This window comes from Procambarus clarkii, chromosome 8, assembly GCF_040958095.1.
Source record: "Procambarus clarkii isolate CNS0578487 chromosome 8, FALCON_Pclarkii_2.0, whole genome shotgun sequence".
NCBI lineage: Eukaryota > Metazoa > Arthropoda > Malacostraca > Decapoda > Cambaridae > Procambarus > Procambarus clarkii.
The window spans coordinates 41940362-42084540 of NC_091157.1; the positions used below are offsets into that span (position 1 = coordinate 41940362).

Genomic DNA, 144179 nt, shown 5'->3' on the forward strand with positions numbered 1-144179 from the left:
AGCCTCCAACTATTTACAGAGTTTCCTGCTTTAACTGCAGCTCCGGTTTCTTGTCCCTGCTGGTCTACTGATCCATATGTGAAGTAAGTGCAGCTGTCGGATGCCATGTTTGCTTCTATATGCATCTGTGCAATGTTACGTAGCAGATGAGGATTTGTCTAGTTCTTCTTTCCTTCAAGAGCCATAATCTTAAAGTCTGCTGGCAGAGTGGATAGTACAGTATTTACATTGTTGTAAAGCCACTAGTAAGCGCAGCATTTCGGGCAGGTCCTTAATCTAACAGATAATTTTAAGTAGGTAATTTCTATCAGAATTGATAAATGATAAAGATACATTGCAAGATTGCCATTGCTCCTCATGCCTCTGAGGGGGCCAAGTTCTGGCTCGTGATTCACGGTAGGCCTAAGAACTCTATTCACACTGACGATGCCAAAGTCTAGTAGTTCCATATCAGCCTGGATAAGCTCCGGGGAGCCGAATGGGATCCCCCATGAAAGTTTAAAAAACAGTTGGTATACTCTCTAAAATCAGATACAGTATTATGTTCCCCACTCTGCTCTCCTCTCATTATACTACACACTAATCTACTCCTACCTTACATACGGTATCTGTGCATGGGGTTCAACCACTGCAAATTACGTCAACGCTCAATCATCATTCAGCAAAAATCTGCTCTCAGAACTATAACAAACTGTCTTTAGACAGCACACAGCCCCTTTGTTCAAGTCCCTTAACATGCTACACACACACTCACTCCACACATTCTTATGTGCTACAGTATTTACATGTTCAAAATCTTGTTCCTAAATTCTAATCTTCATCTGAAACTTCTCCTTGATAAGTGTAATAGAACCCATCAGCACCACACCAGAAATAAATCTCTCTTTGATATCTCCAGTCAAACTAAATCTGTGCAAACACTCCATGCAAATAAAAGGACCCAGTCTATGGAACTCACTCCCTAATGAATTAAAACTTTGTCCAACCTATGCCTTATTCAAAAGTAAAACCAAAAAGTTCCTAAATTCATCCTCATAGTTTCCTATATTGTGTACACTGTATCTTGTATTACTCACTTCCCCAATATTAGTACTTAAGGCCTCACTTCCCCAATATTAAGTACTTAAGATCTTCACCTCTGTCCATTTATATTGTAGTTATAAGTTGATATAAAATTTTGCTACAATGAACCTTTTCATCTTGCCTGATACGTTAGATTAAGGACATGCTTGAAAGACTGTGTGTGTTAGTGGCTTTGCAAGAATGTAAACATTCCAATTTTATGTAATCTCACAAATCCATTGTACCTTCTTGTAAATACAAATAAAAATAATAATAATAATAAAAATAATAATAATTATTATTATTATTATAGTTGTTGGACTCTGCTTTAGAGAAGCTCAAGATGAAGACATTATGGAGTTGGAGGTAGCAAAGATTAAAGATAAAACTGTTCATAAGTTAGTGGCTAAAACTATCCCAGCAAAACAATTCAGTCAAGAAACTGGCTGATAGATGATACCTTGGCAATGTTAGAAGAACAAGACGAAAATGCTGAGAGACATCATATCACTCCAAATTTTTTGTAAATGTCCTTGCACCCTACAAGCAAGTTTAAATGGAAAAGAAGATACTTTTGCAAATTACTTTAAGAACATATTTCCTGAAAAAGTTGCAGCATCCGTATTAAGAAGTAATATACTTGCTCCATACTCTCATTAGCAATGAGATGGGTCTACATAAGCTCTCTCTAAATATTCCACATTCCAAGAAATTCCACAGTAATTCTTGGTCCACTAATTACAAGTCCCAAGTGTACAACTAATTACAATTAATCTCTTTTTCCCAACCTCTTAGATGTTGATCAGTTTGGCCAAGGTGAGGAGAAGTTAGTAATACAAGCCTCTTCAGTGAATCATCATCGGTTTAAACTTGTATAGGTTCAGTACAGATTCTTGAGAGATACTGTACATTTTCAACACCCAACTACATTAACCGGCAACAATGTTACACTCAACGAGCCCAGCTCTTACCCTCACAAGATGCTACAGCCTCGCTACACAGCAGACAACCAGATTCTGGCCTCATCAAGCTTCCATGCTCTTGTCCCATATTCAAGCTCTTCAACCCTGCCCGCATTCAGAGCGCCACACTCTACACACTCGGCTCGCATCTGAGCTCCCTGGCTCCAGGCTTCGTGTCAGCTACTATTATACTTCATTACATTGCCAACAAACCGACTGCTGCAGCCAAGACTATACTAAATAAATACTGTATAAGAAACCACTATACTCTTTGAGTCATATCACCCAAATACATTCGCGTAAACTTGTTACAAAGTCTCCAGCCCAACAACCACCTTTCAAAATGTCGCTATCTGTTGCCTCAACAATCTTCAAGAAAAAGTCTGACCCAAAACCTTCGAGTTCTACAGCAGCTAGTGACACTGATGATGATCTACATCAAACACAACCAGTGACACTGAAAATGACAAGCCACCCTCCACCAATGGTGCATCACCACCCCCTTGGCTGCCGACGCATCATCATCTTCCTGTGCCTCCTCCAACAACTAGATCTCTTCACTCCTCAAAACCATCCAGCACTGACAAGTAGGACAAGTCCATCATTCAAGGTAAATATGCTGTGTTTTGTATATTATATATCCTACAATGTCTATATTTGCTTCATAACATTCTAAGGATGGTTGAGAGCAGTTTCAGACTTTTCAAATTTAGAAGTTATTATTTAGAAAATCACTCCTAATACAACACAGTAAACATTTAAATGAACACCAAAGAACGATTGAAACTCTGCTATATATAACCCACATTTATTTGTGATTAAAAAAACATATTGCTTATATTACTAAACATGGGAAATACTCCAAGGTCTTTGTAATGGTACATATCACACAATTGCTGATACACAAGGGGATAACCTTGGCTTGCTGACTCCACTACCTGTAAACCACTATCCAACACTTATATGACTTGTGCTTAGTTTTGAAGACTGACAACATGTACTTGAATGAGTATCATAACAATTATGTTGCTTTACATTAAACTGTTTGATTTATGAAGAAAACAAGTATTGCATATAGCAAAATATCTTAAGGAACATATTTCACACATTTTGTCTGAGTTTTCTTTAAATTTGACTACTTTTTAACTACTAATTGGCCAAAAGATGATTCAATACACTTTAAATTTATGACGAATAAACATAACTACTGTATGTAATTATGAGATGGTATTAAATTATACATTGATTATAGTTGTATGCATACAACAGCACCAAGTACAAAAATGTACATTACATTAGCTATAATGTAATGTACATCATGTAAAATGTACATTTGCTATATCTGTACATAGTAAATCTTCTTTTATAGTCTGTAAAAATTGCATACTAAATTATATATAGAAATTGTAATGAATTATAAAGTACAACTCAAATTTCTCTTATATTATCTTGCGTAAACATTTTACATTACATGGCTGGAAGTCAATCTATTACTTGAGATTTCTGTAGGTGGTGCCCAGTAGGCTCAAGAATCTGTACACCAGTTGATTGACGGTTGAGAGGCAGGACCAAAGAGCCAAAGCTCAACCCCCGCAAGCAGAACAAGGTGAGTACAACTAAGTGAGTACAATTGGCAAAATATAAATAATTTTTCAACCTTTGAAAGTCAAATGTAAACAAATGTATATATTGTCCCTGTACTGCACTGACAGCTGCTACGTGTAAGTCAGTTAAATCTTGCTTATGCAAAAATTATGTAGAATTTTCTAGTTACTAACTCATTAAGATACAGTAATTAAAATGTTAAAAACACAAAACATATGTTGGTGTTTTCTATAGTTATCTTAATGCATGATATAGAGTGACTCTCATACATAATGAAGAATTAACAAGAAATACTGTATTTGAAAGACTGTATTTGTCATAAATGTGAATAATACATTCACATTGATGACAAATGTGAGAATACAATACAAATGTGAATTGTCATAAATTTATGACAAATACTGTATTTGTCATGAATGTAAATGTTATCTCAAAATATTCACAACACTTGAGGTTGTGATGCAAAATTACAAGCTTTATTTACAAGGAAATAAATACATCATGACAAATGTGTAATTTGGTATTACAGTATATAATTAAGAGACAGCAAGTACTGCAAGTAGTTATTTAAACAAAACTGCACAAAATATAATCAAATTTACTTGCAATTCAAATAATATTGTCATCAATGTTGTACAGTAGAACCTGTTGTATATGGATAGCTAGTATCTGAATTTGCCTGGTAACTGGACTAGTTAATTTGAGCGACTCCGATAAGTTCACAAGAGGGATAACAGGCCCAGCCCTCAGCAATTGCATTAATTTATTCTCAATTACAATTACAATTGCATTAATTGTAATTGTTTGAAGATTTCTTTAATGAAAGTAGCAATATTTCTACAAGCTCTTCAGTTGAGCAGAAAAACTAAGAGAAAGCATAAGCTACAAATTTATACTACAGCAAATTGAAATAACAGTAAAGTAGATGGCGGATGACTTACACCGGCAAGTCATCCACCAAAAATGAAGCCGGTGCAATGCAGGCCAAGCCCAGATTATCTTGTGGTACAGGGGATTTTAATATCCTAAATGATTGTGACTATTTGTCATAAGTAATGATTAATATCTACTAAAGCTGCATGAATAATCTGAGCTATTATATATAGTTTTTATAGAATTTAAGCCAAAGCAATCCATGGGAACTCAAAGATTATTAAGAGCATTTCAAATTGCTGCTGATTTGTATAAATTAACATCAAATATTATTTACAAAAATTTAAAAACATCAATATTTTGGTTTTAGCAATTTTATGTAATTGATTATCTCTGATAAACTGTGGTAGTCACATGGCATCCAACCACATTATTTCATATTTATGACTTAATGGTTATATTTCTGTTGAAATATACATTCATACAACATTATTAAACATTAATAATTCAATTATGCAAAGAAAAATCTTTAAGATTTGGTGTATAATCCTATTGTGAAATGAGATTACAATACAGGGTATTTACATAGAGCAAAATTGACCAGAGCTCACCAGTCCCTATAAAGAAATGTGTATCCTTATAAATAATTTCATATTTTGTATATTCATATGATTAGTTACTCTTTCATTTGCATTTTATGTGGATTTATTAAATGTTAATTACTAGATTAGACCACAAGACATGGTTTTTAGCCTGTAAAAATATATGAAAGGTTGCTTTTAAGCCATACATGAAAAATCTTTTTAAATCATCATCATCATCTCTAACTCCAGTCCCCAAATTCCTAGCATTACATGACAATGTACCTAACGTACAATATGAAGTCATTAAAGACTACACCATCATATATAGTTGGTAACTATTACACACAAAATCTGTGTAAATTATAAAAGTGTACAGCAGTGCATAGGTGTCACTATCTCTATCCAGCTGACTCTTCCCTGACAAAATGTTTCATCATTTCAATAGTGCTCCACAATTTGTGTTAAAACACAAGAATTTTGTATTTATTTACTTCCTACTTTAGGAACAAGACGACCCTGAAACATTTACTTGAATTCCTATAGTTATACTTGACTAAAATAAAGTATTCTGTAATAAAAGTACAGTACAGTATTTTGAAAATCTCACATTTTATGTGCAGAAAAACAAGAACTGTATGAAAGAACTACAATATAGAATTTAAATTACATATATATATTTATACAATACTATATTACAGTTTCAAGCACAAATTTAAACCCTAAATAGACTAGGTATGCATCACAAAATTTTTTAAACAAAATATGTGTACATAAAGATTTATATACTGTAATATATCCATGCAAGTCAATATTTAATAAGCTCAAGTGAAATCTATACTGAGCTTGTTTAATCATGCAGTAATTAAATATTTCTGACTAGAAACAGCATACAATTAAAAGATTTAGAAAACCAATAAATACAAAAAGGTGTGTTCGGTAGAATTTCTGGTGGGTCCCATTGGTGACGCCCTGTGCTACCCACCTGGTTAGCTTGGAGCCTAAAGCATTCCCAAGGCTCTTTGAGTCACATGTGCTTACCAGGACAAGAATCTGGCGCCTTTAAAAGAGGCAACAGAATCTGGGAATATCAGATCATCCCAGGCCAAAAGGAAAGACTATCAAAAAGGTTGAGCACCCCAAAACAAGCAACTGTATGAACAACACTTGCAACCCTCATATGAACTATGCACATACATGTATTCATTGTCTGGGTCGACCCACTAGTTGGCATCACTCACCACCACCAGATGGCAACCTAATGATCCGAGGGTCCTGGCCAGCCACCCCAGTCATTCACACACTGCCCAAGCAAGGACCCTTGAATACTGTACCATGGCAAGGAGAGCAGTACAAATATGGGAAGCCACCGAGGGATCCTCCAGAAAATGGTGTTTCATTACATCACTACAGAATTCATAGGAGAGCTTCCAACAGTGACTTCCCAAGCTAACACTTCACAAAAATCGAACGGAAGGGCATACAATGCAAGGGAGAGCGAGGAACCCTGGAGGAAAAAAACGCTAGGTCAGCTGACTTATTGAACAATGAAATCACATTAATGTGATGTATCAATGAGAAAATCAGTATTTTGAGGATGAGGATGATTTAAACCCTCACACTTGGTGCTCCCAAGCCCATGCCCTAAACCACTATGTGGTAAAAGCAATGCATCCTGGCATTCACGTGAATCCTCTAGGGGGTCCTGAGGCTTTCATAGAAAACCCTGATTGGGTTTCAGCCAACTTAATGTTAATGCATGCCCAGTGCCTCAAGATATGCGAACCAGGAACCCTGCCACCAAAAGCCCCAAACTGAAAGAACCCATAAACTTGAGCAAGCCCTAGGACATATTAAAAAAGGTGAACAGCATTACAAATACTTGGAAGTTAAGGGCCTGTGTTGAACAGCAGGTTCAACAACCTACAAACCACAGGAGACAACTGGGCCCCAGAACAAGGGAACAAGGACACCAAATGAATGAATGAGGCAGCCACCTAAGCAATGTGGGCAGCACTCAGGTTAGGCACATTGCCATGACTGGACAGAGAACATGAGAAACCCTCAACTAGAGCAACCGCTCCTCGATGCCCCTCTGGAAACACACTCATTTCTAGCAGGAAAAAGGAAAAGGAAGCTGATATAATTACCAAAACAATGAAGACAAAATGTTGACATTAATAGCCAAAAAATCAAACCAAAGAGGTGACAAGATATACATCAACTTACAGACCACAAAAGCCAAAATGAAAAGGACAGGATAACTGGAACTGAAACAGGAAATGATGAAAAGCATGCTCACCATCTCACACTCATTGAAAAGAGAGCAAAGACATGATTGCACAAGAACTACCACCCACTCACCAAAGAAAAGGAAGAGACAAAGCCAAAGGCACAAACTTGAAGATCCGTGGAATACCTTCAACCACTGAGGAACATCATCTGGAAAATCTCCAGAAACAGACATTGGACTCAAGATACTAAATCCAAGGCTCAGAAATCATAGCCAAGAGCACTAATGAACCAGAAGAAAATCTCTACCACACTCCCTGGAAATAATAAAGAAAAAAAATCTGAAATGAAAGGAAGGGATTCAGAAAATAAACAGACTCCAGCCCAGGCAAAAACAAAAAGGCCCCCATGGATGCATTGTGAACTGAGAACAGGTAGCCAACAGTCTCACATTGAAGTGAAGGTCACCTGTAGATGACCAAACAGCTAGCCAAACCCACAGAAAGATGAGCTGAGGACCGTTCACTCCACCAAAGGGGGCAGAACACAAAGGAGACAGTTTGACACATAAGGGACAGTCAATACACCATGTAAGGGAACCTTGTGGAGAGTTAAACCCTGAGAAACTGGAGGCTGAGCTACAAGTGGAGTTCAACCTCATACCAGAAAAGAGCAAATTGACCTATAACAGTGAAACAAAGAACCACCAAAGAACAGGTGGAAGGGAACCAATCCAATGAGCCTAAAGAAGGAAATACGTGTTGAACAAACCAAAACCCATGGACATTTCAAGAATCCAAGAAGTTTGGCTGTCGGATGCGAATTGTTCCCCAAAATAGATTTGGCAAGGCAAAGCCAATGAGACTGGGAAGAGGGCAAATGCAAGAATGGAGAGATGCAACAAAATGAGTTCTGAAAAGATGAATTGGTCAACAGCAACAGAAGAACAACAGGGCAACAGGAGAGCACATCTGACAGCCCCAGCAAAGGCAAAATGAGGCACTCCTGAAGAAATCTTGTGTGTACACAGCCAAAAAAAATCCCAAAGGCCAAGGCAGTTCATCACACAACTGCTCAAAAATCTAATGACAAAAACAATTCTTCCCCCACCAAATTGGAGTGAGATAGATGCCAGTCTTGGCAAAGCGGGCAGATGCAATGAAAGGACACTTTCCCAGTGGCCCAGACCAGGCCCAACCAAGTATGAACCCATGATGGTCCTAGCCAGAACTTGTAGGCTTGGTTACCTGTCATACAAGATAGAGAGTAAGAGAGGGGAGGTAGAAAAATCAGACATGCAACAAGATATTAAACTCACCCTCCTGTCCCAACACCAACTATGGATCCCATCAAGAGAAAATAGAGTATAAGTAGGGCACCAGTAATTATCTGTGTGTAACTACAGGATGAAAGCTACGCTCGTGGTCTCCCGTCTTCCCAGCACTCTTTGTCATATAACGCTTTGAAACTACTGACGGTTTAGGCCTCCAACACCTTCAATGATGTGTTCGAATAGAAACCCAGGGACTGATAGGGATATCGAATCTGGGACAGGGATATCAGATATCAAAGCCTTGCAGAATCTTCCATTTTACCCAATATCCTTCTACTAAAGATGCATGTTAACTCCCCCTTAGAACCATATTCTTCGGAAGGGGGGGGGCTGGATACTGCTTCCCTTTCCCTCTGGTAAATTCCATTTTTGCACTGTTCTTCACAGTGGGATAGCTGCAGGGCGGCACTAAGAGATCCCTCCCAGAAATCTAGTATTGAATGTACAGTAATGAAATGCCTCTTCATGTAGGCCCTTTGGTAGCCCCTTGTAACATACAGGATTTTGGGAGACAACATTCAAAGAGTATTGTGGTTCTTTATGCTTATTTAATAGTCTTGATCACAACAGTCAGATTTTGGAAATGTAATGATGTGTCATGATAGTTGATATGAGGATGCTTGTGTGAGGCCTATAGCCAGAGCAGAGAGCTTGAGCAAGGCCGGTGGTAGAGAGCTCAAAAGAGGGCGAGTGCATAGAACTTGAACAGAAGCAGGATCAGAGAGCTCAAATGTGCAGTGAGAGCAAGTAACTCAAAAAAGGCCAGAATTACCGTCTGCTCTGTAGCAAGGTTGTATCTTGTGAGACAGTTGGAAGTAGACTCGTTGAGTGTCTCATTGTATGCTAGTGAATGTCAATGGTGAAGATCCATAGTATATCCTGGGCATTTGTCACTGAACCACTATTGGAGTTAGACTGTCAATTCTACTGATTGATTGATGAAGATTAAGCCGTCCAAGAGGTGACACAGGCATAACTAGCCCCTATGTGGTAGATTTTTTGCTTAGTAAATGTATACTGTTTGCTGAGATTGCATTTAATCGTCAGGCTGCTATTGCAGGGAAGGATACTGCTTGACAGTATTTACGAGGGTGTCCAGCTACTGGACACCTTTTTTGACCAGAAGAGTGGCAGTGTTAATGGCTTCTGGGGTGGTTACTGCAAGATTTACTGCCCGAAACGCTTTGCGTAATAGTGGCTTTAGGCATTGTATGTACTAGCTCTATCTATAAATCTATCAATTTTTGTAAAATCTCTTGTATGTATGTACCTTACCTGAATAAACATTTATTTATTTATTCAGGGACTCTTTAAAGCTCTTCTAAGATTGTTAATTGCTTCACATTCCAGGAGATAGTGAAGTAGTGGATTTTCTGTGATTGTTTGGCAGAAGATGCATTCCCTCTGTCGTGGTTCACCAATCTCCCAGTTGCATCTGTAACCTAGACGTAGTCTATATAACCGAACTGCTATTTCTCTGTGGATTCCTTTTTGGGATATTTAACTTTTCTAACTTGGTGGCCTGAAGATACCATATTGCAAAGGACGAACCTTCTGCTACTCTCTGGTGTAGATGGCTTAAGTACTTTCATATTTAATAATATATATTCAGAGGGATGGATATTACAATTCAGAGGTGGTGGATATATAGGCAGGAATGAGGCAAGATGAAAAACAATGTCTTTGTTCACAAACATAAGAGGGAACTGCAGAAGACCCAACTCCAAAGAGAAAGGAATCCACAGCAGTTCCCTAACTCCTGGGCACCTATTTACTGCTAGGTGAACAGCGGCATCAGGTGAAAGAAAACATGCCCAACAGTCTTTGACCCTCCTGGAGACTGAACCTGGGATTCCTTGGTTATGAGTCTAAAACACAGACCACTTGCACGTGAATCTGTTCCTGGCGCAGCTCAAAGTATGTATCTTGCAACTCCCTTCTTGGCTGCCTTGGATGACATTCTGTCTGGGAATGTCATCCATGCATGATTTAAACATTGACTGGAAAGATCAAATCATAATTTGACAATAACCTCATTCACACAGTAATCAATTACAGGTATAAAATGAGAGTAGAATTTGTTCATGGGTCCAAGTCCATTTCATTCATACATAGCTATTATAACCATATTAACATCATTTGTACACAAAATGCAAAAACAGTAACAATAATCATCAAATGACAATAACTGTAGTGACCTAGGAGACCAACAACAATGACCACACATCGAGAGTTAATATACACTCTTAAGGTATGGAAAGAGAGTGGGCAGACTGAAGTTCAGGAATAGTGATTTAATGCAAGACTATTGAATACAAAAACCCCCACCTCAACTAGTCCAGCTGAAAGGTATCCACAGCAAGGGCCTCAAAATCATGGAGTGGAGCTGCATAAGAGGGAAGGTGCTAATTCCACACTGATGTGAAGAAGACCATTCCAGGTGCCCAAACATCTCGCAAAGCCACAGGAAGTAGAGGGCTTCGATGGTCCACTCCATAGAAATGGGACGGAACCGGAACAGATCTTCTACGAAGACATCAGACGCTCCCTGGACATGAACTGCTTGGAGAGCCAAACCTACTCAAAGGTTTGAGTACCTACCTACTTCGGTCCCTTTCTCTTTGGAGAAAGGGACCAAAGCAAAACCAGAAGGTTGAGACAGTGAACCGTGTGGGAACAGTCTGAATGGAGTCAGAGCACAGAGCCTGGAGGAATACAAATCCTCTACAGCACATGCCACACGGCTGTGAACTCCTGAATTGTACTGTGAGCCCAACAAAGGAGAGGTGGCCAGCGACCCTGCCAGCTTGGTAAGTGCTGGTCACAAAGCTCCAACCCAGAGCCAAGGCATCCATGAAAATGTCAGGCGAGGGCAGAGGAAGACCACCAGGGGACCAAAACCCAAAAGCCTGAACAGGAAGCCGGCAACACAGCAGCCGGTGAAGGGTCAACGGAGCCCGCACCCAACGCTTGCAGCATTAGTGAAACGGACTGCCCCCTGTTATAGCAGAACACTACTGAAGTCACACCTTGCACAAAGGAAAAACAGTTGAGGCAAAGTTCAGGCTCCCATACAATCTCTCGACCAACTGTCAGGTCACCCGGGGGCCAACTAAACACCAATAAATTGTGATGCTGCAGCCTGGTCAAGGCCGCTGGAGTCAGGGAAAGCAATGAAACCCGAGAGATCAAAACAAGTCCCAGCTAAGTCCAAACTTGGGATGGAGCCAACTGGGACTTCCATCAGCTCACCAGGAACCCAAGCTCAGTGAGCTGGGTAAGAACCAGAACCCTGGTTAGCAAACATGCTGACTGACTGGGAACCCAAACCAGTCAGTCATCGAGGTAGCCCAAAAACCCAAACCCACCAACAACTAGAGATAAGCTATAATGACTCAAGCATGTGAATAGGCATTGAGTCAGATTCAGTCTGAATGGAAGGACCTAGGCTTGTAACCCCAACACAAAACCAAGTCAATACCTGAACCTCGGATTTATAGGGATGTGCCAATATTCACCCCAGAGGGCCAGGAAAATCATCCAAGCACCTATCTCGAGCATGAGACAGACCTGGGATAGGATAATCATATGGAAGGAGGAGCAAGGAATGAATCAGTTGAGCCGTTAAAGGTTGAAGATGAACTGGAATTCCAGTGAGTCCCATTTCAGCACTGGATAGAGGCAGGAAACCAATTGAATCGACGAAGTCGTTTTGATCACGATGAAAGCCACCCACTCCGATATGACCCAAAACAGGTGTGGAAAGGAAACCTGCCCGGAAAGACTTGAAACCCCAGAAGAGGAAGCGACCGACCCACTCCTCCGCAGGCCAAGGAAAATGCCTTGAAATGCCCAAAAATCATGGGACCAGGAGTTGGCAAGCTGGGAGAGCTACCACCCCCCCAGTTTCATCAAAGAGGAGAACCATGACAGGAGTCAAACCACAAGAGAAACTTCTGAAAGGAGCAAGCATGGTGCTAGCCAAACAGAGAATGGCCTGCCAAAAGAAACACTTGCAACCCAACAACGGACTCCACCAGTGACCTACCATGGCCAATAGAAGGCAACAGTGCCCCAGCCCAATGTGATCACCTCAAAGACCTAGAACCAAAACCCCAAACACAAAGGCGGTCCATAATGGAACGACAAACCGTAACTGCCGAAGACAGGAACACAAATTCCTCAGGAAAGAGAAGTGGGAAAAGGGAGAGGTGGGCAAGATAGCAAAGGCCCATGCCAAATTAAAAGACTGGGCATACACAGCCTGTCGACATGCGAGTCAGGTGGCGAAGAATATGGCCACCCCCTCCATAGCATGACATGTACAGCTTGGGGAACGCAGCTGATGCCACAACAGTGGAGGCCAACAACACACATGTGGCCCCCCACCGGGCATTCCGACATCATCCAGGAACCAATCATTATGCAGCTGAAGGAGGCCCAGCAAATGCAAGGAAACCTGGGTGTGGCACTGCACGAGATCTATATTCCATGAAAGTGGGACATGGACCAAATAGGAAGTCACTGAGTGGCACAAAAGACTGGCCCCCAGAAACACCTGTAACATGGTCGAGACCTCATGCCACTCCAGTGTGTGGGTACGACAAAAACTACGCCAAACCCCAAGTGAAAACAAGGGATTGGCTGCCAGCCAGGAAGGCTCCAGAACTTCATAATGCATTCAGTAAGGAGAAGAAGACCCAAACTTGAAAGAGGAAGGATCCATCAACAAGGCCTCATCCTGTTTCAAAGTAGGTACATGAAAAAAAGCCTCACAAGCTGCTGCTGGAGGGTCCTGAGAGGAAGGAAACCTTCAGAAGGACTATCCCAAAGAGCCCAAGGGCATACAGAAATAATACCTGGGGAGAGCCACACCTAAATCATACTCATACAGGGAGGAAGGATATGTAAACCCCTCCCTCCTGCAAAAGAAGACCCTCCTTGGAGGGAACTAGGAACCATAGTCAAACAGGACCCAAAGACCCATATCTGATGCCCCCCAAGCCCTGGAAGCTGTAGGAGAGGGTCTCGTGGCAAAGCCTGAATCCTCACCCACTGCCCAGGATAGTAAGGCGGAGTCCAAGGGAGAGACTTCAAAGGAAGAAGGGGCTGGATAATAGGAAGAACCAGATGCCTCGGTGGGATCAGCAAGCTTAACTGCCTCCATGACCAATTTGGAAGGGATAACCCGCAAGAGCTGGGGAAGCCACATCTCAAGCTAAACCCTGTCCGACCCCGAAACCCTCAGATGCCTCGGGGCTGCAAGCAGTGGGGAACGGGAAGGGCAAGCCATGCCTGAAGGGGAAGGAAGAGGAAGAGTCTCTATCAGTCTCCGTGGTGTAGTGGTAAGACACTCGCCTGGCGTTCCGCGAGCGCTTTGTCATGGGTTCGTATCCTGGCCGGGGAGGATTTACTGGGTGCAAATCCTTAACTGCAGCCTCTGTTTAACTCAACAGTAAAAGGGGTACTTGGTTGTAACAGCGATTCTTCGTGGCAGGGATAGTCTGTACAAGAATGTAACAACTCTTGTATATATCTCAACAACAACAAAAAAAGCAGACGGAACAAAGATAAAATTTACTACACATCCAATTCTGGGTCCCTAAACACCAAGTAGGGCAGCTTGGTGGGGGAGGATATGAAAACCCCTTCCTCCTGCAAATGAAGACCCTCCTTGGAGGGAACCAGGAACCATAAATGCTCTGAGGTTTCCATCCGGTTACACAACCTAGGCTGCTGCAAGCCACCTAATACACAAAAGTGATCACTGCCTGATAAGCCCTAACCTCATTGGGAGGGATCAAAAAGGAAAACCAATTGGGGAGAACAAACCCCACATGACTCGGGGTCAAAGGTGTCACCGACCCAAAAGGCAGAGGCAGAAGGAACGAACATCACCACATGGCATGGACGACTAGCAGCCCTTAAACTCGCATGAAGTGCCAACAGGTTCAAGGGGACATCTATGAGGACTACTGACCCCACAGGGGATTTCCAGGGCCTGAAGGGTATACCAAGCAGGACACCCAGGCACTGGAATCACTTTGATATAAATAAACCAACACAGCCTAGCTCATGCGGCTGTGAAGGCTGACCTCAGCATGCTGAGAGAAGTATGCAAACTACCAGTGTACCCCACCAGCCAAAATTTGCTCCTGATCCGAGTTAAGACAGGAAGTTCCCAAGATCTAACTTACCCTAAGCGAGGGCCACTACAAGCGAGGAAAGCCTCAAAGGGAGTGACTCTTAAACACTTCAAGGAAGGTAACCCTGGCAATGTATGCTAGGGAGCATACAGGAATAGTAACCCGGAGCATATACAGCTCCAAGCACTCTTTGAACTTCGTTCATGCTACATCACAAAGTACAGAAAATGCCATTAAAGGCAAACACCCCAACTTAGCTGAATAAACATAACACTGGAGCCACCTCAGCAGAGGCGCGACCTGGTACCCACCACATCAGCATTAGAACTGGGACTGAGTTTCTGGCTGATCGTGAGGTACCTACACCATACCCCAAAACACAGGGAGAAGGTTGAGCTCACAAGGGTTCTGAGAGATTTTGATAATTTGTTTACAGAATTGAAAGAGTTCTCTAGGCGAGTTCAAATTGTTGGTTGTTTTGATGCCAGCAGGGGTTTGGTTTGATTTGCTGACTATTTGGTTGCCTTTCCCGGCGAGATGGCATAAATAAGTGTCACTGCTCCTTGTCTCTGTTAGGGAGGGGGGGGAGGCAGCACTGGCACTGGTCTCCTGTAGGCCTACAGAACTCCACCGACTGATGTAAGCTAGCAGATAGTATCATGTCTGCATAGATAGCTTCAGGGAGCCACAAGGGGCTAACCCCAGAAAGCCTTATTTTCCAAAGAAGTGTAGCAACCTATTCTCTTAACTTGTGCAATTATAACATCTCATAACCGTAATATCTCTCGACACTTATACTTATTATTTTACCCATTTGAATTCCAAGTTTTTTTCAGCCTTTTTGTCCCCATTTCAAACTTCACATTAACCTGTTTTCAAACTTCCTTGCAGAAACATTTCCAATATACAGTATTATCATGTAAGAAGCCAGATGATACTATGCAACTGTCCATTTGGTTCTTTATTTCACCAAACCAATATCTTCCTTCTTATTCTCATATTCTTTGACTTGCACATTTATTACAATCTTAATCCTAACCATAAATATCTTTACACCTGGAATACTACAAATGGCAGAAGACAACTCCTGCAAACACCACTCAGCTGAGTGGATAAATACAAGAATAATATACAGTGTAGACAAGACTTTGAGCCTCAAACTTGTGGTCACAACTCTCACAATGTCTGTGACCTGCACATGAAGACAAGTGGAAACCAAGGAAAAGGATTCCCAACACTAATATAAATATATTGTGCAATATTATTACATTTCAATTTACTATGATATATTCCCACTGGTTTTACATAATTAATTACAGAGAAGCTTACAATGAAATACAAGAAAACACAAATACAGTTCTGCACAAAATCTACTATAGGCTGATGTGTATAATTATAATTTTTGATAATGTCACATTTGAAATTACTTCACCGGAATGAACTGCCAGTTAATGAAGTATATTGCAGATGTCACAGGGAAAGAATATAATAAAAATGCCAACAACACCCGACTTTCAACAAGGTGGAAAAATACAGTACTGTCTCTGAAGAAATATTAAGACCCAAATATTGTCCTCTCTTAAAGTATTAAATATACCTTTAGGCATTCTTACTATGTAAGCTGTCTTTTATAAATTCTTAAATATTAATTTACATTTATGTAGTGCATAGCTTTTCCTTGTATGTATATAAATATTTAGAAAGTAATTTTTATAATAAATTATAATTTTATTTTGCTTACAAGGAAAAGAAAGCAGTACAATAAAAGTTACATTTACACCTGTAAACTGTAATTAGACTATAAAAAAAGACTAGTCTTCTTAATATGACTGACAAGTGAGAGTAGCAAGTAGCACGATACTGATGGCTGCAGGAACCAGCCAAGTTTAATACTAGGAATGAATGCATGGCTTCATATTGCATGCAACTGTTGGGTTTTCCAAATATGGTTTTCTTCATATTTGCCAAAATATGTCAGTAGAAGTACACCATTAACTTCACAGACAACTGAATGAACAACAATGGTACATACAAATTTGTGTATGACTTGGGAACATGAGAAACAGTTTGCACATGTTCCCTGGTGAATATTTACTGTACTCCATCGTTGTAAGTGTTTTGCCTATCTCTGTCTTTGATGTCATGCTCCCTCTTGAAGTTAAGCCATGCTTCAGGATGGCTTCCCATGGAGTTTGGGTACAGAGCTATGATGAATACAGTTTGAGCAAATTTATGATGAATAACATTCATTTGATGGGATACTCAAAAGTTGACATTTAACTTTCATAACTTGAGATATACAAATAATGGTCTTTGAAAACATATTCAATTTCAAATAGGAATTTACCAAAATCATATCCACTTCCATATGATTCAGAAACAAAGAATGGTGGAGTTCTTTAAACCTGGACTTTGCTTCTGGCCAAGCAAAGTGTAACAAAAGGATTATTCAGAGTTTATAGATACCTGTACCCTTATACAGTACCAGATTCCTAGCCCAACTATGCAATATCTGTCTGTCTGTCTGTCTGTCTGTCTCTCTCTCTCTCTCTCTCTCTCCGTCTCTCTCTCTCTCCGTCTCTTTCTCTCTCCGTCTCTCTCTCTCTCTGTCTCTCTCTCTCTCTCCATCTCTCTCCGTCTCTCTGTCTCTGTCTCTGTCTCTCTCTCTCTCCGTCTCTCTCTCTCTCTCCGTCTCTCTCTCCGTCTCTCTCTCTCTCTCTGTCTCCGTCTCTCTCTCTCTCTATATATATATATATAATTAATGTCTTTTTTGGCTTTACAGGATTTGTGAAAAGAGTTATATAAATATATAAACAAGTGATAATATTATTTCAGTATTTACTGTTTCACCAAAGCAAGAGAATGACATAGTATGGTGTGGCAAAAGTCACCAATATATGGCACTGTTTTCCTCTACAAACGCATTTTATTATGCACAATAAATGGTAAGCTTGTATACAATTTAGAATATCAAAACAATCAAAACTCTTACGAATGAACTGGCATGTGTAGAGGCATTTAAAACATGGTTAAACCCTGTCTGCTAGTTTACATCAAATATCATTATCAATCTTTTCTAGCCATCATTATCCAATGAATTATTACTGCATTATGTAGGCATGACCACCAGAGAAAATGGCAGCAAATTAGTGCAATCTGAGCAAGATAAAGAGTGCTTAACAAATTACTATTTTTAAACTGGTTTATAAATTAGTTAAGCACATACCAGTAGATGTTTGAGTTAAATAGACACTATTGTACTGTATTAGCCTTTCTGAAAGACTAACCACTCTTCCCTGCTGAATTTGTGCAACTATAACCGGAAAAAACAACTATCTTAGAAAGGAATGACACATTCACCATACCACTGACAGCAGACTTAACAACTAATGCTAGTCATTGACTTAATATGAAAAATAAAGATACAGTACCTCACTAATATTAGTCAAAAGTTTGACACAATATGCCACAGGTACTGTAAATCATTGTCTAAAATGTACAAGTGATGCTATACATAATATGTAATGTAATACACATGTACAAGGACTCGTAAAACTTTATACTTCCTTTTTATCTTTTTTAATATTGATAATGTATTAGAGTACAGTATTTGTATAGCACTAGCAATGAACCAGCCAAGCATGTGATTGGTCATAAAACTTTAATGGCTACAGGATAACTATTTAGAAGAAAATGTAAACACTGAGTATTTATAAAAAGCATTTTTCTGTGCCGTAAACTCTGTTCTTTCTAAAGCACGATTCTACTGACCTCTGGTGCCAAAGATACATTCTCTGTTCAATATGCAGTTGAGAATCAGAATGTAGTCAGAAAGTACATTACCATAACTCTTATAGGCCTTTCCAAGAGCCACTTAGTGTCAAATATCCCCAAGAAATGTATTACTAATTAACAAATGGCTCAATAGGTCAGTACAGTACTTATAACCACCAGCCATCAGGTGACAGCACTGACACCACAACAAAACCCCCAACACAATGTACAGTATCAACATTCCATGTGAACTGCCAGTCAAGAAAACAGCACCACAAAATGCAAGGAAGACTGAGAAAGAAAGGGTGGGAATGGGGTCAACTGAGTGTAACTGCTTAGAAAAGTGCTTTTTGTATACACTCAAAAGCTTGATTTTTTAGCTCTCCCATTCAGTTGCTCCCTAAGGTAAGTGTCGGCAAAAGTCTATGTAACCATGTACATGGTTAAGCTCACTTCAACTGTAGAGTGATGAAAATAGAAAGTGCTGAGGAGGAAGACGAGGGATTAATAGGTACCAAACACTGAGTATTCAATCCTACCAGAAGAAATGAGGGTCAGCAAGATGAAAGCCCAGCCTAAGCTATATATTAGTGGTGTAGGCAGGGAACCACAGGAGAGAACCAGAAAGCAAAATTTTTTAATTCATTCGAAAAGAAAGCCTGCAGTGTAGCAACAACAGGGTGACATGAGCCCCAAGAAAAACTTGTGGCTCTGTAAAGTAATTAGAAGAGAAAGGCACTTTCGACAGAGTTCCCCATAAGAGGTTGTTCTGAAAACTGGAACATATTGGAGGGGTGACAGGTAAGCTTCTAACATGGATGAAAAATTTCCTAACCGACAGAAAAATGAGGGCCGTAATCAGAGGCAAGGTATTGGATTGGAGGAATGTCACGAGTGGAGTACCACAGGGCTCAGTTCTTGCACCGGTAATGTTCATTGTCTACATAAACGATCTACCAGTGGGAATACAGAATTATATGAACATGTTTGCTGATGATGCTAAGATAATAGGGAAGATAAGAAACCTAGATGATTGTCATGCTCTTCAAGAAGACCTGGACAAAATAAGTACTGTATATGGAGCAACACTTGGCAAACAGAATTTAATGTGAATAAATGCCATGTTATGGAATGTGGAATTGGAGAACATAGACCCCACACAACATATAAATTATGTGAGAAATCTTTAAAGAATTCTGACAAAGAAAGGGATCTAGGGGGTGGTTCTAGATAGAAAACTGTCACCTGAGAACCACATTAAGAACATTGTGCGAGGAGCCTATGCTACACTTTCTAACTTCAGAATTGCTTTTAAATACATGGATGGAGAAATACTAAAGAAATTGTTCACGACTTTTGTTAGACCAAAGCTAGAATATGCAGCAGTTGTATGGTGCCATATCTTAAGAAGCACATCAACAAACTGGAAAAGGTGCAAAGACATGCCACTAAGTGGCTCCCAGAACTGAAGGACAAGAGCTACGAGGAGAGGCTAGAGGCATTAAATATGCAAAAACTAGAAGATAGAAGAAAAAGAGGCGATATGATCACTACGTTCAAAATAGTAACAGGAATCAATAAAATTGATAGGGAAGAATTCCCGAGACCCAGAACAAGTTAGGTGAGAAGGTGGTGGAGGCCAAAACCATCAGTAATGTCAAAGCGTTATATGACAGAGTGCTGGGAAGACAGGACACCATGAGCGTAGGTCTCATCCTGTAACTACATTTAGGTAATTACACTTAAAGATTGATGAAGACCCTAGTTGAGTTCAAATACCACTACATGTCAGAAGTGCTGTAACATTAACCAGAATGGACACTTAAAAAGTAGATCCAAAATCCATGGTTGACCTTGGATAAGGTACAAAACCCAGACCAGAACATATGAAGACCATTCATTGGATGCCCCTCACTTTTCCTGAGGTAAAAAACCCACTTACAAACTCAGGGAGGTAGAGAAAACTCCAGCTAAAGCTCGGATCCCCCAAACACACTCACACACTCCTTGGAAATAGTAGGAATGAAACTCCAGTCCAGCAAATGTCTATGAGAGACAAGACTGAAGTCTCTTGCGAATCTCAGAATAAGGAGAGGGAAGGGAAGCAGACACCGAGCAGGTGAGACACAAACTGTTATTAGAGTCCATGAGCAAAGTTTAAACTAGACTCAAACCATTTGGCATCTAAGAACCTACAGCAAGACAGGTTATATGCTTCCTTAGAGGGAAGAGATCCAGCAAAACCACCTTACTAACTGAGAGCAGAGCCCTTCAGCTCTAGCATACCAGCATGTGAAGCTAAAGCTTGGCCACTGCCATATAAGTTGCAAGTTATAATTAGGCACCACATACATTCAGTAAAAAACACACCTATGGGCAAGAATAGTCTCAAACTCAACAGGAAAATGTTGGTGGCAAGAATGATGGCCTATGGGATCAAAGAGCCCTTAAGAGAATCTTCAAACTGTACAAAGCAGAAGTAAACCAGTTGTCAAAGTGTTCTCCATCACAAAATGTGTAAAAATAGCAAAGACCAAAGGTAATATCAGGTCACCATGACCTGTACCCCACAGCAATGTTCGAAGAAGAGGCATGAAAGCCAAAGTTAGTTTGTACATGACCAGAGGACAAGGGCTGGAACCACAATCTATCAAGCTTTATTCCCTAGGGTCAAACAACAAAGACCATTTGTTATGTGTACCAGCAAGATACACTTCTCTCCTACCTATAAGAGTCATAATCCCCCTGTACAGAGTATAGAAGCCCCATAGTTTTATTTAGTTACATTTAAGGTAAAGAATGAACCCCGAATTTTGTGTGTTTTTTGCAAGCTGGGTGAAGGCGGGTAAGAAGCCCAACCTGGGAGGCATGATGGCTGACACACCCAAGCTCAGAACGAACCATTTCCCACCAACAGCAAACTGGAAACGAGGACACTAGGTCTCCAGGAAAACAGTAATTGTGATTGGCTGGCCGCTGGAAGCACGTCCAATACACAGTCGCATGACATGAGGTCACCACCCGCATCGTGAGTGGAAGAAACAGTATCTCTTCACTCCTAGTGAATGCCAGGGTTGGACACACCATTTGTCTCTCCAGCAAAAAGCAGTCTTGCCTGTGGAGGTGCATGCTAGCTGGTAGAAATCAAAGTCGAAGGCAATGGGGATGTCGAGTAACTGCCCGAGAAGAATTCAGGAGTGCCCAAACTACAGGAAGTTGGACTTCAAGGTGCATTAGTCTACCTGTCTACCAGGAGAGGGCAGGTTGGAAAGGCCAACTGAGTGACCTCTGAATCCCTGCTGGGGTTTGGAGTGAATTGAGACAAACAGTGGTCCTGGTCAAGGAATGGGGAGGGAACCTGGTTGAGTGTAGTCTTCAGGAACAGCACTCTGCAATGGGGGAAGCCAAGATAGACCAGTGCATTTGGAGCAAAGAGCATCTGGAACCTTCTGTTGATCCTACCACTGTGATTCAATAAGGACGATTGGAGATGATCAATCAGGATCAAGAAGATGCCCTGGTGACTATTCTGCCACTTACAACAGTCAACTGAAATGGGAGCATTGCATCTACAGTCCATCTAAGGTAGATCAATTCCCCAACCCATACCCCTTGTGCTAGGCTATTCATTGTGTTGCTCTACTAATTATATGAGTTTACTTTATTAATTTTTCATGAGGGAGTATACTCACATACATATACTCCTATGTATACTCAAGTGGTGATATTTTCTGTATACTGTAGTTTATCTGATACAGATGGTCAAGGCAACCAGTTATTATTATAGAAAACAATGTAACAATAAGTTCGTTAAGAATGTGTTTGTGCTAAAGTTCACTTACTAGTATCCAATGTTGTGATTTAGTTGATCATCAGTGTATTAAAAGTGAAGACATAACATGTGGTGCTCCAATTTGCAGTGGAGAGGATCTTAGGCAGTTGCCATTTATTGCTACAAATTTCGGAGTGTTGCCATAATGTACCTATCATCAGAATTTTGTTGGCCACCAGCAATGTAAAAACTATTTCAGTAAACAAATGTCATTTTTATTGCGTTTGGTATTAAGACCCCATCTTCACTTTGTAAACTCATTACCTGGGCTTATGATGGAGTATGATTTCTACCATCTAAGCTAGAGCTGGGACCAAGCAAGTACCACAACAATGAAGTTTATCTGGTAGCGGCAGTGTGAGCTAGCCAGGTTGGCAACCTTGAGAGTTATTTTTTGTGGGGGGCTAGGTCGAAGATACTGAGCTCTGTGCACTGACGGGTGGGAAGAGACTGTGACCTAGGGGACCACTGGCCTTACTCCACTCCTCACAGGGTACAAGGTCATGTGTGTGACCCTCACTCTATGTGACAGAAGTACCCCTCAGTGATAGTGGTACAGCTAGGAGGGGAAAATGCCGTGCCACACCTTGCATTAAAAAATCACATTAATATGATATATCAATGAGAAAATCTGTAGGAGCCATGAGGATTCGAACCTATGTGCTGGGTACTCCCAAATAAACACCTCAGACAACTACACCACAATATGGTCATAAGACTTCCAACCTGGGATTCCAATGAATCCTCTAGGGCTCCAAACTCAGAGAAGAGTTGTACATGCAACTGGTTATAATCCTCCTCACGACTCCTACTGATTTTCTCCACAAAAATCCTTGCCCTTGATGCACAGCAATCAGATCACCCACATGGTCCTAATGAATAAACCCACGAACAACACTGCCTTTAACATGATATTCACTAATGTAGAAAATCTACAGACATAAAAAGAAGAAAAGAGCAGTTGATCTGGGCACCAAGTTGGTTGCAATGGCAAGTTGACCAAATGAACAGGAAAGAAAGTCATTGCAAGCATGAGCGAAGAGTGTTAAGCCAGATCCAACAAGAAACCAAACAGGAGAGGTTTGGTAAGAACCAAGTGATACAAAGCATTAGTGCTAGGCAAAATTTGTTGTAAAGAGCATTCTTCCAATCCATTGGTCAAGTGTATGGTGCTCTACTGTGTTCTTCTCTTTACTGTGAATGGTTAGGATGGGTTGGGTGGGTTCGGTGCTTCTCTTACAGCATGGACACTAGAATGTCTAGGTCATTACCTGTGTGTTCTGGAAATTTTTTCTAACAAAGAAGTTCACTAGTGAAGTCTTTTTTTTTCTATGCCCGCAAGAGCCTGGCAAGAGGCTCCTTCAGGAGAAATTTCCATGCTGGGTGCTCCTTAAAATTCCCCATCATCCGAATCAACAGCCTACTCAATAAAAGAGAGGATGAAAAGGAAGAGGCCAGCAAACAGCAAGAGCATCCAAGTGAACTCCTGGAGGTGGTTCAAACATGTCTGCAGACAATGAAACCAAAAGAAACTGAACATAAAGTCCTGGAGACTAGGTGTGAATAATTTAAGCTTAATAATTAATAATAATTATTAATCTTAGAATAAATAATCTAATAATTGAGTTTTGGTCACTGCCAATGAAGAGATCAGAGCCAGCAAGAGCACAGGACTCATATCAGACAGATCATTTTGGAGCCGATTGGCATAATGTGCAGAAGAATAGCAGATGGCACCTGCATGGTAAGACTGGTCCATGGAATTTAGTGCAGCCATAGCTACTGTCAGCATTCCCTCACAACAGCAACAACATTCCACAGCCATCACCTATATCATCTTCAATATGCCAACAATTCACAATGTTTAAATTAATTAATAAAAACACTTTCTCAAATGTACAATCTTACCATGTTTGGGAATATAATCCAAACTTTCCCATTTGTTGTTCAATATATATATATATACAGTAGAGCAGTTTTATAAAATGAGCCCTTTTATCCAGGAACATAACTACCTTATTATATAAGGGTTCACTGTATATATTCACTACAGTATGGTAAAACCTGCACTAGAAGTTACTTACAGCATGACACTCAGAAATCAATATACTATATAGCAATTACAAGTTCCATAGCCCCATGGAAAGCTTAACTAAAGTCAGGTTTGTGTGCTTTCACAAATGTTTAAAAAAGGTTATATAATAACACTTATTAACAGCATTACTCAAAACTTAGATAACATTTCACAGAATCGCTATATTTTTAAAATGATTCCTTGAGCTCTGCTGCAGTATTTGTATGACAGCACATTTAGCATCATATTGCTAATTTGAAGGAAATTGATAATTATTTTGTTTCATGGTCAGAAGTTCTTCAATTTATAATAGTGTCTGAAGTCTGCATTCATAAAAAATACACATTAAAAACACACCATGTCTTTTGGTAGTTTGGTTTACAATACTACTCAAATAATATATTCCTCTACAACCAGTAATGTACAGTATTTGCAATTCTTACAAGATTAACTTTACATAAACCTATACATATTAAAATCACATGATATATAATAAAATTAAGTAAGAGAAATGCCCTCTAGCCATGAGGATAAATCAGCTGTGCCTTCAACATCCAGGACCACTTCAGGAGGAGTATCAGGCACACACAGTACCTGAGCGGCATCACGGCCAGAAAGGTATGCTCCATGGACCGTTGAGTAAAAGCTTGGATGGCAGTGTTCACCCGCAAATAAAACTGCTGGCTGTGAATGAACAATAATAACTGAATGATATATAATAACAATCATTGTAAAGATAGAGTAAATAGTATAAAGAGGTTTATTTGACAGACTAAAATTCTGAACATTTATGTTGCAGAACAGCCTTACTCGAGTCTAAACTCCTAATACATGCCAATCTTCATACTACACTTGTATTTTCTCATCTATATTTACAGAAACATAAGATAATGAAACATGCCCATTTATCCTTATTCTAAATTATTATTAAAGGAACAAGTCACAACTATATCAGTCATACTCTCAATAATGGTTAACTAGTAGGAAAAAACCAGCATTGAATGTAATGAAACGCCATTTTATGTGCGAGTCCTGGAGGATCCCCAGAGCTATCCAAGCTGATAGGATATTATTAGCTTTTTTGACATCAGTCAAAGTGCATCGAGTTTGGCCTACCGGGGACCATGAACCAGAACCTGGCCCCCTCAGATGAGGCACGAGGAGCAATGGCCTATAGAAACCCCCATCTTGAGATGATTTCGGGGCTTTAGTGTCCCCGAGGCCCGGCCCTCGACCAGGCCTCCACCCCAAGGAAGCAGCCCGTGACAGCTGACTAACTCCCAGGTACCCATGTGGCTGGGAGCATTCTATGTCTACCATCGACCAGGACTGGCACCAGAAAGGTAGGCACCCCAAAACAAACCCCTATTCTGGTGAAAATATTGCTTCCAAAAGCCGAACGAGTGAACAGAACTCCCCAAACGACAAGTAGCAAATGAGCATGATGTCATCACGTTGCCATGCCGCTGTCTGCGAAGCCCCCCTTCCTCGGGAGGGGGAAGGGGGAAGCCCCAGATTCTCACGCCGGCGATCCAACCGTCAGTTCTTAGGCTAAATGTCAAAAAACCAGCATTGAATGTAATGAAACGCCATTTTCTGGGTGAGTCCCAGAGGCTCCTGGAGCTTACTAGGCTGATATGCTAATGTCAGACTTTGGCATCAGTCATGTGTATGGAGTTCTTATGGGCCTACCGGGGTCCACGAGCTAGAACCTGGCCCCCCTCTAGAGAGGCAAGGGGAGCAATGGCCTATAGAAACCCCCGTGTAATTGGAAGCATTCTATGTCTGCCATCAACCAGGTTAGGCACCCAGAAAGGTAGGAGTCCCAAAACAAACCCCTATTCTGGTGAAAATTGCAACCAAAAGCCGAACGAGTGGATAGAACTCCCCAAACAAAAACAAGCAAACTAGTATGACGTCATCCGTCGTCGTGCCGCTGTCTGCGCAGTCCCCCCCCCCTCCCCGGGAGGGGGAAGGAGCAGCCCCAGACCTACTGCGCCAGCGATCCACACCCCAGTTCTGAGGCTGGATGTCAAAACATTCGAAAAAACGCCGACCGGAGGGAGGGAGGGATGCCGGGGAGCCTCCAGGACTCACCCAGAAAATGGTGTTTCATAACATTCAACGTTGGTTTTTTGGGGGGAGCCCCTACGGCTCCCCTGAGCTAACTACCCACAGAGGAAAAGAACAGGGATTTACCCGGGAGGCGGTTGCTGCTCACTCCTCAACCCGAAGTCGAGACAACTGGCTGTATCCGCTGACCCAAAGTGACACAGGCCTGACCGGGCCCAGGAATGTTTACAAGGTAATGAGCAGCCAGGACCCTGTTCGACCGCCAAAATCCCCGCTCCCGAATGTCAGCCCAGGACATATTGCCAAAGATGGCGGCAAGAGCCACAAACTTGCAAATGTCATGGGCACGGGGATAGACCGCAGGCTGGCTAACCTTAATAACCTTGCGGACGACCTGGGAGACCCGCACCCTCGAGCAGGGAAGAAGGGAAACCGGATCAACCCAAAGCGCATCCACGGACATAGAAGCCGTGGTGAGCAAATAACAGCGGAAAGCCACAACCGGACACAAAACATGATGCACCCCCGGCCGAACCAACCAAGCATCAACAACCTAAAGGACCCTCCAGAACGCAGTAGTCTCATTCTTCGCCAGAAAAGGAGGAGAAGGCTGCAGACGAACAAAGCATCACCCCGACCAAAGAAGCAGAAACCTCTGCACAGCAGGAGAGCGTGAAGCTCACCCACCAGACTACCAGAGGCCAATGCCAACAGGAAAAAGAGCCTTCGAAAAACATTCCGGAACCGAAGGGGCCACGACAAAATGAGGAGAAGAAAGAAAAGAGAGCACTCTGTCCAATGACCAGGACAGCTCAGGCGGCGCATGAGCAGGCCAGAGGTGAAACAATGCCCAAGACAGCTTGCGAAACGGTGCAGACGTGACATCAATACCGAAAGCAAGCTGAAGCGACTCCATCAGCACCGCACGATACGCGGCGACAGTGTTGGGCATAAGACGACGGTCCTGGAACAACCAAGAGAGAAAGGACAACACCACCCTAACAGAAAGCGAAGTACAACGACGAAGACGTAAGAAGAACCGGAAGGACCGCCAGGAAACTTCATACTGCCGCCGAGACAAAGCCCGCAGGTGGGACACTAATAAGGAAGCCACCTGATCACCATAGAGATGATGATAAACTCGAGTAAAAAATACCATATACGAAGACTCAAGGAGAAGATCGAACTAGCAACATGACGTACCAGTCTGATCTGCTGGAAGAGGCGGAGCCACAGAAAAACCTCCGGGTTCGGACACCGAGCAAGCAGCGCCTGAAACCACAGCTGGGCCGGCCATCAAGGGGGCCAAGAGGACAACTCCAGTCCTGCTGAAAAGAGTCAACCCTGACGGCCTCACAGTCGGGAAAAGGCGACACATACAGGGGAAGGCGCTGCGACCACGCCGACTCGAAGAGGTCCACCTCGGGGGCATCCGAACGTCCGGCAAAGTCAACGGAAGGAGTCGGCGTCGACCGTCCATTCCGTGGAGAGGGGAACGAAACAAGACAGGCCATCGGCCAAGACGCTGGATAGACCCCGTACGTGAACTGCCAGAAGAGCCAACCCCCAAGAACTCAGCAGACGAGTCACCCAAAGCGACTCGACACCTCCCCTGGTTCAGACAATGAACCACCGGGAAGCAGTCCAAATGGAGCCGGATCGTCGACCCGCGGGCAACTCGAATCCTCTGAAGAGCAAACCACACCGCCGCAAACTCCGGCACAGTGCTGTGGGCTAGACGTTAGGACGGACCCCACCGACCCTGGCCAGCCTGGTGAGCACTGGCCAGAAAGCCCCAGCCGAGAGACGACTCGTCCGTGAACACATCGAGCAAGGGCTCAGGTAGGCGCCAAGGCACTGAGCCCCGAAAAACCCGAAGAGGAAGCCGGTAACGCAGCAACCGACGCAAAGCCCCCGGGGTCCGAACCCAGCGATCGCGAGTGAGGCGGAAGGGATGTCCCCGTAGGAACCACAACAGCCGACGAAGCCAAACCCGACCCAGCAGGTAGACCAGTATCGCGAAGTTCAAGCTCCCGCACAGACCCTCGAGCAACCGCCGGGTGACCCGGGAGCCCCCCAGAAACAGGCACAAGCAGGACCGCAGCTGCAGAAGAGACTCCGGACGAAGAGACAAGGAAGCAGTCCGAGAGTCCCACACAATGCCCAGCCAGGTCCGAACGTTGGAGGAAATCAGATGGGACTTCCTCCAGTTCACCAAGAACCCGAACCCGGTGAGCTGGGAAAGAACCAAATCCCTGGCTAGCAAGCAAGCCGACTGGCTGGGAGCCCAAACCAGCCAGTCGTCGAGGTAGGCCAACACCCGAACACCTAACAGACGCAGACGGGTCAACACGACCCACGTGAGGCGCGTGAAAACGCGAGGTGCCAGGTTTAAGCTGAATGAAAGACAATGAAAGCGGTAAGCACAAAGCCCCACAACAAAACTGAGCAGGTCCCTGAACCCTGGCTGAATCGAGACATGCCAATAAGCGTCCCGGAGGTCCAGGGACACCATCCAAGCGCCCATCTCCAACAGAAGCCGAACCTGGGACAGCGTGGTCATCCGAAAGGAGGGGCAATGAACCCAGGGGTTCAGACAGGACAAGTCCAGAATGAACCACAGGTCCATGCAGTCCCGTTTCGGGACGGGAAACAGATGGGAAACCCATCTGAGGGACGTTGTTGTTTCGACCACGCCCAAGCGAACCCACGCCAAGATGACCTGACAGAGCGCAGGGAAAGAAGCCTGCCCTGCCATCCCCAAACCCCCCGCAGGGGAAGGGGCCACCCAACGCCACCGGAGACCGTGCGAAACGACCTGAAACGCCCACAAATCGTGGGACCAGGCGTGAGCGAACAGCGCAAACCTTCCCCCCATTGCCCCGTCAATGGGGCGAACCACAAAAGGGCTGGCGCCCCTTACGAGACCCAGAACCTTGCACAGAGCGAACACCGCGCCGACCAGACGAAAGCGGGTCCGAAGGAGGAGCTGAACCCGAACCTGACACCAGTGGCCTAGAGAAGAACCCTGAGCCTTGGCACGACCTTTCCGGGAAGGCCCACCACGGGACCCCCGGAGAACCAGCATGTCCGACATAGGACGGCAAGAAGCCGAAGCAGCCTGAATAAACTGCGTAACGGCTGAAGCCTTAAACAAGAGAGGGCAAAAAGGGGAAAGACATCCTAAGAGCCAAGGCCCAAGCGGATTCCACAGAGGCGGCAAGCACCATCTGCCGACATATGAGCCGGGAGGCATAAAACAGAGCCACTGCATCCCGCAAGATCAGCGCAAAAAGCTTCAGCAAGGTTGCCGATGAGCGAGCCGCCGAGGTCAAGGCACCAGACCCAGGAACAGCCCCAAGCGCCCCCAAATCCTCCGTGAGTCAGTCAGAAGACAGCTCCAGTTGGGAAAAGAAGCGCAAGGCCGCAATCAAAAGGCCCCGAGCGCGCAAGTCCTCCGCCACCTGCGCCACCTTGAGGTGCTGAAGGTCGCCCTCCAGGAAAACCTGAAGCACTGTCGAAGCCTCCCGCCACTCAAGCGTGCGGAAACCGCAGAAGGAGTGCCAAGCCTCCTAGGCAAAGACAGGACAGTCCACCAGCCAGGACGACTCTGGAACCTTGTAATGGAGCCAGAAAGGGAATGAAGTCCCAAACCTGAAAGCCGAGGGATCCATTGACATCGACATCGATATCTGACATCGACCAGGAGAGGCACCCAGAAAGGTAAATGCCCCAAAACAAACCCCTATTCTGGTGGAAACGACGAAAATAGACAAATGAGTGGACAGAACTCATCAAATGAAAACGAGCAAACAAGCATGATGTTGCACAAGCGGCACCACATGTCAGCACAGCTCCCACCTCCCTGGGAGTGGGAAGGGGAAGCCCCAGACCCCTGTACCGGCGATCCACACCACAGTTCTGAGGCTGGATATTAAAACACGCGAAAACCGCCGACCAGAGGGAGGGACGGAGGGTTGCCAGGGAGCCTCTGGGATTCACCCAGAAAATGGCGTTTCATTACATTCAACGCTGGTTTTCTTGCGGGAGCCCACACAGCTCCCCGGAGCTACTTCACCAAAGACGAAAAAACCAGCGTTGAATGTAATGAAACGCCATTTTCTGGGTGAGTCCCGGAGGCTCCCCAGAGCTATCCATGGCTGATATGGATACCGTAACTATTTTGCATCAGTCGATGTGGGTGGCGTTCTAGGCCTACCGGGGACCAAGAGCCAGAACCTGGCCCCCTCAGAGAGGCACGGGGAGCAATGGCCCATAGAAATGCACATGTGATTTGGAGCATTCTATATCTGCCATCGACCGAGACAGGCACCCAGAAAGGTAAGCGCCACAAAACAAACCCCTATTCTGGTTAACAACAAAAATCGACAAACGAGTGGACAGAACTCCCCCAGGAAAACGAACGAACAAGCATGACGTCACGCGAGCTGCACCGCATGTCTGCGCAGCTCCCCCCTCCCCTGGAGGCGGAAGGGGGAGCCCTAGACCCCTGCGCCGGCGATCCCCGCCCCAGTTCTGAGGCTGGATATCATCAAAACCGCGAAAAAACCCCGCTGACCGGAGGGCGGGAGGGTGCCGGGGAGCCTCCGGGACTCACCCAGAAAATGGCGTTTCATTACATTCAACGCTGGTTTTCTGGGGGGAGCCCCTACGGCTCCCCGGAGCTACCTCACCAAAGACTACCTAAGAAAACAAGGGGACATACCCGGGAGGCGGTCGGTGAATCACTCCACAACACGAAGTCGAGACAACAACCCAGGGGATATCATTCGCCAGAAAAATGGAGAACGGCCGCAGACGAAGAAACCTATGATCACGACCATAGGAGCCAAAAACCACTGCGCCTGAGAAGAGCAAGAAGCTCTGCCACACAACCCCCCAGAGGCGAATGCCAACACAAAGAAAACCGAGGCAAAGCAAACCTGACCCCAAGGAGCCACAACCACCAAGGAGAAGAAAAACAGGAGAGCACCCTGTCCAAAAACCAGGACGACACAGGCAGTGCATAAGCCGGCCGGAGGCGCACCAACGAACGATACAACCTGCGAAACGGCGCAGAAGGAATATCGATACCGAAAGCTAGGTGCAGAAACCAAGGTGCCAGACCCAGGAACGGCCCCAAGCGCCTCTACATCCTCCGCAAGCCAAGCCTATGACAGCCCCAGGAGGGAAAAGAAAACGCAGGACCAAAACGAAAATGCCACAAGTGTGCAAGTCCACCTCCACAAGTGCAGCTGACAGGGAAGGAACTCGCATAAGGAGCCGCCCCGCACCAACAACCCGCAGAAGGGCAGGAGCGAAAAGACTCATTAGGAGGAGCAAAATCGCTCCCAGGAAAACAAGTAGCGCCGAGACAGTGTGAAGAGAAGAGATATTCACAAAAGAACAAAGAGGCCAACACCCAGAAGCTGCCAGGAAGAGGACCCACAAGCCCCAGAAAGGACCGAAGGGAAGCTCAACCGAATGACGACAGACGCACCAGAAAACGGGAAGGAGCAAAACCATCCCGAACCTTCGAGAACAAAAAGAAGCAAACACAAGTGGTTGACAAATGGAATGCATTAGGAAGTGATGTGGTGGAGGCTGACTCCATACACAGTTTCAAGTGTAGATATGATAGAGCCCAATAGGCTCAGGAATCTGTACACCTGTTGATTGACGGTTGAGAGGCGGGACCAAAGAGCCAGAGCTCAACCCCCGCAAACACAACTAGGTGAGTACAACTAGGTGAGTACAAAGGACAAAGGCCCCAAAACCCCGTCGCACCCGAGACCAAAAGTCATGCAGAAACCCCAAGAAGAGGGGGACATGACAGAAGAAGGCCCGTCCCGGAAAAAAGGGGCGAAGATCGTAGAAAAGCACCCACCGACAGGACGGAAACAACGAGCACAATGGACAAGGAAACCGAGCCCAGGGAGGGGCCGACGCCCACAAAGCACATGCGGAGAGGGGGAACGGAAAACCCCACACCACAAAACTGCAAGTCCCCCCCAGAGGGGTAGAAACACCCCGGCGAGGACCAATGGGACCTGAGGCCCCTCACGTGAGCCCCACCCCAGCCCCGGGAACCCACCCTGCAGGCCCCGAGGCCGAGCTGTCCCCTCAAAGCCCCAGCGTCAAGAAAAACCCCGGGGCAGCCGTGAAAAACACGAAGGAAGGGAGCCCACCAAGCTCTGGAACTTGAACCGAAACCGGAGGATAGGCGAGGGGCGAGACGAAGACCCCAAGCTCATCCCCAGCCAGCACAATGAGGCGAGGACAAGACAGTGAAACCAAGGAACATGGAAAAACCAGGCCCGGCACAGCAAGACCGGCAAGGAAGGAGAGCCCCAGAGGGAGCACGGAAGGGCCGAACATAACGCCACAACCAACCCCGACATGCAGCTGCAGTACCAAAACCGCAGCAAAACGTCACCACACTCCCCGACGAAGCGACAGAAGATAAATAAATCGTACACGAGTGGTACACAAGGGGACACAGGCGGAAACCGAGCACCCAACTGAGCCACAGGGACGGTAGAAGAAACGGGTGCAGTGTAACAGGCAATCAAAGGAACACATTAGGCAGCCCAACATGGGCTGACCCCATACACAGCCCCAAGAGCAGAGATGAGAGTGCCCAAGAAGCACAGAATCCGCCCGACAGGCAAACGACAGGGGAGAAGTGGAAACAAAGAGCCAGAACCCAACCTGCAAGCACAAGGAGGCGAACACAAAACCTCCGACACAGGAAAACTTACTACCAAACAGGCACCCCCACCGTTGCACTGCAGAACAAGGTGGAGGTGGGGCCCCGAACTCAAGCAAGGTTAGACAAGCATAGGAGAGGGGCAGGAGGAGTACAGGCAGGAACCGCCTCAGAAGGGACAAGAGGCCACCCGCAGACACCCGTGAACCGAGGAACGAATCAGGTGGAGAGAACAAGAGCTGCCCAGTATGGGCTAATAGCCCTGCAGTAGGCACCTCGGGTGATACGGTCCACGTTCTCAAGTACGTATGTACACCCATTCCTACTCCCAAAAACAAAAACAGCGTCAGGACGAAGGAGACGCCAAAACCGCACCAACTCACCTGCAGAACATAGGCCCTGAAGGGCCATGACGCAAGCGTTCGAGTCCGTATCCGCCGGAGGCGGCCAGTGCGCCCATGCTGGAGAGGAGGGGAGCAGCGAAGGAGGTTCCCCGCCCTAGAACGCAGGGAAAAACCTCATGATTTCCAAACAGCGGAACCCGAGAACACCCCCAAAGCAACGGGGCACGGATTGGATTAAGAAAAGAGCGAGAGGCAAAGCCCCCCCGAGAGAATTTGGAAGCAGAACAAGTGTGCACACCGCCCGGAACTAAAACAAACTCCCACGGCGCATGCGCAGGACGTGAAAGAAAGTAGCCCAACAAGGCGAGAAGTAGCCCAACCAGGCGCGAAGTAGCACAACCAGGCGCGAAGTAGCCCAACAAGGCGAGGAGCCCAACCGGCTACAAGGGAGCCCAAACGGCTACAAGGGAGCCCAAACGGCCACAAAGGAGCCCAAAAGGCCACAAAGGAGCCCAAACGGCCACAAAGGAGCTCAAACGACGACAAGGAGCCCAAACTGCTACAAGGAGCCCAAACTGCTACAAGGAGCCCAAACTGCTACAAGGAGCCCAACCTGTCCAGAACAGAAGGAACCAGTGTGGAGGCAAACTCCGGGACACGCAGGAGGAAGCCGCAAAGGCCAACCGCACCGCAGGCGAAATGATGCGGTTAGCCGAAAACCTCCTGAAGACGGAACCGAAGAAACCACAGGGACACGGAACCGAACCCGAGGAGCAGAACCCAAGCCCAAATCGTACGCAGAGGGGGGAAAGAAAACCCCACTCCTCGCAACAGTAAGCCCCGCTCAGAAGGACGGATATCCAGGCGGGGCGCAATGGAGCCCAAGGCCCCCAAGGCCGCTCCTACCCAACCCCAGGAGCCTCTGCACCAGGCCCCGGGGCCGAGTCGACCTCCAAAGCCCCGGCCTCACAAGAAAAAGCCGGGGCAGCCGAGAGAGCTGAAAGCGAAGGGGCCCACTGGTCAGACCCCGGAGCATCGGCCGGAGAAACAGACTCGAATGCCTCCGCAGCTACCCCGGACGGGGCAACCCCCGAAACTGCCCAAGTCTCAGAACCTCTAACCCCGCCCCGACCCCGAAGCCTGCAGATGCGTAGGGGCCGGAAGCAGGAGGGGGAAAAACAAGGGGGGCGTGGAAGGAACCAAGGCCGAAGCGACCAAAACCCCCCCAAGTCTGGGTCCCTACACAAGCGGGGCAGCATCGGGGCGTTCGGGGAAGCGACAAACCAGAGCGCATTGCAACATCCTACCCTGCAACGCGCGAGCTGCCTGCACCCACGGGAATTCATCAGCAGACTGGGTGAATGGAGTCACGAACAAGCAACAAAGCTCGCAGGACTCAAAGGTCGAATGTGTCACCGACCCAACAGGCAGCATGACGGAGGCAAAAACAAGGAGAGTCACCCTGAGACAAAGGGACAGAGCAACCCTCAACTCGCACAAAGCGAAAGGGGACGCAAGGGTCTCCACTATCGGACCCGAGAGCCCCCGGGGGGTTTCCCAGGGCCCCTAGACTGGGTCTGCTAAGGGTTATCCCAGGCAGGGCACTGCTAACTGGCACCCAAAACTACCAAGCAAACTGCTAAAGCTGAACCCGCGGGACGTGTCCACTCGCGAGGGCAAAGCAGGGGGGTGCCAACACACAAACGAACCTAATATAAGGGGGGGGAAACACAAGGCAGACCCCCCTACCAGGCAAAAACAAATATAAAAGAAAAACCACACAAGTGGACAACGTACCCAGAGGGAACAGAGCCGGCCGCTGTCATAGGTGAAAACTAGCTACGCAGTACCCTGCGCCCCACCAGTGCGATAACTACCACTTACCCCAAGGTAAACAAGGGAGTGAAACCCCCAAACCCTCGGGGCGGCCAAACGCCAAGCAGCGAAAAGCCAACAGAGGTAGACCCAAGGTGACTTGTGGAAGGCAACCCCAAGCCCCAAGGGCGGTACTTACAGGGCACTCAGGGAAGGAGACCCTAAGCACATGCAGCCCGAGTACCTGAGAATACTACTCCCAGCTCACACGACCACCGTAAGAGCGGCACTGCAAACAAGTCACAGCACTGAAACAAGACTGGAGCTGGAGCCACACGACCGTGCATTATCCCATCAGCCGAGGAACTGAGGCGGGGATCGCCGGCACGGGGGTCTGGGGCTCCCACTTCCCCCTCCCGGGGAGGGGGGAGCTGCGCAGACATGCGGCGCGGCTCGCGTGACGTCATGCTTGTTAGTTCGTTTTCCTGGGGGAGTTCTGTCCACTCGTTTGTCGATTTTTGTTGTTAACCAGAATAGGGGTTTGTTTTGTGGCGCTTACCTTTCTGGGTGCCTGTCCCGGTCGATGGCAGATATAGAATGCTCCAAATCACATGTGCATTTCTATGGGCCATTACTCCCCGTGCCTCTCTGAGGGGGCCAGGTTCTGGCTCGTGGTCCCCGGTAGGCCTAGAACTCCACCCACATCGACTGATGCAAAATAGTTAGGGTATCCATATCAGCCATGGATAGCTCCGGGGAGCCGTAGGGGCTCCCCCAGAAAAAAGGGGACTTACATGGGAGGCGGTCGGTGCTCACATTTCATCTCAAAGTCGAAACAATTGGCTGCAACTGCCGATCCAAGCAACACAGGCCCGACTAGACCCAGGAACATTCACGAGGTAGCGTGCAGCCAGGAACCTGTTCGACCCCCAAAAACCCCGGCACCCGAATATCAACCCAAGACATTTTACCAAAGACGGCAGCAAGAGCAGCAAACTTATGAACGTCATGGGCACGAGGATAGACCGCAGGCTGGCTGGACTTTATAACCCTGCGGATGACCTGAGAGACCCGTACCCGTGAACAGGGAAAAAGGGAAACCAGATCAACCCAAAGCGCATCCCGGACACAGAAGCCGTGGCGCGCAAATAACGGCGGCAAATAATAACATCAATAGCCCAAGGACCCCTCTGGAAAGCAGCAGTCTGATTCTTCACCAGAAAAGTAGGAGCCGGCTGCAACCCAACAAACCTATCACCACGACCAAAAGAGCAGAAACCCCTGCGCCGGAGAAGAGCATGAAGCTTTGCAACCCGACCCCCATAGGCCAATGCCAACAGGAAAAAAGAGCCTTAGAAAAACAATCCTGAATCGAAGGGGCTATAATAAACCGAGGAGAAGAGAGGTAGGACAGCACTCTGTCCAAAGACCAGGACGGCTCAGGCAGTGCATGAGCAGACCGGAGGTGAAACAACCCACGAGACAGCTTGCGAAACGGCGCAGAAGTGACATCTATACTGAATGAAAGCTGCAGCAGCTCTGCCAGCTCCACACGATACGAGGCGACAATATTGGGCATAAGATGACAGTCCTGGAACAACCACAAGAGAAAGGTCACCACCACCCTAACCAAAAGCGAAGTACAACAACGAAGAGTAAAAATGAAACAGAAGGACCGCCAGGAAACTTCATACTGCCGCCGAGATGAAGCCCGCAGGTGGGACATCATCAAGGAAGCCACCTGATCACTATATAGGTGGTGATAAACTCGGGTCAAAAATAACAAATGCGAAGACTCGAGAAGAAGAGCGAACCAGTCTCGTAACCAACCGAGCCAATCTGTTGAAAGAGGTGAGGCGTGGAAAACCTCCGGGTTCGGACACCGGGCAAGCAGCGCCTGAAACCACGACTGGGCCAGCCAGCACTGGGCCATGAGGACTTCTCGCGCCTGGTAAGTCTCCAGGCCCGATCCTCGATCAGGCCTTCTTTTTGTTACACACCCCCAGGAAGCAGCCTGTAGCAGCTGTCTAACTCCTAGGTACCTATTTACTGCTAGGTAACAGGGGCATCAGGGTGAAAGAAACATTTTGCCCATTTATCTCCACCTCCACCAGGGATCGAACCCGGAACCTGAAGACTACGAATCTGAAGTGCTGTCCACCCAGCTGTCAGGTGCCCTGACAAGTTCAGAATAAACCTCAGATCCGCACAGTGTCGTTTCGGCACTGGAAACATGCGGGAAACTCACCTGAGGGACAGGGTCGTTTCGAACACTCCCAAGCGCACCCACTCCAAGATAACCTGACAAAGCGCAGGGAAGACGCCTGTCCCAAACCCCCTTGAAGGGAAAGGAGTAGCCCAATGCTACCACAGGCCGGATGACACGACCGAAAACCCCCCACAAATTAAGCGCGAGCAAACAGAACGAGCCTCCCCCCCCATTGCCCCGTCAATGGGGCATTAGGCGCAAACAGCCTCAACAGTTACAGTAATATAGTAATAGTAAACAGAGACAGCTTCAAACAGCAAATACAGTAATATGAATTCAGAAAAGAAAGGAGAGAACATAAAACCTCTTTCCCTGGAGCAACAAACCCCTGCCCAGAGAGCACAAGAGCACAATCAGGGGCAAAAGAAGCTTAAGAGCTCCAAGAGGACTCCCCCCTGAGCCCCAAGAACCCTTGACAAAAGCCCCGGGGGCAAAGCCCTCATACACGCCCTCCACTCCTGAAGAAATAGCGAAGTCCAAGGGAAAGGCTTCCAAGAAGGGAGTCTGCTGGGGCATCCCAGAAGCCCCGGCGGAAAAACTGGCTCAACCACCTCCGCACCTGAATTGGAAGGGGCAATCCCCAAAGCCATCCGAGCTTCGTCCCGAGCTAAACCCCACCCTGACTCCAAAACCCTCTAATGTGTGGGAGCCGGAAGCAGGGAGGAAAGGAGCAGAGGGTGCGGATGGAAATAAGGCCAAAGCAGCCAACACCCCCAAGTCTGAGTCCCTAAAACACAAGCGGAGCAGCTTCGAGGCCTCCAACCGGGCAACCAACCAGACCCTTTTGCAAGAATGAGAATCGAGCATGTAATGCAGCCTGATCCCTGAGATCATTAGATAAGGGATAAGTAAATTCTTCAAGATCAAGCAGAAGAGCGATAATTATAAATTATTTATATTGTTATTATAATAATTGTTGTACTTAATAATTATCACTCTTCCTTCTGCTTGGTCTTGAGGAAGCCAGCCACGGGTGAAAGAGGGCTGCGACGATCTCTGTCTGGAACCTGTAGGTGCGGGACTAGGACGTCCACCTCCTGGGGCTCATGCAGCCCAGGCTCTGCTTCAGGAGGCTGGGGGTCATTCTTGCCATTGATGGGGTGGTTCTCTTCTGTCCCCGACCACGGTGGTCTCCAGGTTTGGAGTCCCTGTGCCTTCTTTCACCAACTTTGAGGTCAACTCCAGAGTTCACTCTTCCTGCGACGGCGTTGGAACCAATCGTATTGGCGTTTGCCTTTTCATTGGAGACTTTTGGCACCGTGGAGAGGGGGGTGGGGACTTGCTGCTTAGGTAACAGCTTCTCCTCTGTATCAACCTACCCTGGCTTTGCGCCCTGGAAAGGCCACTCCAGATTGACAACCAGAGCGTAACTCCATACTCTCCTGAGACTGATGGATGCCTACTACTAAACTGAAGCACGAAGTGGGGTACAAGTCCCACAAGACTCTGGGTTGATGGTGTCCCCAACCCAATAGGCAGCATGATGGAGTCAGTGCGAATGATTGTCTCCCTAAGGCAGGGGTGACGAACAACCTTCAACTTCGCACAGGGCGAGAGTAGACTTGGAAGAAGTATCCCATGGTACCACCAAGCCCACACAGGTTTTTCAGGGCCTGCAGGGTAAATCAGCCCTACAGGAAGCCCAGGCACTGGGGCCAGCTAAGCTGGTAGAACCCTGTTAGATAGCAGGCAAACTGACCACCAGTACCACCTGTGAGACCTCAGGGGCAACAAAGGAGAACTACCTACACAATCTAGACTAGTTTAATAAGAGCTAGGCACACCTCCTCCGTCCACAAAAGGCAAAAATGCCAGAAAAGAAAAACCAAAACCCCCGAAGACACACAACATCAGCCACTGCATTGAAGTAAAGGGAGCTGCACCAGCCGCAGTGCCCCCCCCCCCCTTCCCAGCCAATAACACTCCCCTACCCCGGGGCAAGACAGTAAGCCCCATACCCCCGATGTACCCAATGGGCACGTCAGGGGTACTCCAAGGGCGAAGACAACGACAAGCGATGAAGTGCGCAAATAAGAAATGATTCCCGAACGTCCCAGGGAAGATAATCCTGACACGTAAGGGCAGTACTATGAAGCACCTAGGGAAGATCACCCTAGGCGCATGCAGCTTCTGTACACTAAGACACCTGGCCACCACACCACGCACATAGCTGGAACAGCCACACAGGGCAAAAATCCAGAACAAAAACTTAAGGCCAGAGGTGACTGATCTGACCACCAGCACCGGCTTCTTCCCCCCACCAGGGGGGGGGGTAGCACTAATGAGCGTGAGTGCTAGTTGGATGAAGTGTTGCTTGTTTGTTTTCTTTCTGGGGGAGTTCTTTTGCTATGTTCGGATATAGGTCGGAAATTTCACCAAATTGTGGTCTGCTTTGTTTCACATATCTTTCTGAGTCCCTTCCCCAAAAAATGACAAACTATGACATACTTTAAATTTAAGGTGCTCGTAGGCCATTGCTCCCTGTGCCTCTCTGAGGGGGCCAGGTTCTGGCTTGTGGTCCTCAGAAGACAAAAGGACTCCTGTGACTGATGACCCTAAACTAATATTGCACATATCAGTTCAGATAGCTTTAGGGAGCCGACAGGACTCCCCACAGAAAATTGGTTTTGTGATAATTTTTGGTGGTCTGCAAACATCCACAATTTATAACATTGCATGTATGGAAATTTTTGTTCATTGTTACAAACAAATGCTTCACAAACACATTTTCAAAGCGTAATTCATTTGTAGTAGGAGGACTACCTGTATGGGAAATTACCATAAGTCTACATCTTAAACTTTTTACTTAAACATGGCAAAATACTGAGGAGGAAACACTGCATGCATACCTTACTACAGGTGGGCTGCATGTATAGGGGATGGGAGACATTGGTAATGTCTACTTGTGATGCTCCCACTCCCACAGCAGTGTATGAACCCCTCGTGAATGGCTGTGACCACCAAGTTGTGCTAGAAACATAAAATAGTTGTCAAGAAATAATTAAATTAATGAGGCATTTTACAGATATTCTTGCTTAGGTACATCTTCTTTCAGGAAGTGCATAATATACAGTACACTGGTTTAAATAGAAAATAAACAATAAAAAAATAGCGTTAAATGTAATGAAATGCCAATTTCTGGGTGAGCCCCGGTGGCTCCCTGTAGCTAACATATCCAATGCGCGTACTGCCTAATAGATGCCATCAGTCGCGGAGTTCTCTGGCATACCGGGGACCATGAGCAAGAATCTGGCTCCACTCTCAAAGGCGCAAGGAGCAGTGGCAACTATTTTGTATATGGCACCACCAGGGAAAGCACCCAGAAAGTGCAGACCACAGTTGGCTAATTTCTATACCGACAGACTCAAAAACGACCACAGAACTTCCCCAAATTAAATAAACAACTGAAAATGTTTTGATCCAGTTCACACTCATTTACCCCCTTCCTCATTTGAGGAACGAGCTTGATGGGCAGTTTTCAGCTTCCAGGCCACAAGCCGGTCAGTTTGACGAATGATGTGAAGCACCCGACTTCCTGGGAAGGAAGGGCATCAGGGAGCCACCAGGGCTCACCCAGAAATTGGCATTTCATTACATTCAATGTTGATTTTCCGTGGGGAACCCCTAGTGGTTCCCTTTAGCTATCTGCCCATGGAGAAAAGAGGGACATGCCAGGAAGGAGGGAGCACTGCAGATAACAGAACAAGGAAGACACAGCTGGCACAGAAAGCCGACCGAGAGCCACACAGGGATGCTGAAGTCCAGGAACAAGAACCCCAAAATCTGGCTGCCAAGACCATGGTCGACCACCAAGAACCCCTGCACCCAAACACCAAACCAGGACATCTCTCAGCAAAGAGAAGCCTAGAAGGCAGACCACAGGTCAGAAGAACAGAAGAACACAGCAGACAGCCTGAGAAAGACAAGTCTTGGAACAGGGAACCAAAGAGACTGGAGAAACCCCTCAAGGCAATCCACAAACACTAAAGAAAAAGCACGAAGACAATGAGGAAAAGTCACCACAAGACAGAAAACAGGATACAACCTTGGCCAGAACAACAAAACAACAAGAACAGAGGGACCCCTTCGCAATCCAAATAGCCCCACAGAGCCAAAAAGAAGCAGCAGGCCGGAGACAAACAAACTGACTGCTTGGACCAATAGACCAATAGAACTAAACCACTGGCACTGAAGGAGAGCATGAAGCACCCCCACATATTAGCAGGAAGCCAAGTAGACCTAGAAAAGAGCCTAAAAAAAAAGAAAACCAGACTTAAGGGGAGACAGGAAAATAAGCGGAAGAAAGAAAAGGAGAGCACCTGGTCCAGAGACCAGACTGACCCCAGCAGCTCAAGAATAGGCCAGAGGGGAAACATAGCATGAAACAATTTGCAAAATAGAGCCAAGACAGTGTACACAAGCTGCAGAAGCTCCACCAACACCACACAATTAGAGGCAACAGTAACAACAGATGTTGACCAAAAAATAACCAACGAAAAGAAGTGGTGGAACAACTGCCAAGAACCACATACTGATGCCTTGATGATCTCTGCAGGTGGGACACCTAGTAAGCGCCAGAGTGACACAGGCAGAACAATACTCATGTCAGAAAGATCAGTTGCGAAGAATGAAGGAGAAGGATGACCCAGTGGTGCATGACTGACCGACCCTCTGGAAGAGGCAGAGCCACAGAAGGACAGATGGATTCAAGCTCTGCACAAGCAGTGCACAAACCAAGGCCAGGCCAGCCAGCCAGCCAGCCAGGAGGACCTTCCCTAAGAAGGACTCCAACCTCACCAGGACCAAGAGCAACAGCCGGACTAGGGAACATAAGTACAAAAACCTCCAGCTCATCCAGACAAACCAGAAAGTGTTTTCCACAAGAGCTTTGCAGTCGGGGAATGGCACTACATAAAGGGAAGATACCAGGTCAAACCGACATGAAAGGATCCACATCCAGGTGCCCGAATGCCTCGAACAACCAGAGGAAGTGACATCAATGGTCCACCCAGTGGAAATGGAATGGAACCGGAGCAACCACTGGATGAAAGCTGAGGCAACAGTGAACAGTTGAGCGCCGGTGGAAGAAGGCGTCAGGGTACCAAACCCCAAAATGGAAAGCTGCTGATGCAGCAACCGACGAAGGGCAAGTGGAGTCCAGGCCCAGCAGTCACAAGAGCAGTGAAAGGGAGAGCCCCAGAGGAACCAGAAGCCTCCAAAGCCACACCCTACCCAAGGGGCAAACCAGTAGGGCAAAAGGGAGCCACAAAAGCAACTGCCAAGTCTCCCCATGCCAGCTAAACCCCAACAGTTGGCGGTGCAATAGCCGGGACAAGGCTGATTGAGGCAGGGACAGCGACACCGACCGAGAGTCCAAGACAAGGCCCAACCAGGTCTAAATCCGATCCAGAACCAACTGGAACTTTCTTTAAACCACCAGGAATACGAACCTGTTGAGTTGAAAAAAGAGCCATATCAATGGCGAGCAGACACATGGACTGGCTGGGAGCCCAAACCAGCTAGTCGTTGAAGTAAGCCAAAATCCGAACACCCAAAAACATAAATGAATATCTTAATACTGTATATAAATGCCACTGCTCCCTGTGCCTCTGTGAGGGGGGGGGGGGAACAGATTCTGGCTCTTGATATCCTGCAGGCCACAGAACTCGGCGACTGATGGCACCTAGTAGTACACCATATTATCAGAGATAGTAGCTTCAGGGAACCACAAGCCACAAACCCCAGAAATTAGCAATCATGAGAACATATAGAACTGCATAAACATTCTTCTATATAACAAACCACAGTTAACTTACTTGATACATCTCTTAGGTTTTGGTATGAATGGATCATTCAGAAACTGACGAAGGATTTCTGTACACTTTTCCGACACAACATCAAATGGTAGTGTCTCCATATACTTGGCTTCGTCTCCTGAGATCCATGCCAGGAGAAGTGTTTCAGTTACCTTCGTAAAAGAGTAAATCTTTTTAAACCAACGCTCACTCACTGGTTCTTTGTGGTCTATTGGGTCCCATAAACATAGTACTTCTGATAGACCAGGATTTAAAAATGGTCTTTCATATTCTAAATATATTTTGTCCACTACACCAAAACATAATCTGTTAATAGAATCTAACTTATAATCTGGTAGTGGAGGATCAAATAGTGTCTTTCCACTTTCCTTTAACACTCCCAATGGAATAGTACATATCACATGATCAGCATAAAATTTCTTGCCATTTTTACAAATCACTTCCACCTTAGGGCGAATTTTCCTGGATGGCGAGGTAACTACAGAAGCATGTCCACTCCTGCATCCAGGAAGGTGAACCTCAGAGTTCACTAAGGATTTGTTTGTAAGATCTTCTCCCAATCCAGAATCTGTGGTGTTAAACCCCTCCAACCCTGCTCTCCATCTGATGGACATTACTGGATGCCCTTTCAAGAGATGCCCATCAGGGATATCTTTAGTAAGTGGACCAAGAATACTGCTGTAACCTCCTGGCAAAATAATATTACCTCCTGGGAGTTCTGTATAACTACCAATTTCCATTAAATCAATTTCATCCATCGAATCGCACCCACTGATACAAGTCTCACGGGTGAGGAGATAGTTAAATATAAGATTTCTAATGTGTCTTTCATGCTCTGGAAACTGTTCCAGATATATGGATATCTCCAGTTTAAGATGAGCCCCCACACTTTCAACACCATCAGGGGGGAGATACTTGCACAAGAAATACTCTTCACACCGCTTGAAGAACCAGAAGTATGCATCGTAAATCTCCTGAAAAAGCATAATAAATAAATGAGGACTCACTCTTATACAATTTTGGTAAACTATCTGGTAAGGTTATAACAAGTTATGGATAAACAAATTTATTAGTGCTTCAATTTGAAATGTTCATTATATTAAAATAAACAAAGACAAAACCAAAATCTGCGGTGTCTCCATATATTGAAGAAAGATGGGAAATCCTGTGTTGAATGTAAAGAAATGCCTTTTTCTGGTGGGTCCCTTGGTAACTTCCCAAGATACCCACCTGGCTATCTGACATATTTAAGTACCGCACCAGCCACCTCTCCACCACTACCTTCGTGCCACGATTCTGCCTCGGTGGATGCTTAGTGGGTTGATCCTCTTACCTTGGCCCCCCTGTTAAAAGGCTTATCTTTCTCAGGTCATTCAGTGTTATTAAGTCTTCCCTTGCACACACAATGTTAGGAAATACTGTATGCTGCTCTCTCAGCTGTGTTTGCAAACATGTCCTGGGCAGATATTTGGAAGTGGACTTTTGGATGTTGAATAGGATTCTGGCAGCCCAGTATACAGTATTGTCAATGTGCCCAGGGCCCGGTACCCTTGTGAGGCTTTAAATTGTGCTCTTCACCCAGGAGTCTCACCTTCATATTAGTTCCTGCTGTGCTTCCCCCTTCCTGGTAAGTGTCCTTTTGCTTTCATTCTTTGTGTAGTTAACTTCAGGGAGCCACAAGTGGATCCCTTCAGGAAACCAGCATTGAATGTAACGAAATGTCACTCTCTGGGCGAGCCCCAGTGGCTTCCTGACACCCTCACGATATGAACCTTTAACACTTTGGCGTACCCAGCGCACCACCCCTCAACTGTGCGATTTGGGTCCCAGCGTTTCATGGGAGCGCGCGTTAGTTCTGAAAAGTGTATACTCTCTTCAACTTTGTCACCTCAATTCTCGTCCTACGAGATTAAATTTGGTATCATTGTGTTCGCAATAGAATTCTCTACAGCACTAAATGCATATAAACTCCAAAAGCCCAGCTAATTACCCGCAGCAAACAGAGAAAGTGCGAACGAGTTACCCAGGAGCGCGCAAAAGCGATAAATTGTGTTCACTCTTTTCACTCTGGTCACCTCAATTTTCATCCTAGGTCTTTCATTTTGGTATCAATGGGTTCGCAATAAAATTCTCTAGAGGAATATTAGCATATAAAATAAAAAACCTGGTCACGCTCCACCCGCTGACGAGTTGAAGACGGGCCACGCCTTAACCGCGTGTAAGCGCCCAGACGCCTTCCAGCTACACTCCCAATTCCTGCCCACAAATGTTTAGTATTTAGTATTTTAGTATATTTAGTATTATAGTTTAGTATTTTTTGTGTAGTAGCTGTACATCACATAAGCATTGTAGATAGCCATTTGCACAAAATAGAAGGTCATTTTCTACATCCATTTGTGAGTTTTCCTTATGAAGTGATAATATTTGATCATTTGGTCAAAGTGATCAACATCTTTCATGTTTGTATTGTAGTCACAGATTGCATTCGGCTTGTTGACAGTTACCAAACAGTCCCCAAAAAATTGGATAAAAACCTGATTTTTGGCGATTATTTTAGTGAACGATGCAGCATTGTGTCATGCCCGTGATTACCGACAGTAAACGAATGACGCAGCATTGCGTCATGCCCAGGCGAAAGTGTTAAGATGTTATGGTGAGTGTGATAATCTCATAACCAGTGATCCAAGGTCAGTCTAGCACCACACATTTTGAACCAAGTTGTATGTACAGTGACACTTCGACTTACGATTGCCCCTACAGTACTTATAAATTTTTTGAGTTACAACGTAAATTTTGTCAGAAAATGCGACTCGACTTACGACCGTGTCATTGGCTAACGATCTTCGTTGATACGTGTTCAGATCAGCCGAATGCATGGATCCTGGTGGCACGGATTGACCTGCCTCAGTTTACCTGAGCCGCCTGCTTAGTGACGATCGGCTTGTAAGAAATTCCATTATTTTGGTGCTTTTTGGTTTTTTGGAACATAAAACTATTTATTATATATCATGCAATGAGTCCCAAGAAAGTCAGTGATAAGGTTCAACATCAGAAAACACATGTGAGGATGACCATAGAGGTAAAACAAGAGATCATTCGTAAACATGAAGATGGTGTGCGATTGTTGAACTAGCTAGGCACTACAACAAATCTAAGTCTATGATATCTACCATACTTGCTAAGAAAAAGGACATTATGAGTGCTAAAGTGGCAAAAGGCGTAACAATAATCAAGAAACATAGAACACAAACAATTGAGGATGCAGTTATTATTAATTTGGATACACAGCAAGGAGTTAGCAGGTGATAGCATTTCAGAGGCCATCATTTGTGAAAAAGCAAATTCAAAACTGAAAATGGATGGATGGTGGAGGAGGATTGGATGGATGGTGGAGGAGGACTGGATGGATGGTGGAGGAGGACTGGATGGATGGTGGAGGAGGACTGGATGGATGGTGGAGGAGGATTGGATGGATGGTGGAGGAGGACTGGATGGATGGTGGAGGAGGATTGGATGGATGGTGGAGGAGGACTGGATGGATGGTGGAGGAGGATTGGATGGATGGTGGAGGAGGACTGGATGGATGGTGGAGGAGGATTGGATGGATGGTGGAGGAGGACTGGATGGATGATGGAGGAGGATTTGATGGATGGTGGAGGAGGACTGGATGGATGGTGGAGGAAGATTGTATGGATGGTGGAGGAGGACTGGATGGATGGTGGAGGAGGATTGGATGGATGGTGGAGGAGGACTGGATGGATGGTGGAGGAGGATTGGATGGATGGTGGAGGAGGACTGGATGGATGGATGGTGGAGGAGGATTGGATGGATGGTGGAGGAGGACTGGATGGATGGTGGAGGAGGATTGGATGGATGGTGGAGGAGGACTGGATGGATGGTGGAGGAGGATTGGATGGATGGTGGAGGAGGACTGGATGGATGGTGGAGGAGGAGTGGATGGATGGTGGAGGAGGACTGGATGGATGGTGGAGGAGGACTGGATGGAAGGTGGAGGAGGATTGGATGGATGGTGGAGGAGGATTGGATGGATGGTGGAGGAGGATCGGATGGAAGGTGGAGGAGGATTGGATGGAAGGTGGAGGAGGACTGGATGGAAGGTGGAGGATTGGATGGATGGTGGAGAAGGATTGGATGGATGGTGGAGGAGGACTGGATGGAAGGTGGAGGATTGGATGAATGGTGGAGGAGGACTGGATGGATGGTGAAGGAGGATTGGATGGAAGGTGGAGGAGGACTGGATGGATGGTGGGGGGACTAGATGGATGGATAAGGGGGTGGGTAGATGGATAGGGGGGATGGATGGATGGTGGAGGGGGAATGGATGGATGGATGTTGGAGGGGGGACTGGATGAATGGATGGTGGAGGGGGGCTGGATGGATGGTGGTGGGGGGACTGGATGAATGGATGGTGGAGGGGGGCAGGATGGATGGTGGTGGGGGGACTGGATGGATGGAGACTGGATGGATGGATGGATGGAGACTGGATGGATGGATGGTGGAGGGGGACTGGATGGATGGATGGTGGAGGGGGACTGGATGGATGGATGGTGGAGGGGGACTGGATGGATGGATGGTGGTGGGGGAACAGGATGGATGGTAGTGGAGGAACTGGCTGGATGGATGGTGGTGGTTATCTTGAGATGATGTGGGGGGGGGCCTCAATGGATGGTGGGGTAAACCTCCATACCCCACACCGCACCCTCCCCACTACCCCCACAGTGCCACTGGACCATCCCCACTACCTTCATCCCCCATACCGCCCCCTCCCCCACTACCCCCATCCCACCACCGGACCCCTCCCCGCTACCTTCATCCCCAACACTGGACACCCCCTCCCACCTCCAGTTGAGGGGGATTTCGCCTATCTTTCTGGGTGCCTTCCCCGGTCGATGGCAAACTATGACATAATTTAAATGTAAAGGGCTCATAGGCCATTGATCCTTGCACCTCTATAAGGGAGCCGGGTTCTGGCGCGTGGTCCAGAGTAGGCAAAGGACTCCTGTGACTGATGACCACAAACTAATAAAGCATAGTATCAGTTCGGATAGCTTCAGGAAGCCGACGGTGCTCCCCACAGAAAACCATTCACAAACATTGAAATAATTATCTAAAATTACAGTGTGTCCTCACTTGAACGAACTATATGGGACAAAGCCGATTCGTTTCAGTGTGGAATTCGTTCCATCCGTCCAACCCCAACAACCTTCTTCAATTTTTTTTTGTTTTATTATTATTACACGCTGCTTCATTATAATATCTTTCATGCCCTTTAGGTGTCGATAATAATCTGCCAGCTCTTCATCATCAGTCACTTCTCTGACTCCATTCCCACCACTAACACCATCCCCCCACCACTGACACCACCCCCACCACTGACACCACCCCCCCACCACTGACACAATCCCCCCACCACTGACACAATCCCCCCACCATTGACACGATCCCCCCACCACTGACACAATCCCCCCACCACTGACACCATTCCCCCACCACTGACACCATCCCCCCACCACTGACACCACCCTCCACCACTGACACCCCCCCCCCACCACTGACACCATCCCCCCACCACTGATGCCATCCCCCCCACCACTGACACCATCCCCCCCACCACTGACACCACCCTCCACCACTGACACCATCCCCCCCCCACCACTGACATCATCCCCCGACCACTGACACCATCCCCCCCACTGAGACCATCCATGGGATGTAATGAGACAGCAGCGGGGGGAAGGGCCAGACTTGGAGGCGTCTCATTCAACACGCCCGACGAAAAAAGAAAATAGAGGCTAGCTGACTTCCTAACTCCCCTAATACATCCCCCTCACCACTGACACCAATTTATTATGCAGTCTTCGATTACCCCCATCCCCCATAATGTGTGATTATGCAGTCTTCCTTTTAACTAAGGAATATGATAGAGCGATGTGTTACAAGCCAATGAAATGGTAAAAATTCTCTCTCCTAATTTTGTGAAAAGCATCAAGTGAGTACAGTATCCAGGCAACGACATGGGTGCAGAGTCAGCAGAGAGGCACCAGACTGGGTGGACACATCTCCATTCACACCTCATTCCCTGTGATGCGTTCCACCACCCATCCAATACACCCCCTCATAACTGACACCACCATTTAGTATTATGAATTCTTCATTTTGACTATGGAATATAATAGAGTGTTACAAACAACTGAAATGGTAACATTTTCTCAGCTAATTTGGTGAAAAGCAGACAGTGTGTGAAGTATCAAAGTGGAAGCATGGAGGCACCAGCAACGTGTTGCCAACTAGCTGATAACTGATAACCAGAGCTCACCCACTGACCCCACCTGCCTCCCTTGACAACACCTCCCCCCCCCCCTGACAACATCTGACACCACCTGACTCCCTTGACACCACCTGCCTCCCCTGACAACACCTGCCTCCCCTGACAACACCTACCTACCCTGACACCACCTGCCTCGCCTGACAACATCTGACACCACCTGACTCCCTTGACACCACCTGCCTCCCCTGACAACACCTGCCTCCCCTGACAACACCTACCTACCCTGACACCACCTGCCTCTCCTGACACCACCTGTCACCACCTGCCTGCCTCGACACCACCTGTCACCACCTGCCTGCCTCGACACCACCTGTCACCACCTGCCTGCCTCGACACCACCTGCCTCCCCTGACAACATCTGACACCACCTGCCTCCCCTGACAACATCTGACACCACCTGCCTCCCCTGACACCACCTGCCTCCCCTGACAACATCTGACACCACCTGCCTCCCCTGACAACATCTGACACCACCTGCCTCCCCTGACAACTTCCACCATTGACACCACCAGGTCTTCTCTGACAACCCCCAATGAGAATTACTTCCACCACCTGCCTCCTAACACTAAACCCCCAACTACTGTCACCACTTGCCCCCACACTCCAACCCTCACCAATGATGCAACCTGCCTCCCCTGACACCATTTTATCATCATTGAACCTTTCTTACTGGAAACAATGGGTAAGCAAAATATAATTCTGTACAACTGTTTACACTTTGGTGAATCATAGTTGATGACAGTGGCTGTCATCAACTATGACAGCTCGATCTCAATGATCGCTTGGAAGAACAATCCTCACTTAATCGAACATTTGTATGTTCCACTGAACATTTAGTACTGAATTCAATTTGTTCCGATCATCCGGAAATTCGATAGAGCGGGGTTCGTTAGAGTGAGGATGCACACATTCGATGCAACTCTTGTGGCCACGGAGCTGCTGAGGCTACTAATCTAAGGCAAGTACTCATTCAGCGCCCATAATCTGCTCAACTTCCCTGCTTTAGCATGGCCATAGTATGTCACATACGATGTTTTCTTTTTGGTTTGCCATGATCCAGGAACACATTTTAACAATATTAGACAAAAAAATTGGGGGGGGGGAGGGGAATTTATTTTACGTGCACAGGGGACTTGTCACATTCAAGAACTTCAAGAACAAGAGGTCATAGATTTAAATTAACTAAACAAAGATGCTGAAGAAATGTAAGAAAATTCACTTTCGCAAACAGAGTGGTAGACGGTTGGAACAAGTTAGGTGAGAAGGTGGTGGAGGCCAAGACCGTCAGTAGTTTCAAAGCGTTATATGATAAAGAGTGCTGGGAAGACGGGAAACCATGAGCGTAACTCTCATCCTGTAACTACACTTAGGTAATTACATTAAACTAACATGCAGTGCAGTGGTTAAACACTGGAATACATTTTGAAAAATTTGAGGCAAAATTTTAATGTTAATAAAATGGTCTAACTCTGGGACCTTGAACTCTCATTAATTTCACAGGTAAGAGAAATGTTGTAATTACTGTGACAAGAATTTAGTTAAAGAACAGCAGAAACAGAAAAGATATTGGTGCAGCTCAAATTCCAGAAAGGAATATCTAGCTTAAGATAGCTAAAGTCTTAATATAACTTAGAATTTATAAGCAATTACTGTATGCATACTTTACTATACCTGTACTATATTACAAACCAGAAAAAATGACTTAACATGCAGATATTACAGTACCTCCAATATCTGGAATGGTACTCTCTTTCCATCTGGAAGTGTAGCAACAACATTGTGTGGTTTATTCTCTTGGATAATGTTTACAAGTCCATGCGAGGAGGCCAGCTCATAGATTGGATTGCCTAATATACCATGTATCCAGTTGGCTCCTAGTTCCATTCTCCGGCCATCTGCAAAATGCAAAACACAGCATAAAAATGCACCAGTTTTATTCCACATATGTAATGAAAGGTTTTTTATATTTGATTATAAGGAGACAGTGGCATGCAGAGCACTTTGGATATTCAAATACAAATGCATGTAATAGCTAAAACCCAGCATTGTATGTAAAGAAATGCTTCTTTCTGGCAGAACCCTGATGGTTTCCAGTAGCTATCTTACTGAGATTGATCCAATCTACCAGGCACATCAGTTGAATGAGTTTATTTGGCACACCGGGGACCAGAGCCAAAACCTGGACCCCTCTCACGAGGCACAGGGAGCAAATCACATTCTGCCATTTCATCAGGAAAGCATCCAGAAAGTCAGTAAAACTTTACAGACAACTGCTGGGTTCACAAGATTCACAAGCCACTAAGTTGCCAAATAACACTTCAAACAATACAAAATTATTATTTTTACAGACAATTACAGTAATATAGATTATTATTATTAAAATAGACAAAAGAAAAGAGAAAAACCAGCATTGAATGTAATGAAACGCCATTTTCTGGGTGAGTCCCGGAGGCTTGCCGGAGTAATCCAGGCTGAATGGATATGTATAACTTTCCGGCATCAATGTGCACGGAGTTCTTGTCTACCAGGGACCATGAGCCAGAACCTGGCCTCCTCGGAGAGGCACAAGGAGCAATTGCCTATAGAAATCCCCAAGTGGTTGGGAGCATTCTATGTCTGCCATCGACCAGGTCTGGCACCCAGAAAGGTAGGCACCCACAAAACAAACCCCCTATTCTGGTGAAACTATTGCTACCAAAAGCCAAATGAGTGGACAGAACTCCCCAAACGAAAATTAGCAAACGAGCATGATGTCATCACAGTGTCGTGCCGCTGTCTGCGCAATTTCCCCTCCCCAGGAGGCGGAAGGGAAAGCTCCAGACCCACACGCCAGCGATCCAGCCACCAGTTCTTAGGCTGGATGTCAAAACATGCGAAAAACAACGCCGACCGGAGGGAGGAAGGGAGGGATGCTGGGGAGCCTCCGGGACTCACCTAGAAAATGCCATTTCATTACAGTCAATGCTGGGTTTCTGGAGGGAGCCCCGTTGGCTCCCCAGAGCTAACTACCCAAAGACAAGGAAAAAACAGGGGCTTACCCAGGGGGTGGTCAGCCCTCATTCCTCGACGCAAAGGCAAAACAACTGGCTGCAACTGCCGACCCAATACAACGCAGGCCCTACCAAGTCCAAGGTCATTGACATGGTAGCGAGCGGCCAGGACCCTGTACAACCTCCAAAAACCCCGGGCCCAAATGTCAACCCAAGACATGTTGCCAAAGACAGCAGCCAAAGCAGCAAACTTACAAACGTCGTGGGCACGGGGATAGACTGCAGGCTGGCTAAACGTAATAACCCTGCGGACGACCTGATAGACCCAATCCCGGGAACAGGGAAGGAGGGAAACCATTTCAACCTAAAGTGCATCTCCAGCCACGGAAGCCGTAGCGCGCAAATAACGGCAGAGAGCCGCAACCAGAGACAACACATGATGCACCCCCGGCCTGACCAACCAAGCATCAACAACCCAAGGACCCCTCCAGAAAGCAGCAGTCTCATTCTTTGCCAGAAAAGGAGACGGCTGCAACCGAACAAACCTACCACCAAGACCAAAGGAGCAGAAACCCCTGCACCAGAGGAGAGCAAGAAGCTCCCCAATCCAACTCCCAGAGGCCAATGCCAACAGGTTAAAAGGGCCTTAGAAAAAAATCCTGAACTGAAGGGGCCACAACAAACCGAGGAGAAGAGAAAAAAAGAGGGCACCTGGTCCAAAGACCAGGACGGCTCAGTAGGCACATGAGTAGGTCGGAGGTGAAACAATGCACGAGACACCTTGCGGAACGGGGCAAAAGTAAAATCAATACCAAACGCAAGCTGGAGCGGCTCCGCCAGCGCCGCACAATACGAGGTGACAGTATTCGGCATAAGATGACAGTCCTGGAACAGCCACAAAAGGAAGGACAAAACAACCCTATCAGTGACCGAAGTACATTTATGCAGTGATACGAAAAACCGGAAGGACCGCCAGGAAACTTCATACTGCCGCATAGACGAAGCATGCAGGTGGGAGACCAACAACAAAGCCACCTGCGCCCCATACAAATGATGATAGACTCGAGTCAGAAACTCCAGACGCAAAGACTTGAGGAGAAGAACGAAACAATCTCGTACCGGGCTGGACCGATTTGCTGAAAGAGGCAGAGCCGCGGGAAAACCCTCGAGTTCAGACACCAAGCAAGCAGCACCTGAAACCAAGGCTGGGCCGGCCACCAAGGAGCAAAAAGGACAACTCTTCCCTGGTACGTCTCCAAGCTAGCTAGGACCTGGAGCAACAGCTGAACCGGAGAAAAGAGGTACAGGTACCCCTCACCTCGCCCAGTCCTGCCTGAAGGAGTCGACCCCAATGGCCTCACAGTTAGGGGAAGGGCAACACGTATACCGGGAGATGCCTCGACCACACTGACGCGAAGAGATCCACTTACAGAGGCCCGAACGTCTGGCAGAGCCAACTGAACGAGTTGACATTGACCATCCGTTCTGTAGACGGGAATGAACCGGGACAGGACGTCCGCCAGGACATTGACACCCCCTGAACGTGAACTGCCAGGAGAGCCAAACCCCGAGAACTCGGCAGATGGGTCACCCAAAGAGACCAGCTCCAAAGATCCAAGGACCGCATGGAATCCCCTCGATTCAGGCAATGAACCACCGAGTAACAGTTCGAATGGAGCCAGATCGTCGATACGTGAGCAACCCGTACCCTATGGAGTGACATCCACACAGCCACGAACTCCCGCACCGTGCTGTGAGCCCGACGGAAGGACGGACCCCACCGTCCCTGGCCAGTCTGGTGAGCACTCTTCACAAAGTCCCAGCCAAGAGACAACGCATCCGTGAACACATCGAGTTAGGGTTAAGGTAGGCGCCAATGCACGGAACCACAAAAAACCCAAAGAGGAAGCTGGTGATGCAGCAACCGATGCAAAGCCCCTGGAGGCCAAAGCCCCCTGGAGGTTGTGAGAGAGGCGGAAGGGACGTCCCCGAAGGAACGAAGGCGGGAATGCAGCCGAAGCAAAGCCACCATAGGAAGAGACAAGGAAGCGGTCCAAGTGTCCCACATAAGACTCAGCCAAGACCGAACCTGAGAGGGAACCAGATGTAACTTCTGCCAGTTCACCAAGAACCCAAACCCGGCAAGCTGGGAAAGAACCAAATCCCTGGCAAACAGACACGCAGACTGGCTCGGAGCCCAAACCAGTCAGTCGTCAAGGTAAGCCTGAACCCGAACACCTAACAGACGCAGGTGGGTCACCATGCCCCGAGTAAGGCATGTGAAAATGTGAGGCGCCATATTCAAGCCGAATGGAAGGCAACAAAAGAGGTAACCTTGATGCCCCACAACAAAACCAAGCCAATCCCTGAACCTCGGATGAACCGGGAAGTGCCAATACACGTCCTTGTGGTCCAGGGACACCATCCGAGTGCCCAGCTACAACAGAAGACAGACCTGGGACAGAGTAGTCATCCGAAAGGAGGGGCAATCAACCCATGGGTTCAGACGGGACAAGTCCAGAATGAACCAGAGGTCCGCACAGTCCCGTTTCAAGACCAGAAACAGGCGGGAACCCACCTGAACCCATTGTCCACCTGAGGGACGAGGTCGTTTCGACCATGTCCAAGCAATCCCACTTCGAGATGACTCAACAGAGCACAGGAGATGAGACCTGCCCCGCCTGCTCCGAACCCCTCCTAAGGAGGAGGAGCAACCTAACGCCACCACAGACTGCACAAAATGACCCGAAAGGCCCACAAATCATGGGACCAGGAGTGAGCGAACAGAGTGAGCCTCCCCCCCATCGCCCTGTTAACACTTTCGCGCTCTCGGCGAAGGTCACTCAGCCAACCGTATGTGCGCGCGGCGTTTTTATCGCTTAAGCGTAAAAACAAAAGTGTGTATACTCTTTTTACTTTTCTGACCTTAGTTTTCATGCTACGTATTTCATTTTGGTACCAACGTGTTCGCAATAAAAGTCTCTAGAAGAACATCAGTAAAAAAAGTCACAAAAGCTATAGAGATACCAGCATGAAATAAATAACTACGAAGATGAGTCGCCGTGAGTGCTCAACAGCAACAAAATGTTTTTACTCTTGGGATTATTATCACCTCTACAATTGTCCTACAGCCTTAATTTTGGTATCAATGGACTCCCAATAAAATTCCCAACACGATGATATGAATATAATCGTAGAATAATGGTCCCGGCCCACCCGCAAGAGTGTGGGAAGTGGGCGCACTGTTACCCGGTAACGGTGACCGGACGACACACGCGCGAAACGTTGCTTTGAAAGTTTATACTTATTTCACTGTTCTGATATTATTATTGTATGTATGTCATTCATTTTTGTGGCAATGTTTTCACAATAGAATGTTCTATGAGCTAAATTATACTACACAAACTTGGACCAAATAGGTGTACTTACCAAGGGAAGGCTGGTTGTGGAACAGTAAGTTGAGCATTTGTTCTTCTCTCCACCTTCTTCAGGTTCTTCATTCCTGAAGTTGCTCAACAGATGGTTTGTAGGTGGAGCGAAGCTGTTGCGGGTGGTTACTTCTTCACCACCCAATACACCTGTTTCCGGTGGTAATTGGTGTAGCAGGGAACAACACAGTGCAACACCACAGGTCTTGCATCCATAGTTCGTGTCCTTCCTTTTACCGGACCGTGCGCATGCATGACACTTGAGACGTTTGGGCAGTCTGTAAATTTCATGTTTCAGTTTGTAGTTCATACGATTTTCTGAATCAACAATAGGGCGGCCAGGTCCTCTCGCTGAAGGTGTAACAGGAGTTGCAGGAGAGTCAGATTCATCTGACAAAACAGTTTCGTCAACTGGCAGTGTGGCAGACATGTCGGGTTCAGATTCGTTGTCTGCTTCATCTTGAGGTGGTGTAGTGAACAAAGGCCGCCTCACACCAAATGGTCCGGGAGTTGGCATGGCGTCAGCATTGGCAGGAGCTGTGTCATCATTTATGTCTGGAGCGTGCCGCAAGTGTTGAGATGATGATGATGTTGTTTTAGGCCACTCCTCTGTGTCCCAGTGCAATAGGGCCCAGATTTCCACTTCGTGGAACTGTAGCAATGTTAGCTTTTTTCGATCAGTTGTGTTGTATTTGTACAAAACATAGGCATTATGCAATGCTATTTGCAGGAAATAAAAGGTAATCTTTTTGGTCCACTTGTGAGTTTTCCTGGTAAAATGGTAATATTTAACCATTTGATCGAAGTGGTCCACACCTTTCATGAACTTATTGTACTCGCAAATTGCAGTCGGTTTGTTCACTGTTACCTGTTGTATTCCACTTGTTCCGTCTCGGTTGCGAATTCGCTTCCTTCGCTGAACTCGCTGAGTGTCTGCATTGTGGATGTTGGTAATGATTGAAACCACTCGCTTGTCTTTCCACAGGAGAATGAAGGTATTATCTTTCCGGCGGTATACTGTGATATCCAGTGGAAGTTTACTCTTGGCTAGAGCTTGCAATACCTTTGGGGCGCCACGTAGCATTCTAATTGTGCCACATGTGTACACCCCAAGTTCTCTCAATGTTTCTTGAGTGCTTGTAGAAGTGCTTGGGCCTTGACCTCGATCCATTTTTGATGAAGTAATTGGGTATAATCCACACGGAAACGGGTAAAAATGCTCGAGTTTGGCACGCGAGGGGAACGTGATCGACTCACGACATGTGACACGAAAACAATGGGCCCGTCACGTGACCGGGTAGGCCGACGCGCCAGGCGGCCTAGTGGAGAGAAAGAGAACTTCATGGCGCGTCGTTTGAAACAAACCCCAATGAAATCGGATTAAAATTGAATTTTATACAAATTTTTAAAAGTTGACATAACTTTATGTCCACTATGCGTTTACGTTAGACGAAACCGAACGCGCCGGCGCGTCCACATAGCGCGAAAGTGTTAATAGGACGAACGCACCTTACAAGAAAGGGCCGACGCACCTTACAAGAACCAAAGCAGCACATAGGGTGATCTCCACGCCAACCTGAAAAAGATGGAAACGAAGGCTGCGCCTGCCCTGAATCTGGCATCAATGGCCTACCACAACAGGAAGAACCCTGAGCCCTGGCACAACCCTTCTGGGAAGGCCCCCCCCCCCCACGAGCCGCAACTAGAAGCTGCCTGCAGATACTGCACCACCTCAGACTCTGCAAACAGCAGCAGACAAAAAGGCAAAGACAACCTAAGAGCCAGGGCCAAAGCAGATTCCAAGGAAGCAAGCAAGCATCACCTGTTGGCATGCAAGTCAAGAAGAAAAAAAACGCAAAACCGCATTCCACAGGAGCGGCACGAACAGCCAAACAGCTTTAACAATGCAGGCTATGCACGAATCGCCGAGGGCAGACACTAGACCCAGAGGTGGCCCCAAGCTCCTCCACATTCAACCCAAGCCAATCCAAGGACAGCTCGAGGAGTGAGAAAAAGCGCAGGGCCGTAGCCAGCAGGCCACATGTACGCAAATCCTCTGCAACCAAGGCAGCCAAAAAAGGAAGGAACTTGCACATGAAGCTGCATCACACCAACATTCCGTGGAAAGGCAGGGGGGCACAAACATGCATTGAGATGCTCGAATTCATCCCCCAGGAAAACCTGCAACACCGTCTGAGCCTCCCTCCACTCAAGCGCGCGGGACTGACAGAACGTGTGCCAAGCCTCCGAGAAGAGTGGGCAGTCTGCCAACCAGGACAACTTCGAAACTTCATAATGAACCCAGTACGGACACGAAGATCCATACACGAAGGAATGTGGATCCATCATGAAAGCATAATCCAGGTTGCGCAGAAGGTACGCCGCAAGGGCTTCCCACACCACATGTGACAGGACGTGGAAAGCCGAAAACCTCCAGAGGGACGGAATCGAGGAATTCACGGAATCATGGAACTGAACCCGGGGAGGAATAGACGTCAAATCCATTTCGTACAAGAAGGGAGCAAAAAAGAACCCCTCTCCTTGTAACACCAAGTCCCGCTCCAAGGGTATAAACCCAGGCAGGGTCCAACGGGACCCAAGGCCCCCAAGTCAACCCCCTCCACTGCCCGGGGAACCTAACCCCAAGGACCCGGGACCGAGCCGGCCTACAAACCTCCCAGCGTCTAAAGGTGGGAGCCGCCGAAAAAGCAGGAATGAAAGGGGTCTACAGGTCAGACCCAGAAGCTCCGGTTGGAGGACCAGGCTCAAATGCCTCCGCCGCAACCCCGGAAAGGGACTCCCTCGAGACCGCCCGAGTCTCAACACCAACTAGACCCTACTTCGACTCCGAAACCCTCAGACGTTTCAGAACCAGAAGCAAAGGGGAAGGAACTGAATGCACAGCAGAAGGGGAAGGACTGGGAGGGGCTGACAGAACCAAAGTTGAAGCGACTCCTACCCCCAGGTTTGGGTCCCTAAAACCAAACGGGGCAGTCTCGGGGCATCCGGGGATGCAACCAACCTAGAGTGTTGCAGCAACCTGAACCAGGCATGCAACGCAGCATCTGCTTGCACCCTCATATCACGATCAGTAGCTTGGGTGAACTGGAGCATGTACAAGTAACAAACTTCGCACGACTCCAAGTCAAAAGAATCACCGACACACAAGGCAGAATGGCGGAGGCACAACCAGTCAGTGTCACCCTGAGACAAAGGGACAGAGCAACCTTCAAACTCGCACAAAGTGAGAGGGGACTCAAGGGTCACATCCAGCAGACCATAGAGCCCTCATGGGGTTTTCCAGGGCCCTTAGCCTTGGTAACATGCTAAGGGAAGCTGAGGCAATGTACTGCGAACCGGTGCCCAAGTCTACCAAACAAACTTCTAAAAGCTGAACCCCGGGACGTGTCCACTCACAGGTCTAGCGGGGGATACCACCAAAACACACAAGTGTATATATATACATATACCCCAACAGCAGCTAGGGGAAATGAATGAAAGCAGACCCCTCCCCCACCAGGCAGGAACAAAAACAAAAGAAAAACCCTGCAAATAGACAACGTACCCAGGTGGAACAGAGCCGGCCACTATAATAGGTGATAACTAGCTGTGCAGTACCCCGCGCCCGTATCCAGTGACGAAAATTACCTCCTACCCAGAGACAAACAAGGGCAACAAAACCCAAGCTGACCCCAAGGGCAGCCAAGTACCGAGCAGTAAAAGACACAGTGGAGGTAGATCCCAAGGTGACTTAGGGAAGGAAAACCTAGGCGCATGCAGCCTGAGTATTGTGGAATATTACTCCTGGCTCACGCACAGAACTGAGACAAAAAGCAGGAGCCAGAGGCACAAGACTACTCCAGTATCGCATCAGCCAAATACTGATGGTTGGATCACTGGCACGTGGGTCTGGGGCTCTCCCTTCCCCATCCTGGGAAGAGGGAGGTTGCGCAGACAGCGGTGCAGCAATGTGATGACATCATGCTCATTTGCAAATTTTCGTTTGGGGAATTCTGTCCACTTGTTCGGCTTTCAGTAGCAATAGTTTCACCAGAATAGGGATTTGTTTTGTGGCGCCTACCTTTCTGGGTACCAGACCCGGTCGATGGCAGACATAGAATGCTCCAAACCACTATGGGGGTTTCTATAGCCCATTGCTCCTCGTGCCTCTCTGAGAGGGGCCAAGTTCTATCTTGTGGTCCCCGGTTGGCAACAACTCCATGCAAATTGACTGTTGCCAGAAAGCTATACATATCCATTCAGCCTGGATAGCCCTGGGGAGCCGACGGGGCTCCCCCCAGAAAACTAGCTAGAACCCGTTAATACCGAATGCTGCCACCAGGCGGCCCGGGGCTTGGTCCAGCATAAGATATCAGACCAGTTCAGGGGCTTACAAAACAACCTGTGCCTTCTATAAAGAACATTGCTTTTTGCTCGTATGCGTTACACAAGGCCAAAAATTTTTGTACTAGAAAATAGAAGCGGCTTGCAAAAATGACGTAGTGTCCTGTTTTCTGTTTTGGGTCCTCTGGTAGGTTAGGAGAGGACACTGTAAATTAATCAAAGCCTAACTATCCCATGAGACATATCATTGCTTTTGTGGGAGTCATTTCTTACAAGCCTTCTAAATGGCTCACCAAAATCATGTCCCCCATTGTTAGGAACTATTTCCTCCTTATAATTGATCAATTCTATTGAATTTGTTAACAAATTAAAGTTTCAATCAATCCTGATGTCATGTTAATCAGTTTTGCAGTTTTGTTCTTTATTTACTAAAGTTCTTCTTGATGATATTCTTGATTACCTTGCTCTTAAATTAATGAACCATGTATTACCTCTGCCTGCTGATATTACTGTCAATCTCATTAAGCTATGTATAAAAGAATGTAAATTTACTTGTAATAATGAGTATTATTTACAGACTTTTGGAATGGCAATGTGGAATCCAGTGTCTCCATTGCTTTCAAACTTTTTACATATAAATTTTCAAAATACTGAATATGCTTTAATACAAATCACAAAGCCATACAACGTGAACATTATTAATGGTTTGTATAATTTGTATTCATTTTTGATTGATCAATTAAAAAATATTTGAGTAAGATCATTAATACACAGTTATATTAATATCATCTCATTAATATCTCAATATTATCTCATTAGAATAGTTGCTTCATGGAACTCAGATGTATTGGTCAATGGGCCTTCTGCAGTTTCCTCTTATGTTTGTTCACAAACTTTCTTTTTTTTTTCCAAAAAATGCCAGTCTGCCAAAGCCAGTAAAATGCATAGCATTTTAGATAGGTCTTAATGCTAACGCAGAATGTGCAACAAATTTAAAATTATATGGTGAAATGGCAAATCTTAAATAAGAAAATAAATGTGATGATAGGTATACAAAGACAGAATTTGAATTCATATAATTACTATATCAATATAAATTTGCTATAAAAAGAATTAAACTGACATAGTTGTATTTCTAGATAATAAAATGCTGAGTTAGTAGCACAAAGTGGGATACTATGGTGATGAAATTAGGAATTTACTGTAATTTCCTACTTTGTAATAAAATAAATGTTGAAAATTTTTACTTCATTAAGAAGGGAGTTCCATACATAGGGCCTTTCTTATCTGCATGACACGTTTGCATAGATATACAGTAGCTCAATCTTGGAATATCAAAGAGAAATTTATTTCTGATTTCTGCTGTGACGTTCATGGGTCCTATTGCATCCATCTAAGGAGAGTTTAAATATAAAGTTAGAATTTAGGAATAAGGCTTTGTAAGTGTAAATAGTACAAGAGAATGTGTTGAGTTAATGTATGTTTAGCATGTTCAGGTATTTGAACAGAGGAGCTGTGTTGTCTGAAGATTTTATTTGTTAAGGTTCTGATAGCTGATTTTTGCTGGGTGATGATATGCTTAACATAGTTTATGATAGTTAAACTTCGTAGCATTACCTAACCGAACAAGCCTAGTAACTAACCTACTTTATTATTTATAGATATCTTAACCTGACAGTCTGAAAAATTCTCTATGTCTGCAGCCCAGCCTAAGGCTAGGCATATATGGTGATTTGCAATCCAAGAGCCTGTTTGTCTTTGTAGAAAACAAAAACTAATCTGATAACTCTAGCAGAAACCTGTCAAGTTCTCTTTTAAAGGCTTCTACCTTTGTTCTGCACATATTATGTATATTTACTGGCAGTAGGTTTAAGTTGTGGACTATTATCATGCACCACAAAAAAAAACATCATATCCTGAGCTAAGCCTCGCATATCCTTTGCCTACACAAGACATCCAAAAACGCCACAAGAACTTTAGTATGTTGTTGCAACTCTCTGATACCCCAACTGTCTCCAAATAATTTTGTGCAGTGTGTAATGCAAGACTGGGTTCGTCAGATTAAGAAAAGTTACCCAAAGCTTCCTAGTATCATGTAAATAATGAAGAAATATGATATATTTACTCACTATAATGATGGTGCTGGATGTAGACCAGGAAAAAAATTATTTTTACTTTGAAATATAATTTTATAACGAAATTAGTCGAAACTAGGTGGTAGCTAACCCCCATAGGAAATTGACCATCCAAGCGACAATGTTGTGGCTTTGGGTAATTAGATGGACCCAGTTTCGTTATAAAAGTATATTATTTTCAAGTAAAAATGTTTTTTCATGTTCTACATTCAGCACCAGTATTATGGTGATTAAATATAACATAGTTATTTATTACTTACATAATGCTAGGAAGCTTAGAACTAGATTTGGGTAGCTTTAGGTAGCTTTGAGTAGCTTTGGATAATTAGACGGGCCGTGCGTTAAAAATGACATTAAAAATATTACATTTTGACATTAAACATTAATGTCAAAATTAATGTTTGACATGAAATTTGACATTACAAAATTAAAAATTACATTTTAATTGGGGGTGACATTAAAAATAACGTTAATAAATTATTTTAAGTTATATCTTTTAATATATGCCGATGTACATGTGTCTTGTCACCAAATCAATAAAGGTATTTTCATCACAATTTAAATTTATTTAGTTGAAGCTTCTCTTTTTACCTATAGTAATTGCGATGATTCTTCCCCCAACTCTGTTCCTAGCTTCGAGTATAACGAAATCATTTATATTATTTTTCAACAAGTGGTTAGCTGCAGATAATCCTGCCATGCCAGCACCAATAATAACGATCTTGCAAGTGTGTGCATCACTGGGGTTATTGCAGTCACCTCCGCCTGTGTCGTCTGCCTTCACGTCCGACATGTTTACATTTCTCCGATGAGTCAGTGTTGCCACCATCCTCGCCGCCCGTTGCTACCTTCAGCGCTCCGCTACAAGTGCTAACATATTGATAATGATAATGTTGATCAGTGCTCGATATGTTTCTTTTTTTCATACCTTCAGCGTCGTCTAGGCCCTGGCTTCCTTCAGCGTCGTTAACGTCTTGACTACTTTCATCAACGCCTTGATTACTTGCAGCGTCGTCGCTGTGCTGCTACCTTCAGCGACGTCCTATCCTCGCTACTTTCATCAGCGTCGACGGCTTAATTGGCTATCTTCAACGTCATTGCTGTCCTTGCTACATTCGGCTTCGTGGACACTCTTGCTACCTTCAGCATTGTCGTTGTTCTCGCTACCTTCAGCGTCGCCGACGCCCCAGCTACCTTTAGCAATGTCGTTGTTCTCGCTATCTTTAGCGCCAACGACGCCCGCGCTACCTTCAGCATTGCCAATAATTTAAACAATCAATCTTACACACTAAATAACAGACAATAAATAATATTGTCAAAAGTGAATTAATAAAAGTCCACTCGTGGATGTCAACTAACAAACTTACACTAAACATAAAAAAAAACTTCTACATTTCATTTGGTAGTAAATCATCAAATCAGTTTAAACTTCATTTATTTATTAATTTATTTATTTATTTATCTATTTATTTATTTATCTATTTATTTATTTAATTATTTATTTATATACAAGAAGGTACATTGGGTTTATGAGAGTATAGAGCATTGAAGTTTTTTAATAAATCTCTAATTTAACTCAAATCAAATCAAATCATATAACAAATTATAAATATATATAACATATTATAAAATATATATAACAAATATAAATTTAAATAACAAACCGACTCTCCTGTCTAATAACGATGGTCAGCTTTCAGCCTCTGATTCTGCTATTGAGTTCAATAGGTTCTTCTCTTCCATTGGTTCATCCCTTGCAAATGATATTCCATCTTCCAGTACTGACATTAAGGACTATCTTACAGGTAACTATCCACAGTCTCTGTACCTAAAGCCTATTAACTCCACTGACGTCAATGAGATAATCCTTTCCCTTAAAACCAAGTCTGGTGCCCTTGAGGAGATACCAACTTTAATTTACAAAAAAGCCTCCAGATCTTTAGCCCCTGCTATTGCTTTGCTCTTCAACAAGTCACTTGAACTCCAAACCTTTCCAGATATTCTAAAAAAAGCGAGAGTAACGCCTGTCCACAAATGTGGTGACCCCACAGATGTTAACAACTACAGACCTATATCAATCCTGCCAAACTTGTCAAAAATTTTTGAAAAACTTATATACAAGCAGCTTTACTCATATCTAGCCAAACTCAATATACTTAGCCCTTGCCAATATGGCTTCAGACCCAAAAAAAGCACTAACGATGCACTTATTAGTATGCTTAACTCGATTCATACAGCTCTTGATAAAAAGGAGCTCCCTGTTGGGTTATTTGTGGACCTGCGTAAAGCTTTTGATACTGTCAACCACCAAAACCTTCTTAAATTACATCATTATGGAGTCAGAGGACACTCCCTACAATACCTCGAGTCCTACCTTACTGATAGGCTCCAATATGTTTCTGTGAATAATACAATTTCTCCCACCCTACCCATCAACATTGGTGTTCCTCAGGGCAGCATACTTGGCCCTCTCCTCTTTCTCATCTACATTAATGACCTTCCAAATGCCTCCCAACACCTCAAACCAATTCTATTTGCTGACGACACAACCTTCATTTACTCCAGTCCTGACCCTCTTGCTCTAAATGCCACAGTAAATACTGAGCTAAATAAAGTCCATCTTTGGCTAACTGCCAACAAACTCACCCTTAACATTGACAAAACCTTCTATATTCTGTTTGGCAATAAATCCTCTAGTCTTATAAATCTCAAAATAAACAATACCCAAATTTGTAACAAATTAGATGGCAAATTCCTTGGCATTCTCATTGACCACAAGCTGAATTTCCAGGGACACATTCTAAATATATCAAAAAAAGTTTCAAAAACTGTGGGCATTCTTTCTAAGATCAGATATTATGTACCACGCCCTGCTCTGGTGACTCTCTATTACTCCCTTATCTATCCTTATCTCAACTATGGTATTTGTGCTTGGGGTTCTACTACCCAAAATCACTTACGTCCTCTAATTACCCAACACAAAGCCGCTATTAGAACAATATCCAACTCTGGCCCCAGACATCACTCGGTACCCCTACTCAAATCTCTTAATATGTTAGATATTAAGTCACTGCACATTCTCCAATGTGTATTATACATATATAAAACGCTAAACTATAATGCCAATCCTGATCTTAAAAGCTTCATAGAAGGTTGTAACAGAACCCATGAGCACCACACCAGAAATAAATACAGTTTTGATATTCCTAGAGTACGTCTTAATCAAACTAGAAATGCTCTGCAAATCAAGGGGCCCAGAATGTGGAATGACCTTCCCAACCATGTTAAAGACTGTACCTCTCTCAACCAGTTTAAGATAAAAACTAAACACTACCTAATAAATTCCCTGTAATCTACCTCACTCCTCTATTGTCAACCCATGTCTGTTATTTTCTTTTTTTTTTCTTTTTTTTTAATAAACACTGTTTGTCAACCTATTGTATTTGTGCTGCTTTTTCAGTCATGTTCCCCCTTTTCTTTTATCTTTATTTGTATTTGTTCTCAACATCTTTTATTCTTTATGCTCAATTAGTATTAAGTTCTAGATATTAATGTTTTTCTTGCCCGAAACGCATTGCGTAATAGTGGCTTTAGGCATTGTATGTACTAGCTCTATCTATATATCAATCCATTAATGTAACATCACTTGTATGTATATACCTTACCTGAATAAACATCTGAATCTGAATCTGAATCTGAATATCAAATCAAATGTTTATTCAGGTAAAAGAACATACATGCAGTCTCCGTGGTGTAGTGGTAAGACACTCGCCTGGCGTTCCGCGAGCGCTATGTCATTGGTTCGTATCCTGGCCGGGGAGGATTTACTGGGCGCAATTCCTTAACTGTAGCCTCTGTTTAACGCAACAGTAAAATGTGTACTTGGATGAAAAAACTATTCTTCGCGGCAGGGGATCGTATTCCAGGGACCATAGGATTAAGGACCTGCCCAAAACGCGACGCGTACTAGTGGCTGTACAAGAATGTAACAACTCTTGTATATATATCTAAAAAAAAAACAAAAAAAAAACATAGAGGATTAGTTACAAACATAATGTTGGATTTATAGATAGAGCTAGTACATACAATTCACAAAAAGCCTCCAGATTTTTAGCTCCTGCCATTGCATTGCTCAATAACAAGTCACTTGAACGCCGCACCTTTCCAGATATTTTAAAAATAAAAACAAATAAAAAACGAGAGTACCCCAGTCCATAAATGTGGTGATCTCACTGATGTTAATAACTTCAGACCTATATCATTTCTGCCAAATGTCAAAAATATTTGAAAAACTAATCTACAAGCAGCTTTACTCTTATCTAAACAAACACAATATACTAAGCTCTTGTCAATATGGCTTCAGACCCAAAAAAAAACCCACTAACGATGCACTTATTAGTATGATTAACTTGATACATTCAGCTCTTGATAAAAATGAGTTCCCTATCGGGTTATTTGTTGACCTACGTAAAGCTTTTGACACTGTCAACCACCAAAACCTACATCATTATAGAATCAGAGGTCACTCCCTCCAATATCTTTAGTCTTACCTTACTGACGGGCTCCAGTATGTTTCTGTGAATAATTCCATTTCTCCCAACCTACCTATCAACATTGGTGTTCCTCAGGGCAGCATACTTGGCCCTCTCCTCTTTCTCATATATATTAATGACCTTCCACATGTCTCTCAACACCTCAAACCAATTCTATTTGCTGATGACACAACCTTCATTTTCTTCAATCCTGACCCTCTTGCTCTTAATGTCACAGTGAACACTGAACTAAATAAAGTCCATCTTTGGCTAACTGCCAACAAACTCACCCTTAACATTGACAAAACTTTCTATATTTTATTAAGATTAATTAATCCTCAGATCAAATTAATCTAAGAATAAACATCCAAATTAGTAATAGAGTAGATGGCAAATTCCTTGGTGTTCTCATCGATAACAAGCTGAATTTCCAGGGACACATTCTAAATATATCAAAAAAAGTTTCTAAAACTGTTGGCATTCTTTCTAAGATCAGATATTATGTACGTTGCCCTGCCCTGGTGACGCTCTATTACTCTCTCATCTATCCTTACCTCAATTATGGTATTTGTGCTTGGGTTCTACTGCACAAAAATCATTTACGTCCTCTAATTACTCAACACAAAGCTGCTATTAGAATAATACCTAATTCTGGTCGTAGACAGCACTCTGTATCCTTACTCAAATCTCTGAATATGTTAGATATTAAGTCACTGCACATCCTCTCATGTGTACTCTATATATTTAAAACTCAGAACTGCAATGTCAATCCTGACCTTAAAAGTTTTCTAGAAGGTTGTAACAGAACCCATGAGCACCACACCGGAAACAAACACCTATTTAATATTCCAAGAGTGCAACTTAACCAAACTAGAAATGCTCTACAACTCAAGGGACCCAGAATGTGGAATGACCTCCCCTAATCATGTCAAAGGCTGTACTTTGTACTTCTCTCAACCAGTTTAAGAGTAGAACTAAGTACTACCTAATTAACTCCATGTAACATACCTTACCCCATAAATGTCAACCCTTGTCTTGCTATTCTAAACAATGCTGTTTGTTGACCAACTTGTACAATTGCTGATTTTTGCCATGTTCCCCCATTTTTTCTTTTTTTTTATTCCTTTTTTTCCAACACAATTTATACTTTACTCCCAATTACTGTACTATTAAGTTTTAGTCAAAGTGTTTTTCCTCCACACCTTGCTCGAAACGTTATGCGTATTAGTGGCTTTAATTATTGTATGTACTAGCATCTATCTGTAAATCCGACAGTATGTTTGTAACTCTGCATCTATGTATATACTTTTCCCTAAATAAAATATTATTATTAGTCTTACATTCTTGTAAAAAACCAAACGCTGTGTGTGCCACAAGCACACACAGCGTTTCGGGCAGATCCTTAATCTTGTAACGTACGGTTATGTTACATTGTTGGGTAGATTATATGTGGGCCTGCCTCTGATGTAGAGTGGCCACTTCCTGGTTCTGGGATAATGTCACCTACTGTGGGGGGACCACCCATAGCTGGACACCACAGTCAACTGAAGTTGGGGATAAGGAACTGGAACAAAATGAGACATATCGCAACCTCAGCCTCCCTATCACGTTGGCTTTGGGTCGCTCCACTGTTCAAGCAGCGGCTGTCCTTCATGACCGGTTGCAGGAATACCAGCAGCAGTCACTGCAGGAGACGGAGCGGCTGCAAGAGCAGCTCCAACACGAGAAAAAATCCACGAGCGACATTGCAATGATGCTCACGTGTGTGAGGGAACTTGTATGCAATGACTGCCAAACCTCCCCTTCCACCCCTGGACCTTCCAAACATGTGTTCGCTTGCCAATCAGGGAAAACGTCTAGTGATCTTGAAACCTTGTGTAGTGGAGTCCTTCCATGCAGGTTAACTGCCAAAGTTGTGCCTATGTTCAAAACGACTCTATAGCTGGAAATGACAAAGTGTACTAAACGATTGGAGGTACATAATGAAACAAAATACAACATAGTGCCACTGCTCTCTCCACCTCATTAGAGGGGGCCAGGTTCTGACTTGTGGCCTAAAAGAAATCTGCGACTGATGGTACCTAGTAGTTTGACACTAGAACCTCAATGTAACTTCAGGAAGCCACTGGGGTTCACCCAGAAATTGGTATTTCATTACGTTCAATACTAGTATTTTTATGCTGCTTAACTTGGAGTTTAAAAAATTATGGGATAATTTATTTCTAGTTATTATAATAAACACGTATTGTAACAACCACTTTATTCCTTATTAAATTTATATAAAATACTTAAGCATGAATGTAGTACTTAACAGATCGACATATTTATATGATACAGTATTGTAAAATTCCAATTAAAAAACATTCATTGTTTGCAAAGTCTGTACAGTATATGCTATACCAGTGATATATACATCAAAAAGTACTTATCTCATTAATGACTACAGAGCCAATATAATATAAATATATGTACACATGTCTTTCAATAATTCCCCAGCAAATAGTGAAGTGAAAGACTAGGTGGTGGCAGCAATGACTAGCAAGCTGCAAATAACACAAGACATACTGTATATTGAATCCTATAAATAATGTCAGTTTGATAACAATTACACATTATTACATTTGAAATGGTTCACCTGAATGATCATAAAAAAATCAATACATTTCTTTATCTTTTCACTATATATATATATATAATTAATTTATAGAAAACAAATCTGGACATGACCAGCATGTCAAGTTGTTCTGAAATGACTGCAAATACTGGTGTTCAGTTGTCACTAATCAATTGGTAGACAGATGTAAAATTCCAAGGTGAATTCCCACACTCCCATATCCCATGCTTGACTAAAGTGACCCTTTCCCTTTTCAGATAAATACAACAAGTAACAGAACTCAAACATGCAATTTTTCCACTACTCAAATACTGATTCCTGTACTGTATAATTTTCCAGCATAATAATATACTATCTCTTATGCAGCAAATATTAGTTGGGAAAAAATTTGGACTGGCACTGTGGTTTTCATAAATTTTGAATTTATTACAAAGTATATGATATTTATATTTAATTAACCATTGTTGCATTAAATATATGTGAGAAACCATAACAATAATAATTAAGTTTTTTTTTTTTACTAAAAAGAAAGCAGCATGATCTTCCTAATACAGTAGCATCAGTTTTCAAAACCCAGCTGTTATACTTCATTTTATATTTTAGTTATTATTGTGTACCAGATATGATGATCATTCTGCACTTTGTTATAGAATTTATCATCCACTAATTTCCTTCATTTTTAACCCTTAAAATGTGATCATCTTCATGAGTTGATCTCTGGAGTAATGAGGTTATTATGCTGAATTTAGTTATTACTGCCCTACTTTTATATAAGTGATGTAAATGTGGATAAGTTATGGCTATATGGATATAATGGCATTAACAAAGACTCATGACAAAATGCTGCCATCATTTTTAACTGCTTACTATATGATAGTTATCATGTATTAGTAGCGTGTGGTTACTATATTCAAAACACAATTTATTTCCTGCCAGTGTTTGAATTTATGTAGATAAACGGTTATTCCACAAACATTGTGTAAGCTTAAATGAAATGGCAAACATAAAAACTATCAAACTTGAGCATCAGACACTACATGAGATTCAGCAAACTGAATATCCACATGCAGACGATGAGTCACAATAACGTGGCTGAAGATATGACGACGATACAACACATCAGAAGATAGAGAAATGACGACGTTTCACACACTACTTGATAATGGTCCAGGACGGACCAAAATGTTGTCGTTTCTCCATCTTTTGATGTGCGGTTTGGTCATCATGAATATCCACATATCCATACTTTCTGTATGCAAATATAACCCTATACAAGATATTTTTTTTTGTGCATGACCGGGCAGTACCTTTAATGATAACCACATGTTGAGAGTTAATCCAAGTGTCATTTATAAATGTAAAATATTTAGATTGCATAAGATACTTAATCTGTCCTTATGAAGGGCAACGCAAAAATATACTGTAGGATATATTCTGAACTGCATTAAATACGAATGTGATAGACGAGATGTTATCACTTGGCCACAAAAGAGAAATATCCATCAGAAGAGGAATAATAGTTATAAAGGGTTCTTGCAACAAACACTGTAGCAGTAAATACTACAATCTTTAACAAATTTTCTCTCTGACCATGAACCAATGGAATATAATCAGCAAAAGTGGCCATAAACTTCCAACATGACAACTTTTTCGCATCAAACTTCTTCCGCCTCTCAAGTAATCGCTGACTTTCAACAAGCTCCTCTTCTGCCCTGTGGAAATAAAAACTTTACATTTAACAAATGTTAATTCTCGTGCTATGTCGTTCGTTTTGGTATCATTATGTTCGCAATTAAATTCCCTGCAGGTGTATATGCATATAATGTCCAAAAGCCTCATGTGACTCCCCGCAGCAAAGCCCAAAGTTACCCGTGAACGAGCACCAATTTGCACACCGCAGCCTAATGTGTATACTCGTTCAGTTTGATAACATCAATTTTTGTGTTACGTCTTTCATTTTGGTATCAAATTGTTCGCAAAATAAATGTGCGTATTTTAAAACTAGTCCCATACTAATAGCACACTAAATAGAATTTGAACAAATATTTTAATTTTGGACGCTCATCATCACAAAATTATTTATATCTTTCCAGTGTTCTGACAAATTTTCGTGTTACATCTTTCATTTCGGTATCAAATTGTTCACAATGTAAAGACGCACATTTTAAAACTAGTCTCATAATAATAGCACAATAAATAGAATTTTAAAATATTAACATTTTGACCAAAAACGTATTTATAATCTTTCAAGTGTTCTGACATCAAAGTTTCGTGTTACATCTTTCATTTTGGTATCAAATTGTGTGCAATTTAAAGGTACTCATTTTGAAACTATCCCCCAAGTTGATTGGATAAAAAATGAATTTTATAAAAATATTTTATTGTGGGACTCGTGAGCGAGTCCAATGCTCGGACTCGAGAGAAAAATTGGTAATGCGCTCAAGCACCAAGAGAGTGCGAAAGTGTTAATTAATAAAATTACCTCCCAATTGGTTTTATCAAATTCACCTTGCAGATCAACAACTGTTCTACAATTGTCAACCACATTAGATCAACACTTTATGCGACAGTTTGCAGTACTTTTGCCCTTGATAAAACCAGAGATTATTGGACATGTTATCCCCCTACAAGCTATAATAATCTATTTAACAAGATCCTTTCCATCATTTTACAAAAGCAGGATGTTAAGGATAAAGGCCTGTAACCTCCATTTGACTTGGGTATAGGAATGATGACAGCCTCCTTCCATTTTCTTGGTAATTTTCCCTCACTATAACTCATGTTAAACACATCAATAAAATGACTATGTTTAAATGTTTAATACCTGCTAAACAATTAAGAATGTCATACGTTACTCTATCCTTTCCCAGAGCAGTAGAGCTGCTACTTTTAATAGCATCAACTAGCTCATCGTAAGCTATCTCGGTGCATGTTACTAACCCAGTATTTAAATTGCACAAACTTGCTCCATTTATAATATTTTCCCCATGAATCAATGGTGTTCCTTGTGTCTTCAGATAAGGACTCCATACTAGCAGCACCAGCCCATTTGTTCACTAACTCATTCGCAACCTTTCCTGGATCTGGGTGAGCTATGAATTTAGTCTGACAACCCTTGATTTTGTTTACTTCTCTCCAATGTCTTTAAAGTTGGTTTTAGGCTCCCCCAAAAACCCAGGCATTGAATGTGATAAAACGCCTCTCTGGTAGAGCCCCGATGACTCCCTGTCTCTGTCATTCCTTTTCATGTATTGAATAGGAGTGAGCCCCATATGATTCAGATAATTGGGTACAGAGTAATACCAATATCAAAAGCAGTTAAAATTAAATTTTAGGTTTTAAAAACCACATGCAACAAAAGCATGGGAACAAAAAGAGAAATATCATAATGAAGGAAAGGGTTAAGACTGTACAGTGACCATATACTGTATATCAAAATATTGCCCAATTACAGGAAATAGACATATAAATTAAGATCTCAAACTTACTTCCTCTTGAGATACTCTTCCACCTCTTCCTGCAGTGTGTCTGGGGGATATTCCTCATACAACTTTCTAGCCTCAACCAATATCTTCTCAAAAGGAAGGGAATCTGGTACCTGTTCCAATAAAATAAAAATTCTTTAATCTTTCTGACTAATCATATTTTATCATTTAATGGAGTGAAACACATGAAAGAAGTGCTTAGAAATGCCAGGAAATTGCAGTGATGAGGATGTCAATCTTCGGTCAATAAGAGAAGACCTTTCAAAAGAAGACAGAGAAAAGCTGAAAATGATCCTTGATGAAGCAAAACATCTAAATGGGAATAGAAATGAAGAAAAAATTATTTTTTCTACTAAGTGTCATAGACTAGAAAGCTAGTGAAATGGTACAAAAAACAAAGCACCAAAATCATTAGAGGAAGGGGGAGTAAAGGACAAAGGGAAAGGGAACATGTTCCTGAAAATTGTATATACCATCATAGATGGAGTGAGATAAAAAAACCAGCGTTGAATGTAATGAAACGCCATTTTCTGGGTGAGCCCCGGAGGCTCCCTGGAGCTTATCGGGCTAATGTGTGTTATGTTAGACCGGGACATTAGCTAAGGAGTTCAGACCTACCAGGGACCAGCGCCAGAACCTGGCCCCTTCAGAGAGGTTTCAGGGAGCAATGGCCCTGGAAAACCCCATATGGTTGGGGGTTTTCCTTATCTGCCATCGACCGGGGTTAGGCACCCAGAAAGGTAGGCGTAACAAAACAAACCCCACATGGTAAGAAACTACAACAAAAACCGAACAGAGAGGTAGAAAACTCCCTACAATCCCAAGGAAACAAGCAAACAAGCAAACATCACACTTTACTGCCGCGCCGATCGTCCGCGCAGCCCTCCCCACCCCGGGAGGGGGAGGGGGGAGCCCCGGACCTACCGCGCCGGCTGCCAAGCTCCAGTTCGGAAGCTAAGCTTCAACCAACGCGAAAAAACCGCCGACCGGTGGGAGGGAGGGTTTCCAGGGAGCCTCCGGGGCTCACCCAGAAAATGGCGTTTCATTACATTCAACGCTGGTTTTCTGTGGGGAGCCCCTACGGCTCCCTGGAGCTTCATACCCAAAGAGAAGGAAAAGAAAGGGCTAACCCGGGAGGCGGCCGCCACAAACTCTGCAACGCAAAGCCAAGACAACCGGTCGCAAACCTGCGACCCAAGGCAACAAGAACGCCCAAGAACAGACGCACATATGGATGGGCGGCCAAAAACCCGTGCGACCCACAATTCCCTGCGCCCGAAATGAGCCCGAGACGTCACCAACACAGCAGCAATTGCTGCAAACGTCTGAACAGCACGGGCGCAAAGACAGACCGCAGGAAGAAGGAAAACACTGCGGACGACCCGGGAGACCCGAGCCCTGAAAACAGGGAACGAAGGAACCGGATCAACCACAGCGCATCCCCAGGCACGGTACGCCGGCAACAGCAAAAAGCACAACTGGACAACACAGGACGCACCCCCCGGCCAAACCAAACAAGTACCAATACCCCAAGAACCCCTCCGGAAAGCAGCCGTCTCGACCATCGCCAGGACAGAGAAAGGCTGCACACCAATAAAGCTACCACCAGTACCAAAGAGGAGGAAACTGAAACCGAAGGGGCTACCACAAACTGAGGGGAAGAGAAGAAGGCACCCTGAACAAGGACCAGGATGGCTCAGGCGACTCATGAGCAGGCCGGAGGGGAAACAAAACGCGAGAAGACGTAATAAACGTCATACAGTCTCCAAGACGAAGCTCGCAGGTGGGACACCGTCAACAAAGCCACCTGAACACCATAGAGATGGCGATACCTGCGTCAAAATACCAGACGCGAAGAGCCAAAGAGAAGGCCGAACCAGTCACGGACAGGACCGATTCGGCCTGCTGAAAGAGGCGAAGCCTCAGGAAAAACGCCCCGGGTACGGACACCTATCAAGCAGCGTCTGAAAAGAAGGCCGGGCCGGCCACAGTGGAACCATAAGGACTGTTCTCGTGGGAATGGGCTGCAACTGAGCCAGAACCCGAAGCAACAGCTGGACCGGGAGAAGAGGTACAGGTACCCCCCACCTCGATCAGGCCTGCCGAAAGCCTCCACCGTGAAGTCCTCGCAGGTGGGAAGGGCGCCACAAAACGGGCGACGCCTAGACCACGCCGACCCGAAGACGTCCATGGCCAGGAGTCCATAAGCCCAACAGAGCCAACAAAACGAATCGGCGACGACTGGCCAACCCACGAAGAGGAATGAACCGAGACAGCTGTCCACCAGGACGCAGGACACACCCCGGACACGAACCACACGGTTAACCAAACCCCCTGTGGTTCCGGCAAGAACCACCAGAGAACAGTCCAAACAGAGCTGAATGGTAGAGTACCTAGTGACCCAAACCCTCCGAAGCGCAAACCAGACAGCCATGAACACCTGAACCGGGCTGTGAGCCCGACGGACAGACAGACTCCATCAACCTCGGCCGACCTGGTGAGCACTGGTCACAAAGCCCCAGCCGAGAGACGACCCGTCCGTGAACACATCGAGCGAAGGCTCGGGGAGCCGCCAAGGCACGGAACCCCGAAAACCCCAAAGAGGAAGCTGGTGACGCAGCACCAACACCAGATCCCCAGAGGAACCCAAGGAATGCAAGAGGCGGAAGTGGAGTCTCCGTAGGAACCAACCGACGCCGGAGCCAAACCCGACTCCGCGGGCAGACAAGCACGCCGAAGTGCAAACTCCCGCACAACCGCCCAAGCAACCGCTGAGCAACCCGGGACCCCCTCCTGAACAGCCAAAGGCGGGACCACAGCCACAGTAACACTTCTGGAGGGAAGACAATGAGGGGCCCAAGAGCCTGAAACAAGGCCCAGGTCCGAACCCGGGACGGAAACAGAAGGTAAAACCTCCAGATCACCAGGAAACCAAACCCAGCGATCTGGAAAGAACCATCCCCTGGCGAGCAGACAAGCGGACTGACTGGGAGCCCACTCCAGCCAGTCGTCGAGGTAGGCCAGACACCGAATCTCAGACGCAGACAGGGCACTAAGATCCGGTAAAGATGCAAAGAGTATACAAAGTGCCCTTCACAAAATAGGGAATGCAATAAAAACAGCAAACCTGAAGCCCCACCACCAAAGCATTGTATGACAATCATACGAAGACATATTATGACATATGACAATCATTATATGACAATATGACAATTATAATCAAAGCATTATATGACAAAGAGTGCTGGGAAGACGGGACACCACGAGAGTAGCTCTCATCCTGTAACTACACTTAGGTAAGTACACATAGGTAATTACCAACCGTGCTAGCCCCAGAAAAACTGGAGAGGAACGTGCCAAGAAGTGACCTGGAGGTCCAGGTCCACCATCCATGCACCCGGCCCTAACAGAATCCGAACAGGAGACAACAGTCCTCCGAGCAGGGCAGAGGATCCAGGGCGCAGACGGAAGTAGTCCAGAAGAACTGCAGACTGGAAAAGCTCATGACTGCAAAGAGCAGACGGGAAGCCCAGAAGGATGGGGCGGATCGACCACGCCCCACGCACCCACGAAGAGGAAATGACGAAGCGCAGGGAAGAAGCCCACCCCGCCAGCTCTGAACCCCCCCCAAGGGGGAGAAGCCGTCCTCCGACGCCAGCAGAGGCCGGAAGACAACCCAAAGCGCCCACCAACAGCGCGACCAAGCGAGAGGCAACAGAGCAAGCTGCTCCCCCAGCGCCCAGTCAACAGAGAAGGGAACAGAACCCCTTCAGAAAGAAAAAGTACACTACCGAAGTCATGAGGAGAGACTACGGGAATGAAACCACACTTCGCTGGAAGAGGAAGTGAGGGGAGACCTGATCACCACATACAAGATACCCAAGGGAATCGACAGGGTTGAGAAGGACAGGCTATGTAACACAAGGGGCACACGCACTAGGGGACACAGGTGGAAACTGAGTACCCAAAAGAGCCACAGATAGAATTAGTTTTTTTTTTTTTTTTTTTTTTTTTTTTGAGTGTCAGAATGGGAACGGGAAAGCACTAAGAAGTAATGTGGCGACTCCTCACACAAGGAACGAGGCTGACCCCCATACAATGTCACATGTAGACATGACAGAGCCCAAGAGGCACAGGAACCGATACACCTGTTGACGGACGGTTGAGAGGCAGGACCAAGGAGCCAGAGCTCAACCCCCACAAGCACAACTAGGTGAGGACATATATTGTAAAAGCACAAGCCGTCGACTAGTGGCAAAGAGCACTACGCCGGCCAAGCAAAGAAGGCACAAAACTGCATCAAAAGGCCCACCTCGACAGCAAAACCACAAAGTCCCAGCACAACCACAACATGTGCCAAGACCCAAAAAGCTCAGTCTGCAAGCCAGGAAGACCCCGGAACCCCAAAAGGCAGAACCGGGTCACACGAGGAAACAAAGTCCCCTGAACCCACAAAAGGGGGCCCAAGAGGAAGAAACCTCCAGAACGAAACCAAGGAACCCAAAGGAACCCAGAATCGAACCAGGGGGAGCCCAAACCACCACATTTGCCGGCGGAGAACACCACTAAAAGGCAAAGCACAGACCCCAGCAGAACGCCCTGGGAAAACGGTCCCAACAGACCGAAAACCGAGGGGCAAGGTGTGGGAGCAAGCATACCAGCCAGGGGCACTGAGCCTAAACCCAGAGGCTCAGACCCAAAATCAACACCCAAACGTTCCCAGAGGAACAGGCAACGGCAAGAAAACACCAGAAAAACAAAGAAACGACAACAGGAGAACAAAAACCCTGCAAATTTTTTGAAAACTCACCAGAGACGCTCGCTCGCACACCCAGACGCATGTAAACAAACCGCAACGCCGCCCTGGTGGCCATGCCGTGAAACCGGCAGACGAAAATGGCCGCCAGCAGGGGCTGTGACTGACGCCCAATACACAAAAACACGCCAGCAAATGTGGGAAGCTAGCAGACTGGAAGGGCGAAAAACGACGCCCAACAGCAGAAAAACCCCTGAAGGGGCAAAACCGCTAGCAGGCAACCCCCACAGCCCCGGGAACCAACAACAGAGGCCCCGGGGCAGAGCCGTCCTCCAAGCCCTCCGCCCTTAAAGAAAAGCAAGAGCCCATGGGAAAGGCAACAAGAAAGGGCCGCTGGTAAGACCCAGAAGCCTTGGCAGGAGGCACAGGCTCAAACCTCCGTCCCCAACCCGAACGGGGCATCCCCCGAAAACCGCCCGAGTCTCTGCCGCAACTGAACCCCGCCCCGACCCCGAATCCCGCAGACGGTCCGGAGCCGGGAACATGGAGAGAAAGGGGCGAGCAGCACCTAACCAAACGGGGCGGCCACGGGCATTCGAGTGGGAAACCAACCTAGCATGTTGCAGCAACCTAACCTAGCTTGCAACACGGATGCCGCCTGTACTCTGAACAGTAATAACATCAGGAGAGTACTGGAGAACAAGCAGAGAATCACTCGCAAGACTCCGGGTCAAGGTGTCAGTGACCCAACAGGCAGCATGACGGAGGTAAAAATGGCGACTGTCACCCGGAGACAAGGGAACAGCAACCAACGATCCCGTTCAAGACGGGTTGGAACCCGGAAGACACATTCAATGGTCCCCCGAGCCCAGACAGGGGTTTCCAGGGCCCGTAGGGTAACAACTACGGGAAGCCCGGGCAAGGTGTTGCTAACCGGTTAAGAAACCCAAACATAACAAGAGGGTAGATTATAGCACTGAAAACCCCTGAGACGTGTACAAGCACGGGGGCCTAGCAGAGGGCCGCCAAACACTACCAGTGGAACTATAACCACCTTAGGCAGACCCCCACCCGGCAAGAAAATGAAAAACAAAAGAAAAACCCCGCAAAAGTACACCGTCTCCAGAGGCAACAGAAACCGGCCGCCGCTTAGGTGGCAGGCTGCGCAACACCTTGACGCCCTAACCAGCACAATACCAATCCCTACCCAGGGCCAAACAAGGGCCCCAAGCCCCAGCTGGCCCCAAGGGCGAGGCAAATGCCGAGCAGCAAGAACCTCTACGGGAATGGTTCCCGAACGCCCCAGGGAAGATAACCCTGTAACGCAAGGGCAGTACTCACAGGGCGCTTAGGGAAGTCAGCCACTAAGCACATGCAGCCCCGGCACTGATGAAGTACTCCTGGCCACCGCACACCACAACACACGGCAGTGAACGCCACACAAGGCAAACACCGCCTAGGAAACTGAGGCCAGAGAAGCGTCAATCCCGGTTGACATTAGCGAACGAACTAGAGCTTGGCAGCCGGCGCGGTAGGTCCGGGGCTCCCCCCTCCCCCTCCCGGGGTGGGGAGGGCTGCGCGGACGATCGGCGCGGCAGTAAAGTGTGATGTTTGCTTGTTTGCTTGTTTCCTTGGGATTGTAGGGAGTTTTCTACCTCTCTGTTCGGTTTTTGTTGTAGTTTCTTACCATGTGGGGTTTGTTTTGTTACGCCTACCTTTCTGGGTGCCTAACCCCGGTCGATGGCAGATAAGGAAAACCCCCAACCATATGGGGTTTTCCAGGGCCATTGCTCCCTGAAACCTCTCTGAAGGGGCCAGGTTCTGGCGCTGGTCCCTGGTAGGTCTGAACTCCTTAGCTAATGTCCCGGTCTAACATAACACACATTAGCCCGATAAGCTCCAGGGAGCCGTAGGGGCTCCCCACAGAAATACTGGAGTTAAATGATATTTTTAAACTTAAGATCCCAGATATTGTTACACTAACAGAGATGAACTTGAAAAAATTGTTTTAAATGAAGTCATATTCCCAAGGGCTGCTCAATTTGGAGACGTGACAGGAAAACTGGGAAGGGGGAAGGAGTGGCTGTGCTGGTGAAAGAACACCTGAAGGTATGAGAGTTAATAATTGAAGACCCTCAAGAAGTTGAGATAATGGCATTGTAGGTTTGGAATCAGGATGATAAACTGATAATCAAAAATAACTACAGCCCATCAGCAAGCAACACATGGACAAAGGAGGAACTAGATGACAAACGAGAGGGCCTCATAATGGTCATGATAGAGAATATAGTAAAAGCAGATAAAGATAAATCATGATTGTTGGTACTGGGGGACTTTAACTTGAAAGCAATAGACTGAGAGGCCTATGAAGCAAGAACAGAGGACATTTGGACAGACAGATTTGTAGACCTCATTTTGGAGACATTCATGTATCAACATGTCAAGCAGGCTACAAGAATGAGGGAAGAGGTTGTTTCGTCAAACCTGGATCCAATATTCACCAGAAAAGAAGAGATATTTGACATCCAGTACTTTCCTCCCTTGGGAAGGTGATCATGTCCTGTTAGAAATTAAATATGCTTTGCAATATACTGTAATCTAGACTGTAATCTAGAAGAGAATGGGGACACTGAAACAATTGATAAGCTTGATTTCAAGAGAGGACACTATGGGGAACTCGTAAAAGAATTTTCTGAGTTTCATTGGACAGACTTGTTGCCAGGCAAGGAAGTAAATGAGATGTATGCCAAATTTTGCAAAATATACGATGATAGCACACAAACATTCATACCAAAACGGAGATGCTGGACCAGAAAACAGTATTAGATAAACAAAAATTGTGTGAGAGCCAGAGAGAAAAAGACAAGAAAATGGGTTCAAGATAACCTATCCCCCCAGTACGTGAAGAGGCCTAACATGCAAACATACCATCACAATAAACAAGCATGAAACAATTAAACAGCAGTGAGGAGAGAGGCAGAAAGGAACTTTGAGAAAGGTATAGCAGACAAATGTAAAACAGATCCAGGCCTTTTCAATAAATTCTTTAAAAGCACGCTGCATGTGCAAGATAAAATTCAGAGATTGAGAACAGGGAACAGGCCTACTGAGAATGAAAAAGAAATGTGTGAAATGCTAAATGAACAGTTTCAAAGTGTGTTTGTACAAAATGAGGATTTCATAGAACCGAACCCACTATCAATTCCTAAACACGTCATAGAATAAATAGAGGTATCTCGAGACGAAGTGAAAATATTACTCAAGGGGCTAGGAAGAAATAAAGCAGTTGGACCTTATGGAGTTTTACCTTGGGTGCTGCGAGAATGTACAACTGAGCTGAGCATTCCACTCCACTTAGCAGATACAGCATATGGAAAAAGGCAAACATAGTACTGCACTAATCTATAAAAATGGTAGTCAAGGGCCACCACTAAATTATAGGCCTGTATCATTAACAAGCGTGGTAGTCATGACACTAGATAAAATATTTAAAGCCAAAGGGGTTGAACACCTAGTGAGTATTGACATAGTAACGGACAGACGATATGGTTTTCAAACAGGAAGAACTTGTGTAACAAACCTACTTTGTTTTTATGATAGAGCCACAGAGTTAATACAGGAAAGAGGTGGTTGGGTTTGGCTTTGGATAGTCCCACACAAGAAGCTGTTCTGGAAACAAATATGCTGGAGGGGGTGACAAGTAGACTTCTGACACCGATGAAAAGTTTTCTAACAGACAGATGAGGGCGGTAATCAGAGACAATGTATCTGGCTGCAGGAGTGCTACTAACAGAGTACTACAGGGTTCAGTTCATGCACCAGTAATGTTCATTGTCTACATTCAGTTTACATAAGTCTCCGTGGTGTAGTGGTAAGACACTCGCCTGGCGTTCCGCGAGCGCTATGTCATTGGTTCGTATCCTGGCCGGGGAGGATTTACTGGGCGCAATTCCTTAACTGTAGCCTCTGTTTAACGCAACAGTAAAATGTGTACTTGGATGAAAAAACGATTCTTCGCGGCAGGGGATCGTATTCCAGGGACCTGCCCGAAACGCAACGTGTACTAGTGGCTGTACAAGAATGTAACAACTCTTGTATATATCTCAAAAAACAAACAAAAAAAAAAAAAAAACTACCAGAATGAATACAGAATTATTTAAACATGTTTGTGGATGATCCTAAGATACAGGGGAAGATAGGAGACGCAGGCGATTGTAATGCCCTTCAAATCGATCTAGATAAAAAAAATGCTTGGAGCATCAAGTGGCTAATAGAATTCAATGTGAATAAATGCCATGTTATGGAATGTGGAATCAAAGAAAATAGACGACACACAACTTACAAATTATTTGGAAAAGAATTACAAAAAAGAAGACACAGATTCAAACTAAGGAAACAAAGGTGCCAAAAAAATATTAGAAAGTTTTATTTTGTAAACAGAGTGGTTGATGGTTGGAATCAGGATAAGTGAGGTGGTGGTGGAGGTCAAAACCATTAATAATTTCAAAATGTTATACGACAAAGAGTACTGGAAAGACAGGACACCATGAGCATAGCTCTCATCCTGTAACTACACTTAGGTAATTACACACACTCCTCAAGCTTGCTATCATACCTCAATCATTCATGTATTCCATCTATTTGTTTGTAATCCAGCCCCTGGCGGCACCTCCATTCACAAGAGGCCTATGTAGTTTCGCAACCTGCCACCATGTTGGCACGGCACAACTTCTGTACCTCCTCCAATGACACAGTCTTGTTTAGATTCCTGCCCACGGCGCCCAAAGCCCTTCCCTCTTAGCGTTTTATATCTCAGTGTCTCTGAGTCGATATTGTTATATCTCTTTATATCTTAGCGTCTTATATCTATCTAGCATCTGTGCATGTTTTTTGTATCCTGCTACTATGGCATCATTAAATGAAGGAAACCTACTGTTCTGGGCTTCAACAAGTGGTGGAGCCAACAGAAAACATTGTCATGATTTTTTATCAAAACATTCAGCTTATAAAGGAAGATGAATCTGGAATGTCTCCTATGTGGTCCATAGAATTACACAATGCCACCCAAAGTTACCCAATGTTAGCCAAAGTCTCCTAGCATTACATAAGTAATTAAGAAATGTGGTATATTTACCACAAATATACAGTACCACAAATAATATAATGTTGGTGATGATTACAGAACATGAAAAAAACTAATTCTTAATCTGAAATAACCTTATTTCATAACAAAATTAAAGGAAAATATATGACAGGTGATGCAACATGAAGGCGACAATCAAAGCGACAATGTTGTGGAGCGTTATGCTAAATATTGTTATAAATATGCATTCTACTAGTTAATATCACCAATTAAATTTGCGACAATTTGAACAGTAAAGTACGACAATGGATCACTGTGAACAGGAGGCTGATATGCCAGCAAACTCTCTCCAGGCAACAATATATCTCGGACAAGTTGCTCTACAACACTGTCGCTTGGATCGTTGACTTCCAATGGCATCACCGAGCCATATTCTTGTCTCAACCCTCAGTTAACACCACCATACTCACCTACACATCATTCCAAGATCCTATGTGGAGAAACATCTGGACACTTGGTGAGTGCCCATATTTATTGTTGCTTTATTACCAGTATTCTGTGGTGTTTTGTTTAAAGTACATATCAGTGAAACAATAATGTACTGTTATGTACTTTTGTAAAACTACCACTTGATTTTTAACATTAAATAGTATGATGTCCAGTACACAAATATTTTGTGCCAGATATGTTAATATAACTGTACTACCTGAGTATGATGAAGCAGGGGCCCCCAAAAAGATGAAATTATATACAAAATCACTTACCTGTGAAAGAATGTAATGTTGCATGGCCATTTCACATTCACCTGCTATGACATCATCCTTTTTCTGAAGCACAATAGCTGCTGCTATATACATTGGCATGAGATACGGTGAAGCCAAAAAGAAGTCGTATAATCTCACAACATTTCGGTAGTCGGAAAGAGTGTGAGCAAACCAAGTAATGAGCCAAGGTAAGCAGAATACTGTTCCAACACCAGATCTGAAATTTTAAAAAGCCGCTATCACCAATAAATATTTAGTAGCATGGAAGTATACTATAAAATGAAGGAGTTAATTTGTATTACAGTATGTTTTCCCCCATGGAAATATTATCATTGGGGAAAAGGGAGACCCTTCCCTATTATTTGTCATTCTTTTTTTTGTCACTCGTAACCTTGTGTGTCTGTATGTTTCAACTTGTATGTATATATTTCTTTCACACTTTTCGTATATGCTGAATGTAATCCTCTTTCCTTTTCCACATTCTTGATTTGTGTTGAAAACATACGCTTCATTTTTACAACAGCGAATGCAGCCTGTAGAATTTTATGACAAATGCTTGAAGTACGTACTGTACTTCAAGTCTTCAATAAGTCATAAGTCATGGAAAATTTACAAATGGTTGAGTTCTCAAGGATGAAGTTTCAAGAGGAAGCAAGGCATCAGACTGTTATAAATAATAACAGTAACTAGTAATGTAAAGGATAACCAAATGAGTGTGAAATAACAAAATAATGAATACAAAAACACTACCAACTATCATTAACTATTATCACCTCTAATATGCTTCCCACTTTCATAAGAGGTTGAAACACCTGTCAAGAAATAATGGAAATGTATTGCCCAGACAAGGGTAAAAATATAAAAAATGCAACGCTCAATATTTCTTACCATTATCCATACTCATTATCATCACAAGCAACTAGTGCCACTATATACTAGCTAGACATCCTTAGTAGTAAATCTGTGATCATATAAACCACGTGTAAATACACATTACTTGTTATATAAACTCTCAAAATATTCTCTATAAAAATATAATATAAATATAATATGTTGTAGGGCCAACACTGGTGGCTGACCAGTTTGGTAGTGACTTTGGCAGGCTCGTTGATATTCATTTATTTTACCTCTGATTTCTCGGGTCGGTTTATATTGGTGGGAAGTCTTAGTGGCGGATTTTTCACAGGTGGCCTCAGTTGCGAGCTGGATGCGGTTGTGGATGGTGTTTACGGCTTGGTCAATTGTTTGGGTGGGGAGGTTGTCGAACTCAATGATGAGGTCGTCAGCGAGGAAGGTGTGATAGGCCCGGGTTCCCATGGTTTCCAGCCTGGGCCTGGAAGGAGCCACAAATCGGAAGGGGGTAGCTTGAAGGGTGGTAACCACAGGGATGTGGTCTGACCCCATGTTCTTGCCTGGAGTCACTCTGCAGTGGAACAGGTTGCAGTTTCTGTTTGTCAGTACTATGTCAGAGGTGCCCCTCACATTGCCAGCAAAGAATGTCATGAAATGGGGGCCTTGGAAGGAGCATTGAATAAGGCCTGATGGTGGGCATTCAGGTCTCCTGCGATTATAGTTGGGAGGTTCCTATCGAGCAGCCTGTTGAGTGAAATAGAGGGGAGGTAGGCGAGTCTAGGTGGTAGATATGCGGTGCAGACGATTAGGGGGAAGTGTGAGGTGGTGAATTCTATTGCAAGGAAGTGGTCATCTTCTATGAGGATAAGCCGGTAGGAAAGTCCTCTTTTTACTAGGATTGCCACCCACTGTGCATCCCCCCCTGTTGATTTCCCTAGTGGAATATCCCCAAAGAGAGATGTGCTGGTCCTGTCTGGCCACTGTTTCGCTGAGTAAGATAATGTCTGGGTTAAGTCTGGCTACCTCCAGGGTGAGGGGGTCTCTGTTGTTGAAGTAATGTCTGATATTCACTTGAAGGATTGTGATCCCCGTTATTGGTTGTGCGCCGTATGAGTTTGTTTAGCTCGATTGCCAGTGTTGTTAACTTTGGTTTGGCTTCTGATGTGTGTGAAGGTGGAGGATAGGTCTTTTGGGCCAGGGATCATGTTTCCGGCACCGGCAGGGGGTTGGTTGGGGTTTTCCGCATGTTGCCATGCAATTGGGGGTCTTCGTTACTGTTACTGTCATCAACGTTCATGTCTGAAGTGCTAGAGCCACTGTCAGATGGAGTATTGAGGGGGGGGGGGGGTCACCTGCCCTTACCTTGTCCTCAGGGGATGAGCTTGAGCTACGAGTGTTAGCCCTGAGCCTCTTGGAGCTGCGGTGTGTGGGGCGCTGTATGCGTCTAGGGTGTCTTATGGCAAGGGTGTATGCCAAGGCTCCGACCATAATATGGAGTGGTTCTACTGTAGTAATACTGGACCTGGGTGTTTGCCAGGTTGTCGGGGTGGAGGGGCCGGGGTGATTCTGGGAGTTTGGTGTCTCTTGGGTGTTGGCTGTGGCCTGGGAGCAGAGAGTACTTGGGAGGGGGTTGTTGGGTTGTACTTGGGAGGGGGTTGTTGGGTTGTGCTTGGGCCTGGTCGGTGGCTGTTGTGCTGTTAGTAGACAGATAGGAGAGCAAGTCCTCGGACATGTGGACAGGGAACAGGCCATTGCCCTTCCTGAGTGAGTTCTAGAAACCCCGGAGCTTCACTGGGTTGTTGGGAAATGTGATTTGGGTAAATGCTAGGAGTTCCGCTCCTGAGCTGGGCTTAGGATCGGGGTTTGTTGCAAGGAGGTTAGATGTTGGGGCCTGTTGGGGTTGGTTCTGGGTTTGCCCTGGTATAACCATGGGGTCAGTGAGGTGTTGGTTGCTCTGGTGTCCCCCTTGGGCGACCGACTGGGCCTGCAACCCTGGAAATTGGGCTTCTTGTTGGTTGGGGTCACCTCAGGCATTTATTGGTGAAGTACAGGCAGGAATGGCGACTGCTGCTTGTTGACGGGCAGCTGTCACCGTTTCTTGTGCTTGCTTGATTGCATCCTGTCTATGAGAACATAGGTGGGAGATTACTATGTGGGCACCATTGCATAGTGCACACTTGGTCGTTGGGCTTGTGCATTCTTTGTAGTTGTGTTCATCTGCACACCTACTGCACTTGTATGCCAAATGGATACAATGTTGCATGCCAAATGGATCTCAATGTTGCATGCACTGGAGTAGTGGTCATACTGGAAGCATTTGAAGCATTGTTTGAGCTTGTGAAACCTCTGTATGGTGATTTAGTCAGGGTCAGACTTGATGCCAAAGGCAGAAAAGCCTAAGTTGCAAGCTTTTGTTGCTTGCTCCAGTGAGACAAGAGTTAGCTTCAGAACTTGGTTGTTGTTGGATTGAGTTGTGAATCTGTGGGCCTGAATTATTTTAAAATTCCTGTTTTTTGTCTCAATTTCTGCAGATATCTCGTCATTTGAGTGTTCCATGATGACGATGATGTGGATTCTATGTACAAAGATGGTGCGTTTGGCTTGGAACTCGACTAGGGGGTAAGCTGAGATCTTCTGTTCCCATAGTTTGTGCAGGCTGTCGGTCGAAAGGAGTTTTGGAAGGTCTGCAATGAGTACCAGCAAGATGGCTCCATTCGTTATTTTTAACATATTTTTGTAGGTAATCTGGGTGATCCCGTGAATCACCTCAAGTAGTTGAGCTAGAGATCGAATCTGGCCAGATTCGTCAGTGAATCTGACTTTGGTCACCATGGCCCTGTGGAGCCAGGAAGCCTAGTCTAATCTATACTATGGTAGGTGGTTGTGTTGTGTCTAGGTAGACTAAGTGGCTGGTGGGTGTTAGTTCGGCCGTGGCCGCTAACTTCTAGTTGTTAGGCAACTAGAGCTACTTGAACAGTTGATAATTGAACCTATCAGTAGCCTAAACCTGCTACAAGGCTGTTAGTTGCAAAATCAAACCTCCGCGAGAATTTCAAGAATCCAGTTTTGGCTACCCTTCGGGAATGATCATTTGGAATGGTGAAATACAGGAGGTAGAAACAGTTTGGAAAGACAGCCTTATTCACATCTTAATTCTATGGTTAGTAGGTTGTGCATTGTGTACTGTGTGTGTAATTACCTAAGTGTAGTTACAGGATGAGAGCTACGCTCGTGGTGTCCCGTCTTCCCAGCACTCTTTGTCATATAACGCTTTGAAACTACTGACGGTCTTGGCCTCCACCACCTTCTCACCTAACTTGTTCCAACCGTCTACCACACTGTTTGCGAAAGTGAATTTTCTTATATTTCTTCGGCATCTGTGTTTAGCTAGTTTAAATCTATGACCTCTTGTTCTTAACCCTCAAACCGCTAGGGGCCCAAATGGAATTCACACCCACAGGCGCAACAAAAAAAAAAAATTCCAAAAAATTCTTTCGTCTTATAGAAGTGTTCATTTTTGTTCCCTGATCACGGAAAAAATAACAAAAAAATCGTAGGTGGCATATTTTAGCCGCAATAGGGTAGGGAAGTGTGGCAAAAAAGGGGCATTGGCAGAGCCTTCGCCAGACGAGGTCTACTCCGCCCGAGCTGTCAGACAGCAGTTGCCACAAATATATTATTACCTAATTATTTCAATGTCTCCGATTGATTTTTTCTTAGTTTTTTTGCAGTAATATTATTCCATACAGTGAATTGTGGTATATTTATATTATAAAATGTGTGAACCATCGCTGTACTCAAAATTATGGTGTGCATATTAGTGATTCAATTATTATGTTCATAAAACAATAAACAAATAGTTTTGCTGTTGTTACACTATATACACAGGTTATATATAAGTATTTGCATGTTTTGTACACCATAACGAACTACTAAGTTGGTCTTTGAGTCAAAAAGCAACGAGGAGTGACCGCCAAACACCAGCGAGCCACTCACTGCCACTCCCTCCCTCAACACCTCCTCACTCACCTCCTACAATACTCTTTCTGTATATATTCACTATACACAGACGTTATATATACGTATTTACATGTTTTGTTCACCATAACTGTACATCTAAGCTTGTATGGTGAGTAAAGGCCACAAAGACGTAGCTACTCACACAGTCAGCTGATCGGCGGCCGCCCTCAAGGCCAGATGCACTAATATTTGTCCTTCAACAATAGTTTGTGGTGTTATTACGCTATATACACATATTATATATAAGTATCTACCTGTTTTATTCACCATACCTGAACAAATAAGCTGGTATGGTGCCCAAAGACCATAGTGGCCATCAGTAAACACCATGCCAAGACGTGCAGACGACGCTCTTCCCTCAACAAAATGGCGGCTCCCAACCTACTCCTCTCGCTGTTATCACACTCTATACACACGTTATATATAAGTATCTACATTTGTGTTCACCATATCGAACCACTAAGCTGGTATGGTGAGTGCAGTCAATAAATGGTGGCCACACACAGTCAGAAGACGACGCCACAACCCTCCCTCGCACAGCCTTACGCCTCCCTCCATGGAGCACAGCGCTAAATATCACCACAATCCTGGTATTATCAGAATCCTGGTCAGTTTTATCACAGTCAGGGGGCTTCAGTAATACTATCACTGCTAAATAATAGCTGTATCATATATATTATGGTATTTGTAGGCGATGCTGTGGTCACAAGCTGAACAGAGGTGCTGTGAGCTCGTGCTGCGTGCGCCAGCCTTGGTGGCTTGCTCAATACTGACGCTGTAACACCCAAGAATGTTGGCCTGGATTTTTTTTCTAGGTGGCATCTGGCAACTATCGGTCGTGGCTGTACTATAGCTGCCCCTATCCCAGGCGGGGAGTTTAAATTATAGCGCTAGACACGAAATCATATATAAATGATGTGCGCGGTTTCGGTTTTGTCACCGATATCATTTATATATGATATGCGCGGTTTGAGGGTTAAAGTTCCAGGTCTCAGGAAATTTTCCCTATCGATTTTATCAATTCCTGTTACTATTTTGTATGTAGTGATCATATTACCTCTTTTTCTTCTGTCTTCTAGTTTTGGCATATTTAATGCTTCTAACCTCTCCTCGTAGCTCTTGCCCTTCAGTTCTGGGAGCCACTTAATAGCATGTCTTTGCACCTTTTCCAGTTTGTTGATGTGCTTTTTTAGATATGGGCACCACACAACTGCTGCATATTCTAGCTTTGGCCTAACAAAAGTCGTGAACAATTTCTTTAGTATATCGCCATCCATGTATTTAAAAGCAATTCTGAAGTTAGAAAGCGTGGCATAGGCTCCTCGCACAATATTCTTTATGTGGTCCTCAGGTGATAGTTTTCTATCTAGAACCATCCCTAGATCACTTTCTTTATCAGAATTCTTTAAAGATTTCTCACATAATATATAGGTTGTGTGGGGTTTATGTTCTCCTATTCCACATTCCATAACATGGCATTTATTAACATTAAATTCCATTTGCCAAGTGGTGCTCCATATACTTATTTTGTCCAGGTCATCTTGAAGGGCATGACAATCATCTAAGTTTCTTATCCTTCCTATTATCTTAGCATCATCAGCAAACATGTTCATATAATTCTGAATACCAACTGGTAGATCATTTATGTAGACAATAAACATCACTGGTGCAAGAACTGAGCCCTGTGGTACTCCACTTGTGACATTTCTCCAGTCCAGTACATTGCCTCTGATTACTGCCCTCATTTTTCTATCAGTCAGAAAATTTTTCATCCATGTTAAAAGCTTACCTGTCACCCCTCCAATATTTTCCAGTTTCCAGAACAACCTCTTATGTGGAACTCTGTCGAAAGCCTTTTTTAGGTCCAGATAGATGCAGTCAACCCAACCATCTCTTTCCTGTAATATCTCTGTGGCTCGATCATAGAAACTGAGTAAATTTGATACACATGATCTTCCAGATCGAAAACCATACTGTCTGTCTGATATTATATAATTTCTCTCCAGGTGTTCTACCCATTTAGTTTTGATTAGTTTTTTCAATTGTGACGATAATCTCCTTCAAGAGATTGAGCCTGCTCTTCCCTTCATAATTACGTCTTCACAATTATATAAAAAGACTATGGAAGAGATGTCCAACAACGACAACAACACCAGCAAGGCTTGCCAGGGTGAGCAAAACGTATGCAGCCAGCCACCTGTTCGGACCCAAATCACCAAACTACCCGTTGATCGCTACGACTCCGCTGATTGGTCGCCGGTCTGGCTGCACCTGCCTCGCCCCCCCCCCAATACTACTTGATGTCTGGGGTCGCCCCAACCCCAGACTTCAGAATGTTCAGTGCTTTCGTAGCCAGCACTCCTCCCAGCTAGACGTTAGCGTGTACTGAGAGAGGTGGTGGCTTTAAGCCAATATTCCAGCACCTCCCACTTACCTTTGTGTTGCACTTCTTGTTATTTTGCCTTAACGTAACTTTTCATTGTGTCATTTAAGTATTCTTATTATTTTGATTCATTGATTTTATTATAAGAATTTGTTTGTGCATTATTTTCATGTTTTGATTTATTTAACGTAATTAAAATTTCATTGTTAAAGTTTACTTGTGTTTTGTGTGTCTTCTCCTTACCTTACCACAGACGAAGTTCCAGTTTTTCTATTTTTTTTTTATAACTATGTGACGAGGCCATACCCCTAGCCTTAAACAGCCGAACACCAACGCGTTACCGTCACAAGTTATATGGGGGCCTGTCCTAGGAGCTTCACTCAGGTACTGGTGCCAAGTGGTAATTTATGGTAAGCGTATTTAACTTTGTTAACGTAGCTTTACTATTTTTCATTCAATTTCATTTTTTATAAGGTGCGGTGTATTGTGCATTACGAGAGTAACATATAGTGAAGGTGAGACAACTTTGGATTACGTGGTGACTGTAGGCCTCAGTCATACTCTTAATTGGTCATCTCTCCCTCCTTGTTATTACTCGTATTTACCATCTATGTCCCTTGAATATTTCTCATTCTGACAGATCATCATATTGGTACCCTGGTACTGTGGTCTGCCCCGGGTCAAGAGTACCCAATCTTCTGCAATCTGACTGTAGGAGGACAAAGAGGGCCATAGTTCCTCTAGCTCGAACTTTAGTTGCTGAATTGGGACCTCAGCAGCAGTTCTCGTCACCAGTTGACACCTCGCACCCCTACACGTCAGTCAGAGATGATGATACATACAACGGTAGGGAATTAGCTTATTTTTTCAGAGCACAAAAGTTCGCTAATTCTGTAAGTATCATATTAAATTCAGTGGGAAAAACTTGCTTTATGTCCTATAGAGACTTGGCAAGGTATGCCTACATCCTTGGACTACCAATTTTACTTTTGAAGCATTTAACTGTTTCATTTGTTTTCGAAACTTTGTTTCATTTGTTAGTAGGATTTTCTTGCCCTTATTCTCTTACATGAGTACCGGGTACAAGATTTCCTGCGCCCTTGATTTAATTTAATCATTTAATATCTTTCACTTAACGTTAATTGTTAAAGATCACACAGGATAGGTACCAGTTGCCACGTTGTCCTGTTTCTGACATTTCATTATTGAACATTCGTGTACCTTTATTTGCTAATTTCACCATGTTTCGTCTCCAAGCTTTCCGTACAAATCCAGCAGGTGAAATAGGGACTTTAAGTCGTGCCAAGAGGACTGAATTACAAACTCTTGCACATGAGTATCAACTAGAAGTTCCCTACCAAGCCAACAAAAATGACCTACACAACCTGTTGCTGGATTACTATTTAGAGCAAGGTAAGATAGACTCTGAAACTCATGAAACTTACTATATTGCAGATAAACCTGACTTGGCAACGCTGAAACTCAAACTAGAGCTGGCCAAGATTGAACGTGAGCAGCAAAGGGAAGCCCTCGAACAACAAGAACGAGCAGCTGCCATACGGAGAGAAGAACAAGAACGTGAGATTGCCTTACTCCAGGAGCGGGAACGCGTACGGCTTGAAACCAAACAACGCGAGTTGGAGATGCAACGCGAACATGACAAGCAACAAGCGACTCTGGCTCTTGAGTGTCGTCAACGGGAATACACGTTGGAAACTTCACACCTCGCTCAACGCCAGCAAGCTACTGCCAATCTTCCCGTCAGTTTTAATATATCACATGCAAGTAAGTTAATGCCATCCTTTGTAGAAGCAGAAGTTGATGTGTTCTTTACCACCTTTGAAACCCTTGCTAATCAACTCAGTTGGCCTGTCGACCAATGGGCAACACTTCTCAGAGTCCATCTTACAGGTAGAGCTGCAGTCACACTCAGTACTTTGGCGTCTGAGAATGACTACTACACTCTGAAACAAGCAGTGTTGGACGCCTACCTCCTCTCTACTGAAAGTTATAGAAGGAAATTCCGTGACCACCTGAAGGCAAGTACCACTACCTTCCTCGAGTTTGCTAACACGAAACGGAGGTATTTCATGAAATGGCTGGAAGCAGCACATGTCTCTACTTTTACAGAACTCGTCAACCTGATGCTTGTTGAAGAATTCTTGAGACGTGTGCCGCCTCCTGTCCGCCTCTACTTAGCAGATAAAGAAGAAACCGACTACCTGAAGTGTGCTAAGTCGGCTGACACTTACAGCCTCATCCACCGGCTGACACCTGAACCATCCTCCAGTAAGAAGTCGTGGTACAGTTACGAGAAGGTGAGCCCCGATCAAGCTGGTTCACAACTGTACTGCAAGTATTGTAGACTCTATGGACATACCATAGACAAGTGTGGTAAGTCTCAATACAAGGGAACCACTGACCAACAACGACCCAAACCAACTCCTCCTAAGTCCGGTAAGCCTGTGATGAATGTTGGTGTTGATGTTAATGATCTTTCTCTTTTCAGTAACCACCTGTATACTGGAACTGTCTCTGCCAACGGTTCAAATCCGGAGGGACGTTTCAAATTGAAGATCTTGAGGGACACAGCGGCTCTACAATCGATCATCTTGAAGTCGGCTGTGCCCAACATAGTCTACACCGGGGAAACAGTCTTCATCACTGACCTCACTGCTACCACTCCATACCCTCTCGCCAGAGTCCACCTGGATTGTCCCTACGTGAACGGGGAAGTCCAAGTCGCCGTCAGGGAAAAGCCTTTTCCCATGCCTGGAGTGCAACTTCTCCTAGGCAACGACTTGGCAGAAGACCTGCAACCGACCAACCTGATCGTCATGGACAAACCCCAGGTGTGTAACTCTGTGCCAATAAATCCTATTCTTGAGTATGTTCCAGCAGAGGTTCAAGAGAGTGATGAAGTTTCTCCTCCGGTTCTCGTGACCACCCGTGCACAAGCCGCACGTCCACAGCCAGCTGACTCTACTGCTACCGCTGTCCCTCAAGACCCTCAGAAACTACCCCCGCATCTGACCAAGTTGGAGTTCCGTAAGTTGCAGAGGGAAGATCTTACTTTAACACCATTGTTTTTCCAGGCTGAGACTCAACCCGACAGTATTCCTGGGTTCTTCCTAGAGAACGACTTGCTCTACCGCAGATATAGACCCAGTAAACTGAAGGAGGAGGACGATTGGGCCAACATCGAACAACTAGTGATTCCCACCAGCCTGCGGCCCACTATTCTACACCTGGCCCACGGAGCATTCTCCCACTACGGCTTCAACAAGACACCATGGGATTCGCCAAGACTACTACTGGCCAGGTATGGTAAATAACGTCAAACAGTACGTAAAACAGTGTCATACATGTCAGATGGCAGGCAAACCGAACGTCTCCATTCCCAGAGCACCACTGATTCCCATACAGGTGCCTGCGGAACCTTTCCACAGACTCATAATAGACTGTGTTGGTCCTTTACCTCGGACCAGTTCAGGTAACGCCTACATCCTAACCATCCTGTGTCCTACCACCAGATTTCCCATAGCAGTTCCAGTGAAGAATATCACGGCTGCTACGGTTATCAAACATCTATTGAAGATCTTCACTCAATACGGATTTCCCAGGGAGATTCAAAGTGACTGTGGCACCAACTTCACCAGTGATCTCTTCAAAAGGACACTGGAGGAGTTCAACATCAAACAGGTATTGTCCAGCCCCTATCATCCTGCTTCACAGGGTTCTCTTGAACGTAGTCATCAGACCATCAAAGCACTCTTGAAAAAGTTTTGTAGTGAAACCTCAAAGGATTGGGATAAGCAGATTGACCTAATAATGTGTATTTTCAGAAGTCTCCCCAATGAGTCCCTAGGAGTATCTCCTTATGAGATGCTCTACGGCCGTAAGTGCCGTACTCCCCTTAAGGCTTTCAAAGACTCTCTCAGAGATGCCACCTTCAGTGAGCATCAGAATGTGCCCCAGTTTCTTCAAAACCTTCAGCACATTCTAGAGAGAGTCCACCGCTTTGCCCATGATAATCTATTGAAAGCCCAGGTGAGAATGAAGACTCATTACGACCAGACCAGCAAAGTAAGAAAATTCAAGCCGGGAGACTTCGTCCTTGCTTATTTCCCTATCCCAGGTTCACCTTTACAAAACAGATTTTCAGGACCCTACTGCGTCAAAGAGTGCAGGAATAATAATAATTATGTGATAGAGACTCCAGATAGGCGGCGGAAGACCCAGCTGTGCCACGTCAACCTCCTGAAGCAATATAATGGTACTCCTCCCACTGTCTTGACTAACTATTCCACATTCACAGAACCCTACATCCACAGTGAGACCTTCCCAGCTTCTCCTCCCGAAAGCACTGACAAGGAGTCAGCGCTTTCTAATTCCGAAATCCTTAATGATCTTCCCAAATGCTTTCAGGATAATACTCGTGCTCCTATGCCCTCTTCTAATTCCACTCTCACCTCGTCAGATAAGCCCTACATCCTCCATGTCGACGCCAATGGTACCGACGTTGGTGGTGTCGTGATGCAGCAACGAGGCGAGAAGAATTCACCTGTCAGCGACTACTGCTACAAGGAACGACGGAACAATTGGCAAGGAGCTACTCTTCCTCATCCTGAAGCTTCAGCACTTCACTCCACACCTGAAAAGTGCTCGGTCCACCATCAATACGGACCACACCACCCTACACCTCCTGCAGCACGCCCACTTCTCATCTCAACGTCTTCTACTATGGGCTTGCTAACTGCAGAAATTCAACCTGGAGACACGCTATACCAAGAGTCTGACAACATCTTAGCCCATGATCTCTCCAGAGTTTATGAAGTAGAAGCAACTCCATCTAATACTCCACCACATAACGACGTACTTCTTCCAGAACCGCAGGCTTCGGGGGAGAGTTGTGACGATAATCTCCTTCAAGAGATTGAGCCTGCTCTTCCCTTCATAATTACGTCTTCACAATTATATAAAAAGACTATGGAAGAGATGTCCAACAACGACAACAACACCAGCAAGGCTTGCCAGGGTGAGCAAAACGTATGCAGCCAGCCACCTGTTCGGACCCAAATCACCAAACTACCCGTTGATCGCTACGACTCCGCTGATTGGTCGCCGGTCTGGCTGCACCTGCCTCGCCCCCCCCCCAATACTACTTGATGTCTGGGGTCGCCCCAACCCCAGACTTCAGAATGTTCAGTGCTTTCGTAGCCAGCACTCCTCCCAGCTAGACGTTAGCGTGTACTGAGAGAGGTGGTGGCTTTAAGCCAATATTCCAGCACCTCCCACTTACCTTTGTGTTGCACTTCTTGTTATTTTGCCTTAACGTAACTTTTCATTGTGTCATTTAAGTATTCTTATTATTTTGATTCATTGATTTTATTATAAGAATTTGTTTGTGCATTATTTTCATGTTTTGATTTATTTAACGTAATTAAAATTTCATTGTTAAAGTTTACTTGTGTTTTGTGTGTCTTCTCCTTACCTTACCACAGACGAAGTTCCAGTTTTTCTATTTTTTTTTTATAACTATGTGACGAGGCCATACCCCTAGCCTTAAACAGCCGAACACCAACGCGTTACCGTCACACAATACTTTCACTATTACACTTGTCAATGATACAGCTCTATAATTGAGGGGGTCTTCCCTGCTTCCACTTTTGTAGATTGGAACTATGTTAGCCTGTTTCCACACGTCTGCTACAATTCCTGTACACAGGGATGCCTGAAAAATCAGGTGAAGTGGAATGCTGAGCTCAGATGCACATTCTCTCAGAACCCATGGTGAAACTCCATCTGGGCCAGCTGCTTTGTTCTTACTGAGCTCCTTTAGCATATTTTCCACTTCATCTCTAGACATCTCTATCCACTCTATGTTGTTCTGTGGAATTCTTATTGTATCTGGTTCTCTGAAGATTTCATTTTGTACAAACACACTTTGGAACTTTTCATTCAGTGTTTCACACATTTCCTTTTCATTTTTCGTGAATCTGCTTCCCATTTTCAACCTCTGGATATTATCCTTTACCTGCAATTTGTTGTTTATGAATTTGTAGAATAGGCCCGGTTCTGTTTTACATTTATCCGCTATCCCTTTTTCAAAATTTCTTTCTGCCTCTCTCCTTACTGCCGTATAGTTATTTCTCACATCTTTGTATCGCTGGTATGTTTGGGGGTTTGGCCTCTTCCTATACTGATTCCATTTTTGTGTCTTTTGGTCTCTGGCCCTCTCACAATTTCTGATGAACCAATCCTGTTTTCTGGCCCTGCATCTCTGTTTTGGTATGAATGTTTTTATGCCTTCCTCGTATATTTTTAAAAATTTGGCATACATTTCATTTACTTCCTTGCCTAGGAACAAGTCTGTCCAATTACACTCATTAAAAAAATTTTGAAGTTCCCCATAGTGACCTCTCCTTAAATCGAGTTTATCAACTGTTTCAATGTCCCCATTTTCTTCTAGATGATATCTTAAAGCATAATCAATGTCCAACAGGACCTGATCACTCTTTCCCAAGGGAGGAAGGGACTGAATGTCAAATATCTCTTCTTCTTTCCTGGTGAATACTAGATCCAGTACTGACGGTTCATCTCCTTCCCTCATTCTTGTGGCCTGCTTTATGTGTTGATACAAGAATGTCTCCAGAATGAGGTTCACAAATCTGCATGTCCAAAAGTCCTCCATTCTTGCTTCATAGGCCTCCCAGTCTATTGCTTTAAAGTTGAAGTCCCCCAGTATCAACAGTCTTGATTTATCCTTATCTGCTTGTACAGTAATATCTCTCATGACCATTATGAGGCCCTCTCGTTTGTCATCCAGTTCTTCCTTTGTCCATGTGTTGCTTGCTGGTGGGCTGTAGGCATTTAAAATTATCAGCTTATCATCCTGATTCCAGATCTACAATGCCATTATGTCAATATGTGTGTGTGTGAGGGGGGGGGGAGAAGGATGAGGATGGGTGAGTTGATTTTAGTTGGACATCATTCTGCTGTAAGCGTTTGTAGAGCTGGGCTGGGTCACAGTTCAATTGTCAAGGCCTCAATGGTGCGACTTGGCTACAAGAGAACTTGTAGCCGACTGACTGTAGGTGGGTCTGGCAGCTCAGCAGCCGGCTGGCTGTGATTGGCTGGTTGGAGCAACAATCGTGAGTGAGGGGGGTGGAGCCTACACGTGGATGTTGCTGGAGGTGAGGCGGGAGCTCCTGGGAGCACGTCTGCTCTCGACGGCTGCTGGCTGGTGAGTCCGGTTCATCCAATTCATATGCATATCCCATTTTATCACTCCCCTTGCCATATCTGTTGACCTAAAACCTATTTCCTTACATGAATTCTTTAGTCTTCTCGCAAAATTTGTAGGCTAAATGTTGCCTAGCTTCACTTACTCCATCTGTTACTACTGAATCTATTTGCCACGTATTGCTCCATGCACTAGTATTGTCTAAGTTATTTTGGTGAATATGATAATTGTCTAGGCTATTTATTCTGCCCAGAAGCTTAGCATCATTTTCAAACATGTTCACATAAATCTATATCTGTTCAGGCAGCTCATTTACATATATAGTACAGTACAATGGACATTAATGGCAGTAGTACTGAGCCTTGTAAGACTACACTAGTGACATTCCTCAACTACAATTAATTTCCTCTTAAAAAAAAAACCAAGGGTTGTATGTAATGAAACACCAATTTTGATGGGAGCCCAAGTTGGCTCCCTAAAGCTACTATACTGATATAGTGCCAAACTACTAAGTGCCATCAGTTGCAGAGTTCTTTTAGGCCTACCAGGGACAGTAAGCCAAAACCTGGCCACCCCTCTAGAGGTATGCAGGGAGCGGTGGAAGTTATGATAAAAATTTCTCTTGAATTTATTCATGTCTGCCTCCAGCACGGAAGGCACCCAGAAAGTCAAAAAATAAGACAGACCACTGCTCCTGATAAGCGAGACTGAAGCCTCAGAACTGCCTAAAGAACTCCCCCAACAATGTAAACAAACAATACAAAATTTATGAAACTAGCAGTAGATCATTTGCCCCACCTTCCCCTTGGTTTGGGGGGGGGGGGGCAGGAGGGAGGCAGCCAGGGGTTAGCCAGCTGCTCCATCCTCAGTTCTATGATGATTTCAGCTTGCCCGAAACGCCATGCGTACTACTGGCTTTAGGTATTGTATGTACTAGCTCTATCTATAAATCAATCAGAATGTTTGTAACTCTGCATCTATGTATGTACTTTTCCTAAATAAAATATTATTATTATTATTATGATGGAAACACCTCCCAATGTCCTAGGAGGAGAGGGATGTCAGGGAGCCCAATGGAGCTCACCCAGAAATTGGTATTTCATTACATTCAATGCTGGTTTTCTGGGGGGGGGGAAGCCCTTGTGGCTCCTTAGAGCTATTACCCACAAAGAAGGGACAACTGGGCAACAACCAGGGAGGAGGAAGCACCGCAGGAAACAAAACACAATAAGACATATGATCACAAACGTGAATTGAAACTACACAATGTTGCCAGGGACTAAGCACAGATACAAGACACTGAGCTGCTAAAACGTAGGAGTTCAACTCCCAAAATACCTGTGCCCAAAAAGCCACCCAGAATCTATAAACAAGGACAGCCAAAGATCAGCACCCACGAACAAAAGGGTGCAAGAATAGACAGCAGGCTGGCCAAGCAGAATATCCCAGTGGACAACCTGAGAAACCTTGGAACAGGGGCCAATGTGACAATAATCCCCAAAGAGCACACCGAGGCAGAATTGACGGCACAACGGAAGCGGCAAAACTACCACTGAATGACATTACGCATCCCTGGCCCAAACTACCAAGCAGCCAAGACCAGGAGACCACTTTGGAAGCTAACCAACTCTAACTATTCTAGATAGCAAGAGCTGGCAGCAAGGAAACAAGCTGCCCAACAGTGACAAAGAAACAAATGCCGCGACAATGAAATATAACAAACCTGGCCCGAAGGGAACATCATAACCTCAGTAGAAGAAGGAAAGAACACAGCCAAGAGGCAAACAAGCTCAGGCAGCATAAGAGCAGGCTGGATGCGCACCAAACACTCCGCGAAGTGGAGCCGTGGTAGTATCGGCTCCCAGCACAAGCAGCAGCTGCTCCCCCAATGCAGAATGAAACAAAGCAACATGACTCTGCAGAAGACACTAACCATATTACAAAAATGCCTCCTGAATTTATGTAGTGATCCTCCTGAATTATCAACTAGGTGCACAGCCTCCTGGTGATGCACAGGTGTAATTAACAAGTGAATTGCTTCGTGACATGGTGATTTGTTCAGTTCTGTGTCTTTTTATCTCATTTTCTATGCTTTGTTTACCTTGCCCACTTGTCTAGCGGCCTTTTCTTGGTTAGAGAATCTATTATTCTGTGCTGATTTCACCTCTATAGAGTGGTGCCAAGTTTTGGCATCTGCTCTTTGGAAAGTTTAGAATGACTTGCAAGGGCCTGGCATGGATTGACTTGGGATGAGCTATCCAGTTACAGTATCTTATATCATAGAAGCTACATTAACCACTGCACTGTGCACCTGATTTTGGCAAAAACTTTTAATGCAATTGTCAAGGACATATTTTTTTTGTTTTTATAAATATTCAGGTAAAGTTAATGTCAAAATGTTTCCAAACTCAACTATTTCCATTTCAAAACACAAAGAGTAATGAAAACATTAAAAAAAAACATTAAAATATAGCTTAATTAAAAAAAAAAAAGAGATAGCACAACTCTCAGAGCGCCTAAAGGTGCTTTACACAGTGCAGTGGTTAAAAGCTTTCCCAGAAAGGAAATATAAGTTAAATATGCTATAAAAAATGTAAATTAAAATGATAAAATTTTTATTTTTTCTGAAATGAAATAATCAGAATCATAGACTCAATAACTTAAAAGTAGAGTCACTAGTTCTAATGAACATTTATGTAAACTTTACAAAAGGATTAGTCACTTCATTAAACCATGATTTTTATTATTTATGAACAAGCAACTGCTATGTGAAGTATACAAAGGATTTATCATAAATGTGAGCAAAATTAACAATTGCAAACTCATATGGATGGAAATTGCATACCAGTCAACCCTTTTTTCATACTATTTTTTGCATAGGCTTGAGATTATAACGTAAATATACTTACTTTATGAGAAACTGATAAAGTAATGGGTTGGCTCGGTGAAGGATGGGGTAGAGATAGGAGAGGTAGTAAGTGGTCTTCTCCATTGTGGGACGCATGAACTCACTCAGGTGGGTTACAGACAGCGATTCCACCAGTTCAAAGCCCACGTCCTCACCCATTACAAGTAGGAATGTAATTGCCACATCATGGAAACCCTACGAATGATGAACTATTTTAACCCTTAGACCGCGCAATACATACATATATGATTTGACATAAAATAATTTAATATAAGTTTTTAAAACTTGCACAAACACTTTCCAATTTTTTTTTGCATAATCATCTAGGCAAATGCTCTAACTTTGTCTAAATAATTACAGCATAACTTGAAAAACAAGAGAATCAAAATTAATTTTAAAATTGAATATTGAAAACTTCAGATTTTCAATTCAGAATAAAAAATACGAACTATCACCAATTGTTCATTTAATGTTATTCTTCTCTCAGAATTGCATATGATCTTCATTTTCATCAAATTAGAATATAGTTTTCAGTATAGTTAACTGTAAAAAAAAAAAATCGTCAATAGGGCATTTGAAATATGCAGCAAATTTAGAAAAAAAAAAATTAACTCCAAATGTATGAAGTTTGTGAAAAATTTATTCTGAAGGGATTGTAGAACAGACACCTAAGCACACAATATGTCAAAATAGTGAGAATCAGTCAAAAACTGGAATTTTAGAAGCCACTCAAAGTGGAAACTCTAGTTTCAGAGATACAGTAATTGAAGTTGAAGTTATCAACAATGAATAAAGGTACTGGAAGTTTTAATTCCTTAATTTAATTGTATTTTTTAATAAACACTGTTTAGCATTCATTCTCGAATATGTGAAAGTTGTAGGTCAATATGTGTTGAAATGAAGTCAAGAAAAAATTACCCCCAAAAAAACAGCATTGAATGTAATGAAACCCCATTTTCTGGGCAAGTCTCGGAGGCTCCCCGGAGCTATCCAGGCTGAATGGATATGTATAACTTTCTGGCATCAAAGTGCTTGGAGTTCTTGCCTACAGGGGAACATGAGCTAGAACCTGGTCCCCTCAGAGAGACATGAGGAACAATGGCCTATAGAAACCCCCCCATGTGGTTGCGAGCATTCTATGTCTGCCATCGACCAGGATAGGCACCCAGAAAGGTAGGCGCCCAAAAACAAACCCCTATTCTGGTGAAAATATTGCTATTGAAAGCCAAACGAGTGGACAGAACTCCCCAAAAAAATTGTCAAACTATCATGACATCGTCACGTTGTCATGCCACCGTCTGCGCAACCCTCCCCTCCCCAGGAGGGGGAAGGGGGAACCCCAGACCATCCGTGCCGGCAATCCAACCAGCAGTTCTTAGGCTGGATGTCAAAACACACGAATAACACCGCCGACTGGAGGGTGGGAGGGATGCCGGGGAGCCTCCAGGACTCACCCAGAAAATGGCGTTTCATTACATTCAACTTTGGTTTTCTTGGGGAAGCCCCGTCGGCTCCCCGGAGCTACCTCACCACAGATAAGGAAAAAGAAGGAAAGATCCGGGAGGTGGATGCCATGCGCCCTAACCTAAAAAACAAGACCACAGACAAAACTAAAAGACTCTGCAGACAACCCCACAGACCCGAACCCCAGAACAGGAAGGAGGGAATGAAGGGAACCTAGTCAAACCAAAACGTGTCCACAACCCCAGAGGCCAAGACGCGCAGGGAACAGCGAAGAACCGCAACCGAACAATAAAGGAAGCCCCCGACCTGAACAACCAAGCAGCAACCCAAGGACCAAAATGAGGAGAAGAAAGAAAATAGACCATCCGGGCCAACGACTAGGATGGCACCGGAAACGCAAGAGCAGGCCGGAGGTGAAACAACGCCCAAGACAGCAAGCGGAACGGAACAGAAGGAACAGCATCACCGAATGCAAGCTGGAGCGGCTCTGCCACCGCCACCCAAAATCTGGCGACAGTACACGGTACCACACGACGGACCTGGAACAACCCCGAAGGGAAAGATAAAACAACCCTATCAGAGACTGAAGGACCCTTCGCAGTGATAGGACAACCAGAAGAACTACACACCACCCCCGAGACAAAGCACGCAGGCGGGAGATCAACAATGAAGCCACCAGTGCCCACACAAGCGACGAGAAACTAAAAACATAACCCCGAGACACGAAGACTCAAGAGGAAGAACAAACTAGCCCTGAACAGGGTTGGACCGATCAGCAAAAAGAGGCGGAGCCGCAGGAAGACCCACAGAACCGGAACCGAGGAAAGCAGCAGGTCTTGTAAAGGCAGGCAAAAACCAGAAGGAATGGCCAATAGGGAAACCAGGAACCCATCCCCAGAGAGCCAAAAAGGAACCAACCCAGGCAAGCAGACATGCCCTGTCTGGGAGGAACTCCACCCCCCCCCCCCTCAGGACCCCTGAAGGATAAACAAGGCCAAACCCCGAGGGGCCAGGGCCCAGGCAGAGGTCAACAAGAAAAAGGAGCACCACGAATGAAAGCGCGAGATGCGAAGAAAAACAGTGCCCACGCAACCCAAAGGAGCAGCACAACCAGCTCCAGCAGGGAAAAACAAATGCATGCGTCTCCAAGGTATACAGGAGGGGAACTACGCATGACGTGAACCGCAGGAAAACAAAAACACACGTTCCGGAAAAGGAACAAAGAAAAACCGGAGCCAGGACCGGAATCCCAGCTACCCGTCCCAAGAACAGGAACCAGTAGGGCAGGAGCGGTGGACCAGAAGTCCACCACCCCGACAGACAGTGCAACACAGAAGCCTGCAGTGAGATACAAAGAAAAAATTAAGGAACTCGGCACCAAAACCGAATACTGGGGTAGTCCAAAAGCAGGGAACTGAACATGGACAGAGGCCCACCCCAGCACCCAACATCAGTATAGCCAATAAGCACCGACCCAGATACACAGCCATGTGTAACACAGGAGGAAAAAGCAGAAATAGGCAAGGAAAAAACCCGAATATGGACCAAGTAGCAGCCGGAACGCAATGTACATGACCAACCACAAAGTATGGAGTGGGAGGTTGCACAAACACAGAGGGACACCATGGATATCAGGGCGCAACCAGACACCGAAGATAGGCAAGGATGGAGTGTCCAGAGAACAGAGACCAAGCAAAAAAGGAGGGCACAAAAGCACGGACCGAGGGAACGATGGAGTGTCCAAAGAAAGGGAAAAGACCTAGGTGCCGAAAAACCAACAAAAAGCACCAAAATGCGGGGCAGTGCCCTCACAGTACAATAAAGAACAAGAAACACGGACAAAGTAAAGTCACAGAAAACACATGCAAGGTGTCCAGGCAAAACACACAACACCTAACAACCCTGTTAGGAGCCATCGACGCAACCCTGTCAAGCAGGGAAGTGACAGAGTAAACAAGGGGGGGTACACGCACAAGGGTACACAGGAGGAAGTCGAGTACCCAAACGAGCCACAGATATTAAAAAGAACCTGATCAATGTCAGAGGAGGTAGGAATGGAATGCACTAGGAAGTAATGTGGAGGCAGACTTCACACACATGCAATTGTAGAGAAGATAGAGCCCAGCAGGCTCAGGAAACTGCACACCCGTTGACCGACAGTTGAAAGGCGGGACCAAAGAGCCAGAGCTCAACCCCTGCAAGCACAACTAGGCAAGTACCCCACCAAAAGTCGAAAACCAGCACCTGGCCAACAGAGCCGCCAGACAATACAATCTCACCTGCAGAGTGGAGACACGACCGTGCCACAACACAGTCGAGCCGAGTAACATACCAGGAGCATCGCCAGTGGTTCGTCCTGACGATATGTGTATAAGAGGCTGTAGGGATTAGATGTACTGGTACCCAAACAAAAACGAGAATTCGAAGTGGAAATATGTACAAAAGTGCGTGCCCAGCATAAGACGAGGTGCAGTACAGAGGTGGAGGTGGCACCACACGGAGCCACCCCACCCCCAGAAGCAGTGAAAAATGAAGTGATGTCCACACATATAAAAATCCAGAACACCCCCAGCATCCAGAGGGCTATGACTGGAGAAAGAAGATGAGCGAGAAGTCGTAGAAAAACCACAATAAACGACGTGGAACACATGAGTACACCTCCCAGAAACGAAACTAACACCCCGGCCCCAGCGCTCGAGGTATGAACCGCACCACCCGTCTACCGGGCGGTGCGACTTGTACACCAGTCGGATACACACAGATCGTATATACACACATCGTACATACACCAGCAAGGCATACGTAACGAAGATGAGGAATGTCGAAACTGGAAGGAGAGACGATGTGAAAAAAAAATAAGGCGAAACAGAAGCGAAAGAAGACAAGGTGGACGGAAGGGGACCAACGAGTCCGAAAATGGACCAGAGGGAAACCTCACCGGAAGTCAACAGTCGTTCCAATAATACTGGAAGTTACGAAGAGGTCCGCAAACTAACGAGAACCACGACAAGCAAGCACAAATGCACGGAGGTACATATGGACAAAAAAGACACCTCTGAGCAAGGGACATGCAGGGGACCCCGTTACGAAGGGAACAGCATCGCGACGTAAGCGCGAAAAGGGGTAGGAAAAGGGGGTGAACCTCACCCCCAGGAATGATGGGACCGATGGACCCAAAGGGACACAGAACCGAACCCAGGGAGGGGTAGACCCAAAACCAACATGAACGCAGAGGGGAAAGGAAAACCCCACTCTGAGGAACTGCAAGCCCTGCACCGAGGGTATAAAGACCCAAGCGGGGCAAAACAGGGCCGAGGCCCCCCAGGCAACCCCTCCCCAACCCCGGGAACCTCAATGGCAGGACCCAGGGCCAAGCTGTACCCCCCAAAGCCCCAGCCTCTTAGGAAAAGCTGGGGCAGTCATGCAAAACTCTAAGGAAGGGAGCCCACTGGTCAGATCCATACAGCACGGCAGGAGGAACAGGCAGCGGAGGTAGAACCCAAGGTAACTTGTGGAAGATGGCCTCAAGCCCCAAGGGCAGTACTTACAGGGCACGTACGGAAGAGAGCCCTAGGCGCATGCAGCCCGAGTATTGTAGAATCTCACTCCTGGCTCACACCCCACCGGTAGAGACAGCCCACACCACAAGGCACAGAAATGAAACAAAACCGGAGCCAGAGGCACTCGACCAGCCAGTAAACCCATCAGCCAAGAACTGCCAGTTGGATCGCCGGCGCGGATGGTCTGGGGCTCCGCCTTCCCCCTCCCGGGGAGGGGAGGGTTGCGCAGACGGTGGCACAGCGACGTGATGACGTCATGATAGTTCGATAATTTTGTTTGGGGAGTTCTGTCCACTCGTTCGGCTTTCGGTAGCAATATTTTCACCAGAATAGGGGTTTATTTTGTGGCGCCTACCTTTCTGGGTGCCTATCCTGGTCGATGGCAGACATAGAATGCTTCCAACCACATGGGGGTTTCTATAGGCCATTGCTCCTCGTGCCTCTCTAAGGGGGCCAGGATTTGGTTCATTCTCCCCGGTAGGCAAGAACTCCAAGCACTTTGACTGATGCCAGAAAGTTATACATATCCATTTAGCCTGGATAGCTCCTAAGAGCCGACGGGGCTTCCCCAGGAAACACAAAATATAGGGATCATTATTATATTTATAATGATTTAGGAGATATATTTAGGGTATATTTTATATAAGTGAAAAAGCTCTAATATGGTCCCTAATAATCAAAACAACCTAAAGAGACAAAGAAAATAGAGTTTGAAATAAAAAAAAATCAGCCAAAAAAAAATTCAAAATCCCAAGTTATGCGAGTTGTGACTGATTTATTTGTTGACGAATTTCATTCTATCTTCACATAGTTAGGGAACCATATGCATTCTCCAGGATGTAAAGGTTACATCAAAATCACATAATAAATAAAGGAGAGAAAAAACTAAAATCTTAAAAAAAAATCCCCTAAAAAATATTTTTGGGACATTGATGAAAGTAACATATATTAACATTGGACAATGTATTTATGATATATAACAAAATAGAGCATATTAACATAGTTATTCATTATTATGTGTGCTATGTATTACTCAGCCATGATATAAAGGCACCAACTGCATATCCACTTTATGGACACTTCTTACTACTATTCTTCTTCTTTGTGGCATAGGACAGGTGCTTGCATCTCTTTATTACTGCATAATCCTTCAGTTCCAGTTATTAGGAGCTGTTTTCCTTATCAATAAAACGTTCTTATTTTGTAAAAATTTGTCTAAAATCAATTTCTGAAAATATTTTGATGAAAGTTTCACGACACTGAAGCCAATAAGTTTAAGATTTGTTTAACATTTTGAAGTTATTTTTTACACAATTCAAATATTTTTCACTACCAGGCCCCTATTATGCGAGGTACAGTAATATGCGTGGTCTATGGGTTAAAATATTATTATGTAAACAAAAGTTTTGGAACTAAAGACAGTAAAAAAATAATAAGATTAATTTACATCAAAACATCCTATCTTTTCTTAGTGCACAGTTTGAATAATGTTAAGAAATGCCCTTATCCATGAGGAATGAGATGAAAGTAATATTGCAGACGATGACGTTTTGGTCCGTCCTTGAGTCGAGTCGAGAGTAATATTCTTTTTTATCATTAAGTTATTTCATTTACTCAAGAAAAACATTCATATATTGCACTTGAAGAAAAACAATGTCTTGCCTGATAGTAATTCAATTCAGGATGCTTCATCAGGACCCTAATAATAAGCACTGTAAGCTGGTCCATCAAAATAATTCTATAGTCATCATCAATGCCAGGAGGAAAGCGCTTCAGAGATCTTTTAACATCAAGTACCACCTGATTGTAATCTTTATGAGCCTTGATAACATCAAGAGTGGGTTTTGGAGTCATTTCCATGTGCTCGATCATCATAAGGCAAGGCCATGCTTTACGACGGAGCTCATCTGCCAAAAAAGGTTCAAGATTAGAATGAGAAACTCCTAATAAAGTTCTAACTTTGCATTCAGCTCACCTATAGCAATAACCCTATAATACATAAGACAAAACAATCACAATAATATTTATACAGTATGTTGTTGAATATGACCAAAAGGGTAAGATTAATGATTCTAAACTAATCTTCTCCATATTTCTTACGTTTTTCTTCACTGTTGAGGAAGTAGAAAAATTAACTCTCCAAAGTTTATTTTCACACTAGTTATACTAGGTTAAAAATAAGTTAGGATAGGTTTGGATAGGTTAGGGAGGTTTGGATATGTTAGGTAGGTTAGGTTCAGATAGGTTAGGTTAGGTCAAATTTTATGTTTGCTTTTTTTGACTCAAATACTGTAACATAAAATTGTAATCATAATTAACACAATGAACACTATTATTTCATAAGAATTTTTGTTAGAAAATTCAATATTTCATGCAAATTTGGCTTATTAGGCAACTCTGGTTACTGTATTAGGTACGACATATATTACTAAGAACTCTAAATGACCTGACTCAAACTCATGCCACTCAGGATCACCCCTAAACATACACAGTACTATTACTGTACAACCTCACCAATGATCGTCTATAAGGATTGGTCAGTCCTGGTGCTTATTAACTAAGTTCCATGACTAAGCAACCCCCAACTACACTCATAGTTCAATTTGGGTATAGATTTTCATCAAATTCTGGCATATGCATGGGCTGCACTGAGTCTACAAATGTGAGAAAGGCTGCAGGAATCTCACATTTGTTCTTCAGGGAGAACAAACTCCACAGTACTGTACTAAGGGTCCAAGGTGTCACCGACCCAAGTGTTACCATGGCGGAGGCAGAAAGAATTAACATTGCCACATGGCATGGATGAAGAGCATACCTCAAACTCACAGGAAGTGAAAGCAGGTTTGAGGGGAATATCCACAGGACTACCAAATCTGCATGGGCTTTCCAGGGTTAAAGGGAATGAAAGCAGGAAACCTAGGCCCTGGGATCAGTTCACTGGACCTACAAGTAAGCTGACACAGCCTGGGCATCGGTCTCTTATTGAAGCCGCAGTGGTTTATTTTGATTCACTGACTTTCTGGTTGCCTTCCTCGGTGAGGTGACAAAAATAACTTAACATTAAGACCAAAATAACAGTTCATGAAATATGAACCAAAGAAACTACTAGACACGCACAAAATATTTACTCTGAATGTCTTACCTTTGACAAGACCCCCATCACCAATGGCAAGATCCCGAAGAGCTTCTAAATCTAGTGGAGTGGAAGACAAAACATCCTGAATCTGTTGTTGCTTTCTCAATCTATCCAAAGCAGCTTGACTCTTTTCTTTTGGCCTTTTCTTTCTCCTCTTAACTGCTTTCTATGTATAAAATAAAAAGATTAATTAGTACTGTACACTTTTAAGTCTCTAATACACTTACTTAACTAAGAAACACTAAAGGTTTGCTATGTGTATTCATCATCTCATTGTCCCATCTCCTACTTTCAGGTAAAGAGACTGTACCATACCTACACGAACAGGAAGTAATACCTTTAAAGAAATTACATAAACATATTTATAAATAAAAAGTGTGACAAATTTATTAGTATTACAGGAAATCAGTATCTAGTCACACTAGCAAATATCAGTCACTGAATGTAGTGAAATGCCATTTTCTAGGTTGCCTAAGTAGCTCCCTAGTACACTAGCCCTGGTTTCAGATATATCTACAATACTACTAGGCCTCTGGACTTGTGCAGGCCTACCAAGCATCAGGACCAGAATCTGCTGTTATCATAGAGGCGAAGGGAGCATGGGGAACCCATGTACCCAACCAGCACAGGTGAAACAAAAACTGGTCTAACTGGCTGGACTGTGCATATCATATACAGTAGGCATCCTTCAGTCTTGGGAGACTATGGAGTTGCGCTCTAGTTGCTCTCCAGGGCGCAAGGGCCTGGGTAGGCCGATATGGAGGAGAAGCTGTTATCCCATGCAGCAGGTCCCCCCTCTCCATGTTGGTAAAATTATCCAATGGAAAGGCAAATGCCAATACACATGGTTCCAGCACCGTCGAAGGAACTGCCAGAATGAGGTCAAAGTCGACAACGAATTCCTTAGGGGCTCCAACTCCGAATTTTTCCTTGAGGTTGACTCCTGAAGCCTTTCCCAAAAGAGGGGTATGACCACAAGGCAGCGGAGGTTTAGAATCAGGGTTTTCCTTCCCCTAGATGAGTTGCCTTCCCAGGCTAACAAGTCCCATCTACCCGGAATATTATATACTGTATACAGTATATGTTTTAAGAGTATTGCCTCTACCCTTCCTAATTTTCTGTAATATTTTCAAATTGAGTAGCCCCTCAGGAATCCCACCTCATATAAATATTATCTTTATTACATTAGTTTAAATATTATTAGTCTCTGTTAATACGTAAATATCTGGCATCTTATGCTATATTATATCATTTAGCTCCAATATATATCCTAGTATGAATCTATGAATTTATGTATGTAACAATTAATCAATGAATGTACAGTATTTATGTATAAATGGATGAATATCCATTTATACATAAATATAAATATCAATATGAAGTAAACTGCAAAAGAATATCATGAATATCAATATGAAGTAAACTGCAAAAGGCCTATTGGCCCATATATGACAGAGTATATATAAGTTGTAGAGGGCAGGAACAAGTTAAGTAAGGTGGTAATGAATGCCAAAACCATCAGTAGTTTCAAAGCATCATATGACAAAAAGTACTAGTAAAATAAGTCTTTAGGCATAGTATGTACTAGCTCTATCTAGAAATCCAACATTATGTTTGTAACATCTTGTATGTATGTACTGTATCTACTTTTACCTGAATAAACATTTATTTATTCATTTATTTATTTACTGTACTAATAATTACAATTCCCCTAGTTACAGAATGTGAGCTATGCTCGTGGTGTCTTATCTTACTACAGTAGTACTCTTTGTCATATGCTTTAAAACTACTGATGATTTTGGCATACACCACCCTCTCGATTAACTTGTTAAGCACGGTGGCAGTGAATGCAAAATTACTTAATTCTAATTAGGCAATTGTAACTACCTAATTACAATTAAGTAATTACATATAACCTTGCCCCCTCAAACACACACACATCACTGTGAATAAAAATGAGTTTTAAAATTGTTTACTAACTTCTGGTGTGCCTGAAGTTTCTTCGTCTGATGATGATGTCACTGCCTCCACTTTCTGTTCTCCCATAAATGTGTCTGCACAGCCAACAGGAAAATTGTCTCCCTCAATCTTTGGACTGGTATCATTTTCAACTGTTTTTAGTATCTCGGGTTCAGTAAATTGATCCATATCCACCTCATCTATTGTATCTACTGCTTCTTGTACGAGTAGAGGATTTACTTCGCTTGTCAGCTCATTTTTTATAATTTCACTTTTAACAATTGAATCTTCTAATTGGTTAGAAGATTCCTGTTCCATCTTTATTGATGCTCATTAATATTTATATAAATGTTAATTGCTAAACACCATTACTCTTGCAAAACATTAACATTTGACAAACATTATGTCTGGACTCAAGAGAATAAAGATGTTCATTGTGAAGTTTTTGACAGTTATAATGCTGATTCACAGTCCTGAAAGGGTGGAATTAAATAACTTAAATACAGCACTTAAATGAATGATATATTTAAAGATTAAGATATGGTAAAACATATATATTTACTTTCTTACTAAAGAGTATGTTATTCTTGTACTGGAGGAGGAGGTGGTGGTGCTGGAGGAAGAGTAGGAGAAGGTTGTTGTGGAGGATAAGGACGAGGATGAGGAGGAGGTGGTGGTGATGGAGGATGGGGTGGTGGAAGAGGAGGTGGTGGAGGTGGAGGACAAGGTGGTGGTGGTGGTGAAGGACGAGGTGGTGGTGGTGAAGGACGAGGTGGTGGTGGTGAAGGACGAGGTGGTGGTGGTGGTGGTGAAGGACGAGGTGGTGGTGGTGGTGGAGAAGGACGAGGTGGTGGTGGTGGTGGAGAAGGACGAGGTGGTGGTGGTGGAGAAGGACGAGGTGGTGGTGGTGGAGAAGGACGAGGTGGTGGTGGTGGAGAAGGACGTGGTGGTGGTGGTGGAGAAGGACGAGGTGGTGGTGGTGGTGGTGGTGAAGGACGAGGTGGTGGTGGTGGTGGTGAAGGACGAGGTGGTGGTGGTGGTGGAGAAGGACGAGGTGGTGGTGGTGGAGAAGGACGAGGTGGTGGTGGTGGAGAAGGACGAGGTGGTGGTGGTGGAGAAGGACGAGGTGGTGGTGGTGGAGAAGGACGAGGTGGTGGTGGTGGAGAAGGACGAGGTGGTGGTGGTGGAGAAGGACGAGGTGGTGGTGGTGGAGAAGGACGAGGTGGTGGTGGTGGAGAAGGACGAGGTGGTGGTGGTGGAGAAGGACGAGGTGGTGGTGGTGGAGAAGGACGAGGTGGTGGTGGTGGAGAAGGACGAGGTGGTGGTGGTGGAGAAGGACGAGGTGGTGGTGGTGGAGAAGGACGAGGTGGTGGTGGTGGAGAAGGACGTGGTGGTGGTGGTGGAGAAGGACGTGGTGGTGGTGGTGGAGAAGGACGAGGTGGTGGTGGTGGAGAAGGACGAGGTGGTGGTGGTGGTGGAGAAGGACGTGGTGGTGGTGGTGGAGAAGGACGTGGTGGTGGTGGTGGAGAAGGACGAGGTGGTGGTGGTGGAGAAGGACGAGGTGGTGGTGGTGGAGAAGGACGAGGTGGTGGTGGTGGTGAAGGATGAGGTGGTGGTGGTGAAGGACAAGGTGGTGGTGGTGGTGGTGGAGAAGGACGAGGTGGTGGTAGTGGTGAAGGATGAGGTGGTGGTGGTGAAGGACAAGGTGGTGGTGGTGGTGAAGGACAAGGTGGTGGTGGTGGTGAAGGACAAGGCAGTGGTGGAGGAGGAGGAGGAGGATGAGGTGGAGGAGGACGATGAGGAGGTGGTGGTGGAGGAGGTGGAGTAGGAGGAGTTGGAGGAAGAGTAGGAGGATGTGGTGGAGTTGGAGGAAGAGGAGGAGGATGTGGTGGAGTTGGAGGAATAGTAGGATGTGGTGGAGTTGGAGGAAGAGGAGGAGGAGGAGGGTGTTGTGGAGGATAAGGAGGAGGAGGTGGTGGTGTTGGTGGAGGATAAGGATAAGGAGGAGGTGGTGGTGGAGGATGAGGTGGTGGTGGAGGATGAGGTGGTGGTGGAGGAGGAGGACGATGAGGAGGTGGAGGAGGTGGTGGAGGAGGAGGAGGAGGAGGAGGAGGAGGAAGACGAAGAGGAGGAGTAGGAGGAAGACGAAGAGGAGGAGGAGGAGGAAGTGGAATTGGAAGTGTTGGAGGAAGTAGAAGTGGTGGTGGTGGAGGTAGACATGGTGAAAGTGGTGGAGGGCAGCAGTGGTGGTGGTTGCCTGTGGTGGTATGTGGTGTTTGAGGCAGACATAGACAATAACAAACTATAGTACTATACCATATATTTTACACATGACACTACAATTTTTATAAGAGTAGACAACATAAAGGACACAGCAAACCTCTAAACTGATATACTGTACAGTAAATCAGGTCTTCCTAAGTGCCACAGAAAACAACATGATATTCAATGAAGACACGTTCCAGATACTTTGCTATTGTAAAAGTAGAAATATCAAAATGAAAATCAAATATAAAAAGCAGTCAAATCACACTATGTACAGAAAAAAAAATAAAAGATTTGAGAGTAATTATATCTGAAGAACTTGCTTTAACAGAACACAATAAGTAACTATCACAACTGCAAGAAAAATATGCCTGTAACAAGACCCTTTTAAGAAAGAAATGCAATAACAATTATGATACTTTTTAAAACACTAGTGTTCTTTAGGGGTGGAATATTGTTGCACACTAACAGTCCCATAAAATGCTGCAGAAATTGCTGATCTGGAGAAGTGCAGAGATCTTTTACTACCTGTATTATACCCGAAGTGGCTTCTGGAAGTTCTAGATAACTTGGTCTGCCAAGTTGTTTTTGGAAATTACTAACCAACCTGGTTAATCCAGCACTTTTTAGGCAGGAACATGCCTATTTTCTTCTTGAACACATCCACTTTCTACTGACAATATTTCTTATGCTGTCTGATAGGATACTAAATAGCCGTAGACCTCTGATGTTAATACAGTGTTCTCTGATTGTGCCAATGGTATCTCTACTCTTCCCTGGAATAACAACATACTGGAGTGAAAGGTATGGAAGGAAATGCAGAACAGAACCAGCAAGGAGTAGAGATGCCACAGACACAATCAGAGAGCACTGACTGAACATCAGGGGTCCACAGCTGTTCAACACCCTCCCATCAAGCATTAGAAATATTGCCATAATGAAGGTGGATGTATTCAAGAGGCACTTGGACAGGTTCTTGCAAAATATGCCGGACCAACCAAGCAGGAGTGGATATGTGAGTCTGCGGGCTGCTCCAAGCAATAGCCTATTGGACCAAGTTATCACAAGTTGAGCCTGGCCTCAAGACGGGCTTGGGGAGAACAACTCCCGAAACCCTCTCCAGGTATGCTCCAGCTTTATGGGATCTATTCTGCATTTCCTGCCATATCATTCACTGTGGTGGTGGTGGTACTTGCCTATCAATACTTCCCTATCAGTGTCCATGGGGGGTAGGGTATGAGGTGTAGTCCTATGCATCTCAAACTAGCTTTGTTGTACCTATTACACTGCAATTTAACAATTCTGATACAGTATTCAAATTCTTTGTTGAATCTGACCATAAAGTTGTGGATGGCTGTAGCTTCCACAACTACTACTATCAGTGTATTCCATTTTGGCTCATTTGCATTTCCAGCTTTCAACTGTGTCCTTTTGTCCTCCTTTCTCTCAATTTGAAGAGTCTATCATTGTCCATCCTGTCTATTCCCTTAATACTGTACTGTGTATGTTGTGATCTTATCCATCCTGTTTCTTCTATTCTCTAAGGCTGAGAGATTTAGTTCCATTGCTCTATCCTCAAGGCATAATCTTCTTTGCTTCAGCACCAACCTTGTTGTAAACCTTTGTACTTTTAGAATTTTGTTTTTATGCTTCAAAGGGTGTGGATTCAATGTTAGTATGGCACATTTCAGTATTGGTTTAACAAATGTTGTGGTGGTATATGTGTTGGTGATAGTATGTGGTGGTAGTGGAGATAGTGTGTGGTGGTAGTGGAGATAGTGTGTGGTGGTAGTGGAGATAGTATGTGGTGGTAGTGGAGATAGTGTGTGGTGGCGGTGATAGTATGTAGTGGTGGTGGTGATAGTATGTAGTGGTGGTGGTGATAGTATGTAGTGGTGGTGGTGATAGTATGTAGTGGTGGTGGTGATAGTATGTAGTGGTGGTGGTGATAGTATGTAGTGGTGGTGGTGATAGTATGTAGTGGTGGTGATAGTATGTAGTGGTGGTGGTGATAGTATGTAGTGGTGGTGATAGTATGGGGTGGTGGTGGTGATAGTATGTGGTGGTAGCGATAGTATGTGGTTGTGGTGATAGTATGTGGTTGTGGTGATAGTATGTGGTGGTGGTGATAGTATGGGGTGGTGGTGGTGATAGTATGGGGTGGTGGTGGTGATAGTATGTGGTGGTGGTGATAGTATGTGGTGGTGGTGGTGATAGTATGTGGTGGTGGTGGTGATAGTATGTGGTGGTGGTGGTGATAGTATGTGGTGGTGGTGGTGATAGTATGTGGTGGTGGTGATAGTATGTGGTGGTGGTGATAGTATGTGGTGGTGATAGTATGGGGTGGTGGTGGTGATAGTATGGGGTGGTGATAGTATAGGGTGGTGGTGGTGGTGATAGTATGTGGTGGTGGTGATAGTATGTAGTGGTGGTGATAGTATGTAGTGGTGGTGATAGTATGTAGTGGTGGTGATAGTATGTAGTGGTGGTGATAGTATGTAGTGGTGGTGACAGTATGTGATGGTGGTGATAATATGTGGTGGTGGTGATAGTATGTGGTGGTGGTGATAGTGATAGTATGTGGTGGTGGTGATAGTATGTGGTGGTGGTGATAGTATGTGGTGGTGGTGATAGTATGTGGTGGTGGTGATAGTATGGGGTGGTAATGGTGGTGATAGTATGTGGTGAATACTATATTTATGTATCAAATGTACTATTACATAAATAATATTAATATGACCAACAAATTGTTTGGTCTGTAGGAAAGAAAATATATAGAGCCACTTTATTAGGGTTTGCTTCATATGCTCTAGTTTTGAACACTAAAGAGTACAGTACATGTAGCTCTCTAACATGTGAAACAGAAAATGATGACAAGATTTCTATTTCACAAATACAGTAATGGGAATATGACAATTATTCTTATTATTAATCTTACAGCATTCAGAGTTACAGATGCCCAAAATGTTATGCATGTTAGTGGTTTACAAGAATTAAAAACACCAATAATAATAATAATAATAATAATAATAATAATAATAATAATAATAATAATAATAATATAATTTATTCTAAAGAAGGTACAATGGGTTGGTGAGAATACATAAGACTGGTATTTTTACATTTATGCAAAGCCATTAACACGCATAGTGTTTCGGGCAGGTCCTTAATCAAACATATCAGGTAAGACGAAAAGGTACATTATAGCAAGATTTTATATAAACAAATAATAACAATATAAATTGACAGAGATGATTACACTGCTAAGGATACACGTTTTACGTGCTTTGTCTTGGGTTCGTATCCTGGCTGGGGAAGATTTATTGGACGTCATTCCTTAACTGAAGCCTCTGTCTACCCAACAGTAAAATGGGTACCTGGTTGTTAAACGATATGGCGGGTCGTATTCTGAGAACATTAGGATTAACGACTTGCCCGAAATGCTACACATACTAGTGGCTGTACAAGAATGTAAGAACTTGACAGATGTAATAGGACCCATTACCACCACACTAGAAATAAATATCTCTTTGATATCCCCAGGGTCAAACTTAATCTGTGTAAACACACTATGCTAATTAAGGGACCCAGTCTATGGAACTCACTCCCTAGTGAATTGAAAAGCTGTCAAACTTTTGTCTCATTTAAAAACAAAACAAAATATACCTAATTTCATCTTCGTAGTTTCCTACACTGAGCTTTAAATTTGCTCTGTACCTAGTGTTACCCAATCTCCCAACCTTTATGTACTTAACCCAAACAACTTTATCATTGTGTTCATTGCCGTCTTCTTTTATGTGCTAGCCATATGCTGTATTGTGCCTACAGTACTAATTTTTGTCAACTACCATTCAAGCTGTCATTGCAATCAATCTGAGCTACCTATGTGCTTTAATATACCTACAATTTTCTCTCATCTTTTATTTTTGTTTTTCTTGCTTTGTAACTTATCATTTTTTATAAATTTTGCAAGTATTTACCTACTTAAAATTTTCTTAGATTAAGGACCTGCCCGAAACGCTGAGCGTACTAGTGGCTTTACTAGACTGTAATTACTATACTATGTATCCTCACAATCCCAATGTACCTTCTTGTATATATATAAATAAATAAATAAATAAATAAATAAAAACTCTTGTATATTTAAATAAAAAAAAATAAAAAGTACTAATATTGGGGAAATGGGTAGTACAAGATACAGTGAGAATTGAAGCACAAGGTAGGAAACTATGAGGAAATATTATGTACTCTCACAAACCCAATGTATCTTGTAATAAATAAATAAATAAATTAATTCATTAATAATCCATGGAAGTGATCGGGGATTTGCAGTTCCCTTACCACTTTGTAGTCATACATACATGGAGCGAGGGCCATTTAATGAACACTCTTCCGTAACTATGTTAAGCCTGTGTGGGTATATCCACGCTAAAGACTCATCATGTGATACAAGAGGAGAGCGAGACACCACAACTCACCACAGCCTGTGATAACCACCAACACCGAAGGGCAACATCACACTGCATTCACAGCTACACCAAACGTCATTATTAGAAAATTATTAACTATAAAACGGATTTAAAATAATCCTAATGCATTTTAGAAGAATACATTATTATAATAATTCATTGTAAATGATATATATATATGTATATGATTTGTATATTGAAGAACTAGTAAATGTTACTGGAGACTCGAATCTGTATTTTGTGTTGCTGATGGTGACTTGTTCCTCAGCATCACCAGTAGAACTGTAGGTGACGTCATGGACATGGACGGACGGACGGACGGACGGACGGACGGACAGACAGACAGACAGACAAGCTGAAGGCATGGTCGAACAAATGGTTGTTAGAGTTTAACCCAAGCAAGTGTAATGTAATTTACATTACATCTACTTATAAGTTTTATTGAATAAATGAATAAATGTTTATTCAGATAAGGTACATACATACAAGAGATTTTACAAAAATGGATAGATTTATACATAGAGCTAGTACATACACTGCCTAAAGCCACTATTACGCAAAGCGTTTCGGGCAGGAAAAACATTAATTTATTTATTTATTTATTTATGCATATACAAGAATGTACATAAGGAATGTGAGCATACAAATATGGTAATTACAGTCTTGTAAAGCCACTAGCACGCGCAGCGTTTCGGGCAGGTCCTTAATCTAAGAAAATTTTAAGGAGGTAAATACTTGCAAAAATTATAGACAAAAAATGATAACAGATTACATGAAATGAAAAAAAGATGAGAGAAAATTGTGGGTACAGTATATTAAAGCACATAGGTAGCTAAGATTGATTGCAATGACAGCTTGAATGGTAGTTGACAAAAAAATTGGTAGGCACAATACAGCAGAAACAATATAAGATTGGTTGCAATGACAGCTTGAATGGTAGTTGACAAAAATTGGTAGTCACAATACAGCATATGGCTAGCACATTAAAGAAGACAGCAATGAACACAATGATAAGGTTGTTTGATATTACATAAAAATTAGGAGATTGGGTAACACTAGGTACAGAGCAAATTTAAAGCTCAGTGTAGGAAACTAAGAAGATGAAATTAGGTACTTTTTGGTTTTGCTTTTAAATAAGGCAAAAGTTTTACAGTTTTTCAATTCACTAGGGAGTGAGTTCCATAGACTAGGTCCCTTAATTTGCATAGAGTGTTTACACAGATTAAGTTTGACCCTGGGGATATCAAAGAGATATTTATTTCTGGTGTGGTGATAATGGGTCCTATTACATCTGTCCAGGGAGAGTTTCAGAGCATGGTTTGCATTTAAGAACAGGGTTTTGTAAATGTAGTTGACACAAGAGAATGTGTGGAGGGAGTTAATATTTAGCAAGTTTAGGGATTTAAACAAGGGAGCTGAGTGTTGTCTGAAAGCAGAGTTAGTTATTATTCTGATCTGATCTGATTATTATTCTTATTCTGAAATCTTCTGAATCTGAATCTGATAGCAGATTTTTGCTGTGTGATGATGGGCTTAAGGTGGTTTGCAGTGGTAGACCCCCATGCACAGATACCATAATTAAGATAGGGGTAGATTAGTGCATAATATAGTGAGAGGAGAGCAGAGTTAGGAACATAATATCTGATGACTAAAATGACTAAAACTTAATACTAATTGAGTATAAAGAATAAAATGTGTTGAGAACAAATAAAAATAAAAATAAAAAAGGGGGGAACATTGCTGAAAAAGCAGCACAAATACAATTAGGTCGACAAACAGCGTTGTTTAAAAAAAACAGACATGGGTTGACAATTGAGGGGTAAGGTAGGTTACAGGGAATTTATTACGTAGTGCTTCGTTTTTATCTTAAACTGGTTGAGAGAGGTACAGTCTTTAATATGATTGGGAAGGTCATTCCACATTCTGGGTCCCTTGATTTGTAGAGCATTTCTAGTTTGATTAAGTCGTACTCTTGGAATATCAAAACTGTATTTGTTTCTGGTGGGGTGCTCATGGGTTCTGTTACAACCTTCAATGAAGCTTTTGAGTTCAGGATTGGCATTACAGTTCAGCGTTTTATATATGTATAATACACATGAGAGAATGTGTAGTGACTTAATATCTAACATATTCAGAGATTTGAGTAGGGGTACCGAGTGATGTCTGGGGCCAGAGTTGGATATTGTCCTAATAGCAGCTTTGTGTTGAGTAATTAGAGGACGTAAACGATTTTGGGTAGTAGAACCCCAAGCACAAATATCATAATTGAGATATGGATAGATGAGGGAGTAATAGAGAGTCACCAGGGCAGGGCGAGGTACATAATATCTGATCTTAGAAAGAATGCCAACAGTTTTTGAATGTTTTTTTTATATATTTAGAATGTGTCCCTGGAAACTCAGCTTCTGGTCAATGAGAACGCCAAGGAATTTGCCATCTATTTTGTTACAAATTTGGGTATTGTATATTCTGAGATTTATTTGATTAGAGGATTTATTGCCAAACAGAATATAGAAAGTTTTGTCAATGTTAAGGGTGAGTTTGTTGGCAGTTAGCCAAAGATGGACTTTTATTTAGCTCAGTATTTACTGTGGCATTTAGAGCAAGGGGGTCAGGACTGGAGTAAATGAAGGTTGTGTCGTCAGCAAATAGAATTGGTTTGAGGTGTTGGGAGGCATTTGGAAGGTCATTAATGTAGATGAGAAAGAGGAGAGGGCCAAGTATGCTGCCCTGAGGAACACCAATGTTGATGGGTTGAAGACTACCTCACAGGAAGGAAAGCCAAGGTTTGCTTCAATGGAGCAGTCTCCAGAACAATGAATATGGAACTCGGGACCCCCCAATGCGGAGTCTTAAGCCCTACACTATTCAATGTACTTATGAACGCCATTGCAAATATTGATTTTCCGGAAGGAACACAACAAGTGGGATATGCAGATGATGTCCTAATACAAGCTCCCACCTTGGGAAAAATTGAACAGTCCATTGAACTCCTTGGAAGGAAATGTATTGAGCTCGGTTTCACTCTCTCCACAAACAAGACGGATGCATACTCCCATCACAAGCGGAGAGCAAATGAAGAACTGCAAATTAATGGTGTAACACTTGAATGGGTTGACCACTATCGGTACCTTGGCGTCACTGTCGGCTCTAACAAGGGAAAGAAAGAGGAGCTCAATCAACTCATAGGAACATGTAAAAGTCGACTCAGGGCACTGAAAGCTATGACCTGGAATGGACATGGAGCCTCTATTGCCGTGCTTAAAATGATGTACACAGCCTATGTGCGCTCCGTCATAGACTATGCCGCACCAGTTCTGTGCACCTACTCCCAAAGCGATATGAAAAGGCTTGAAAGCATTCAAAATGAAGCCATGACAATCATTCTTGGAGTTCCAAGAACTGCCAAAACGTCTAATCTACGAGAGGAGTTGTCCCTTCCCAGTGTTAAAAGCAGAATTCAGGAGCTGAATGCTAAGCTTGCAGTTAGGATAGCCAGAGATCCCCATTACAATGATATTGCCAAGAAAAAAACTGAGCTCTCTGCTACTTTCAGGGGGAAACAGGAGAAGCAAAAAATGGCATCACAGAGCAGTCTGCTACCTTGAAGAGCTTCACCTGCTTGAGCAAGCCCGTGAGCTCCTGCCTGTAGAGAGGTTACCTCCCTGGGAGGATGACTCATGCAGGATCATCATCAATGAAATGGCAATGAAAAAATCCAACATGATACCACAAGAAATGAGGCACAAGTATCTCGAGGAAATTTATAAAGAAGCCGGAGATGAACTAGACCAAATCTACACTGACGGGTCATCTAATCCTATCAATGGCAGGGCTGGTGCAGCATACACGGTAATCAAGGATAATACTTTCCAACGCAGAAATGAAGAAAAAGCACGTATTGAGAACTATGCCTCTTCAACGCAAGCAGAGCTAACTGCCATTGTTATGGCGTTAAGGTTTCTTGAACGGAACACTAATGGTGCAGTGATTTGCATCGATTCAAAAGCAGCACTGCAAAGCCTAAGTAAAAATCAGGCAGAAAATCTTGCAATAGTCGCTGAAATTAAGAGAGCTGTGAGAGTACTTACCAATCAGGGAAGAGTCATCAAGTTTCTGTGGATGCCCTCCCATGTTGGAATATGTGGGAATGAACGAGCAGATGTGCTGGCTGCTGAAGGCGCTGAAGGAGACCATATTGAATACTTCATACCCAAGACTCAACTACAAATTAGAGGTATTTTCAGGCAACATCACCGTGACAAGGTAACTGAGGAAAGGAGGATAGAAGCACAAACCAGTGAATCTGTACGATGGTACAACAGGGTTGCAGCTGGCAATCCCAATCATTATGGCCGAAGAGGAGGACGGCGAGGGAGAGAATCAGTAATAGCGAGAATCCGTCTTGGATACAAATATCCATGGAGATTTGGAATGGAAACAACAGTTGATCAGCGAAGTTGCAGAATCTGTGGTGAGAGTGATGGACACCGCCTTGACCACTATCTACGTGAATGTGAACACCTGAGAGACATTAGGAATGTGTGTAGAATAATAAACCCCACATTGTTTGAGTTAGGAAAACACTATTTGTCAAATATTGATACTGTTCTTAAAAGATTTCCCCATTTTGCACCCGCAAGATAACGTAAGCTTTTAAGGGTTGATAAATGTTAATCTTCTTGTTTGAGGAGCTGTTCACTTGAGACAGTTAAGCAAGTCCCAGCTGTGTCTGGGTACAAGTGACAGGATGAACAACCCAGCGGGTTTTCTTCCTATTGGGGAGTGTTGTACATTCTGCTATGGCGGTATGTTCACTCACAAGATGAGTGGCGCTGCCCAATAAACTCGCCCCTCGGGGCAAAATTTAAAAAAAAATTATAGACTGCTCCCACAGTCAGGACAGACTCAGCACCCTTGACTCTGAAACTGGCGAAGATATACTCCCCACAGTAGTCTCTAGTTCTAATTACTTTCAAGCGAGAAGGGCTATTCAATAAATTCAATTTTAATAATAAGAGGGTAGACTGGGAGAAAATAAACAGGGAACTTACAAACATTCAATGGAAAAATGTTCTAAGAAATTAGTGAAATCCTAAAAAAGCAGTATGAAGACATGTTTAGCACTCCGATACTCAGCATGAAAGTGGAAGATTCGGACAATTTCTTTATGAATGATATTCAAACACCTGTAAATATAACTGATATTAACACGAGCGTGGCAGATTTTGAAAGAGAAATTGACAATATGCCCATGCACTCAGCCCCGGGGCCAGACTCATGGAATTCAATATTTATAAAGAAATGCAACGTGCCAGTAGCACAGCCACTCAGTATAGTGTGGAGGAAGAGCTTGGACACAGGGTAGATACCAGATGCGCTTAAAGTAGCAGACATTGCCCCTCTACACAAGGGTGGTAGCAAAGCATTGGCAAAGAATTATAGACCAGTTGCACTAACGTCCCACATAATAAAAGTATTTGAAAGAGTGATCAGGAATCAGGTCACTAGATTCATGGAAACCAATGACCTCCACAATCCAGGCCAACATGGATTTAGAGCAGGAAGATCATGCCTCTCACAGCTACCTGACCACTATGACAAAATCACTGAGGCATTAGAAGAAAAACATAATGCAGATGTCGTATACACAGATTTTGCAAAGGCATTCGACAAATGTGACCATGGAGTGATTGCACACAAAATGAGGTCAATGGGTATTTCTGGTAAAATAGGACGCTGGATACTCAATTTCCTGTAGAACAGAACACAAAGAGTAACAGTCAATCAAGTAAAGTCGAGTCCGAGCGCAGTTAAAAGCTCTGTACCTCAAGGTACAGTCCTTGTACCACTGCTGTTCCTTATTCTCATATCAGATATAGACAAAAACACAAGTCACAGCTTCGTCTCATCCTTTGCAGATGATACAAAAATCAGCATGAAAATTACCTCTGCTGAAGACATTGATTAACTACAAACAGATATTAACAAAGTTTTCGATTTGGCACTCTTGAGGTTACCTTGAGGTGCTTCCGGGGCTTAGCGTCCCCGCGGCCCGGTCGTCGACCAGGCCTCCTGGTTGCCGGACTGATCAACCAGGCTGTTGGACGCGGCTGCTCGCAGCCTGACGTACGAGTCACAGCCTGGTTGATCAGGTATCCTTTGGAGGTGCTTATCCAGTTCTCTCTTGAACACTGTGAGGGGTCGGCCAGTTATGCCCCTTATGTGTAGTGGAAGCGTGTTGAACAGTCTCGGACCTCTGATGTTGATAGAGTTCTCTCTCAGAGTACCAGTTGCACTTCTGTTTTTCAACGGGGGTATTCTGCACATCCTGCCATGTCTTCTGGTCTCATGTGATTTTATTTCTGTGTGCAGGTTTGGGACCAGCCCCTCTAATATTTTCCACGAGTTCTCTCTCAGAGTACCAGTTGCACTTCTGTTTTTCAACGGGGGTATTCTGCACATCCTGCCATGTCTTCTGGTCTCATGTGATGTTATTTCTGTGTGCAGGTTTGGGACCAGCCCCTCTAATATTTTCCACGTGTAAATTATTATGTACCTCTCCCGCCTGCGCTCAAGGGAGTACAGTTTTAGGCTCTTTAGTCAGCAGAAAATAACATGATGTTTAACGGTAATAAACTCCAGGTACTCAGATACGGCAAAAATGAGGATCTTAAACATAATACAGGGTACAAAACACAATCGAATCTGCCCATAGAAGGAAAACAGTATGTCAAGGATTTGGGAATAATGATGTCCGACGACCTAACGTTTAGGGAGCATAACCAAGCAAGTATTGCGTCAGCCAGAAAAATGATAGGATGGATTACGAGAACCTTCAATTCCAGAGATCCCATCACAATGGTTGTACTCTTCAAATCACTTGTGTTGTCCCGTCTTGAGTACTGCTCAATACTCACTTCCCCCTTCAGAGCAAGAGAGATTGCTGAAATTGAGGGAATACAGAGAACATATACGGCACGCATAGACGAGATAAAGCACCTAAATTATTGGGAGCGTCTCAAAGCTCTCCAAATGTACTCACTAGAAAGGAGACGAGAGAGATACCAAATAATATACACATGGAAAATACTGGAGGGACAGGTCCCAAAACTGCACAGTAAAATAACAACGTACTGGAGTGAACGACATGGAAGAAAATGCAGAATAGAACCAGTAAAGAGCAGACGTGCCATGGGCACAATCAGAGAACACTGTATGAACATCAGAGGTCCACGGTTGTTCAACGTCCTACCAGCGAGCATCACAAATATTACAGGAACAACCGTGGACATCTTTGTTACAAATCAATGTGTGTTCTATGGGGAGTCTAGTGTTAATGGATGTAGGGGCAGTAGTTAGCATTAAGAGTTATCAAATATGGGAGATCTCAAAGGCCCGGCCCCCACTAAATATATAAAAATAAACTTGTAGTGGCTTATTACAGCAATAGTCAGCCTAGAGGTTGATCATAGATCTCCTACACAGGAAAAATGGATACTCCTTTAACTAACTTACTTATTTATTAACCCCTTAACAACCCCCCATATACATTCACACCAATAACAATAATAATTACTTTACTACACTATCTTACGTTAAAAGCCTTGGTCCACATAGGCAGGATACAAGGTTTACACTGTGAACAAGCTAGGGTAAAGTACTACTGGTTAAGAACTGAAGCTTGATGCAGCTTAGGGTAGTGAGACCACGTGGTACCCTAATACAACACAACACAACACTTAGGGGTACCCAAAACACTGGCAAATACTACCCCCAGGTCTCACCAATCTTCCCTACCAGAGTAGGCACACTTACAACACAGGATATACTTAACTTAAGGTAAGGGAAATAAATAAGAGGAAAGGTAGAAGGGGAGAGAGGTGCAGCCACAGAGTCCCGCTGTTTACACCTCGAACGCCAACTGAGAAGAGCGAGCATCCCCACTCTCCTCCCTCAGTTCACTCGCTGCCAGCAGACTACTCAACTAATCGTACAGCATTCCTATCCCAAGTTTACTCAGGTTTACTTTACAAATGATTAGAAAGTATTAGTAAACATAGTTGGTGCCTATTTTATTATTTAATAATCAACCCCAAGCTCAGTCTTTAAATGCTCTTTGAGAAACAAGAATAGTCTTACGTCTGGCAGGGAAGATACAAACACATGCAGCTCGCGATGCGTCCAATGCTATAAGGTAGTTTATTTAGCTCAATTTTGACCTTTGGTTTCCACTGAGGACCCCAGGGTCGTAACAATCTTCAAGAGGAAACTAGACTGTTTCCTTCAAGGAGTGCCGGACCACCCGGGCTGTGGTGGGTATGTGGGCCTGCGGGCCGCTCCAAGCAACAGCCTGGTGGACCAAACTCTCACAAGTCAAGTCTGGCCCCGGGCCGGGCTTGGGGAGTAGAAAAACTCCCAGAACCCCATCAACCAGGGATCAACCAGGTATCTCTGAATTGGTCGACAGTTGTGAATTGCTGAGTAGTTCGCATGTTAAAGAGTTGAGTAGTATCCTCTTTTAACAACGTTTCAGTAAGTATAATAAAAGAGAATTTGTTGCCAATAGTTTCAATCAAGGCACTAACATCATTGAAGTGTTTGCTTAGAGATCTTACATTCAAGTTAATTACAGAGATATTGTGATTATGTGTTAATACATTGCTTACAACATGTGCTGTAAAATATCTGCAATTTCGATCATTAAATTTCTCTGTACCTAAAGCCTATTAATTCCACTGACGTCAATGAGATAATCCTTTCCCTTAAAACCAAGTCTGGTGCCCTTGAGGAGATACCAACTTTAATTTACAAAAAAGCCTCCAGATCTTTAGCCCCTGCTATTGCTTTGCTCTTCAACAAGTCACTTGAACTCCAAACCTTCCCAGATATTCTAAAAAAAGCGAGAGTAACGCCTGTCCACAAATGTGGTAATCTCACAGATGTTAACAACTACAGACCTATATCTATCCTGCCAAACTTGTCAAAAATTTTTGAAAAACTAATCTATAAGCTGCTTTACTCATATCTAGCCAAACTCAATATACTTAGCCCTTGCCAATATGGCTTCAGACCCAAAAAAAGCACTAACGATGCACTTATTAGTATGCTTAACTCGATTCATACAGCTCTTGATAAAAATGAGTTCTCTGTTGGGTTGTTTGTGGACCTGCGTAAAGCTTTTGACACTGTCAACCACCAAAACCTTCTTCTTAAATTACATCATTATGGAGTCAGAGGACACTCCCTACAATACCTCAAATCCTACCTTACTGACAGGCTCCAATATGTTTCTGTGAATAATACAATTTCTCCCACCCTACCCATCAACATTGGTGTTCCCCAGGGCAAAATACTTGGCCCTCTCCTCTTTCTCATCTACATTAATGACCTTCCAAATGCCTCCCAACACCTCAAACCAATTCTATTTGCTGACGACACAACCTTCATTTACTCCAGTCCTGATCCCCTTGCTCTAAATGCCACAGTAAATACTGAGCTAAATAAAGTCCATCTGTGGCTAACTGCCAACAAACTCACCCTTAACATTGACAAAACCTTTTATATTCTGTTTGGCAATAAATCCTCTAATCAAATAAATCTCAAAATAAACAATACCCAAATTTGTAACAAATTAGATGGCAAATTCCTTGGCATTCTCATTGACCACAAGCTTAATTTCCAGGGACACATTCTAAACATATCAAAAAAAGTTTCAAAAACTGTGGGCATTCTTTCTAAGATCAGATATTATGTACCACGCCCTGCCCTGGTGACTCTCTATTACTCCCTTATCTATCCATATCTCAACTATGGTATTTGTGCTTGGGGCTCTACTACCCAAAATCACTTACGTCCTCTAATTACTCAACACAAAGCTGCTATTAGGACAATATCCAATTCTGGCCCCAGACATCACTCGGTACCCCTACTTAAATCTCTGAATATGTTAGACATTAAGTCACTGCACATTCTCTCATGTGTATTATACATATATAAAACGCTAAACTATAATGCCAATCCTGATCTCAAAAGCTTCATAGAAGGTTGTATCAGAACCCATGAGCATCACACCAGAAATAAATACAGTTTTGATATTCCTAGAGTACGACTTAATCAAACTAGAAATGCTCTACAAATCAAGGGGCCCAGAATGTGGAATGACCTTCCCAACCATGTTAAAGACTGTACCTCTCTCAACCAGTTTAAGTTAAAAGCGAAGCTATACCTAATAAATTCCCTGTAACCTACCTTACCCTTCTATTGTCAACCAATGTCTGTTTTTTTCTTTAAAGAGCGCTGTTTGTCGACATAATTGTATTTGTGCTGCTTTTTCATCTATGTTTTCATTTCTTGTTTTCATTCTACTCATTATGCTCAATTAGTATTAAGCTTGTCATTTAAGTTTATCATGCCCGAAACGCTTTGCGTAATAGTGGCTTTAGGCATTGTATGTACTAGCTATACCTATAAGTTAAACAATCCTTGTAAATATTTATTGTATGTATGTACCTTACCTAAATAAAATTGTATTGTATTGTATTGTATTGTATGATTGTCATAGATAGTGGATAAGAGGTTTAGTTCTGGGTCTATACTTGTCTGCATAAGAAGGCTGGTTGTAGGAAAACAAGGCAAGAATGGAAATTACAAAATAAAATTTTGATATAAAAGGGGGAAATAATAAAAATCTAAACAAGCTATACAAGACAAACACAAAAAAAAGAAAAATGAGGTAGATTGCTTACAAGTACTCTCAGGTACACTGTATCTTGAGGTTATCTTGAGATGATTTCGGGGCTTTTAGTGTCGCCGCGGCCCGGTCCTCGACCAGGCCTCCACCCCCAGGAAGCAGCCCGTGACAGCCGACTAACACCCAGGTACCTATTTTTACTGCTAGGTAACAGGGGCATAGGGTGGAAGAAACTTTGCCCATTGTTTCTCGCCGGCGCCCGGGATCGAACCCGGGACCACAGGATCACAAGTCCAGCGTGCTGTCCGCTCGGCCGACCGGCTCTCACCCTGTAAGTAATAGACACTGCTTCTCAAGCGGTGATATTTCTGTGGGGAAGAAAATGTAATACCATAAGTTTGTGACTAACCAACTAAAGTTGCGCGCGCATCAAGCAGGGTACTTAAAGCGCGCCCGGGGACTCGGGGACCTCTTGCTCGCCTCCTCCCCAGACGATCGACACACTACAAAACGCCCACCCTTCTCCCGGGATCCCCTGCATCCCCTGGTTTACTTTCCAAGGGAAGACGCCAAAGTAGTTTGCTGGGGACACTTGTCCCAATTTGCAATGAATTTGTGTTACCTTTGGGGGTGCTCCGACGGAACCCCTAAAGTGATAAGCCAAGAATATCAAGAATTGCAATTACTGTAAAATTTAAATAATGCAACTTTCATTTACTAATTAGAGATGTCAATATTAACTAATTGATTTACATTATCATTATAATGGCTATCCATTAATATTATTTCTGTATAATAATTTATGCATCACTAATCATTATTAGTCACAATAATTAATTATCCACTTTAATTATATATTTATTCGTTATAATTAGCCTATGCTTCTTCATTTAAGGATTATCAATTATAATCATTTATGATTATTATTAATTAATTATTTGATGTAATAATTAATTATTATTATTATAAAAATAAAATAAGTCCCCCACTCGGTGAGCGTGTTTTTACAACCGCAGAAAAAATTGTGTTGAGAAAATAAAAAATAAAAAAAGGGGGGGGGAACATGGCAGAAAAATAGCAAATATACAATTTGGTCAACAAACAGCATTGTTTAAAATAGTAGACATGAGTTGACATTTAGGGGTAAGGTAGGTTACATGGAGTTAATTAGGTAGTACTTTTATCTTTTTATCTTTTAGGTAGAACTTTTATATATTTTATCTTATACTGGTAGGGAGAGGTACAGTCTTTAACATGATTGGGAAGGTCATTCCACATTCTGGGTCCCTTGATTTGCAGAGCATTTCTAGTTTGATTAAGTCGTACTCTTGGAATATCAAATAGGTATTTGTTTCTGGTGTGGTGCTCATGGGTTCTGTTACGACCTTCTAGGAAGCTTTTAAGGTCAGGATTGACATTACAGTTCAGCGTCTTAAATATATAAAATACACATGAGAGGATGTGCAGTGACTTAATATCTAATATATTCAGAGATTTGAGTAGGGGTACCGAGTGATGTCTGAGGCCAGAGTTGGATATTGTCCTAATAGCAGCTTTGTGTTGAGTAATTAGAGGACGTAAATGATTTTGGGTAGTATAGAACCCCAAGCACAAATACAATAGTTGAGATATGGATAGATGAGGGAGTAATAGAGCGTCACCAGGGCAGGGCGAGATACTTTTCTGAACAGGCTTCTGAACAGGCTTTTTTTACAGGTTCTTTTCTGAATGAACTTGAGCATTGCTGGCGTACGGGTTTCCCTATATGCAAGTCCAACTCTCCTGACAGTGCGTTTCAAAGTACGCAGTTTGGGGTCATTGTAATATGCATGGTGTTTATTACTTTTCATATCGTTCCGGCTATTGGATGGTGCAGGGAGCCGACCTAAAGGGTCAGCGAACATCTGAATGTTCTGTACTAGACCGTCGTTAAATGTCTGCCAGTGGAGGGATCATAAGTGCTGTACCACTCTAACACATGAGCGACAATTTAAGTCTTCACGTCGAGCAGGAGGAACACTGAGCCGTTTGCGTTTAAAAGTACCACCGGACAGGATGGTATTTCCGATACATATAGTAGTCAATCTAGGGTGATGATCTGACAACCAATCTGTTACGATAGATAATGTGCACCAAACGTGATCGAGAGACATTGAAACCAGCACAGAGGTCTATACAAGAATGTAAAAATGTCAATGCTATGTACTCTCATAAACCCAATGTACCTTCTCGAATATATAAATAAATAAATTACTTTAAAGTTATTTAGTAAAAAAAACTTATTATACTATTATTAAATAACATGATAGTTATTATAGTATTATAGTTAACATAATTAGAGTTATCATGTTACATCTGTGTTTGGAATTCTGTAGACCGATCCCACTGTTAAGTTTGTCTGTGCGCTTGATTATGAACGCAACAAAACAATGTAGTCATTATGTTGAATTCAAATTCTATTACAGTGTACCTATTATTAGATTTATTGTTGGCTTAAGGACCTCCCCGAAACGTTATACGTGTTAGTGCCTTTTCAAGAATGTAACATTCAATTACCAATGTATGTACTTTGTCAACCCGATGTGCTATTTTTGTATATAAATACAAAAACAAATCTTATATTAAAGTGACCATTTTAAAAGGATATTCGAATGCTCTTTCATGACGTTGAACCTGTGTGACGTCATTAATACGTCGTCTCCCGGTGGCGCTAAGGAAGAAGTTGAGGTCTGTGTTGTTCTTCTGTGACGACTGTTTCAGGAAATTGCAAACTGTTTAGAAAATTTTGGCTTGTGTTAATAGTGTCGTCCATTTACAAAACATCCATCTGCTTAAGGTAGGCATTTGCAATCTACGTCGTTTTTCTCCAGGCTATTGTATTAAAGTTGTTAGGGTGAGCATATATTGTAAAAGTTATGCAGTGTGACAATGCAAAATGCACCTGTTACCGTTTGTATTCTGTGTAACAGGGGCTGAATATTTATAATTTAGGCAGATAGAAATGTGGCACCGTCTTTAATATTAAAATTAGTGCTGAGGAAGGGTGTCATAGGCTTGGTGAATGTCTAAATTTCAGCAAATTTTTCAGCCTTTCATCACTAGTGTGCCATGACAGACCTTGACATTTTGCCATTTTTATTGCTAATTAATTACAGGTCTTAGCTGAAGGCAGTGCTGTTGGGCATAGCAAATTATCAAATTATAAGGCACAATTATTGTAAGACAGCTTTGAGTTAGCTTTTAGTTTACCTGTATAACTTGTAGTACAGTGACCCATAGCAGAGGTCAGACCACTGTAATTACCCAAGTGTAGTTACAGGATGAGAGCTACGCTCGTGGTGTCCCGTCTTCCCAGTACTCTTTGTTATAGAACGCTTTGACATTACTGACGGTTTTGGCCTCCTCCACCTTCTCGCCTAACTTGGTCCAACCGTCGTCGGTGCTGTGCGCGTGGCACCGGGTCTGGCAAGTAGTGCTGTCAGCTCACAAGCGGTCGTTCCCTGGGTTCTTTTCCCTGACAGAGCAAGACGTTTTGGGTACATTTCCTTACACCTGATGTGTCTGTTCACCTAGTAGTAAATATGTACCTGGGAGTTATGTAACATTGTGGGTTGCATCCTGGGGGCAAGGTTAGCCATTGGTAAGGCAGATCTAAATAAGCCTAACAAGTATCCTGGGCTTGATAAGGGAAAATTAAGGTTATTGTTATTGATAATGCATTGTAACAAGTCTTGGAAACAAATTCAGCTTACAGCTGCCACAGGAATAATATAAGAATTCTGAATTATGAAATTCTTCCTATGTTAAGGATGGTGTAAATGCTGGCTCTTAGGACCCTCCAATATTTAGAAACAGGCCACTGGTGTGCTGTACTATTTACCTTGAGCTTCATTGGGTTCTGAACAGCAGTACTAAGCGATCGTGATCGATGGATAACCATTTTATTAATCTGTTTTGTAGGCAGGTAGGATATAGTGTCAGCAAACCTGTTTCATATTTGTTTTTAAAATGTGAAATTGTTCCATAAATAGTAATTAATAAAAATAAAAAATCAGTAAATAATAAAAAATGTTCTTTTGCAGGGTTTTTATAGTATCTGAATATTTACTATATATTGTGTAATAAAGTCATTTAGGGGGGAGGGGGACACTTTCTATGGTTGTAAGCCTACCATAATTGAAACTGTAACTGGGTGCATCCAAGTCGTGTATTCATCTAGTTGTGCTTGCGGGGGTTGAGCTCTGCTCCTTCGGTCCACCTCTCAATTGTCAATCAATCGACTGTTACTAACGACTGGTTTTTTTTCTCCCCCCCAACACCCCCCTCCCCAGGAAGCCGCCCATAACAGCTTTCTAACTCCCAGGTACCTATTTACTGCTAGGTAACAGGCACATCAGGGTGAAAGAAACTGCCCATTGTTTCTCGCAGGCGCCAGGAATCGAACCCCGGACCACAGCATTGTGTGTCCAGCATGCTGTCCACTCAGCTACCGGCCCCTTATGTGCTCTTCTCCCTTTGGTCGCTTGCAGTAACATCTTGTTTGAATATTTTCACCACTATTTTAGTATGCTTAGTTACAAATATATATTCTTATATATATTTGACCATTTTATAAATGCATATATATATTTGAAAGTCTTTAACTAAAAGAAGAATTATTTAAATGTTATTGATTATTTTTTTAGTATCATTTGAAAGCTAAAATATCCTTTTATTAAATGCCCAACTGATATTTAATTCTCTAAATCATTAAAAAATAATAATGATTTATAAAATTTATAAATAAAAACTTGAGTTAAACATTTTGTAGCTGCAGCTGCATTAAAACTTATGATTCAGTGATTTAAGCACCAAATTATATGTGACTGGCATTCAATTAATCTAATTATAATTTTTGTTTTCATATCAAAAATACATATAAATAAACAAGAAAAGCTAGCAACTCTCTAGTATTGGTGATATTTTGATGATGATGAAAATAAAAACAAAATAGAATTGGCTAATTTCTTTAAAATAAAGCTTAGTAGTAGGCATTCATCAGTCTCGGGAGACTGGAGTTGCGCTCTGGTTGTCGGTCTGGAGTGGCCTCTCCAGCACGCAAAGCCAGGGTAGGTTGATATGGGGAGAAGCTGTCACCTATGCAGCAGGTTCACCCTTTCCACGGTGCCAAAAGTCTCCAATGGAAAGGCAAATGCCAATACGATTGGTTCCAGCGCCGTCGCAGGAACTGTTAGAACGAAGTTGTCAGAACTGTCAGAACAAGGTAAAGCTTAAACATAACTAAAAATGTAGGCTTTTTTGTGCTATGAAAAACAGGACTCAAAATTTAATAAGTTGTACAGTAATAAAAGATTGTGATGCCTCCCTTAATTTTGGTTAAGTTGGATGTTTCATTATTTGTGAGTAAAAAAGGTAGTACAGTACTGTATATGTCACCCAGACTAGTCAAGCTGAACCAAGTAGAGGGAAGTAAAGGTATCTTAATGTGGAATAAAATGTAGATTGATTGAGAAAAGTTAGCTCGACTGGGAAATACAGTGGTTGGCAGGAAAGTGGTTTTAGTACTACTGTAGTACTACAGTGTACTTCTGATATAAACAACATTGTGTCAGGGTACAGGCAGCCAGAGTGTATTGATACATGTTAGGGTCCCGGTAGTACAGTCAGGTTCATTTTCGACGCACAATCAAGAATTCCGGGTTTGAATCCTGGGCGGGACAGAAATGGTTGGGCACATTTCCTATCACCTAATGCATCTGTTCACCTAGCTGTAAGTAGGTACTCGGGAGTTAGTCAGCTGCTTGTTAGTCTATCCTAGTACTGTATTTATAGCTTCGGTGTGTAGGCAATTCCATGGATTTACCTGAATTTACCCGAGGGCCAGTAACACACTAGTGGCCTCGATAAGGTCAGGAAGCTGGCAGCTTGTCAATGGTCCCCCCATTTTCCCCTAGATTTTAAAATTTAAGAGTTTTGGCACTTGTGGACTCGGTGTGTAGGCAGCTTTATGAGTTTGTAACTGTAGGTGAAAAAGCATCTCCTGTTTTCAGTCCTACATTGTGAGTTGTTGAGCATGAAACTGTTGTTCCCTGTTTGTGTTGCATCTAACCTTTTGAAGAAATTGTCTGGATCAATATCCTCCAAATTGTTCAGTATTTTAAAGGTTTTGATGAGCTCTGCCTTGTCATGCCTGGGTTGCAGTATTGTTAAGCTCTGAGGCCCTCAATCATCAGAGCCGTCTTACTGCATGGGTCTGATGGGCATGCAGTAAGTACTTGCCCGGGGGCCCCATGAGCATAGGGGTCCCACAAATATAGATGTTCATCATGCAACCAGAATATTTAAATATTTAGGTCATATTGCAAGTACACTTACATGCAAGCAAGCTGACCGGCTGGGAGCCCAAACCAGCCAGTCATCAAGGTAGGCCAACACCCGAACACCTAGGAGACGCAAACGAGCCACCACAACCCGTGTAAGGTGCTTGAACACGCGAGGTGCCAGGTTCAACCCGAATGGGAGACAACGAAAGCTGTAACTCGGATGCCCCACAACAAAACCGAGCCAGTCCCTGAACCATTGATTAATCGGGACATGCCAATAAGCGTCCCGGAGGTCCAGGGACACCATCTAAGCGCCCGACTCCAAGAGAAGCCGAACCTGAGACAGGGTAGTCATCCGAAAGGAGGGGCAATGAACCCAGGGGTTCAGACGGGACAAGTCCAGAATGAACCGCAGGTCCGCGCAGTCCTGTTTCGGAACCGGAAACAGACTGGAAACCCATCTGAGAGACGACGTCGTTTCGACAACGCCCAAGTGTACCCACTCCAAGACGACTCGACAGAGCACAGGGGAAGAAACCTGCCCTGCCAGCCCCAACCCCCCCAAGGGGGGGAGGGGCCACCCAACACCACCGCAGGCCGCCAGACACGACCCGAAAGGCCCAAGAATCGTGGGACCAGGTGCGGGCGAACAGCACAAGCCACCCCCCCATCGCCCCGTCAATGGGGCAAACCGCAAAAGGGCCGGCGACCCTTACAAGACCCAGAACCCTGCACAGAGTGAACACCGCGCCGACCAAACGAGGAAGAGTTCGGAGCAGGAGCCGAACCCGAACCTGACACCAGAGGCCTACCACGACAAGAGGAACCCTGAGCCCTGGCACGACCCTTCCAGGAAGACCCACCCCGGGACCCTCGGAAAACCAACAAGTCCGACATCGGACGACAAGCTGCCGACGCAGCCTGAATAAACTGCGCCACGGCTGACTCCTCAAACAGAAGAGGACAAAAAGGTGAAGAACGCCTAAGAGCCAGAGCCCAAGCAGATTCCACGGAGGAACCCAGCACCGTCTGCCGACACGCGAGACGGGAAGCATAAAACAGGGAAACCGCATCTTGCAAAATCGGCGTGAACAGCTTCAACAAGGCAGCCGAGGACAAGGTGCCGGACCCCGGGACGGACCCAAGCGTCCTCACATCCTCCACGAGCCAATCCGAGGACAGCTCCAGGAGGGAAAAGAACTGCAAGGCCGAAGCCAAAAGGCCCCGGGCGCGCAAGTCCTCCGCAATGAGCGCCGCCAAAAGGGTGGGAACCTGCACATGGAGCTGAATAACGCCTACATCGCGGGGAAGGGCAGGGGCAAACAAGCACTCATTTAGGTACTCAAGATCGCCCCCCCAGGAAAACCTTAAGCACCGTGGAAGCTTCCTGCCACTCCAGTGTGCAGGAACGACAGAAGGAATGCCAGGAATCCAGAACAAACAAGGGGCAGTCCGCTAGCCAGGAAGACTCCGGAACCTCGTAACGGAGCCAGAAAGGGAACGAAGTCCCAAACCTGAACTCAGACGGATCCATTTCCAAGGCATAATCCGGGTCACGCAGGAGGTAAGCTGCAAAGGCCACCCGCACCACACCAGGTTGGATGCGATAAGCCAAAAACCTCTGGAAAGACGGAACCGACGTACCCGGGGGAACACGGAACTGAACCCGGGGAGGGGCCGACACCAAATCCAACTCGTACGCAGAGGGGGGAAAAGAAAACCCCACTCCTTGTAACAATAAGCCCCGCTCAGAGGGAAGAAGAACCCAGGTGGGGTCCAGTGGGGCCCAAGGCCCCAAGTCAGCCCCTCCCCAGCCTCGAGGTCCTTCACCACAGGACCCGAGGCCGAGTCCTCTCCCCAAGCTCCGACCCCACAAGACAAGGACGGAGCAGCTGGAAAAGCTGGAGGAAGGGGGGCCCACTGGTCAGACCCAGAAGCTTCGGCTGGGAGACAAGACTTGAATGCCTCTGCCGCCCCCCGGAAGGGGCACCCCCCGAAGCTGCCAGTCTCGAGATCAAGTAACCCCTGCTCCGACCCCGAAACCCTCAGACGCATCGGGGCAGGAAGCAGGGGGGGGGGGACCAGAAGGAACAGAAGGGGAAGGACGAGGAGGTGCGGACTGAATAAAGGATCGAAGCGACCCCCACCCCCAAGTCCGGGCCTCGAAAAGCAAAGTGGGGCAGCCCCAGGGCATCCGGGTGAGCAACCAACCGAGCGCGTTGCAACAGACGAAACCTAGACTGCAACGCACGCGCCGCCTGTACCCGAAGAGAATCATCAGAGGATTGGGTAAATTGAGTCAGAAGCAAGCAGCAACACTCACAGGACTCAGGGTCGAAAGTATCACCGACCCAACAGGCAGCGTGGCAGAGGCAAAAACAATGAGGGTCACCCTGAGACAAGGGGACCGAGCAACCCTCAAACTCTCACACAGTGAGTGGGGACTCCAGGATCACATCCATCGGACCCACGCGCCCCCTAGGGGATTCCCAGGGTCCTGAGCGTTTACTTTAAGAGGACTCGAGCTCGGGTAGTCCCAGGCAGGGCACTGCTAACCGGCGCCCGAAACTACCAAACGAACTTCTATAGCTGTACCCCAGGGACGTGTACACTCACGGGGACCTAGCAGGGGGTGCCACCGAGGAGAACCGTGGAAGGGCAAAAACTAATGGAATAATAGGACAGAACCCCCCACCAGGCAAAAAGAAAAACAAAACCCCGCAAGAGGACAGTGAACCTCAAGGAACAGAGCCAGCTGCTATGTCGGGAATACAAGCTGTGCAGCACCCTGCGCCCCTACCAGTGCAAACTGCTTCTTACCTGCCGGTAACAAGGGAGAACAGAGCACCCAAGAGCCCAACAGGCGGCCGAAAAGGTAAAACGGACCAGCAGAGGCAGACCCCGAGGAGCCTGTGGAAGGAGGCCCCAAGCCCCAAGGGCAGTACTTACAGGGCACCTAGGGAAGGCAGCCCTAGGCGCATACAGCCCGAGTACTGAAGATAACTCCTGGCTCTCGCACCCACAAAAACAAATACCACACGCAAAGCACAGTGCTGTAGCGACACCGGAGCCAGAGCACACGACCTTCGCCTATAGCATCAGCCTCAAGAACCGAGGTGTGGGTAGCCGGCGTGGAGGGTCTGGGGTTGCCCCTTCCCCCTCCCGGGGAGGGGGGAGCTGCGCAGACAGCGGCGCGGTGGCGTGTGATGTCACACTAGTTTGCTTTTCTGCTGTTGGGGAGTTCTATCCACTAGTTTGGCTTTTGGTAGCAATTTTAACCAGAATAGGGGTTTGTTTCGAGGCGCTTACCTTTCTGGGTGCCTGTTCCGGTCGATGGCAGACAGAATGCTTCCAACCACACGGGGGCTTCTATAGGCCATTGCTCCCCTTGCCTCTCTGAGGGGGCCTGGTTCTGGCCGTGGTCCCCGGTAGGCCTAAGAACTCCATACACATGACTGATGCCAAAGTCTGACATTAGCATATCAGCCTGGGATAGCTCCTGGAAGCCGCCGGGTCTCGCCCAGAAAATGGCATTTCATTACATTCAACGCTGGTTTTTTGGACATTGTTGAAAGTAACTGATAATAACTGGACAGTGAAAGGTACCAGCTGCATATTCACTGTGGGCACTTCTGACTACTATTCCTCTTCTTTGTGTGTTGGACAAGTGCTTGCATCTCTCTATTATTGCATTATCCATCAGTTCCAGTTCACAGGAGCTGTTCTTATCATAAAAGTTTTTTATTTTTTAAATATTTTTCTAAAATCAATTTCTGAATATATTTTGATGAAAGTATCATGACACTGAAGCCAATAAGTTGGAGATTTTTAAGTAATTTTTACACGAGTCAAATATTTTTCGCTTCCCTGCCCCCTTATGCTGAGCAGTTTAAGGGTTAAAATGGCCCTGTCAATCATTTCAGGTATGAGAGTTAACTTAGTTCTGGAATGACTTTTGTTGCCCTGTGTTATACTTTCTCCAAAGCAGCTATTCAGTGGCCCCTCGACTTACAATTCCCCCAACTTACGATAATTTCGAGTTACGATGTAAATTTGATAGAAAAATGCGTCTCGACTTACTGCGCTTATGTAAAAGGCTTATGTGTGTGTGTGCGTGCGTGGGGTAACAGTTGATTGATTAACAGGTGAGAGGTGGGCCAGAAGAGCAGAGCTCAATCTCCGCAAGTACAACTAGGTAAATACATCTTAAAACAAAACAAAACAAAATCATCTGCAGCCTTCCTGACTGTGAAAGCCTCAGTACTGCCACAGTACAGCTGTGCAGCTAGGGAGGCCACAGCACCACTTAATAATAAAACATGTTACTGGAATTATTTTGCAATGATAGTGGCATAGATGGCATAGGGGCATAGGTCGCATATTGGCATAGGGGCGCCTGACAACTGAGTGGACAGCGCTTCAGATTTGTAGTCCTGAGGTTCCGGGTTCGATCCCCGGTGGAGGCGGAAACAAAAATGGGCAGAATTTCTTTCACTCTGATTCCACTGTTCACCTAGCAGTATATAGGTACCTGGGAGTTAGACAGCTGCTATGGGCTGCTTCCTGGGGATGTGTAACAGAAAGAAGGCCCAGTCGAGGACCGGGACACGGGGACCCTAAGCCCTGAAATCATATCAAGATAACCTCAAGATAAGATCAAGTTAATCAAGATCAAGATCTTGACTGTAATAAAGATTATATAAAAGGTCCAGAAATCAGTGAACACAATGTTATGATGTTCACAAGCAGGAGGCAGACACTTCCCCCACCTTCACTCCAGTAGTTCCTTCCCCACCTTCACTCCAGTAGTTGCTCCCCCACCTTCACTCCAGTAGTTCCTTCCCCACTTTCACTCCAGTAGTTCCTCCCCCACCTTCACTCCAGTAGTTCCTCCCCCACCTTCACACCAGTAGTTCCTCCCCCACCTTCACTCCAGTAGTTCCTCCCCCACCTTCACTCCAGTAGTTCCTCCCCCACCTTCACACCAGTAGTTCCTCCCCCACCTTCACTCCAGTAGTTCCTCCCCCACCTTCACTCCAGTAGTTCCTCCTCCACCTTCACTCCAGTAGTTGCTCCCCCACCTTCACTCCAGTAGTTGCTCCCCCACCTTCACTCCAGTAGTTGCTCCCCCACCTTCACTCCAGTAGTTGCTCCCCCACCTTCACTCCAGTAGTTGCTCCCCCACCTTCACACCAGTAGTTCCTCCCCCACCTTCACTCCAGTAGTTCCTCCCCCACCTTCACTCCAGTAGTTCCTCCTCCACCTTCACTCCAGTAGTTGCTCCCCCACCTTCACTCCAGTAGTTGCTCCCCCACCTTCACTCCAGTAGTTGCTCCCCCACCTTCACTCCAGTAGTTCCTCCTCCACCTTCACTCCAGTAGTTCCTCCTCCACCTTCACTCCAGTAGTTGCTTCCCCACCTTCACTCCAGTAGTTGCTCCCCCACCTTCACTCCAGTAGTTCCTCCTCCACCTTCACTCCAGTAGTTCCTCCTCCACCTTCACTCCAGTAGTTCCTCCTCCACCTTCACTCCAGTAGTTCCTCCTCCACCTTCACTCCAGTAATTCCCCCCCCCCCCCACTTTCACTCCAGTAGTTCCTCCCCCACCTTCACTCCAGTAGTTGCTCCCCCACCTTCACTCCAGTAGTTGTTCCCCCCCCACCTTCACTCCAGTAGTTCCTCCCCCACCTTCACTCCAGTAGTTGCTCCCCCACCTTCACTCCAGTAGTTCCTCCTCCACCTTCACTCCAGTAGTTCCTCCTCCACCTTCACTCAAGTAGTTGCTCCCCATCTTCACTCCAGTAGTTCCTCCTCCACCTTCACTCCAGTAGTTCCTCCCCCACCTTCACTCCAGTAGTTCCTCCCCCACCTTCACTCCAGTAGTTGCTCCCCCCCCACTTTCACTCCAGTAGTTCCTCCTCCACCTTCACTCCAGTAGTTGCTCCCCCCCCCACCTTCACTCCAGTAGTTCCTCCTCCACCTTCACTCCAGTAGTTCCTCCCCCACCTTCACTCCAGTAATTCCCCCCCCCCCCACCTTCACTCCAGTAATTCCCCCCCCACTTTCACTCCAGTAGTTCCTCCCCCACCTTCACTCCAGTAGTTGCTCCCCCACCTTCACTCCAGTAATTCCCCCCCCACCTTCACTCCAGTAGTTCCTCCCCCACCTTCACTCCAGTAATTCCCCCCCCCCACCTTCACTCCAGTAATTCCCCCCCCCCCCACCTTCACTCCAGTAGTTCCTCCCCCACCTTCACTCCAGTAATTCCCCCCCCCCCCCACCTTCACTCCAGTAGTTGCTCCCCCACCTTCACTCCAGTAGTTCCTCCCCCACCTTCACTCCAGTAATTCCTCCCCCCCCCACCTTCACTCCAGTAGTTGCTCCCCCACCTTCATCCCGGCAGTTCCTTTCCCCACCTTCATCCCGGCTATCTTTCCCCCACCTTCATCCCGGCTATCTTTTCCCCACCTTCATCCCGGCTATCTTTCCCCCACCTTCATTACAGCTATCTTTCTCCCACCTTCATTCCGGCTATCTTTCCCCCACCTTCATTCCGGCTATCTTTCCCCCACCTTCATTCCGGCTATCTTTCCCCCACCTTCATTCCGGCTATCTTTCCCCCACCTTCATTCCGGCTATCTTTCCCCCACCTTCATTCCGGCTATCTTTCCCTCACCTTCATTCCGGCTATCTTTCCCCCACCTTCATTCCGGCTATCTTTTCCCCACCTTCATTCCGGCTATCTTTCCCCCACCTTCATTCCGGCTATCTTTCCCCCACCTTCATTCCGGCTATCTTTCCCCCACCTTCATCCCGGCTATCTTTTCCCCACCTTCATCCCGGCTATCTTTCCCCCACCTTCATTACAGCTATCTTTCTCCCACCTTCATTCCGGCTATCTTTCCCCCACCTTCATTCCGGCTATCTTTCCCCCACCTTCATTCCGGCTATCTTTTCCCCACCTTCATTCCGGCTATCTTTCCCCCACCTTCATTCCGGCTATCTTTCCCCCACCTTCATTCCGGCTATCTTATCCCCACCTTCATCCCGATTATCTTTTCTCCACACCAACCGACTGTTGCTTCCTTGCCCAGACCCCAGCTGCCCCTTCTATGTTAACCAGCATCTTATCCAGTCCTCTCTCGCTCACCCCGGACTCATCTAGCTGTGGTCGTGTTGGGTGAGGAGCCAGTAGTTGAAGGAGAGCATTCGGTTAGTATAGGTTCCCTACCACCCGCAGCACTCTGAATGCAGCTCGTACCTCATAATGAAAAGTTTAGTTTTTTGTGTGTGGCTTTTGATACATGACCACTGTTTTTATATGACAAACAGTGATGTAAATGAAATGTGTATAAAGCCTTTGGTATTATTTTATAAGGACAGAGTTTTAATTTATGTGGAGGTGCTGGGTAGAATAAATCCTGGCATGTGAGCATTGCCGCGTGTGTGTCCTCTGCAGTGTGTGGGTTTGTCCTCTGTAGTGTGTGGGCGTGTCCTCTGTAGTGTGTGTGTTCTCACCTAGTTGTGTTTGCGGGGGTTGAGCTCTGGCTCTTTGGTCCCGCCTCTCCACCGTCAATCAACAGGTGTACAGATTCCTGAGCCTATTGGGCTCTATCATATCTACACTTGAAAATGTGTATGGAGTCAGCCTCCACCACATCACCCCCTAATGCATTCCATTTGTCAACCACTCTGACACTAAAAAAGTTCTTTCTAATATCTCTGTGGCTCATTTGGGCACTCAGTTTCCACCTGTGTCCCCTTGTGCGTGTTCCCCTTGTGTTAAATAGACTGCCTTTATCTACCCTATCAATTCCCTTCAGAATCTTGAATGTGGTGATCATGTCCCCCCTAACTCTTCTGTCTTCCAGCGAAGTGAGGTTTAATTCCCGTAGTCTCTCCTCGTAGCTCATACCTCTCAGCTCGGGTACTAGTCTGGTGGCAAACCTTTGAACCTTTTCCAGTTTAGTCTTATCCTTGACTAGATATGGACTCCATGCTGGGGCTGCATACTCCAGGATTGGCCTGACATATGTGGTATACAAAGTTCTGAATGATTCTTTACACAAGTTTCTGAATGCCGTTCGTATGTTGGCCAGCCTGGCATATGCCGCTGATGTTATCCGCTTGATATGTGCTGCAGGAGATGTGTGTGTGTGTGGGGGGGTGTCCTCTGCAGTGTGTGTGTGGGGGGGTGTCCTCTGCAGTGTGTGTGTGCGGGTGTCCTCTGCAGTGTGTGTGTGCGGGTGTCCTCTGCAGTGTGTGTGTGCGGGTGTCCTCTGCAGTGTGTGTGTGTGTGCGGGTGTCCTCTGCAGTGTGTGTGTGCGGGTGTCCTCTGCAGTGTGTGTGCGCGGGTGTCCTCTGCAGTGTGTGTGTGCGGGTGTCCTCTGCAGTGTGTGAGTGCAGGTGTCCTCTGCAGTGTGTGTGTGCAGGTGTCCTCTGCAGTGTGTGTGTGTGCGGGTGTCCTCTGCAGTGTGTGTGCGGGTGTCCTCTGCAGTGTGTGTGCGCGGGTGTCCGCTTCAGTGGGTGTCCTCTGCAGTGTGTGTGCGGGTGTCCTCTGTAGTGTGTGTGTGTGTGTGTGTGTGTGGGGGTGTCCTCTGCAGTGTGTGTGTGGGTGTCCTCTGCAGTGTGTGTGTGTGTGTGGGTGTCCTCTGCAGTGTGTGTGTGCGGGTGTCCTCTGCAGTGTGTGTGTGCGGGTGTCCTCTGCAGTGTGTGTGCGGGTGTCCTCTGCAGTGTGTGTGCGGGTATCCTCTGCAGTGTGCGTGCAGGTGTCCTCTGCAGTGTGCGTGCACGCGTCCTCTGCAGTGTGCGTGCACGCGTCCTCTGCAGTGTGCGTGCACGCGTCCTCTGCAGTGTGCGTGCACGCGTCCTCTGCAGTGTGCGTGCACGCGTCCTCTGCAGTGTGCGTGCACGCGTCCTCTG

General features: G+C 44.6%; 3 protein-coding genes across 8 annotated transcripts in view; 1 reads left to right on the forward strand and 2 right to left on the reverse strand.

Moving 5' to 3' along the window:
• Positions 1-2818: 2818 nt before the first annotated feature.
• On the reverse strand, positions 2819-63565 carry LOC123759717 (peroxisomal N(1)-acetyl-spermine/spermidine oxidase). Of its 2 annotated transcripts, none has more exons than XM_045744972.2 (5): positions 63338-63565; positions 51575-51744; positions 43501-44474; positions 40534-40654; positions 2819-25158 (listed from the first exon to the last, which is right to left on the reverse strand). In XM_045744972.2, the coding sequence occupies exons 1-5, from the start codon at positions 63537-63539 to the stop codon at positions 24973-24975; spliced, it is 1653 nt and encodes a 550-aa protein (XP_045600928.1). In that variant the 5' UTR covers positions 63540-63565; the 3' UTR covers positions 2819-24972. The 2 variants fall into 2 exon arrangements, with proteins under 2 accessions (XP_045600928.1, XP_069173759.1); XM_069317658.1 differs by lacking the exon at positions 63338-63565 and adding an exon at positions 61859-62113.
• A 5958-nt stretch (positions 63566-69523) lies between these two features.
• On the reverse strand, positions 69524-118336 carry LOC123759716 (TBC1 domain family member 20). Of its 2 annotated transcripts, none has more exons than XM_045744970.2 (8): positions 118252-118336; positions 111530-111981; positions 109556-109715; positions 108076-108320; positions 101391-101584; positions 83981-84197; positions 73381-73490; positions 69524-71604 (listed from the first exon to the last, which is right to left on the reverse strand). In XM_045744970.2, the coding sequence occupies exons 2-8, from the start codon at positions 111824-111826 to the stop codon at positions 71367-71369; spliced, it is 1461 nt and encodes a 486-aa protein (XP_045600926.1). In that variant the 5' UTR covers positions 111827-111981; positions 118252-118336; the 3' UTR covers positions 69524-71366. The 2 variants fall into 2 exon arrangements, with proteins under 2 accessions (XP_045600926.1, XP_045600927.1); XM_045744971.2 differs by having other exon boundaries at positions 118135-118268.
• A 13297-nt stretch (positions 118337-131633) lies between these two features.
• mri (BTB/POZ domain-containing protein mrityu) overlaps positions 131634-144179 on the forward strand; it is a 423115-nt gene continuing 410569 nt past the window's right edge. For all 4 annotated transcript variants that reach the window (XM_045744968.2, XM_045744969.2, XM_045744965.2 and 1 more), the window contains exon 1: positions 131634-131771. The gene's annotated coding sequence lies outside the window, so the exon portion shown is untranslated. The remainder of the gene's footprint in view (positions 131772-144179) is intronic.

Coding starts and splice junctions, on each gene's coding strand:
- LOC123759717 (XM_045744972.2), bottom strand. CDS start 63,539: ATGTCGGACGTGAAGGCAGACGACACAGGCGGAGGTGACTGCAATAAC. Junction 51,745..63,337: donor AATCATCGCAATTACTATAG/GTAAAAAGAGAA, acceptor TGCATTTTGCAG/ATGGCCGGAGAATGGAACTA. Junction 25,159..40,533: donor TGCAGCCCACCTGTAGTAAG/GTATGCATGCAG, acceptor GTTCATTCACAG/CCAGCAGTTTTATTTGCGGG.
- LOC123759716 (XM_045744970.2), bottom strand. CDS start 111,826: ATGGAACAGGAATCTTCTAACCAATTAGAAGATTCAATTGTTAAAAGT. Junction 109,716..111,529: donor AAACTTCAGGCACACCAGAA/GTTAGTAAACAA, acceptor TTTTATACATAG/AAAGCAGTTAAGAGGAGAAA. Junction 71,605..73,380: donor GAAGAGTATCTCAAGAGGAA/GTAAGTTTGAGA, acceptor TTATTTCCACAG/GGCAGAAGAGGAGCTTGTTG.